General features: G+C 37.4%; 11 protein-coding genes and 2 pseudogenes across 11 annotated transcripts; 3 read left to right on the top strand and 10 right to left on the bottom strand.

Annotated features, from left to right (window-relative positions):
- Window positions 1-13179: 13179 nt before the first annotated feature.
- LOC105094980 (olfactory receptor 10Q1) lies at window positions 13180-14121 on the bottom strand. Its single transcript, XM_010987089.3, has one exon. The coding sequence runs from the start codon at window positions 14119-14121 to the stop codon at window positions 13180-13182; it is 942 nt and encodes a 313-aa protein (XP_010985391.2).
- An 11290-nt stretch (window positions 14122-25411) lies between these two features.
- Window positions 25412-26364, bottom strand: LOC105094979 (olfactory receptor 5B12-like). Its single transcript, XM_010987088.2, is given in 2 exon segments — window positions 25412-25851; window positions 25854-26364. Coding segments are annotated over 2 exon segments (951 nt in total).
- Window positions 26365-46227: 19863 nt separating this feature from the next.
- LOC105094933 (olfactory receptor 5B3-like) lies at window positions 46228-47166 on the bottom strand. The gene has a single exon (XM_010987046.3). It carries the CDS (start codon window positions 47164-47166, stop codon window positions 46228-46230), a length of 939 nt encoding a protein of 312 aa, XP_010985348.3.
- An 11394-nt stretch (window positions 47167-58560) lies between these two features.
- On the top strand, window positions 58561-59551 carry LOC105094932 (olfactory receptor 5B12). The gene has a single exon (XM_010987045.3). It carries the CDS (start codon window positions 58598-58600, stop codon window positions 59549-59551), a length of 954 nt encoding a protein of 317 aa, XP_010985347.3. The 5' UTR covers window positions 58561-58597.
- A 2680-nt stretch (window positions 59552-62231) lies between these two features.
- LOC105094978 (olfactory receptor 5B3-like) lies at window positions 62232-66251 on the bottom strand (annotated as a pseudogene).
- A 5231-nt stretch (window positions 66252-71482) lies between these two features.
- Window positions 71483-72463, top strand: LOC105094930 (olfactory receptor 1S1). The gene has a single exon (XM_010987044.3). The coding sequence runs from the start codon at window positions 71483-71485 to the stop codon at window positions 72446-72448; it is 966 nt and encodes a 321-aa protein (XP_010985346.3). The 3' UTR covers window positions 72449-72463.
- Window positions 72464-86730: 14267 nt separating this feature from the next.
- On the bottom strand, window positions 86731-87672 carry LOC105094929 (olfactory receptor 5B3). The gene has a single exon (XM_010987043.2). The coding sequence runs from the start codon at window positions 87670-87672 to the stop codon at window positions 86731-86733; it is 942 nt and encodes a 313-aa protein (XP_010985345.2).
- Window positions 87673-97658: 9986 nt separating this feature from the next.
- LOC105094977 (olfactory receptor 5B2) lies at window positions 97659-98633 on the bottom strand. Its single transcript, XM_010987086.3, has one exon. It carries the CDS (start codon window positions 98603-98605, stop codon window positions 97661-97663), a length of 945 nt encoding a protein of 314 aa, XP_010985388.1. The 5' UTR covers window positions 98606-98633; the 3' UTR covers window positions 97659-97660.
- A 7221-nt stretch (window positions 98634-105854) lies between these two features.
- LOC105094976 (olfactory receptor 5B2-like) lies at window positions 105855-106802 on the bottom strand. Its single transcript, XM_010987085.1, has one exon. The coding sequence runs from the start codon at window positions 106800-106802 to the stop codon at window positions 105855-105857; it is 948 nt and encodes a 315-aa protein (XP_010985387.1).
- An 8094-nt stretch (window positions 106803-114896) lies between these two features.
- On the bottom strand, window positions 114897-122654 carry LOC105094975 (olfactory receptor 5B2-like; annotated as a pseudogene).
- Window positions 122655-123676: 1022 nt separating this feature from the next.
- Window positions 123677-124624, top strand: LOC105094973 (olfactory receptor 5B2). Its single transcript, XM_010987084.3, has one exon. The coding sequence runs from the start codon at window positions 123677-123679 to the stop codon at window positions 124622-124624; it is 948 nt and encodes a 315-aa protein (XP_010985386.2).
- A 5466-nt stretch (window positions 124625-130090) lies between these two features.
- On the bottom strand, window positions 130091-131080 carry LOC105094972 (olfactory receptor 5B2). Its single transcript, XM_010987083.2, has one exon. It carries the CDS (start codon window positions 131042-131044, stop codon window positions 130091-130093), a length of 954 nt encoding a protein of 317 aa, XP_010985385.1. The 5' UTR covers window positions 131045-131080.
- Window positions 131081-143219: 12139 nt separating this feature from the next.
- On the bottom strand, window positions 143220-144167 carry LOC105094928 (olfactory receptor 5B12). The gene has a single exon (XM_010987042.2). It carries the CDS (start codon window positions 144162-144164, stop codon window positions 143220-143222), a length of 945 nt encoding a protein of 314 aa, XP_010985344.1. The 5' UTR covers window positions 144165-144167.
- Between the last annotated feature and the right edge of the window lie 12 nt (window positions 144168-144179).

Genomic DNA, 144179 nt, shown 5'->3' with positions numbered 1-144179 from the left:
CGGAGAGGTTGGTATGTGAACACAGAATTGTAGCTGACTGAGCTGTGTGTGTTTAAGCCTTCCTTCTAACCTGCTAAGCTAATCTGATGCTTTTTCTTCACCGTTGTGAAGATATTTCAGTTAAATCAATTAGGGATGGTCATTTAAAATCAGGGCAGCCTTTTCTCCATTCACGTCTAAGGAAACACCAATTCTTTCTTACCAACTCTTCATTTTGAATAACATAGATTAACTCCTGTCTGAAAATTGTCTTCAGAACTAAGTTGTCTGTGTGGATCCTTGTTTGGAGGAGTGAGGGAACAGGTGAACGTTCCTACAACTGAGAAGCCAAGACACATCTGGAATGAGGGGAGGTTGGACAGGGGACTTAAGACTATGAAAATATACAGGATTCCTTCCAATCTCTTGAATAATTTTTCACTATGGTCTGGTCCCTCTAGGAGTGAAGCAGGTTATTACATAGTAATTATGAGGTTACAGTCTGGGCCTGCTACATCCTGACTTCTGGTAAGGGTCTAGAGAATTTATTATGGGATAGGAAATTGCATAGCATGATTGCAAAATTTACTCATCAGAGAAAGATGAGAGAATGATGTGACCTCAACAGCTGAGCCCTAAGGATTATCAATGACCAAGGAAGATCAGTAAAAATGAAGATATCCATATGGGTGAAAAATACAGCATATATAATGACTGTATACTATGTGATGAAACATTTCTCCTCTCTAAGCTACATTAATAAAAGAGTAGTGTGATGCTATTTGTTTGGTAGGTACGTGTATTAGATTGGAAGGGCCGCCATAGCAAATTACCACGAGCCAGGTGGCTTACAAAACAGAATTTATATCCTCACAGTTCTGGAGGCTAGAAGTCTGAGATCAAGGTGTCAGCAAGTGTTGCTTTCTTCTGAGGCCTCCCTCCTTGGTTTGAAGATGGCCGTCTTTTCCCTGAGTCTTCACGTGGTCCTCCTGGATGTGTCTGCATCCTGTTCTCTTTTTCTTATAAGGACATTAGTCACATGGATTTCGGGGCCACTTTAATGACATCATTTTAACTTAATTACCCCTTTAAAGGCCCTATCTGCAAATATAGTCACGTTCTGAAGTGTTGAAGGGTGAAGACTTCAATACATGAAGTGTGGAGGCGGTCCACAATTCAGCCAATAATACATGTGTTATGGTAAAATATGTCACACCAGGGAATTTTCTTCTTCAGTCTTTATCCATTAGGTCAACGGTCTGTCCAGAAGTTTCTTCATCTTTCATATTTCTCTCTCTCTTTCTCTTTCTCTCACACACACTCACACACACAGACACACATGTGCATGCAAAATAGCTGACCACAGCAAAATAGAAATTGCTTAGACTTTTAGATGGTCTTGGCCTGGGTTTGCATCCTGGTTCAGCCACTGGCTACCTGTAAGAGCGTAGATGCAGTGCCTTTTTAGAGCCATTGCCCCCAATCCCACCTGCACCCTCATTCCAATCATTCCTCAAGGGAAAAAAACACTTGGAGAATTGGATGAAGGAAACTCAGATATTCGATTAACCAAGAATGTGTTTCTCGCATCCCATGTTTTATAAATAAGCTATCAGGAAATGCTGTAGGGATGGACCAAGCGCTTCATGAAATGAATAATTTTTTCCCACAATAACTCTACTTTTCTTCCCTGATTTACAGGGACTGGATTTAATTAATCCCAAAGGGACTTTGGGTGAAAGAAGTAAAGCCTACTGGCATACTTGGCTTTCAGAAAACTATTTTTAAAGATCAAACTTAAAAACAACAACAACAAAAATAAATTAAGAATGTGAGTGGGGATATCAATTGTCAATGCAGAAAAATCAAATTAAATTGGAGTTCCTACACATGCATCCTAGTTTAGACAAGCACAAAACACTAAGAAGGACTTCAGAGAGAGGTTTAGCAAAGGGTCACTGGGGATGTGACCTCAACAGCTGAGCCCTAAGGATTATCAACAATGACCAAGGAAGATCAGTAAAAATGAAGATTAATAGACTCTGGTATCTTAATGTGGGTCAGTGTTAAAACATTTGATTTGCAAATCTTTGATATAGACACTAGTTTACATAAAGTCACTGGGCATTTGTCTCAAAAGGGTATTTCTTCATTTTCTTGTAGAAGTTCTGATTAGCGGCTATGGGGTATGAGACTTTGGGAGCAGCAAATTCCCCAATCCCTGCTGGTGATTCTCATGCAGGAAGCTAGCTGACAGCCCTTGGAGATACACTGCTCTATAGGAACTCAGGTTTGCACCAGAACTTGTGCTTGTTCTTTCCACTATTTTGTTTTAGGCATTTTTAGATGTATCTGGCAGCCCACATCCCTGTCCTTATTCCAGGAATTCTCTGTCCAAGGCAGATAATACAGCGGGTACTTTACTGGGACAAGCCTGGGCATCTGTGTCCGTCTATGTACTCCATGCTCATGTGGCTCACAAGCAAATTAATAAAAAGTATCACATAAATTAAAAAAAAAGTTAAATAATTGAGAGCCTACTCTGTAGTACACCCAGGCATAAATTATATTTATTAAGTCAGCATTCCATAAGATTTTCTGTCCACATTGTTGGGACGTCCATAAGGCCCAGATTCCTAATTATTTCTCTTACTCTCTTTCCCTATAGATCTCTATCATCTCAATAGCTATCTACCTATTATCTATCTTTCTACTGTCTATCATCTATTATTATCTATCTGTGTGTATGTTTGGAGAGGTTATTTATCAAAGAATTTTGTAGGGGGAAGAAGTTTAACTAGAAAATAATGAATTCACACCTTGATAAGACTCTATATACTTCAATGAAGAGTTATGTCATGTCTACTTAAAATGAAGACAACATTGACATATGACATTTTAAAAGGCATGGTGTGAGCTGCCTGTTCCTTGCTATTAAGTGTGTTGCTCTGGATTCTCAGAGAAGCAGATGCCAAGACAGGATTTGATATGTGTAAGAGGTATTGGGGTAAAAGCTTATCAGAGAAAAGGGGGAAGGGGTGGAAGGAGGCAGGGAGAGATGCTGAGCTGTGATGTAGCTCTGACACTTATGGAGGAGGAAGAGAAGGAATGAGGGTTGGACAGGTCGAGTTTCAGGCTGCAGTGTAGTTCTAAGAGAGTTTTAACCAGGACAATGATGTCTTCAGGTAGAATCTCTAGCCGTAAGAGTCTCGCATCTTGCCTTAGTATTGCTAACACAGTCAGTCATTAGTTGAACGCAAACTGTGTGCAGTGTGGCCACGGCATGGACACAGTGGTGGATTCAGCTGAGCGTCTGGGGCAATCCTTCCTGTGGCAGGAGATGTGAATGGCACAGTTTGATGCCACCTCATTAATAAATACTTACTGGGAGAAATTACTATTCTGATCAACAGGTTCCTCTTGTCCTTGCTTTGTGAAGGTTCTATTCTCCAAACCCATTGTTGTTCTGTAAGGAATTGGTTATTTCCCATTTGCAGAAAGTTCTTAATGTGGACTTTGATCTCTGGAAGTACAATAATGATATTCCTAGGTTTATCAAAATATCTCTAAGGAGAGGACTTTCCTTCCTTAAGCTCTGAAATAGGTGGACATTTTCAGGTTTTTATTAATCTGGGAAAGATGTTCATGTTGGTGGTGATAACAGTGATGATATCTCTAAACATTTATTGTCTACATTTACTTCTATGATGCACAATGGGAATATTGTGCAACAAAGAACCTTGAAAGGAAAGAGTAGCATTCTGTTTAGAGGGAGACATGGCAACCATGATATTTCTTGGCTATTACTTCTTAACGCCATTCCTGGTAATAGTAAGAGCTCAGTGACTTTCCTTTTTAATTATTTTTTGCTGAATACAGTGTAGAGTGCACAGGTGAAAAGACAGATTATGAGTAGAGGGGGACTTATGGCAATAAAATGACTTGGGAAATCATCTCTTCTGTTCTGGTCATGGGAGGTTAGATTTTGACGGGAGAATGAATTGTAAGGAATCAAACATGGAGAAAATTAGAGGTACTTGTAGTAATTAAGATGAGAGCTAAGGGTGAACTGAACCAGAGTAGTGAAGACAGAGATGGCATAACCGTTCTCTTGCATTAGCACTGATAATCAATCATGTGTTTTGGTCCTGGTCAACTAGTTATTTTTTTCAGCACTCCAACCAGAGTAGGATATTTGGAGACCAGATATCAACTTCTTCTCTCAGAGGTTAGGAGACTGGCAAGTTCTAGGCAGGTGTTAGAAGGCCTTTGGGTGGATGATGACCAATGGAAGGGCTCTATTCTCAGTAAAGAACTGATGACTAGAGAGGGAAACTGAAGAAGAAGCCAGTTAAACTTAGTCTGGGCTTCACAGAAGTCTAATAGTTAGAAAGAAAATATACTAGGGTAATTGAGACAGATGCATAAATCCAGATGGGCAGGCAGCTAACAAGAAGAGCCTTCCAGCAAGCAGGAGGGTGGCTGTCACCGGGCTGGTGCTGAGTCAAGGGTCCATATCCAGGAGGACTGCTGAGTAATTATCACACAGACTTGATCACTGAGTAGGAGCACCTTCCAGCCTGTGCAAAGGGGACTCTCTCTAGCAAGCTCCTTCTTACCGGGGAAGGATCTCATAGGGCCAAGAGATTATGCCTATTTTAAGTCTGCAATGATCTCACCCCTACTTCAGAACTATATTCCAGGGTCCTGAGAGGCCCGGTGGGCATTTAATTTTCCTCTGTTACTTTAAAAATAACTCCCTTATTGTGGTCTTCCAGAATTTGAAGAAAGCATACATATTCACTCAATGTACCAGGTAGATTTATAGGTCTGGTCATGATCTTGCTCAGATATTGCCTTGTCATATTAAAACATATTCATTAAAAAAAATCTTTCCCCTTACTGAATTTTCTCTTTCCCTGATTTACCTTGGTTTATTAGATGGTTCACAATGGGAAGAACTTCTGATGTGTTTTTTTTTGAGATGTGATAATTACTCCAGGTGATAATTAGTCTCAGGGTTCACTCATTTAGAATTTGGCTCATCACTGATTGACTGACTAACAAAATATTTATGTAATACGATGTGACCATCACTATTCTAAGTTCTGGAGGTACAAGGAAGAGTAAGACAGATAGGATTCCTGCATTCATAGGGCTTACATTGAAGCAGACAACAAAGATGTGAAATAAGTAAACGAGACAGCACCAGTCAGTGGTAAGTTCCATGAAGACAGTGTCATACATGAATGGGACAGAGGGTGGCCAGAGGAAGGGGGGTCATCAAAAGTGTTGTCTTCGAGGAGGTGACATTTGAGCTGAAACATGAATGGGGAGAAGCCAGCCATAAAATTCTGAGGATTTACACAGAAGGGAAAGGCGATGGAGCTGGGAAGGGACTCAAAGTTGGGAAAAAAAATTAGTGTGCCTAAAACAACAAAATCTTAAGATGTAAGCACTTCTATTCATGAAGGCACCTTGGAAATCCTGTTGTCAGAGACCTTCATGAAGAAACCGAGATCCGGAGAGTGTACCTGATTTGTGTGATGTGCCCAAGAAGGCAGTGGCAAAAATAAGACTAATTCAGGTTTTCTTTTTCCTTCCTACACCAGCCCTTGATTATCCAGCAATAAAACCTAGTGACTCTTCCACACCTGTTTTCAATAACTTGTTGGACCAAGAATTTAATTTTTTTAAGATTAAAACTAACCAAAATGAGAATTTTTTTGAAACAACATAGTTCTCAGACCAAATAATAACAGCATATTTCGAAGCAATATTTTGTATGGTAAGTTTCTAGTGAAATAGAATGTTAAGAGCTTTTTTTTTTTCCCCCCCCAAAGTTTGCTTTGATAGAAACATAAAACTTTTGAGATTTAAACGTATACAGATCCTTTGGCATTTCCTGGCTTGAGAGGCAGATCACTGGGACTTTGGTCCTAAATCAGGCTCATAGATATTTGGAACTGCCTACTATTGGTTATCAAGACTGTTATAAGAATGTTGGCATGGATTCTAAACACAGGTGACTTTAAGGTATAAAAAGTCAGTAAAAACAAATGCACCAGGAAAACACAGGAAGTGGATGCTATGGTGACCCTGAAAGTTCATGGGCTTCCCCCAAACAGTTAAATTCATGGAAAAATGAAAAAGCCAAACAAAACAACAAAAAACACTGTACTGGCTCCCTCTTCCACCACCCACCACCCTCCCCAAAAGAGGTATCAACAAGCCAGATTCATTTCATAGACTGACACTTTTGAGTATTTTAAGAATATCCAAAATCCCTGTGTTTAAATCTAGAATAAGATTTTATTCATGTATAGACTATGGGTGAGTTCCTATTCATAGGGAGATTGTTGACAATAAGAGAGCCCACCCATATAGAAAGCCCTTTGAATGGCTCCTGGCTCATGTGAAACACTCAGTAAATTTTAACTGTTATTGTTTTCACTGTTTGTGAGCATGTCAAGAAATCTTCCCTAGGGCCATTATACTTGCTGTTCCTTTTAACATGAAATGCTCTTCTTTCATGTATCTTTCTGCTTCACTTCTGTTTTGTGCCCAAATATCCCCTATCAAAGATGTGTCTTAATGGATCATTATAATATAACATTACCTGTCACTCTCTATCTGCCTCATTTGCTTTACTGTCTTTTATTTTTTAAAAATTGTGTAATCGAACAATTGATTGATTCAAAAATTTTGGGTATATATTTAAGGTAAACAACTTGATGATTTAATATATATATACATTGTGAACTAATTACCACAATCAAGGTAATTAACTTAGGATTTACCTTCTTAGCAAATTTCAAGTACACAGTACAGTATTGTTGCCCTGTCACCATACTACACATTAGATGTCCATAACTTGCTCATCTTGCATAAATGAAACTTCGTACCAATGAATAGTTGCTAGCGGACTTTGGAGAAAGACATGTTAAGTGCTAGGAGCAGAAAACAACGCACATGAAGCAAAGAGCTGACACAGACCTGAGCTTGACAGTGTCAGGGATGAGTTCCCGGAAAACAGAGCCCTCCAGACTCCTAACTTCTCCAGTCTCACCCAATCAGGAGAAGTGTAGGACCTGAAGGAAACCAGGTGTTATGTGTGTGATAGGGCTCCTTCTGGCTTGTGGATGTGTGGAAAATATGTGATCATAAGCTGTTAGGAATCGAAGAACCCCTGTGAGTTTGGGCACAAACAGGAAAGAGCAAGCCAGTTTCTGGTTCCATGTTTCTCATCCCTTCTGAAGAGCTAAAAGCAAAATCCAGGAAAAGCTATCTAGCTTTCTTGGAAGCCTTCTAATGAACAGACATGACACTCAAAAAGCTTCCATTCTAGTCTTTTCCAAGACCAACTCACATTCAAGAAGGTGAAAAATGATAATGCTGGAGAGAGTGTGGAGAAAAGGGAACCCTTCTACAAAGCTGGAAATGTAGTTTTGATGCAGGAAAAGTGGGTGTGGAGCAAGAGAAGGGCTGTATCCCAGGCTTCGGTTGAGCCCCTGGGATGTGCCCCACCAAGTGTGCGGTCCTTGGCTTCAAGCAGAAAAGAATTCAGGAGCGAGCCACAGTTGAGTAAAGGTAGATTTATTTAGAGAGAGATGTTGAAAGGCAAGAGAAAGGCCACGATGTGTGGGGGATGGGTGCTCAGATTAAAAGTAGGTACACATTCCATAGACAGAGTGTGGGCTGTCTCCGAAAGGAGAGAGAGGGAGAGGCGGCGGCTGTGAGGCACCGTGCTGCCAGTTTTTATGGGCTTTGGTAGCTTTATATGCAAATAAATGGAAGAAGCAGTCTAACTAGTCTGGGGAAGGGGCTGGGATTCCCAGGAAGTTGGCCATTTCCCACTCTGTGACCTTTTGTGGCTAGCATTGGGACTGCCATGGCGCCTGTGGGCATGTTATTCATCATGCTGATATATTACAATAGGCATATAATGAAGCTCAAGGTCTACTAGAAGTTAAATTTCCCATCATCTTGAGCCTCAAGGCCTACTGTGGGTTGAATCTTTTAGCATTTTGATGTTAATTGCTGTAGCATTCCTTGAATGGCTGTGCCCTGCCCCCTTCCTGTCTCAGTTTGGTGCAGCTATCATGGAAAACACTATGGAGATTCCTTAAAAAACTAAAAATAGAGTTACCAAATGACCCAGTAATCCCACTCCTGGGCATATATCCAGAGGAAACTCTAATTTGAAAAGATACATGCACCCCAATGTTCATAACAGCACTATTTACAATAGCCAAGACATGGAAGCAACCTAAATGTCCATCGACAGATGAATGGATAAAGAAGTTGTGGTACACACACACACACACTCATATATACAATGGGATATTATTCAGTCATAAAAAAGAATAAAATAATGCCATTTGCTGCAACATGGATGGACTTGGAGATCATCATTCTATGTGAAGTAAGCCAGAAAGAGAAAGAAAAATACCGTATGATATCACTTTTATGTTGAATCTAAAAAAAGACATAAATGAACTTATTTACAAAACAGAAACAGACTCACAGACAGAAAACAAACTTATGGTTACCAGGGGGGAAGGGGGTGGTAAGGGACAAATTGGGAGTTCGAGATTTCCAGATACTGACTGGTATATATAAAATAGATAAACAAATTCATGCTGTATAGCACAGGGAACTATATTCAATATCTTATAGTAACCTATAATGAAAAAGAATATGAAAATGAATATATGTATGCCTGAAATATTATGCTGTACACCAGAAATTGACACAACATTGTAAACTGACTACGTTTCAATTAAAAAAATGTTAAAAAAAAAGAATGTAGAAGAGAGGCAATATTTGACCTTGTTTCAATTTGCCTAATTTTAATATTATTATTCAATATGAGCACTAAAGAGAAATCTCAATGTAGAAAGACTTCCAGTAAAAATCATTCACATAAACCCATCTCAGAGTCACAAGCCTAGAGAGAAATGTGATTAGAGACTGTCATAAATATTGACAGCACTTAGGGCATGAATACCTCCCCCTTGTTTTTCCAGCCAGTTAACAAGTGGTGTCCATTTCGTTCACTCTCCTTTTCTCTTCTGAACCTCAATAATGCTGAATTATTTCTAATGTCATTCAGCAGATTTAATATGTGGAGAAGGGGCAGTGTATCAGTGTGAAGTTTGTTTTGAAATTAAATGACATGGCTTGAATAATCCCACCTCCCAGCTGTGATGCTAGGCAATGTCCCTCATTGACAAATGAGGATAGTGATTATATTTAGTTCTAAGGGTTGTAGTTTGGATGACATGAGCTCCTAATATAAAGTATCTACCACAATGCCTAGTCCACAGTTACAGCCATCATTAACCATCGTATTATTTGAAGTTCAAGGGCAGCCCTCCTCCCTTATTTATATTTTTATCTCCCTATATCACCTAGTAATGATATTCAAATTAAACAATGAAACATCATATGTTAGGTAAATAAGTATATTGCAAAAAACATGTCATTTATCTTTTTTTCTTCCCATTTTCTCTTATTACTTTGAAGATTCTTTCATAATCAAATCACTTGTTTAGGAGCCCTGTGGAAAACAACTTCAGAAAGGCTTGTGGAAGGCATTTGTTTTCCTGGGAAAGTGTACAGCACAGTACTGTTAACCATATACACACATTGTAGTGCAAAAGATCTCCACAAATTTTTCATGTTACAGAACTGAAAACATAGGTTTCCTACACTGTAAAAAAAAAAATACTATCACCCCATCACTCAAGAACAGCAAAAACAAGGCTACAACAAACTGATGTCTTAGGCTAGTCTACCACTTACATTATGATGGAGAACTTTGAAATCTGTTGGATAATAAATTCTGATTGTTATTATAGTCAGTCACACCGATGTTAATGGTGTTCTCCAGAATCTATAACAAAATATTCACCTCAGAGGCATCATAGTTATGAATTCCCAGAGTTGGAAGGACCCCAGAAATTGCTTAGTTCAGTCCCCTATCGGATACTTGAATCTCCAGTAAAGTATCTGAACATCTTGTCACTTGCAATGTCTAGAAAATTTCACTACCTCCTGGTTCTCTCGCTCCATTGTTGTGCTCTAAAAGCCCTTTCTTGTAATGAGCTGAAACTCTTCATAGTCATCCTGGTCTACACAATGGGATCATTTCTACATGAAACACTTCAGATACTAAACAGCCATTATCATGCAGTCCTACATTTTAATTCTGATTTATTTAGCTATTCCTCCCACGACATAGTTTTGATATTTCTTCCAACTTTAGCTCTGGAAATCCTCTCACTTTAAATATCTTCCTTTAAAGTGTACTACATGGGACAGATTGCAGAAATGATCATTATTAAAAATATTTGCACATCACGCATATGGTGATAGGCAGTCTATTTCCTCAAGCTAGTAATAATCAGATTAATTTATAGGTTTGTGTTTGTTTTGATGGTTTCCTCATACTTTGACTGATATTCGGCTCCTTAGATGCTAAAATTTCTAATTATTTTCTCATTTTCAGAGCATCAAAACATCCCTCACCATTCCTTTAACATTAACATTAAAATTAAAAATTAAATTAAAATTAAAAGCAAATTAAAATTCATTAATTTGCCACTTCATACCTTAGCTACCTTTTTGAAGTCATTCATATTTAATTTTAATGTATTAAGTGGCAAACACCACATGCAACGGTGATCAAATGGTGTGTGATCTGTGCTCAAGGAGATATTATATCCTAATGAGACAGGCAGACACTGTTAATTAAATAATCTGGCACGTATATATGTGTGTATGTGTGTGTGTGTGTGTGTGTGTGTATGCATTTACACACACACACACATATATATATAACTGATTAAGTGCTATCAAGAAAAATAATATATTATAAGACTGTACAATACAGGACTTTGGCATGGTTTGTGACTAGGCAATTCTGAAAAGGCTTCCTAGAAGAAATAATATTTAAACTTAGATATGAAAAATAGAAATGAACTAGGAGAAGAGGTCTAAGCAGAGTAAGTGGGTCCGTATTCTGGGCAGATGAACTAGGGGGTTTTATGGTTCCGAGAGAGTAAAACTTGCTACCCATGTCAGCACCTCCAAGTCACATCCCACATCACACATTCATTTCCTTCTTATTTCTCCACTCAGCTCGCCCCAGTTGGCAAGAATATTGAGGAAAATGATCCATGTGCATTTGGAAAATCCAGAGAATTTAGATAAGAACGGCTCTCTGATCGTCTAATTAGCATTTTTTAAAAAGGGGGTTAGAGGATTTGGCGTTAAACAGACCTGTGCTAGAATTTCAGTCTGCTATTAATAGCATGATCCTCTGGACTGATCATCTCACACTATTTTTGGTCTTCTCATTTGAAAGATGCAAATAATAATAATTCTTATCTAATAGGGTTGTGATAAGAATAATATCAGGTGTTTAGAACACTTGGCTTGATGTATGGAACATATTAATTTGCATAAAATGCGAATTCTTCCCTCATTTCTCTGAATCTATGAAAGGGATAATATTAAGGGATAATATTAATCATATATGCCTCATTTTCTGTAAGGATTAAATGAAATACCATTATGAGGAGAAGATTTTTATGAACTCTTAATTATATCAAAATTTATATTACTTATTCTCTCAATATTTCTTTGAGATTACTTATTGCCATTCTACTCAGGAAAATTGGGCTTCTGAGCGGATTCAGAGGAAACACTGATAGTCATAGTCTGAACTATTTCTGAAATACTGGAGTCTTGACTTGTAAAGCCATTACTCACTTTTCTAACTCAATGGCCCCTGGAGTCTGGAACTTGGTAAATCATTAAGAAGGTAGGAAAAGGCTTTAAAGCTCTACCATGAGAAAAGCAAGGAATAGACTGAGCCAGTCTTTTTAGTTATAGTCATAAAAGACAGGACCTGGCAGGTGATACCTGACTGCTGGTGGATAAAGAAGGGAGGACCATGAGCCTGGAGAGAACTCCCAGTGTGACAGAAACTTTAGTAACCTTCCCAAACCAAAGCAGTGGAAGGAGTAAACTGCTTTCCTGTCTAGGGTCTTGTCTCGTAAGTTCCATCTCCCAGAAAGTAGTTTGGTAATTGTTGATCTCTTTCCCTGTTACCAGGTTATCAGTCCAAACTGAAACTGTCCTTCCCCTGTCAATGGAAGGCCTAGAGTATGCTTGTCAAAGTAAGGCCAGTATTAAAACTTTTATCAACGTTCTCATTCTCCAAAATAATTTCTCAAGAAGTGTGAAGTTGGAGGTAACTCCCACCAGACTGTCATAACTGGACCCAAGTCCTAAATTGTTACTGCTCTGGAGAACTGAGGCCATATTCTATATTTTATACGAAAAAGGGAGCGCTGGTAATCTTGGCCATGTGTAAAGGCACAAACTGAGGCTGACCAAGAGGTAAATAGTTAACTCTTCTCTGTTACTTTTTAAATGGCTCTTTCATTGAGGTCTTCTAGAATTTGAAAAAAGGATATACATATTCACTCAGTGTACCATATAGATTTGATCATGTCCCTGTTCAGCTAGTACTCTGTCATATTAAATTGCTAATTAAAAAAACCCTTTACTACCTTAATATATTTCTCTTTCCTTCAGTCTGTTAGATCTTTTACAATTAGACATACATTTTATACAGACTTGTGGTCGCCCTCGGCTCCACCCTTCCTGACCTACATGCACCTTCCTGGACTGAAGGTGGGAGCATCGTTTAGACCAGCACACGGGGACCTTTGTACATATGAAAGAGGTTTAATGAAGAAAATGAGTAAATTGACCAGGCATTAATCTGTCAAACTTGGATGACAAAATTATAGAGCATATTTGGTTAAGTGAAATATCCTGATGAACATTCTTCATCCAAAGCACTGCTCGAGGAGTCAGTTAATAGCATTGCTTCTCGAGAGGAGGCTTCACAGTTAATAAAGTTGCTTTGGAGGAAGGGCAAACTTCTAATCTAGGGAGAAGTGAACAATAGCAGCCTGCAGAATCCCAGTCCAGTTTTTCAGAGTTTTACAGTTTTGGAAAACTTTTAAAAAATGGGAGTGAATTGTAGCAACTAAGTGTATTAAGAACAGAGAATTAATGAGGATCCAAATTTTAGAGATATGAATTCAAAGCTGGCATTTGTATGTAAGAGTTTCAATGTTGTCACTTGCTCGGGTACCCCCTTCACGTCCCCCTAAACCCTCAGAGAGCTTCAGCTGTTCCTTTGCTACTGATGGCCTTTCTTAGGGCACCTTTGACATCCTTGTTCCGCAGAGTGTAGATCAAAGGATTGAGTAATGGGGTGATAAAAGTATAAACTAGGGCAAATTGACGGTCCTCATCCACGGAGGAGCTGGACTGGGGACGCAGGCAGACCAAGGCACAGAAGCCGTACTGCAGCAGGACCACGGCGAGGTGCGAGGAGCAGGTGGAGAAGGCCCGGCGGCGGCCCTCTGCAGAGCGGATGCGCAGGATGGCGGAGACACAGATAAGCAGGAAGGGGACGGTCAGCACGAGGATGCCCACCACGTAGAGGACGGCCTGGTGCACGCGGGTGTCAGCACAGGCCAGCCTCAGGCCCGGAGGCACGTCGCTGAGGAAGTGGTTGATTTCCCGGCGGTGCCCGCAGAAGGGCAGGGTGAAGATTAAGGATGTGAGCTGCAGGCTCAGGAAGAGGGCGAGGCCCAGGGCGCAGACCACCATCTGGACGCACAGCTTCTGGGTCATGATGAGAGCGTAGTGCAGAGGGTGGCGGATGGCCACGTAGCGGTCGTACGCCATGACTGCCAGGAGGAAGCAGTCAGTGCTGCCAAGGGTGACGAAAAAGAACATTTGGGCCCCACAGCCAGCCAGGGGTATGGGCTTCTGGGCCCCCAAAATGTTGGACAGCATCAAAGGCACCACCACAGAGGTGTAGCAGATTTCCAGGAAGGACAGATTGGACAGGAAGAAGTACATCGGGGTGCGGAGGGAGCTGTGTGCGCGCACCGCCCAGATGATGGCGGTGTTGCCGCAAAGGATCATGAGGTAGAGGAGGAGGAAGAGGAGGAACAGGAGGGCCTGGAGTTCAGGGACAGTGGTGAAGACTCGGAACACAAACTCGGTGGGGCCGGACTGGTTGAGGTCAGGGCTCCAAGCAAACATACCTCCTGCAGAAGAAGAGCAGAAAGGGCTGAGACTTCTTTTGCTGAGTTGCTTTATTGCCTGAGTGAAAAAAAAAAAAATAAAGACTTATGAATCTTCTTTCTGATATGGGAATTACCTGTCAGAGATTCTAACTGTATTAAAAGATAGGAAATGCTATTTAGAATTCTTCGTATGTATGTTCCTGAAGGCAAAGAGACAGACTTCAAACATCTCTTTAAACATCATCTTTTAAATATAAATTCATGTGTTAGTTCTTCACTTCTCTAAAGAATTCATAGTTATATGATTATAGACATTTATTTCACACATGAAACTTTGAATGCTAGAATTCATGTTAATCTGGATGTTTTGGTCTCATAGAGGACTGGGAACGCACTTTTATTCCAATCATATCTTGGCATAGCCTACTTATTTATTTTCCCTTATGAGGTATTTTATGCAAGACTTCAACTGTCAACCAAAAATTCAGAGCTCAAGTGTACTGACAGGTAAGAGCATTAAGCTCATGGTGGGCAGAAACAGAGTGGAGCTAGCTGAGATGAGGAAAGATGACAAGGAAACTAGAAATTCCATAAAAGGGGTAAAAAAGAAAAAGTAACCACTTTCTACAAAGTCACTACTTTCAGGCAGATTTGTATCTAAAATATACTTTTTTTATGACACAAAACTTGAGGAGATGATGAACTACTATCTGAAATATTTCAAGGAAAACGAATTCTGATTAAGACATCTATGCTCAATCAAGTCATTACACACATATGCAACATCAAAAAGAGGTTTTCAGTTTTGCAGAGGCTCTGGAATTATATCATCTACGTCCATGCTGAAAACAGTAACTCAGTGACTCCAGTAGTCCACTTTGATAAAAAGATGAGTAAAATGAAAAATTAAATGTAGAGAATTTTGTGACATAAAAGTTATGAGAATTGAAACAAAGTAAAACACGGTTGTGTCTAAATAATTATTTCAAGTATTATTTTATAAAAAACAAAATTCATTGTGAAAACAAATTTAATAGTAATCCAGGTCTAAAATTTCAACTGATGCACAAAATATAAAAAATGAGTAAGAGAGAGAGGAGATAGGTAAAACTGTATTAATTTCCTCAAACTGTATAAAGAATGATTCAGTAATAAAGACCACATTATTATCTAGATAAAGTTCATTTTTTGATACTTAATATTAATCACTTAATACTTACATTAATTCTTATATCAATAATATTAATTGTCACTTTAATCAATTACTACTTTTATTAATTATTACATTAATACTTACATTAATTAATCTAAAGCACAAATAGAATGTATTTTTTCAATTGTATAAAAACACGTCTTTCCAAAAATTAAAGAAAAAATGAGGGACTGAAGCTATGGCTCAAAAACAGAAACAAGAACAAAAATGGATAAGGAATCATATAGAACAAAAATTTAAAAAAAAATGTCAGTAGCAGGATGAATCATCATTAAGACAGTAAATATAGACGGGCATTTATCATCTATTAAAATGTAAAGATGTTCAGATTGATTTAAGAGTTTTTAAGAGGCAAAAATACAGTGTCATATAAAAATTATCATTCTTTTTACGCAAATTTTTTTGGAATTTCTGAAATATTTAATAATCATGAGTCTCAACCAAAAAAGATGACAAACATCTAGTTGTCCGCATGAAAACTTCAAAGCAGACAACTGAAAAGTTGGAAGTAATAAGAACTTTACCTTATGATGGCCCACATTAACCAATTAATACTTAACCCCTTGTTCATCATTCCTTCTATAGAACGCACTACCAGGTGTCCAGGTGAGTGGACTTCACTCATGTACATCTGAGCACTTACACTCCCTCCAGTTGAAGTTGTTGCTTAAAGTCAATTGTGTTTGTTTCCAACTGTGAATAAGCCAAGTACACTTGATATTACAAAAGTTAATAAGATAATGCATAAAATGTTGAACTATGAATGTGAAGAGGATTCTTTGAATGGAAATTGATTTTAATGCCTTGGAAATATTTGATAACAGTAAATTGCAAACAATAATTTACTGACGAATTAGCTAAGATGGGCAGAACTAACTATATTTTTGAGGTGAAAAGGCAAATTTAAGTCATCACTAAGGCTTTTTGGCGGGGAATGGGAAAACTCAATATTTTAAAATATTATATATCTTTACCATAATCCATATAGTTGGCACAAGTCTGATAAAAATCCTAAGAGAAGTAGAGTGTCTATATGTGTGTTTGTGCGTGTGCATGTGCGTGTACTTCATAATGTGATTTTAAAATTTATTTGAAATAACAATCGAATGAGAATAAACAGTTGTTCAAAAAAGAACAAGAGTTAGACTTACATTAAATATCAAATTGTAGCATAAATTATGTCATATATAATATATTAAAATCATATCATATCAAAAATAAGCGCAGGATAGAGAGACAGTTCATAAAACAGAAAAGACCCATGATTCTATGAGTCTTTAATGCATGATAGAAGCAAGACAGCAGAGCAAAGTGGCTAGGAGCATGTTTTCCACGTTTTCTGCCATCAGACTTCTTGGGCTGAAAGTAATAGCGGACACAGATAACATCTCTATAATTCAATTTCCTCATCTACAACGTGGGAATGATAACAAATGTACTTGCCTTCTGTGATATAATGAATATAAGTGAAAGGCACTTAATACAGTGCCAGCACTTACAAACATTCAGTAACTGTTAACTCTTAGTATTTTTCAAATAACTACAGTATGGAATAATGGAATAATAATTCATTTTGGCATTAATTTCCTAAGTTACCATGTACTGAAATTTATTTTGGATGACCAAAAATGTCTCGTCTTAGAAGCAAAATCACAAAGGAATTAGACGACTGTATAGTTAAAGGCAAAAGTAAGACCTCGAGCCAGCAAGATGGGTTAGAGAAGATTAGGGTCTACTCTACTCTTTGGGTCTTGGATTTCGCTCTTTTAATCTGTACCCATTGCTTTGCAACTCAGTCAAGAAGTTGCAAAGACTTACAGAGAAAAGACAGATTCACTGGAACAATTCTGTTGGAGTGTCCGAAACAAGTATCCAAACTCTGTCTAGGGCTTCTTTACTTATTGAGAAGGAGGTGATCTCCTCTGAAGTGTGTTTTGAGAAGCCTCAGAAAATCTCTACTGACACAAACTGTCCCTCTGAAGGCACTGACCATAGTGAAGGAAATTCTTGAGTTACATCTTCCTGCAAGAGAACACATAGGCTTTAAGGTCTTTCCACCTGCAGTTGAATTCTGGCCACGCCAGCTCTCTGGTCTTGGGAAATTTACTTCTTCAATAAATAAACCTGTATTCTCAGTTTTCTTACTGGAAGCTTGCAGGGTTCTTGTGAATGTTGATAAAATATACATAGAATTTCCTGTGCTATGCCTAGTTCTTTTTCACTCCAGACTTTCTCTTATGATAAACACATAACACAAAATTTTCTGTTTTAACCATTTTAAAATATATAGTTCAGTGGTATTAAGTACATTCATATTTTTGTGCAGTTATCACCACGTTTATCTCCAGAAATCTTTTTACCTTGTAAAACTAAAACTCTAATTTGAGTCTAGGAGAGCCCAGTTTAAAACATAAAGCAGTACAGCACTGGGAACTATATACAAGATCTTGTGGTGGCTCACAGCGAAAAAAAAAGTGACAATGAATATATGTATGTATAACTGAAAAATTGTGCTCTGCACTGGAATCTGACACAACATTGTAAAATGACTATAACTCAATAAAAAAATGTTTAAAAAAAAACACATAAAGCAGACCTTGCTCCAAGCCCTCCAGTGGCTCCCCATCTCACTCAGAGGAAAAACCAAGACCCCACCCACCCGACCACTTGCTTCCTCTGCTCCAGCCGCACTGGCCCTTGTGTGACTGGAATATTCTTCCCCAGGCACTGAAAAACTCCCTTTATCACCCTCCCCCTCCTCCCTGGCAACCACCAGTCTACTTTCTGTGTGCATGGTTTTGACTCCTCTGTACCTCATGTAAATGGGGTCATAGAGTATCTGTGTCTTTGTGTCTGGCTTATTTCGCTTAGTATGTCCATCTCTTCCTGGTCCCCCTTGTACTCCAATCTCTTGAATACTATCTTGTCTCTCCTGAAATCATGGAAAGTCATTCAGCCTGGACAACTTTTCCTTCTTTTCTTCTTAGCTAATTTCTACAAGTTTCAGCTCAGGAAACAGCCCAGAAGTCAATTATCCAGGAAGTAATCCAGATTCTCATCCTCTCTGCACCTCTGGGTAAGATTCTCCTCCTGTGAACTATATAGAACCATGGCTATATCTCAATTACAAGACTTATTCCTCCATCAGGCAAAGTGCTGTCAAGCCATCACTCAAGGAGGGAAGCTAGCTAGCATTTATTGAGCATCTGCTATATGCTGAAATCTTAGTCTCAGCTCCATGGGAGAATTTAAAAAAAAATTAAAAAGTGGTCTTTGTCCTCAATTCAATGAAGACTTGACATTTAACAGAATTTGGGAAAAACTCTTCTAAGTGAGAGTTTCCTATATTATCTTTTAGAATTCTAAAGATATAAAATGGTTTTTCCCTCAGACAAAAAGATAGATAAGCAGATGATAGATAATATGTTTATAAATAGATAAATATATACATAGACGTATATATACATAGTCAAACACATTTGGGAAACACTAAATAGTCTCTCTCTGTGATCCACAATGGAGACAGGCATTAAATAGCTCTGAGATTCTGATGTGAAGTGTTTATGAATTTAACTTTTCAAAATTTCTTTCTCTAGTGTTTTATGAAAATCTCTTTAGGTGCCATGGGAATTATAATTAAACTATAACTGTAATGGCTCATGCCATTACGTGCAGGCACTCTTCTAAACCCCCACAACTTGTACCCCACAACTGTAGCATGGGGCAGGTCATATTTTATACCTGTTTTACAGATAAAGAACTGGAGTTCCAAAGGATTAAGTAGGTAGTCTGAGATCCAACAGCTAGTCAGTGGTGGAATCAGGATTCAAACGCAAGCATTTTGGATCTGTAGAAGGAAGATCTCAGTCTGGACCTTGGCTCCTCTACCTCCCAGTCATATGATGTTGGACAAGCCATAGTCCAAGCCTCGTTTTCCTCATCTGGGAAGTATAAATAAGTATTTACCCATTCCGTTATGTCATTTGATGTACTTACATGTACTAGAAAATTATCCCTGAACTCTAAAGTAGATTGGCAAACGTCTTCTATAAAGGACCAGATAGTAAATACTTTAGGCATTGTGGGTCACAGCAGTTCTTTCCATGTTGTGTAATCTCCTCCTTCCTTCCCTCCCTCCCTCTTTTTCTCCATTCCTTCTTCCCTTCCCTTCCCTTTCCTTTCCTTTCCTTTCCTTTCCTTTCCTTTCCTTTCCTTTCCTATCCTATCCTTCTTTCCTTTCTTCTTTCCTTTCTCCCCATCCCTCTCTTTCCCTTTCTCTCTCCCTCTCTCTCATCTCCCCCATTTCTTTCTTCCATTCTTTTCTCTTTCAGTATAAAACACACTCTTAGCTCAGGGGCCACACAAAATAAAGCTAAGTTTGGTCTGTAGGTCTAGTTTGTCTACCCTTGCTCTAAATTGTTATACAAAGTAAATTAAGATCAATTAGAAAAAAAGAGTAGCTGATTAGTTTTTTAAAGGTCTCTGAAGATGTTTGCTTACCTCTTTGTAATTCATTTCATTCCAAAAGCCATCAAAAATTTCATACAGGCCAGCATTTTTTTTCCTGTAATGCTAAAAGTTCTTGCCATAGTTGACTAAGGAAGCAATCCTAGAATGCTTTCTGACCCTACATATCCTGTCTTTAAGGATGAAATAAAATAAGGATTATGGGCTCCAGATGTGTACAATCTCCTGGAAATGAAAAGTGACCAGAAGATGATGTCCTTGTCATATTCAGATATGGATGGGGAAGAGCATGCTTGTGTTCAGGGAAAGAATCAGGCTTTAGAAAGGCATCCTTGGATGAGGAATACCACGGAAGGAGGGATACTATCGGATTATCTAAGCCAGAGTCCTCCATGGGAGGACCAGTCTCCTCTTCTGTTTTCTTTTTACCCAGAGGCCACTGTTGCCTGATTTAGCCAGATAACTTAGTGCCCTATAAGATGTCTTAAATTAATGGGTCCCAAAGAGAAGAAATTTCCCCAGTGGCCTTTCTTAAAACAGATCCAACTAAATCATATTTGGGAAAAAACTTCCTGGGCTTATCAGCTGTGACAAAGTTAATGGGCAACTTTCTGCCTGATGATCACAGATAACTGCTATCTGGGGACCCCAGGGTGGTGTCCTTCCTGCCTGTACCTGGCAGGGACCTATGGATGCTGTGTTCTAGTAAATACAATCTAGTAAATACAATCAGGACATGTTCACGTCAGCTCAGGGCTTCCGGAAGGCACAGAGTGCATCAAAATGACTCTTGCCAGGAAAACTGGAGGTGGAACTTCAGGCCTGGCTTTCCCAATTAAATGTTGAATTATCTCTAGGCGAATTGTGAAAACTTTCTTATTTGAGTTTCCTCCTCTATGTTATAAGGTTGGATTAGATGACACTCATGGTTCCTGCTAACCTCAAAATTCTACAATTTGTGCTTCTCTCTTAAGGAATAGAAGACATTGAATAACAGAGCCCCATCCACCCCTTCTGGCTTTCTCATTTCCCCTGTCAATCATATTCATGTTTGTCTCTGCTGAGCCCTGCCCCATTCTTACTCCTTTCTGTGTGGAGAACCATAATTTTCACTCTCATCCAACCAGGTTGTTCTATTGCTCTTTCTTAGTGACCTCTCTTTAATTTCAGGTACCATTTCCCCTTGATTCTGCTAACAGAATTTCCATTTTCAACCTCTCCATACAATCCTGTAACTTTTTGCAAACCTTCTATCCAAGTCAGAGGATTTTCTGTACATGTATATATATATATTAAAAAAACAACGTGTGAACTTGAGAGTCTTCCTTTGATTCTGGAAAAATATAGAAGACTTGTATATGAATCAAGGGCATAGAGAGGTTAAATTAAGAACACCTTATCATTCATAAAGCCACAGTTTCTTCAATATGCTAAATTCTTTATAATATCTGTAATACTTTGAAAAAAACATAATTAATTACGTTCACCAGCAATGATAAGGACTGAATTGTCTTGTTTGGTAGTGTGGAACCTGTCAGTGGCCAGTGACCTCTATAACTCAGAATGCAGGGTATTTATAAGCCAAACTTTCATTGTAACACCTCTAGATAAATCAGCTATGAAACTAGATGAAATCCCCTAAGAGGTGAGTGGTGGTAGAGCAGAGGAGAGGTCTAAGGTTAGTGTGGTCTAAGGACACACTCACAATTCAAGGTTTGGGCAGATGTTGAGGGTGAACCACGTAGGGTGAGAAGGAGCAAGCAGCCTCTGAGGTAAGATAAAAAGCAAGGGAGTGTTGATGTAAACACTGGTACATGCTAACAGTTCACAAAATTATAGCTTTGTCTCAAACCTGTCTCCTGAGCTTTAGAACGTGCATCAACTCTCCACTCCATTTCTCGATGTCAGATTTTAATGTGACATGTCTAAGTTAGCCCTTGATTTTCCTCATTAATACCTGCTCCTCTTCCGTTTCTCCTCTCTGAAGTAAATGACAACTCACTGCTTGAGTCATATCTTTCTTTTCCACTCTGACATCCAACCCATCAGCAAATCTTTTCAGCTCCACATTCCCAACGATGCAGAATGTGACTCCTGCTTCCACCTCTACAGCTCTGCTCCAGTGTATCATCGTCTACTGCCTGAATTTCTGCATCCTTTTTTCAAACTGGTTTCCTGGCTTCCATTCTTCCTCATAGTCTTTTTTCTTTCTTTTTTAAAGTGTGTGTGTGTGTATGTATGTATGTATGTATGTATGTATTTGTAAAATACACGTAATACTATCTTTTTTGTATATATATACTTTTATTGAAGTATAGTCAGTTTACAATGTTTTGTCAATTTCCGGTGTACAGCATAAGGTTTCAGTTATACATATGCATACATATATTTGTTTTCATATTCTTTTTCATTATAGGTTACTACAAGATATGGAATATAGTTCCTTGTGTTATACAGTATAAACCTGTTATTTATCTATTTTATATATGGTAGTTAGTATGTGCAATCTCGAACTCCCAATTTGTCCCTTCTTACCCCTCTCTGCACCGGTAATCATAAGTTTGTTTTATATGTCTGTGAGTCTGTTTCTGTTTTGTAAATAAATTCATTTGCCTTTTTTTTTTTTTTAGATTCCACATATACATGGTATCATACGGTATTTTTCTTTCTCTTTCTGGCCTACTTTGCTTAGAATGATGATCTCCAGGTTTAGCCATGTTGCAGCAAATGGTATTATTTTATTATTTATGACTGAGTAGTATTTCATTGTATAAATATAACACAACTTTATCCAGTCAGCTGTCGATGAACATTTAGGTTGTTTCCCTGTCTTGGCTATTGTAAGTAGTGCTGCTGTGAACACTGGGGTGCAGGTGTCTTTTTGAATTAAAGTTCCCTCTGGATATACACCCAGGAGTGGGATTTCTGTTGTTTTATTTGTTTGAGGAGTCTCCCTACTGTTTTCCGTAATGGCTGCATCATTGATCTTGAGCTCAATGTCTTATTAGAATCAAAATCACAGTTGGTAGCTTGGGGGAGGGTTGAGCTCATTCTGCTGCACCTAATGCTTCTGTCTTAGTCTGCTCAGGCTTCAAAACACCATAGACTGGGTGGCTTATAAACAATAAAAAATTTATTTCTCACCAATCTGGAGGCTAGGAAGTCCAGGGTCAGGGTGCTGGCAGATTCAGTGTCTGGTAAGGGCCTTCCTCCTGGTTTATACTACCATCTTTTTGTTGTGTCTTCATGAGGTGGAAGGGGCAAGGGAGCTCTCTGGGGTCTCTTTCGTGACATTAATCTCATTCACGAGGGCTCCACCAGACCCTGAATCTGCCTCCTCCCAAAGACCCCACCTCCTATTACCATCACATTGGGCATTAAGATTTAATGTATGGATTTTAGGAGCACACAAACATTCAGTCTATAGCAGCTTCCATTCCCAGAAATAATCCAGACAGAAACTTGTAGTTGTATACATTCATTACTCATTTAAAAAAAAGTTACAGTAGCATATTGGACAGGAGATGGATGAACTGTTATAGTATTTTGTTGTCTGACACTAAGTGTGAGATGTGGTTACATTGCTGTCGAAACTTGCAGCTGTGTGTGCTGCACAACTCTTTGTGACTAATACCACACACCAACCCACTAAGACTTAAAAGGTCAGGGCATGGAGGCGTTCTGGGTACACATTCATCTTTTACTGTTCTTTTCCCATGTCTTCTCAGTAAGGCAATCGGACCTTTGGGATTTGGTGAAGGTGAGCCCATCAGATTTCAAGATTTGTGGTCTTCAACTGTCCTAAAAGTGGATGTTCACTGGAGCATGCAAATTTTCTAGCTAAACTTCCTTATCCAAGTGAAGCTTCTAATGATGGATAACAAAGCTTCTCGAACACAGGGATGACAAAGCTTCCAGGATAACAAGGGCTTCATTGGAAGAAACAGCAACGTGTACTTCCAGTTCCCTTTACCTCTGACAACCTCAAAAACCTATGCTGTTTAATGCGCTCCTGCTGAGAGCGTCATAAAGTGGCGAGGATCTGGGGAGTCTGTAGAATATCAACAAGGAAGGAGCTTTAAACACTTTTAAGAAAGATGCTAGATCAACATTATTCTGCCTTTTCCATGTCTTTTTCAGTCCTTCTGATGCTTTAGTTACAAAGATAATTGTGTTATACTGCGAAGACTAGTGGTCCTTGATAAAAGAGAATTTTTTAAATTTTAGTGTACATTATGCCTACCACAGTATGCCATGATGGTAAACAACTGATGGCTAAACTAAGCTGGAAAAAATAAGCTTTGGAGTCCCACAGACTTGGGTTAAATTTTGCTACCCACGTCTGAGCCTCCATTTCCCCTCCTCTGTATGGTTGATTCTCTCAGAGTTAGCATTGGCTCTTAATGAGACAGGATATGCAAATAATTAAGCAAGCACAAGATTCTAAAAGAATATTACCTTTTTTTGTCCCAATCTCTCTTATGTATCAGGCTCTGGGAAGGTAACTACATTTTAAAATCTCCTGGCACCCAGGTATTATCCCCAGATCTATTAAGTCATACTCTCTGGAGGTGGATCCAGGCAGCAGTATTTAAAAAATCTGCCCTAGATTATTGCAACGTGCAGCTGAAGTTGCGAACCACTGCTGTAGGCTATTGTTTCTTGGTTGCTTGAGTCCATTGCTTTCCAAACCTGAGCTTGCTTCAGAATCACCAGGAGGGCTTGTTAAAATGCAGAGAGCTTGGCTGTACCCCTAGAGTTTCTGACTCTGTAAGTCTGGGTTGGGGGTTCCTATAATTGGCATTTGTAAAAAATTCAGGTGATGCTGATGCTGTGGGTTTGGTAATGATGCTTTTGAACCACTGCTCTAGAGAAACAGTTTTCAAAGTGTGATCTGCACACCAATCTCAGCTGAAATGCAAGGAAAGCTTGTGAAGAATGCAGGCGGTCCTCCCTATCCAGACTCTCTCATATGAACTTTATCTATTAGAACTCAGGTAAGGAATGGATATAGTTTTGCCTCCGGAACTGTGTTTTTCTCTCTATAATTCAGGAGCTAAATAGATTTATCTTATATAGTGTCCCTTATTATCCAGACTTACCACTGACTTTCTTACAATCCCAGTTCAGGATCCAAGTATATGTGGATAATGGGGGATAATTCTACAGATTTCTGGGATCTACCAGAGATAAAATAAATTAGATTATCTGGAATTAGATCCTGGGATTCTCTGTTTTAAGTCTCTCAAGGTAATTCTTAGGAACATGAATATCTGAGAGCCATGTCCCTCTGCTGTGTAAGAGAATCATAGAGTTCTTTTAAATTCTAGTAATTGAAATATAACTGTGGTGTCAAACACTTACGAGGTTTGCTTGCAAAGCACTTGACCCCATAACATCTAAGATTACGATCCTTCTCTTAAGATACAAGCAATATTCTGTTTCTGGCAAAAGACATCCAGAATTTCTCCTACCCAGTCAAATTCCCAAAGTTTGAGTAGAACAAGTTTCATTTGGAAGGATCTGCTCAAAGAAATGAAAGACAAGAAAGAATTAAAATTTAAAAAACATTCTTAGACCCTAGAAGCCCAATAGAAGTTTCAAATGGTCTGCTTGCTATTTCTAATCAGAAAGCTAAGCCCAATGAAGACTTCACTTTTCCACCCACCTTCATAAATGCACTCTTAACTTCTTTGTTCCTCAGGCTGTAGACCAAAGGGTTCAGCATGGGGATGACCATGGTGTAGAACACGGATGCAGTTTTGTCTGTGTCCATGGAATGGCTGGAGCTGGGCTGTAAGTACATGAAGATGATTGTCCCACAGAAGATGGAAACAGTGGTGAGGTGGGATGCACAGGTAGAGAATGCCTTTTTCTGTCCCTCAACTGAGTGCATCCTCAGGATAGCAATAAAAATGAACAAGTAAGAGTCCAAGATAACCAAGAGAGTGAAAAAGATATTGAATGCGGCCAATGTGAAGAGCACAATCTCATTTGTGTAGTTATCAGAGCAGGAGAGGGCCAGCAGTGGGGGGATGTCACAGAAAAAGTGATTGACTAAGTGGGACGGCAGAAGGGGAGGTGGAAAGTCAGGGCAACATGGATGGAAGATTGCACGAGTCCACAGATGTAGGAGCTGGTGACCAGTAAGGCACACATAGTACTTGTCATGGTGGTGCTGTAATGCAGGGGTTTACACACAGCTGCATGGCGGTCAAAGGCCATTGAGGCCAGGAGGAAACTTTCAACAGTGGCAAAGGCTGCAAAGAAGAACATCTGGGTAGCACACGCATTGTAAGATATAATCTTATCTCCCATGAGAAACCCCACCATTACTCTGGGAGTGACAGTGGAAGCATATACACAATCCACAAGGGAGAGGTTACTGAGGAAAAAATACATGGGAGTGTGGAGTCGAGAGTCCAACAGAATCAACACGATCATCCCAAGGTTCCCGATCAGAGTGATGAGGTAAATCAGAGTGAAGATTGTAAATAAAGGGACCTGCATCTTTAGGGCATCTGTTAACCCTATAAGAAGGAATTCAGTCACCTCTGAAATGTTCTCCATCAGGGTCATTTGGGACTCATCATGAGCGGCACCTAGACAAGATAAGCAAACATAGGGTCATGCTATTTGATCATTATCATGGAAACCAAAGGGTAGACAGGGTCTCTTGCTCATATGCGTCAGCTCCGTGTCAGGGGCAGATGCTCATAGGGAAGGTGGACCGAATGGTGGGTAAGGGTGGGATGAGTGCGACTGTTCATCTAGAAGTGTTACGGAAAGGCACTGGCATGCCCTTGCTGACTGTGGCTGCCGCAGCAGGACCGTATTATGACTTGAGGCCACATCTCAGCTTGCTTGCTGTACAGTACACTCTATTACATGAAACCACATAGGACCCTTTCTTACTACTTGCCTTCTCTTGCGAGCATATTTGTCTAAGCTATAGATAGAAAGCTTAATCAACAGAAAGCAAAATTTAGAAAACATTTTGTCAACCATTGGTACATGGTGCTGACAAGTCCCATCACGTATATTTCTTGTCTCTGAGAGACCCCTCACTAATTGTTTAAGTTAGCTGAGGGTATGTGGTGATTTAGAGCCCTGCTTCAGAGGCTACACTTTGCTTTCTAATTCATAAGAGCCCTTCGCTGGTGCTCCGCTTCACCTATCGGTCCCCTAAAGGAAACTTCATGGTTTCTGGAACGTTCTTAGTAATATTTTGGCGTCTTTCAGTAATTCTAAAACAAAAGGAATTTCAAAAAGTTGAAGCAAAACTTTAGTTGCTTTCTCTCCATGCAATGATCTATATATATTTTTTCCAATGGGCTGAATTTTTTCATCTTCCACCATCATCTATGTCTTTGCTTTGTTTGTGGGGAGGGAGGATAAGGGGAAATGGAAGAGCTACTTTTGTTCTCACCTACAAACTCTGTGCTGTCAACCAAGTCATAGCTCTCCTGTCACGTTACATAGTGTATCTGGTGGTGGTCACCTCCGGTGGTGACTCAGCTGGCAGCCTATTGTGGCTGCTGTGGTTATAGTATGAGAGGTTCTCTCAAGCTAGGAAACACTTCTGACTCTGGAATCTTAAGTCACATTCGTTTCTCCTGAATTAGCCATTCTTAATATTCAAGGAAGGATGTGATATAGCCTTTGTCTTTAAAGATTGCCTGCTGGGAGAGACATATACCCTAAAGACATGTCAATCATAATTTATTTCTAAAGTGGAGGGTTCCCAGGGCACTTTGAAAGGAGGAAGGGTGTGTAGTTAACCCAGTGCAGAAATGCAGGAAGGCTTTCTGGAAGATGAGAACTCCTGAGTTGTGACTTGGAGACTAAAGGAATTATAATAATGCTTATTCGTTATTATAATAGCAAACACTTATATAGCACATACTTTGTGTCAGGAAAACTGTTCTAAGTTGTTCATAAATATTAACTCATTTAATACATTTAGCAATTCTGTGAGGCAGGTACTATTATTAATTACCCTCCCATTTTACTTTAAGTGGACTGAATAAAGTTTAAAGAGGTAAATTACTTGCTCAAGTAGTAAATCTGGTGGTAGGGTTGGGATTTGAGCCCAGGCAATATGGTCTAAAATTCATAATGTTATGTATCCTTCTCAATATAGTGTGTCAAATTAATTAATTTCCTGTATTTCAGCTTCCTCTCCTTTCAGGTGGGAAATACACAGCTTTCAACTTTTATGTTGGAGGAATGGAATAACTTAGATCGTGCAAAGCACTCAAAATAATGTCAGTTACACAGCAAGTACTCAAGAGTTTAAGCTGTTACCACCACCACTGCTACGACGACTACTATTACTACTATTACAGCAAGCAGAAGAAACATCATGGATAAAAGGATGAATCGGTAAACACAGCTGTACAAACAGACAATTATAAGCACATAGGTATTACCGATTAGTAAAATGCATGGCACAATCAAATCCCAATAAGTAAGTGATGTACAAAAGTAATTGGTACAAATGAGACAGGTAGGAGTGAACCCTGAAAGAGAGGAAAAATGTGTCGGATTATGGATGTAATACAACTATTTAGAAGAAGATCCTAAAGTGACTTTTTACACCAAATATCGTATAAGAATGTATTTTTTCCAATTGTACAGATACGTGTCACTCACTGATAGTGATTTGTTGGGATGTGGCCTTGAGACATTACTGACACTCTGAATCTCAGTCTCATTGTCTGTGAAATACCCAGTTCGTGCAATATCCAGTGTATTTATTTTACAGAGCTGAAAAGATGAAATTAAATGACATACGGAACCCTACTAATACAATGCCTAGCACATGGAATGTATTCACTGTTTGTTCTCTCTTTTTCTTATTCTCGTCCTAACTGGCTTTGCACATAAACCAGCTCTGTACCAGAAGCTAGTGTTACAAAATGAATAACCTGATTCCTGACCTTTTAAGGGGGTAGAGGCAGCCAGATCTACAAATTATCTCCCCAGAGTGGTAAGTACCATAACGAAGTGTGTATAAAGTGTTATGGGATGACCATAAACCTAACTAGAATACGCCAGGACACGCTACTGAGACTGGTTCATCAATTCTTAGATGTCCGTGCTTGCTGGAGTTGCCAGATTTGGTCCAAATATATAAACATGTGAATCTGATTAAATTTATTTTTGGGAAAAAAAGTTAATTTCTGTATTCTACTGATGCCCCACGAATGGCCAATGTATTGACCGAATACTTTATCACTTGTAGGTGCAAAGGGGCACAAAATAGCTCCTTTTGATCCAGAAATTCAGAGGTGCAGGGGTGTGGATAAGCTTGTACTGCAAACACAAGGCCAATTCTAATCTTACTCCTCCTGATAATTAGCTTGGTGCAGGCCTGCTGCTGGCCAGATCTTCTTAATTCATAAGACGAAAAATATTTTTATCTCCCCCGTAGACTGCTATCCTGTTCTGATGTGACAATAAATATGACAGTTATTTAAAAAACAATAAAAGATGCTAGCATTTTAAAATCAGGCAATCTGAGCCATTTGCTTTCTATACAGTTTATCTCATCTCTTCTTGGTTACTGCAGGATATTCAGTCAATAATATTGAGGGTCCAGGCTTTGATGTTCCTAAATCAAATGGCGTTACATTTAAGATTCCACATAGATGTTGAAAGTTCTACAACCTCTGAAATTCAGAAAGGGAGCTATGACATTTGCACCTACTCCTGTAGTATACTCTAAACCAAAGAAAATTAGGAGGTGCAGTCTCCATTTTTGAGTCTAACCATCACTCCAGCCATTTATATAAGACATCTGATTGTAATAAGCATGGAAGTCTGGGTGCTGGAGGGCAGCATAGGGGAAGGAAAGTGGTGGACAGGGAGTAAGGTGCTTCCTAGCTAACAGTGCATCCATGGTCTAGCTATTTAACCTCTCTGGGCTTTATCCTCCTCATTTGCAAAGTAAAAACCATTGGACCTTCTAGAGCTACTCGCCATTCTAATTGGCTGTGATGGCATGTTTTCTTGATACTTACTTTTGTCCTGGGAACAGACAGGTTGAGGGTACAAGGGAGGGAGTATGGAGGTTGGCATCTAGGAGAGCATCGTGCTGGAAAAAGCTCCTTCCCCACCTGTGGGGCGCTGTTTTGTGGAACACAACTTGGGCCTGTGCTCTTGCCAATATCAAGGCAGAGAAAACGACCTTTTCATACAACAAATCTCAGGGGGCAATATTTAGTGTCGCGCGAGTAGATATCTCAGAAGGTTCCTGATCCCAGGCTGGTCCTCTAACCTGAACTTGACTGGAGATATCAGAGGATAACATTTGTACGCATTTTAGCTGAGAGTGCTTGTGAAGATGGGGGGGTGGTGGTGGTGGTGGCTAGAAGCTTAGAAGGAAGAGCCTCCAGTCATCAGATCAGCAACACCACAGTCAAATTAGGCAACGAAAATTAAATCTTCATTAAAGTCTCGGTCTATGTGATGTCAGGACCTCATGTGAGCTTTCTCATATCTATTTCTTTCTTAAAAGCCCTGAAATATGTATACTTCCTTGCAATTTTTTTGAAACAAAACACCCATTTGTTTTACCACTACAGACATGGTCTGGGGATGTTTAAGGAAATATTTGCTCTTATTTTCAGAACTAAGAAGGTGGACCCATTCTTTTCTCTGTGTGGTCCTCTCTGACCTTCAGCACCCAGGCAGACTGGTCTCTGTTTTATCAGTGCAGCCAAGGGAAGCTGTTGGAAGTCTGGGCTGTGCAGTCAGGTGGCCTGCCTGCCAATCCTAGTTCTTTCAACTGTTTCAGGGTGAATTTGTCCAAATTATTTAATCTCTCCAGACTTCAGAATATCACCTATAAAAAGGGGGATAATAATATTGTATGTCCCTCTTAGGAGAGTCCTAGAGATTAACAGAGATGTATATACAAAGGGGAACATGATGCCTAGCCCATATCAAGAGGTCAATCAATTCAACTATTGCTATTTTATCATCAATAAAAATGATACATCATGTGGAACAAAAATAGTGGTGCTCAAACATAACCTCTGCTCCCCACATTTCCTTGCCCCGCCCCCTTGCAGCTAGGTAGAGCCATGTACTAGTTCTATACAATGAGCTGGAGAAGAAGAGATGTGTGTCATTTCTGGGTTGAGGTGTAGAAAAGCCAGCCCACAATCATCCAATGCCTCTCCCTCTGCCATGTTAACTGCATGTTTCAGAGGGTGTAGCTGCAGATGGCAAGGCCTCTACTGGGTGTTTGAATGAATACGTGAAAAGGGACCTCCCCCTTCTTAGACAATCTGAGATCCACATGTAGCAGCAGAAGAAAGAAATAAATCTTTCTTGTGTTAAATCACTGGACTTTTGGGTTGACTCGTTATTACAAAATGATGTAGTTTCTCCTGACTAATACAATATATAATAAGCTACATATGTTTTATTGTCTATGTGTCTTTAAAAACAAGTCTATGAGTACTGGTCACGTTTTTCTTCCCTTCCCTTCCCTTCCCTTCCCTTCCCTTCCCTTCCCTTCCCTTTCCTTTCCTTCCTTTCCTTCCTTTCCTTTCCTTTCCTTTCCTTTCCTTTCCTTTCCTTTCCTTTCCTTTCCTTTCCTTTCCTTTCCTTTCCTTTCCTTTCCTTTCCTTTCCTTTCCTTTCCTTTCCTTTCCTTTCCTTTTCTTTCCTTTTCTTTTCTCTTCTTTCCTTTTCTCTTCTTTCCTTTTCTCTTCTTTCCTTTTCTCTTCTTTCTTTCTCTCTCTCTTTCTCTCTCTCTCTCTTTCTCTCTCTCTCTCTTTCTCTCTCTCTCTTTCTCCCTTTCTCTCTTTCTCCCTTTCTCTCTTTCTTTCTTTCTCTCTTTCTTTCTTTCTCTTTCTTTCTTTCTTTCTTTCTTTCTTTCTTTCTTTCTTTCTTTCTTTCTTTCTTTCTTTCTTTCTTTCTTTCTTTCTTTCTTTCTTTCTTTCTTTCTTTCTTTCTTTTTTCCTTCCTTCCTTCCTTTCTTGATTTCAGACGTGTACCCTTCAGAACTGTGATACAATAAATTTCTGTTGCTTTAAGCTTCCTAGTTTGTGGTACTTTGTATAGATAACTAGTACAGTGACCTTGAGTTAGGAAATCATTTCTTTGATACAACACCAGAAACTTAAGTAATAAAAGAAGAAAATAAATTAGACTTTATCAACAGTAAAAAACATTTGTGTTTCAAATGATACCATCACTAAAGTGAGTATATTAACTCAAGGATGAGAGGATGTATTTACAAATCAGATGTCTGATAAGAAATCTATAATAAGAGGACAAATACCCAATTAAAAATTGAGAAAGAAAAAAATTGAGAAAGGATTTTAAATAAATTTTTACATAAAAGGTATGTGAATAGCCAATAATCATATGCAGACAGCGTAGCAAATACCACAGTGCATTACTTCTTCACATCAACTGGGATGGCTTAAAAAAACAGATAATAAGTGTTGGCAAGGATGTGGAGAATTTATATCACCCTTATGCCTGGCTAGGAGGAGTGTAAAAATAGTATAGCTACTTTGGAAAACAGTTTGTCAATTTTTTCAAAATGTTAGACATGGAGTTACTATGTAATCCAGCAATTCCACTCCTAGTCCTCTAATCAGGGGAAATGAAAACACATGTAAACATAAAGACTTGTACACACACGTTCAAAGCTGCATTATTCATAATAGACAAAAAGGAGAAACACCTAAAGGTCCATCAAGTGATGAGTGAATAAGCAAAGTGTGGTGGTGTATCTATGCAAAGAGTCTTTCCAGGCAACAAAAAGGAATAAAATACTGATATCTGCTACAACGTGAATAAATCTCAAAACCATTATGATAAGTGGAAGAACTCTGTCACAAATGATCACATTATTACAGAAGACATGATGGAAAGGTATAGACTCAGCAAGGCTATAGAGACAAAAAGTCGACTTGTGATCGCCTAGGGCTGGAGGAGGGAGGATGCGGGGGAATGGACATTGACTGCTAATTGAGTCTGTAGTTTCTATTTGAGGTGATGGAAATATTCAACAATTAACTTATGGTGATTATTGAACAAATTTGTAAATATAATAAATACCAGTCATTGTATCCTTTTGTGGAATTTATGGTTTACAAAACAAATCTCAATAAAAAGATTTTTAAAAAGGAACCTACTACAGATACGGGATGGGGGGGAAGTATGAAATCTCAGTTGCATTATGCTACGTGAGAGAAGCTGGGCTCAAAAAGTTACATATTGTGCTATTGTATCATTCCATTTATCTGATATTCTGGAAAGCAGAACCATAGGGAGGGTCAGCAGATCAGAGGCTGTCAGGATCTTGGGGATAAGAGGGTTTGACCCAAAGGAAGCAGGAGACAATTTTGGGTGGATGATAAGAACAAAGTTGAAATATGCTTCTTACCTGATTTTGTGACTTACTCTAAAGTTATGTTAATCAAGAAAGTGTATATTGGTGAAAGAATATACACATAAATCATTTGAACAGAAGAGAGATCCTAGAAATAGAACTGCTTAATACAGTTAACTGATTTTTGCCATGGCAATTAAATGAAAAAGTGATATTCTTTTTAAAAAATAGTACTGTCGCAGTCGATGTCCATATACAAAAACAAATGAACCTCAAAATATACCTTACATCTAATACAATAATTAACTCAAGATAGATACCACTTAAATGTGGAATGTAAAATTATAAAACTTTTAGAAGAAAATATAGAAGATGATCTGAAAAGTTCTGAGTTTGGCAATGAATTTGTTGGTTACAACACCAAAAGAATGATCTATGAAAGAATGAATTGATAAATTTTACTTTATCAAAATTAAAACTTTTATTCTGTGAAAGACGTTCTAAAGAAAATTAAAATATAAACCTCAGACCAGGAAAAATATTTGCAAATAAATGTTTGCATATAATATTTTCAATTTACATATAAATGATTCTTTACATTTTTTCCAGCTTTATTGAGGGATGAATGACAAATAAAAATTGTATATATTTTAGGTGTACGATGTAGTGTTTATGTATATGTAAAAGTATGAAATTATTAGCATAATAACATAATTAACATAGCAATCACCTCACATAGTCGCCATTTATTTCTCTGGGTGAGAACACTTGAGTTCTACTCTCTCCAAGCTTCAATTATATATCACATTATTATTAAGAATAACCACCATGCTGTGCAATAGGTCGCCAGAACTTACTCATCTTGTGCCCTTTCATCACCATCTCCCCATTTCCCCCATACACCAACCCCTAGTAATGACTTTTATCTTCTCTGTTACTATGAATTTGATTTTGTTTTTTGGATTCCACATACATGTGGCATCATGCAGTGTCGTCTTTTTGTGTCTGGCTTATTTCCCTTAGCATAAAGTCCTCTAGGTTCATCCACATTGCTGCAAATGGCAGGAGGCAGGATTTCCTTCTTTTTAAAGACTGAATAATATTCCATTTCTATATCAGATTTTCTTTATCCATTCTTCTGCTGATGGACACTTAGATTGTTTCTCTATCTTGGCTACTGTGAATAATGCTGCAATGAATGTGAAAGTTCGAATATCTCTTTGAGATACTGATACTGTTTCCTTCGGATGTAGGAGAAGGATTGCTGAAGCATATGGTGGCTCTATTTTTAATTTTTTGAGGAATCTCTGTACTGTTTTCCATAATGGCTGAACCAACTTACATTCCCACCAATAGTGCATTTTTCTCCATATCCTTTCCAACACTTGTTATCTTTTGACTGTCCTAACAAGTGTGAGGTGGATAATTCATTGTGCTTCTGATTTGTTGCTCATTTCCCTGACGATGAGAGATGCTGGGCACCTTTTCATAGACCTAGTGGTCATTTGTATGTCTTCTTTGGAAAAATCTCTACTCAGATCCTTTGTTAATTTTTAATGGGGTTATTTCTTTTCTTAGTATTGAGTTGTATGTGTTCCTTATATATGTTGGATACTAACCTATTATCAGATACATGGTTTGGAAATATTTTCTCTAATTCCATTTATTGCCTTTTTGTTTTGTTGATTTGTTACCTTTGCTATCCAGAAACTTTTTAGTTTGAGGTGGTCCTAGGTATTTATTTTTACTTTTGTTGCCTGTAATGTTGGTGTCAAATCTCAAAAAAAAAAAAAAAAAAATCATTGCAGAGACTGATGCCAAGGAGATTTTCCCCTGTGTTTTCTTCTAGGTATTTTATAGTTTCAGGTCTTAAGTTTAAGTCTTTAATCTATTTTCAAGGTGACTTTTGTGTGTAGTATAAGATAAGGGTCCAATTTCATTCTTTTGCATGTGGCTATCCAGCTTTCTCAACCATTTATTGAAAGGCTATTCTTTTCCTACTCTTTATTCTTGGCACTTTTGTTGAGGGTCAGTTCATGGCATATGTGTGGATTTATTTCTGGGCTCTCTATTCTGTTGCATTGGTCTATGTGTCTTTTTATGTCAGAACCATAGTGTTTCCATTACTGTGTCTTTGTAATAGAATTTGAAGTTAGGAAGTGTGATGCCTTCAGCTTCGCTCTTCTTTCTCAAGTTTGCATTAGTTGATGGGGGTCTTCTGTGGTTCTCCAGAGTTGGGGTGTGCAGCGAAGGCCAGGTGGAGCTGTAGCAGCCCCAGGGCCTGAGGCACAGGCACTCCCGGTGTGGGTGGCTCTGGTGTTTAGGCTTGGGGCTGGAAGAGCAGGTACAAAGCTGCTGTTTGGGGAAGGGTCATGCCCAGAGCAGCAGAGCTCTGGGGTATGTGTGTGGACATTCCTGTTGCACAGTGTCTCCAGTGTCCTAGGTGTAGGCAGTCTTGAAGCAGCTGTGCAGTTGGGGTCTGGGGTACAGATGTGTGCAGAGCTCTCATGGCCCTTGAGTCTGGGGTGCAGGTTGGCCTGCGTTGACAGTGGTTCTGATGACTAAAGTGTGAGTGTGTGCAAAGCACCTGTGGAACCAGAGTCTGGAGGGCAGACACATGCTGAACTGGTGTCTGGAACGGGGGATGGCTCTGGGGTCCAGAGGATGTGGAGGGTTGGAGGAGGAGTGGCCCCAGTGCCAAGGGAGGTACAACTGTGGCTCTTTTTTGGGTGAGGGATGGTGGGTGCAGCAGTGTCTCCCTCTCCAGCGAGTCTGCGTAGCAATGGCTGTTGGTTATCTTGGTGGCTTAAGCCGCCGGTGTCCTTTGTGGAGCAGCCTGCTGGGGTCTACACTAATGAACACTAGGGCATTCCCTGGGGTCCTCCATTGTGAAAGCCGTGGGCAGTGGTAGTGCCACTGGGTCTGTTGAAATCCTCAGGGGCACAGGCTGCGGGGGTCTTCACAGAGCAGGCCACGGGAGACCACAGTGGCACGTGCCATGTGGCTGACACCGAGAGCCAACACTCCTCTTTGTTCCCAGCCAGACTTCTCAGCTATGCCAATTTCTCCAGTGATCCTTTCTGTGTGGTTATTCTCTATTTTTTAAAGTTTACTTGCTAGCTTTTCAGCAACCACTGTGTTGCTGTAGACTCTTAATTGGACCCCTGAGCCCTCCCAGAGCTATTTCTGCCTGTGGATAGCTTTCTAATTGTTGTTTTATGTGGGAAGATGAAGATACTTTGCTGTCTCGCTGATGTCACTGCATAAAGGATTCTATTATAAAATATATAGGGTGCCCTTTAAACACACCAGTAAGTAAAAACAGCTCCGTTAAAAATGTGCAAATGATCTAAACCTTTACCAGAGAAGATGTGCAGATGGGAAGTACACATATGAAAAGATGCTCAATAGAATTTTTCATTAGGAAAATACATATTAAAACCACAAAGCCATAATACTGTGCATCTATAAAAATGGGAAAAAATCCTGACAATGTCAAATAGTGGTAAGGATTTGAACCTCATTCATTGATTCACTGTGGCAATGCAAAAGAGCACAATCACTTTGGAAGACAATTTGGCAGCTTCTTATAAAGTTATATATGGACTTGCCATATGACTCAGTGTTTGCACTCTCAGTGAACTGAAAATATATGTTTCACAAGATCCTGCTTGTAAATGTTTGTTGCAGCTTTACTGAGAATCACCCAAACAGGAAGCAACCAGATGTACTCCCAAACGTGAATGGTTAACAAACTCTGATATTTATAGACATAAAAAGAATACTACACAGTAATAAAAAAAGATAGGAACTATTGATCCTCACAAAACATAAACTAATTTAAAATGTATTTTGATAAGGAAAAGAATCAGAGCAAAACATTACATATATTATTCTGTTCATATGACCTTATGGAAAAGGGAAAACTGTAGAGATGGAAAATAACTCAGTGGTTGTCAGGGGTTAGGGGAAGGGAGAGTTAGTGTCTATAAGAGAGACACATAGGGGACCTTTCAGAGTGATGGAATTATTCTGTATGGTGTTGGGATGGCAGATACGTGAATGTATGCATTTGTTAAAGCCTACAGAACTGTGTGTCACAAAGAGTGAACTTTAACATTTACAAACCAAAAAAACCGAAATCAACTTGGAGGTTGGACAACTCCAGGATAGAATGAAGACTTACAGAAGGATCTAAGCCACTGAAGGGGGAGAGAAGAAGAGCTGACCTACAATAGTAATGTTGGAAAAGTATGTTATATATATAGAGTTGTATCAGAGACTTCAGCATGAGGTCATGTTTAGTGTTCTCTCTCTCTCTCTATATATATATATACACACACACACATATATATGTATACGAGTTAATATAGAAAGGCATATAGACTTGATAGATCTGCCTGTATACAAAGGCGCATGTGTACACACATACATTTTCTAGCTCTGTCTGCTTAGAGGGCCTAGAAGAGATCGCCAGTAGCAGTCAGTACACCCAGCACTCAGATCTTGTTTTCTAAACATCACTGTCTAATGAAAGGAAGCAGGGCTCTTTGGATGAATAACTGATTGTAGAGCTCAAGCGGGAAAAATACAAGATGATCCTAGAGTACCTTGTAGTTCTAGAAACAACAAATCAAAACAAAACAAAACAAAAACTGAAATAAAAGGATGAAGAAATAGCAAATGGGAATAGGGGCCAAATCAAAAGTGCTCTCCATGGCCAAAGATGAAACACGTTGAGTAAAAATGTAAATTAACGTAGAATTGAATTATAATTTGAAATAGAAAACAAATATACATGAGTCCACGCTGATAAAAATCGGAGTGAAGGAGAAGAGACTTCTTTCTTTTAGAAGAATTCTAAATAATATACTCAGAGCCCCTCCCTCAGGAGGGAGTATATACCCAGACACCTTGAGTGTGGCCTGGATGTTGTGACTAGTGTACAAAGAGTTGAGTACAGAAAGTGAAAAACAAGTAACTTTACAGTGAATAAACTGGCAAAAATATCTTGACAAGTCACGTTGGGAACACATAACGTTTAACAGGATGTGATGAGAAAAACACTCCTTATTCATCCTCAAAACCTGTAATCTCTTCTAATCATGAGGGAAAAAACCAGATGCACACAAATTAAAAGCTATTCTACAAAATACCTGACCAGTATTTCTCGAAGCTATTAAGTTAACGAAAAACAGATGGAGACAGAAGCTGTCATAGACCAGAGGCGACTAGGGTGATGTGGCGACTCTGTACAGTGTTGTAGGCTGGACTGGATCTTGGAAGAGAAAACGGACATTAGTTGAAAAAAAGAAAATCTATATGAATTCTTGAAGATTAGATAACTGATGTGCCAGTGTTAGTTTCCTAGTTTTGACATATGTTTCCTGATTAAGTAAGACGTTAGCAATAGGGGAAACTGGGTGAGAGGTCTGTGGAACTTGCCTGGGAAATCACAGCAGATTCTTCAAAATCTTTTCTAAAATTTAACAATGTGCTAAAAATAATCATTGAAAATGTTTCCTGGAGGAGAAATCACCATTTTCATAGACTTTAGAGACAGAAGGGGAAATTTGTGTTAACCACACCCTACTAACATCTTTTTAATTGCATATAGAACATTTTCCAGGATAGATCAAAGTTAGGTCACAAAACAAATCTTAACAAATTCAAGAAGATTGAAATAATACTAAATATCTCTTGCAACCACAGTGGAATTAAGCTAGAAATCAACAGCAGGAAGAAAACAGAAAAATTCACAAATAAGTGAAATCTAAATATCACACATTTGAACAACCACTGGAAATTAAAAAAGGAAATTAAAAAGAAATTTGTAAGGTATCTTGAGATTATAAAAACAAAAATGCACACAAAAAAGGAACAAAAAACCAACCAAATGAAAAACACCCCCAAAAGTGTAAAAACACAACATACCAAATCTTATGGGATTCAGCGATAGTAGTAACATTAAGAGAGTTTATAGTGACAAACACCTACAATAAAAAAGAAAGATCTCAAATCACAAACTTAACTTCACACCTCAAGGACCTCCAAACAGAAGCACAAACTAAGGATTTAAATTAGCAGCAGGAAGTAAATAATTATGTGAAGGAAAAGCCGGGCTGGGCTAACAAGATAACTCACAAATCTAAGTATCGGAACACTGATCTGAGTTCTGCTGGACTAACTCATAAATCTAAGTTAATTAGTGGTTTGCTGATTCCTGTTCATGCTTGTTTTTTTGCTAGCCAGCTGGGTTTTCAAAGATACATATCTGGCTTTGGAATGTTGGTTTGCTGCCTCCCTGCCTCCACTTTTGTGATAATGATGCTGCTAAAGCTGTTCCATGCCTATTGGCTGAATACCCCAAGCTTGTACTTTACCCTATAAAACCTCATGCGCACGTCTTGGAGGGGCTCAGAGCTTCGGAGCAGAAGCCCCTCTGAGCCCGCCGGCGTAATACATCTGAGTACTCCAACCCTCCGAGTGGTGCTTCTTTCTTGGCTGGCCTGTCGTTTCCGTAACAATTAGACTAAAGCAGAAATGAATGAAATAGAGAATAGAAACATGATAGAAAAAAATCAACAAAGGTAAAATGTGGCATTTTGAAAAGAAAAAACAAACTGACAAAATTTTAGCTAGACTGAGAAAAAAGAAAAGATTTAAATACATAAAGTTATAAAAATAAAAATTTTAGATTTAAAAAACCCTCTATCCTGTTTTCCACAGTGGCAGCACCATTTTACATTCCCACTGATAGTAAACAAGGGGTTCAATTTTTCCATATCCTAGCCAATGCTTGTTACTTCCTAGGTTTTTAAACTAATCATCATACTAACAAGTGTTGTGGGTTGTGGTCTGCCAAGAACTGCCTCTTTGATTTTTATAGTCCCATGACACCCAGGAATGCAAGCCTCCTGGCCTCCAGAGTCATGCACTCAAGGGATATTCTCTGTGCTACTGCTGTAAAATCTGGGGCACCAGATGTAAAAAAACCACACACACACACAAAAAACACAAAAACAAAAACCTGGGCACTGGACATCCAAACAGGGCTCTGCGCCTCTGGCAGACTTTTTAAAGTTAGCAAATGAATCTCTTTCACACCTAGTCTGGGAGCTTTTCAAACTACTGTTTCTGCAGAGTCTTGCGGCAAGCAAGTCTGGTTTTGATGCAGGAAAAACAGATATGGGGTGTGAGGAGGGCCACGTCCCAGGTTTTGGTTGAGCCTCTGGGACGTGCCCCGCCAAGTGTGGGTCCTTGGCTTCATGCAGGAAAGAATTCAAGAATGAGCCACAGTTGAGTAAAGGTAGATTTATTCAGAGAAAGACATTGAAAGGCAAGAGAATGGCCACAAGTTGTGGGGGTTGGATGCTCAGATTAGAGTAAAAATAGGCACAGGCTCCATAGACAGAAGTTCAGGCTGTCTCCAAGGGAGGAGAGGGGGAGAGAGAGACATTGAGTGAGAGAGAGAGAGAGAGACTGAGAGAGAGAGAGAGAGACTGAGAGAGAGAGAGAGAGAGAGAAAGAGGGAGAGAGAGAGAGGTTGTGAGGGGCAGTGTTGCCAATTTTGGGGGGCTTTGGTAGATTCATATGCAAATAAGTGGAAGGACCAGTCTAACTAGCCTGGGGAAGGGGCTGGGATTCCCAGGAAGTTGGCCATTTCCCACTCTGTGACCTTTTGTGGCTAGCCTTGGGACTGCCATGGTGCCTGTGGGCATGTTATTCACCATGTTAACATATTACAGTGGGCATATAATGAAGCTCAAGGTCTGCTAGAAGTTAAATCTCCCACTGTCTTGAGCCTCAAGGCCTACTAGGGGTTGAAACTTTTAGCATTGTGATGTTAATTGCTGTAGCATTCCTTGAATGGCTGTGCCCTGCCCCCTTCCTGTCTCAGTCTGAGCCCTTTAAGAGTAGTTTCTCAGTTGCTGCAGCCTTTTGCGGTGGTTGTGGCCATGACCCCTGTTGGTTTTCAAATATTTTCAGGGCTCATTTCTCAATTGCTGGTTTTAAGAATTTGAGGTGCTTATGGCTGCAAACTTTTTGCTTCTCAGGGAGCTCTGATACCTTTTCTTCTTCTAAGGCAAAAGCCCTATTGGATTAGGACCAGTGAACAAAAAATACCGCAAACTGTATCAGTAAACAAAGATTACTGAAACCAGCGTCATCAGCCGTCACCCCCCAGGGAAGACTTAGCCTGCAGCCCGGCCTCTGCAGCCACTCACAGTGGTGCACCCTGAGGGGACTCAGAATAAAGGGCAAGGTTCTGGCCCTAGATAGCCAGGTGCTTGTCAGAGGAATGAATTCAATGAGCTCAAATGTTTGTTTCCTCCCATACAGAGAAAAGTGCTACATTCTTTAACTTGAGATGCCTGGTTTTCTTTAGTTAACAAGTAATCTTTTAATGTTCCAACTGCCTGGTCTTTGTTGTAAAGCTCCTATGTATCCTGGCTCCTCCCCTACGCCTTCGGAGCAGTCCCTCAGAGCGATCTGAGAGGCTGTCATCCTGGGCTCGAAGGGGTTCGAGTCCTTAGAAATGTCCACCAAATAAAGCGTAACTCTCAACTTCCAGGCTGTGCATTTATTTCCATCAACAGGCTCAATTCTTATGACCTCCTATGACTTAATTGCTGCCTTATAGTCCCTATCTCCAAAACCGTCACATTGAGGGTTATGGCTTCAACATGTGAATTTTTAGGGGAAGGTGGGGACACAACTCAGTCCATAGCAGTAATCATTTAAAGATTCAAGATATTAGAAATTCGTATCTTTGGGGCTATTATTCAGCCTCTCATGGATTTGTTTCTCATGATGCAACTACGTGTCCATTACACAGTTTGCTTTGGGAAGGAGACGGCCTCTCAGTGTGGTCATGAAGGAGAAATAACAAAATGGCCATGCTTAGGCTGATTCCTGGCGCTATACTTGCTGCTTGCTTTTAAAACAGTCAGCAAATCTGACAGACCAGACACTGCCCCCAGCCCCAGGCACATTGTTACGATTAGGGTTAGAGTCAGAGTTATTAATTTTCCTGTTTGTTTTACATTACTCTGGCAATTGAAATTTACCACCATGTTTGTATTCTGAATCATTCCCCTAGGAAGGGAGTCACCAGATGACAACCTCAGGAGAAGGACCAGACCTTCTGAAGTCCCTCCTGGTGCCTAATGAGTCTGATCAGATAAAGAAGGTCATGAGCTGATGACCCTCCAGACCACTGGACGTTCCCATGATGCTGGACAGACCCGCCAAGGTTCAGGAGGAAGTTTCACCAGAGACTCTTGTTGACTGATACCCCCTTTTACTCTCCAATTTGTTCACTATATAATCTCTAAGCCCCAACCCTAAGACAAGTTCACAGTTTTGAAGGCACTAGCCTGCTGTGAGTCCTGTTTGCCTGGCAAAGTAATAAAGCTGCCTTTTTTCTTCTAAGCTCCAAGACCTGGTCTCTGAATTCTTTGGCTAGTCAGGAGCGGGGGCCGATCTTTCGGCAACAGTCACTGAAAGACACCAGTTAATGAAAGCTTCTCCATCCATAGCTGCACCTGCTGGAAAATGAAGCCTCCTCAGTCTGCATCTCAGTCTGGCAGGAGAAGAGACAGTTGGCACGTTGTACACGTGCTTCCACCCACCTTCAAATGACACTTGTCTGTTTTCCCAAAGTCCATCATCTGGAACTAGTAAATGTCTCCACTGGGCTGCAATGGGGTAGTCACATGTGGGGAAAGCCGGTGGAATGTTTGAGCACCAATATATTTGCAAAACAAGATATCAATTTTTGATAAATAAGAAAATAGTGATATTTAACCTTAGGGAACACCTGATATGCGCTAGAAATTGTGCTCCCCTTTGTATAGGTGTTATCTGATAATCTTCCTGACGATCTTATGAGGATTACATAAAATTATCTCTCTCTTTACAGATGAGAAACTGAAGTTTAGAAGAGTTAAATAATTTGCTTGAAGTTGGGGCTAAGCCATCGCAATGCATAGAACAAATTTGCAGCCACTAAACTTGCGGCACTGAGCAACGTGTGCTGTCTCCTTGGGAGTGTGGATTCAGAGGCAAAAGTACAGACAAAAGAGTAGATCTATTTCATTTGTTGGAAAAGAATTCCTAGGCCATCACTGTGGTGGTAAAGGCAAATGGGGTTTTCAAAAATGATTTTCTGAGAAGATTTGTGAAAGAGCAAGTAAAGATATGAGATAAGAATAAAATTTTAAAACCATAAAAACATCAAGTCCTGGGAAAGATGTGGGACAATTGGAATGCATTGCAGGTGAGAACCAAATAGTAGAGTAAATTCAGAAAGCAGTTTGACGTTCTTTTTCAATTAAGCATGTATTTACTTTATGGCCAAGCAATCTTCCTCACAGGTATTTATTCAAATGAAATCAAAACCTATGTTTACAGGGGGAGAAAAAAAAAAAAAACACCTTTAGACATATGTTAGATCAGCTTCATTCATAATTACCGAACACTAGAACTAACAAAATGTCCTTCAACTGAGTAATAGATAAAACATCTGCAATGTTCAAAAAAGTGGAATACTGCTAAAAAAGTTATATACAGAAAAGTTAAGTGGTTTCCAGGGGCAGTGTGCGGGACTAGGAGTGGACCACAAAGAACCCCAGGTTTTGTTTGTGTGATGGAAGTGCTCTATGTCTTGATTGTGGTAGTCGTTACATGACCATATACATTTAACCAAATTATTAAGATAATACACAAAAAGTATGGATCTTACAGCTTTAAAATTATATATTTAGAGAATAAAAAAGAAAGAACAAGGAGTAATAGCAAACTGTGCATGCACAGTCATATATGCTACCAGGTCCCCATGGCAGCTTAATTGCTTCTTCCCTGGGAAGGAGGGATGAGGAGCTGGAGATGCTCTCATGGGAGGCAGGGAGATCCTCTGGGAGCTCCATGTCTCTATAATTCATTCCTGCTTCCCACACATTAGCCTCTAAAATACCAACAACACTCCACATGGCATCATCTTAGAAGCACCTGACTGCATGCTGGGCCCTCTGATCATCACATAGTCACCTGATTGTTAATAGTTGTCATTACACAAAGGCCTTCTCCCTGCCTGAGGAATTGCTGTGAACCTACAACCATAGCCAAGGAAATCATCCCAAGATAAAAATTATTTTGAGTGACTTTAAAGAGGTTACCCTTTAAAGTCTGAGTTTTTTGAGTTTTTAATAGACCTCCCCTTATTTGCTATTTACAGACACAATTCTGCAAATTACTTGGAGAAGTAATTTTACAATGTTCATTTTACAGACTAGGAGAAGGTAAGGGACTCCTCGAAGGTCACAGCAAAGGCACAGCAAGAATTATGGTGGATTTCGGACTTGAACCTAGGTTCTTGGGTCCTTGTTAGTGTTCTGTTCTCCATCTTTCCCTGTCTTAAAGCACTTGGAGCCTTTTGAACACTCCCTAAAATATAGCTTCTCTGTCATTATTGATGCATTATTTCATGGCTGAATTTCTGACTTCACATTCACTATTCAGGATTGACTATCCCTTCTCCTCAAGGAGCCAGGTAAGCTACTCTGTTCTGCACACACTATCAGTGAAAAGTGATACACAAGTGGGACACAAAGCAAGTCTCAACAAAGCTAAGAATATTAGAATCATATCAAGCATCTTTTCCTACCACAATAATGTGAAACTAGAAAATCAACTAGAAGAAGAAAGCGGGAAAAATCACACTGTGGAGACTAAACAACATGCCATTGAAGAACTATTGAGTTAATGAAGAAATCAAAGGTTAAAAAGTTTTAAAAATATCCTGAAGACAAATGAAAATGAAAATGCAACATATCAAAATATATGAGATGCAGCCAAAGTCGTACTAAGAGGAAAGTTATAGCAACACAGGCATACGTCAAGAAATAAGGAAAAAAAACTCAAATAAGCATCACCACGTTAACAAAAATGAAAGATAAAATTCATACAATAGTCTCAGTAGACGTGGGAAAAGCACTTGACAAGGTTCAATTTTGATTTATGACAAAAACTCTCAATAAAATGGCTATAAAAGGGATGCACTTCAACATAATAAAGGCCATGTATGGCAAACCCATAATGCTCAAAGGTTTAAAAAAAAAAAAAAAGAAAGCTCTCTCTCTCTCTAAGGTCAGGAACAGGACAAAAATGCTCACTGTTGCCACTCGTGTTCAATATAGTATTGGAAATCCTAGTCAAAGAAATTAAGCAAGGGAAAAAATTTATCCAAATTGGAAAGGAAGTAGTAAAACCATAACTGCAGATGACATGATTTTATGTATGGAAAACACTAAAGACTCCACCAAAAAAAGGTTAGAAATAGTAAACAAGCACAATAAAGTTGCAAAGTACAAAATCAACATGCAAAAACCTGTTGTGTTTCTATACACTAACAGCAGATCATCCGAAAGAGAATTTAAGAAAACAACCCCATTTACAACCCCAATAACAACAACAAAACTTACCCAAGAATCAATTTAACCAATAAAATATGCCAACAAAATAAGCACGTAGTTTCATTAAGAGTTTATCACTTTTTCTCAAATTAGGACTCTTAGAGCAGTTATTCAACTAAAGGAAAAAAGTAATATTTGATATAAATTTGTATTTTAATACCCTAACTCAATATTTACATTATTTTTATTGAGAAGTGACATTCTCCATCTTCCTCTTGCTAATTTTCTGCTCCCGTGTGTGTGTGGCTGGAGGGTACACGCATGCACTTCTGTTCATAGGCTTGTTGGTTACCCTGCTTTACCTGCATGTTTGTAGCGCATGTGGTAGACAGAATGCATGTAGAAAAAATGAACAAATAAATTACTTATACTAAATTTTTGACAAGCAGAACCAAAACATTTTATGCTTCTTATTAGCCATCTTCATTAGAAGATGGTATTCGATTTCTGAACTTAATGTCTCCGTATTATAGATGGTAGACTTCAGAAAAATTAAAGGTATCATTCAGGACTTTAACTTCAATGTGTGACTTAAATTGTGACTCAGTGCATGGAGAAGGTCTGAAAGGAGTAAAACTAGGTAATTATGCATCCTAAAATGTTAAAATCACAGTCCTAGAGACAATTTTGCCTCCTTAACCACCTTCTTGAAAGCACTCTTGACTTCCTTGTTCCTTAGACTATATACCAAAGGGTTCAGCATGGGGATGACCATAGTGTAAAACACAGATGCAATTTTGTCTGTGTCCATGGAATGACTAGAGCTGGGTTGTAAGTACATGGTGATAATTGTACCATAGAAGATGGAGACTGCAGTGAGGTGGGAGGCACAGGTAGATAAAGCCTTCTGGTATCTTGCAGAGGAGTGCATCTTTAGGATGGTGATAAATATGAATGTGTAAGATATTAAGATAATCAGGAGAGCTAAAAAGACATTGAAGCTGGCTACATAAACGAGAATCATCTCACTAATATACCTATCAGAGCAAGAGAGAACCATGACAGCTGGAACATCACAAAAAAAGTGATGGGTCACATTGGACCTACAGAAAGAGAGACTGAATGTGACTCCAGTGTGGATGGAGGCATTCAGGAAACCGCAGACGTAGGAGCCTGTGGCCAGACAAATACACAGACTGGTTGTCATAGTGGTGGTGTAATGTAGGGGTTTACACACAGCTGCATAGCGGTCATAGGCCATTGATGCCAAGAGGAAATTTTCCATAGTGGCAAAGGCTGCAAAAAAGAACATCTGAGCAGCACATGCATTGTAGGAGATGATCTTGTGTCCTTTAAGAAGTCCAGCCATCACCGTGGGAGTGACAGCTGAAGAGTAACAGAAGTCCACCAGCGACAAGTTACTGAGGAAAAAGTACATAGGAGAGTGGAGATGAGCGTCCAAGAGAACCAACAGGATCATCCCCAGGTTTCCAGCCACGTTGATGAAGTAAATGAGAATGAATATTACGAGGAGGGGAACTTGTAGTTTGACGACATTGGTCATTCCTAGGAGAATGAACTGTGTCACTTCTGTCATGTTCTCCATCGATGTTTTTTGGGAATCAGATGTCCTACAGCAATGGGAAGTAAAGGAATAAAGTGTTAAATTTAGTAGAGATTGTAGTGTGAAATTGCAATGTTTCTATACCATGGACATTATTTCATTATAACAATAGTATTTCAAGAGTCTCCATATCTAAAGCATGGACTTAAAAGCAAAATTTAGTGTATTAACCACCTAGGATTCTAAACTGTTAAATGAGGGATCTTTATGAACCATCTCTCCAGTTTTTAATATTTTGATATATGTTCACTGAGATTAGTAAAATTTAATAAATTTTCCAACATGACAACTTTGGAACTAGTAATTCTGACAGTTCAGCTTTTCCTAGCCCATTAAATTCACACACTTCTTTGTTGCTCATATGCCAGGAACAGCTCTAGACACTTTACAACTACATCCATTGATTATCCTCAACAATTTCATGAGGCTGAGTACTTACTATTTTCCTTTAAGTGGTGAGGCGTAAGAGGATGAGTGATTCACATTTCCACAAACATTCATTGGCAAGCCAAACTTTATTCCCAGATAAAGGGTTTCCCCAAGTCTGATGGTCTTTAGTAAATCTAAATTAAATTGAATTTAACTCTATTTACAATTACTCATTGTCTTCATTGGTCCAAACTCAGTGATTGGGGTTTCACAGCGAAGTAACTGAGACACATGCATAACGTATGAGGTGGGATCACTGGACCAGTGGGGACATGTACAACCAGCAGGAGCAGTTCTGAGGAAGAGACATCTCACCTGGTATAGAGCGTGGGCTCCGAGAAGAGCCCTGAATCAGCAGCCTGAGTCCTGAGTCTTTGGCCATAAACTAACGTTCCGGAACCAGATTTTCCTCATCTACAAAATTAGGATAGGAATGAGACCTAACTCAAGACGTTATTGTGAGAATTACCCCAGATAATGCACAAAAAATAACGTGCAAAATACTGGATGTTTAGCTCAGTTTGAAGAGGATAGCTATAAAATTACTAGCAGGATGGAGTTATGGTTTTCTGTGCTGGCTTGAGAAAGGTGGATGGTGACCCACAGGGCTTCAAGCATGGGTGAGTTTTGAGGTTGTATAGTCTCCCCCTCATTTTGCTTTTTCCTCACACACCAGGTCCATTAAGCTTATTGGTACTTGCCAATATGTCACACTCTGTTCATGCTCTGCCCATATGATTGACTACCCTGGCCATTCCATGTGAGCCATTCTTTTGCTTTATTTTTTTTTTTGAAATCTGTATTTCATTAATTTTAAATAGTCTCCTTTTCTTCTTTTTCTTATTACTGTTGGTCTAATAGTTGAAACACAGATACAGAGGGCTGAAAGTTCAGTTTGTGGGTTAACTCTAGCTTGTAGATCTGTTTTGGTGACAAGCTTCGTATGGTAAATGTTTTTAATTTGAATCCGTTCTTGTGTAGGAATAATATTTTAAATCTTTTCACTTGAGTTTAAAGCCTCTGGAATTGTATCCATCCTCTGCTAACTACTATTTCCTAAACTGTCCTCCTCAAACGTTTGTAATTTTATGCATCTAGCCCATGAAGACTTTGTGTTTGCCAACGTTAATATACATAACCGCTCTTAGAATACACCATGTTCTATGACCAGTGATAAGAGCTTTCCATGTAAATGTGAGTATGTGTTTGTGTGAGTGTGTGTGTGTATAACGTATTATTACTACTGTTATTTTACCATTAAGGCAATTGAAGCTTTGAGAAGTTCTGTGTGTTCTTCAATTAGATAGCTACTATGAGGAAGATTCTAGAGTCAAAGTTTAAACCCAGTTTCATCCCAATAAAAAGCTTATGCTTGTAGTCACATTACTGTCAGTGTGTGAAGATGTGCTGGTAATAGTAAGAATGAGATTAATGAGATTATAGAGAAATGTTAAGGTTCTGATCTTCTTAATTCATTTAGGTTCTTTTTGTAGTTTAAAGGACCATTCATTCTTTTTTGTTTTGTTTTGTTTTTTAACCTCTAATGAGAGGCCAACAAATAATAAATATGATAAAATTACCACCTAATCAATCAGAGCTTCACCCATGTTATTTTTTTAAAACTAATCTTTTTTAGATAGCAACTTGATGATGTTTTGTAAGTATCATTAAACTTCTTACCGATGGGAGTCTTGATATTTATACTTCAACTTTACCTCGGTATTTAGACAAATGTTCAAAACATCTATTTCTGTACTCAGATAACTCATAGTGTGTATAGTTGCCCTAATGCTTTTACATGTATTAATTTTTGACTAAATATGTATATTGAATATAGATGCTTACCTTAATACTTGACAAAAAGAACCAGTCAATCCTGAATAGTGAGTCTGAAATCAGAAATTCAGCTGTGAAATAATGCGTAAATACTGTTAGAGAAGTTCTCTCTCAGGTAGTGGTCAAAATGTTCCAAGGTCTCCAAGGCGGGGAAAGATAAAGGAAAGAACATTATATGGGGTCAGTTCTGAATCCACCAGACATTCTTTCTCTGTCCTTGGAGGGGTCACATCTCTTTATTTGTAAAATAAATATGACTAAATTATTTCTCCCATGTAATTCACAAAATTGCATCTGTAAATAGCAAATAAAGGAAGGTCTATAAAACCCTCGCCAAGGAGTTAATATTTTAAAGTCACTTCGTATAATTTTTATCTTGGGGTGTTTTCCCTGACCATTTGCTCATAGCAAATCCTTTGGTCAGCTGAAGGCCTGTCTAACAACTATTAATGTGCTGATGAATAAATGAGGATGAAAGGGGTTCAGCATGCAGTCTTCACCCTCCAAAGTGATGTTACCTGGAGTCATGTTGGGATTTTACAGACTGATGCATGGGAACCAGCAGGGGTTATAAAGACACCTGTGTCCCCAGGGATGCCCTCCTGGGAGGGCAGCTACAGCTCCTCAGCTCACTTCCCCAAGGAGAAAGCAACTTGACTTCCTGCGGGGACCAAGTTGGATATTTTGAGTGTCAACATCTATTTTTGTTACTTATATTTCTTGTTTTCCCTCCCATTTTAAAGTATAGTTTACAAACAGTAATATGTACACTTTTTAGTGAACGAGTCAAGGCTTTGTTCAAATGTCTATTCATGTAACCAATACTACAATTACTCATAATAAATTTTCCTAAACTTCTTTGTGTTCAACCCTGTTTCTGAACCATTGCCTCTCACAACCACTGAACTGTTTTTGTCCATATAATTTTGCCTTTGCAAGAATATAGTTAACTAGGATCCTAGAACATATAGTCTATGGTTTTGACACCTTTCACTTAGCATAATGTAATTAGGTCCTTCCGTACTGTTATCTACATCAGTAGTAGGATGCTTTTGATTGCAGAGTATTTTTCCATAGTATGGACTTGACATATTTTTTCCATTCCCCAGTTGAGCAACATATGTGTTGGTTCAGTTTTTGGCACTTGGGATAAAGGCTGATCTAAACATTTGCCTAACGTTATTTGTGTGAACAGAGAGTTTCATGTCATTTGGGTCAATATTCAGTAGTTGGATAGCCTGTCATATGGTAGGTAAACGTTTAATTGATTTATGAAGTGGCTTTACCATTTTGCACTCTTAAGAGCAATATATTCAAATTGTGTCACATCTTTGTTAGCACGTGGGATTCCATAGCTTTATAAAATTTACTTTTCTTTTTATTTTTACTCTTCTTCATAAATGTCTCTTGAAAGTCCCGTCTTGCTACTTATTTCTTATTGGCTAGAACTATGCCACATGTTCCCAACAAAAGCAACAGTTGCTGGAGAGACTGGTAAATAGAGCTGGGTTTATTGCTGCCTCAAACCATATAGCTAGTCTCTTGGAACAGAAATCAGGGTAGAAAAGGTGGAGAGTGAATTTGGAAGGCAAGAGAGAAGATATCTAACACATTCCATTTTACAAATGAGGAAACTGAGATTTAGAGACTCTAAGTCACTTGTCTGGTCCGGAGCATGTACTCACCATCATTATGCTACACAAATTCTTGGAGAAAGTAAAATACTTGGCAGAGCATATAATATTCACAGATATTATTTTTCCACTTCAGATTAGCTTCCACTGGCAAAAAGAAACTAATGACAAAATCAGTGTCCAGATCTTCCCCACCCAGGCTGAGCTCCCAGGAAGTGAATTAAGACTCCTTCCCAGGGGGTTAGCCCACATCTCACAGCCAACAGGATTCCATAGCACCTGGAAGCCCGCAATATAAATGTAAAAGACATGCCCCTTTTCCTCTTCGCATTTCTCAGTTAGCTTGAATTGTCAACGGTACCACAAAAATAAATAAAAATGTGAGAGATTGTGAACAGTTTCCATTCAAGGTGCAACTGATTTGTTACACAATGTGCACAGTAATGGGGGCTACACAACTAAATTAACAGGGTATCTGACAACATGCATGCATTCTAGCAAGCAGTGCCTTTGTATCAACTTTCTCCGAGAAAATAAGTGTTCAGCTGACTTCTTAAACTAATTCATGCTGGCCTTATTCTTGTAAGAAAGGAGGGAGGTGGATACTATTTATTATTCCAGTGTCACTGGTGGGCTCAGAAGGGTGCCATGGTTTGCCTACTGTCAAGCAAGTTTTCCTAATAGCCTAAGTCCATTTGATATATTCCCTTCAGCAAGCCAAACATCCTGTTAGCCCACAACTTGGATGTGTCAGAATAATTTGCAAGTGACACCCATAGTCCCATCCCATTCGATAGGGCTGAGTTACTCACTTAGGTGAGTTGCTAGGAAGATTTTTAGAGAGAAGAAATTTTGGAAAGTTAAAACTGCAAGGGCTTTGCCTCATTTAGACTAACTTATCATTAATTATAATATTGATATATTTGCAAGATGACTATGGCAGGGCACTGCTGCTAAGCCCCATGCTTGCATGATCTCATTTAATACAAGCAACCCATGAAGGGGTATTACTGTCTTTAACATTTCACAGAGAAAGAATTTGCTTCTGGAGAGATTAAGTAACTTGCCTGGAGGGAGGACTGGCTTCAGGGGCATACAGCTTTAGAAGGGCTTGGCACTTGGTTTCATGCTCTGCTGTTGCTGTCTTGAAATTCTTAACAATCTTTGAACAAAGGAACCTGTATTTTTGTGTTGCACTGGATCTTACAAATAATGTAGCCAGCCCTGCCTGGAGGTATCTAATCTACAAATACTTAGGTAGTGTATGCCAGGCACTGTATCAGGCAGAGGAAATCAACAGTAGTAAAATGTTCAACTTTCACCCTCATGGAGCTGCCATTCCATTAGGAGAGAAAGATAACAATGAAGAGAATAACAAAATAATTGTAGATTAAGATAAATGCTGTGCAGCACTGTTTACAATAGCCAAGACATGGATGCAACCTAAATGTCCATTGACAGATGACTGGATAAAGAAGCTATGATATATTTATACAATGGAATACTATTCAGCCATAAAAAAGAATAAACAACGACATTTGCAACAACATGGATGGACCTAGAGGTCGTCATATGAAGTGAAGTAAGCCAGAAAGAGAAAGAAAAATACCATATGATATCACTTATATTTGGCATCTAAAAAAATGGACACAAATGAACATATTTACAAAATAGACACAGACTCACAGACATGGAAAATAAACTTATGCTTACTAGGTGGGAAAGGGGGTGGAGAGGGATAAATTAGGAGTTCAGGATTTGCAACTACATTGACCCATTTTGAGTTATTATTTTTGCTGACAGAGGTCACCTTAGTATGTCTTTCAGCATAGATGTGTTGGAAAATGATTGTCTCAAATTTTGGTACCTGAAAAAGCTTTTATTTTTCTCTTCATTTTTTGAGGATATACTAGCTGTTTATAAAATTCTGGTTGTGTTTATTTTCAATTCTTTAAAGCAATCATTCCTCTCTGTTCTGAATTCTATCTATTTTTGTTGAGAAATTAAGCTGACAGTCTTACTTATGCCATGTAGGATGGCGATGACTAAGAAATGAACAGGCCAAATACCTTGGTGCAGGAGTCCACCCTTCAGTTGTATCTCAATAAAGTAAAGGTTCATTATTCAAAGCCTCTAGGTAAATTATAGGAACTACTCACACTACCGTGGGTTTTTAAAACCACTTGCTGTTAAGGTTTTTTTTTTTTTTCTTTTTTTAATATGATGGACACTCCTAAGAAATGTCAATGGCTTTTCCCACAATAATACAGGTTCCCAAATCAGTGGGAACAAATATTTTCCAATTTGAAGCTAATTGTGAATCCCAGTGGTTACTGCTCCTGGCAGGATGACATCTGAGCGACCCTAATAACCTGCCTCTCATGGTGTGGTGATGCAGGCCAATAACCCTGATGATAGTTTTGGTGTTGGGGATGGCGTTTTTATTTTCTTTTTTGCAGGTTTTATTCTGGGAAGATGTTGAAATCTCAAGTGCCAAGGGAGAGTGCTTGCTACCTAAGTTGCAGCCATATTGCCTTCTAGAGTCTGCCAAATCCCTTGAAATTTGAGGCTGTACTACATGTTTTCCATTTTCCTTGGAATGATCTTTCCCACACTAAGTCTTCGTCATTTATAGGCCTGGTTGACATATTAACTTTACTAAGAAAGCATTCTGACCAGCCAGTGTGTGTGTGTGTGTGTGTGTGTGTGTGTGTGTGTGTGTGTGTGTGTGTGTATTTGTTTATATTTGTTCTAAATATAATTATATGCTTCTTAGGTTGTTTCTTTGTTTGGTGTCTATCTTCTTCACTAAACTTAAATATCATGAATGTAGTAAGGATGTTAATTTTGTGTAGGTCTATATTCCCTTGGTTCCCCATTATGCTTGAAATCTATGTGGGATCAGTAAACAATTTAATAAATCAATGTTTTTTCCCAATGGTGCAAACATTTAAGGAGAATTAAGGGAAGTGCTCATTCCAGGGACTCACTTGTCTAATGACAGAACTTGTATCTCTGTCCCCCAATACTGATGTCAAATGGCAGCCCTGGAAGTCATGCTATGGTTTGGTTTGTACATTATCAAAGAGAATTACTGAAAATAGAGTAAATACACCCATGAACTCCCTCAACAAGCAGAAGCTGGATCCCCATAGATTTTAATCACCTGTTCCCTGGTTAGATGAGATAAAGAGTTTTGTAGCCCCCATAGGGTATTTGTCCCCCAAGAGTTTCATGACTGCATAACTCCCTCCTGGGTCCCATTCTTTAACTTTCACATCCCCACATGACTCTATTTGGCCTGATGTTAGAGAATGCAGCCCCCAAGTTGGTTACTTTGACCATCCATTTATTCATCTGATTTGTTAATTGTTGTCTCGTAGCAACAATGACCTTCCCCTAAACCGCGATGTTGCTAAGAGCATGCAACAATGTCCGAAATAATAGTGATGATGATCGTGATTACGACAATCACTCCTCAGTATGAGGTGTATTAGGGGTTTTCTTATTTTCTGGTCATAGCAGCGGTCTTCAGAGAGGATGTTGTTGGGGCTGACTTACTATTATTTCCAGATCGTAGATGAAGACAGCAAGGCTCAAAGAGGGTAAGTGGCCTACCTAAGAAGAGTGAGCAGCAGCTCCAGGACTAGAACTCTTGTTAGCTGATTCCAGAGCCGAAGCCATTTTTTTTTCTCTAGTTTTCCCTGCCCCTAGAGAACTTTAAACTCTTGGCCAAACACTAAAGAAGAGCATCACAATAGACCGTTTACGTTTTTTCATTAACTAAGTTTCTGATTTAAGGTCTGTTCACACGTGAAGGTGCTGGAATTGTATTGTTCAGGGAGTAAGCTAAGCCTGCAGATCTCCTAGATGAAATATACTGTTTGCACAAATTTGCGTGCATAAACGAAATCAAGAAAATGCATTAAGGAAGTGATTTGTCCTTTGATTTATTCAGAGTTGGGGCTCGAATGCTTTGAATGCTTCTTGTATCTTTCATTTTGTTTCCTGCAGCCAGAGACTATATGTCTGAACAGTATAAAGATCCTATTAGAACATGTGAATTTATCATGGAGCACAGAGAGGAGCACGGGAAGAACCTGAGTCTCTGCTTTGTTCGGTGTAAGCTTACATGACTTTGAACAAGTTATTTAAAACATTTCAATCTCAGTTTTCTCTTTCAGGGAATGTGATCATAGTAGTTATCTAGACTAACAAGTTTTAACTTTATTTTTCCTCCAGGACAATGGTGTATTAAAACTTAAGATTTCACGTGTGGAGAAGAACACTGGTAAAAAGTTTTAAAATAATTCCTAGAACAAAGGTATTTTTTTCAGAATTTGAGAAATCCGTTTCTATCGTATTATTCAATTGAGCATTATTTTAGGGAAGCAACAGGTATCCTAGTAACCCTCATGTCACCAATAGCAGAAGTGAACTTTGCCCAGAATTCTCCATGCTTTTGTCCTGACCCTCACCTGTCTTTCTAGTCAATTTTCCAATCCCTGTTCTCACCTTGAGACCCATAGGACTAATCTCACTATTATATTTCTCACTGTGTCACTCAGCATGGAGCTGAGAATTTTCATATCAGCCCTCAACTCCTACAAAATGATGTCCACATCTCTATATCCCTTTTCTTGGCCCTACTCCACTCCTGCCCAACTGCTGAAATTATTCAACTCTTAAATTTATAGTCAGTCATCAACATAACCCAATATATACTTAATCTTTCCTCTGAAAGTCCTCTTTACCTGCGTGGTCTAACTGAAATCTTTCTGTGTCCTGGGACAGTGTTTCTTTTGAAGTCATCTCGAGTGGTAGCAATTTTCTCTCCCATACCCCTCTTACCACTGAATTTCTTCATTTTCTGGATCTCGTAACATTAGAGTATTCTAATTTTTGTCTTTCTAAACTCTTCCTTTGGTGGTGTTTTTTAATCTGGTGAATTTAATCCCCCTTTGTTGAACCAAAAGAAATTGTCAACAGAATTCAAATCAATGTGAGGCAGCCAATTCTCTCCTCTGAATGACTGATTTATATATCCAGTGGTTTATGCAACACCTTTACTTGGATGGCCAAAAGGAATCTCAAACTTAAGGAAATGATTTTTTTTCCCCTTTGTCCCAAAATCTGCTTCTTCTACATCATTCTGTATATCACTATAGAGAAATAGGAGTCAGCATTGACCCCTCTCTATCTCAAATATCAATATTCAATATGTTAGGATATCCAGTCAGCTCTACTTTTGAAATATGTCCAGAATTGAACAATATTTCTCTCTCTCTCACTACTACCTTGGTCTAAGCAATCATCCTCTCTTACCTAGAATATTGTAACAGCCTATGAAGTATTCTAGCATCTTTCACCTTTATCCTGCTAAATTCAGTTATCAGCACACCTACTAGAGTGATCTTGTTAAAAGAGAATCCAGATTACGTCACTGTTTTGTACAAATCCTGTAATGCTTTCCAATCTTTTTGGAATAAAAGCCTAGTATCTTAAAGTACTGTGTGAGGTCATTATAGCTTCACACTGCTGTGCTTCTCTGAACTTCCCACTGCAGCCTTATTGGTTTCCCTGCTGTCCCAGGAGCAAGCTTGGCACCTTTAAACCCAGCGCCTTGTATTTGCTGTTTCCTCTGCCTGCTTTGCCCTTCCCCCAAGTATACTCAAGCCTGCTCTCCCGATTCCTTGAGGTATTTGCTCAAAAGTCTCATTTTTATGAATGAGTCTCTCTCAGATCACCATATGTAAAATCATACCCACCTATCTCTAACTTTTGTTATCTCCCACAACCTTTAAAAATTTTTCCATTCATATTACGTATTTTCCCCATTCATTTTACTTTATATATGCCTCTCTTTCTAAAATGCAGGGTTCATAGAAATTGCTGGTTTCCTTTGACCTCTAATATCCATGGCAACGTATTGCCGACAGTAGACACTCAACAGAAATTACTGAATAAAATTGATGACTGGATTAAATATTTCATTGCTGTAGTGGGAATTAATCTCTTAAGGACCTTTAGTCTCTAAACTGTTTAGCTAAATTTTAGAGTGGATGAAATTTTCAAACTCCATTTTGGAAAGATTCTTGATTTCGAAAAAATTAGTGGAGATTTCATAATAGGATTTTATGTAGGCTTCAAAAGTTTCCTTAAGTAGTTCATAGCATCAGTGATAATATATCAATATTTGTATTGTTTTTGTCAGTGAGGGCTAAATCCAAGGTTTTTCAGGTGCTTAGAATTAAAGAATAATGGGACAAAAGAAAAATTCATCCACACTTTGAATTCCTTAAGAGTGGACACATTTGTTGAGTGCTTATTAAGTGTTAGACAAGATTATTGTCCCAATTTACAGATGGAGAAACTGAGGCCTGCATTCACTAGTTAATGCTCAAGGTGACTCATAAAATACATAGATTGTTTCTTGGCACAGTTAGAATGGCCATTCATATAAATAGAAAACTTGTGTGAAAAACTGGAGGACACTATATGAAGGATAAGAGAGTAGGAGTTTGGGAGGAAAGCAAATTACATGAATGACATTATCAACCCTTTGATTTCACCCTTATCTACAGGCCCTATTATATATCATCCATCTCTCCAATACCAGAAAGATCAAGCCCTCTATTTGAATCATAATATCTAGCAACTTCTATAGTTTGAGTTTGCATTATCAACCTAATTAGCTGATGGGGAAATTGATGAGAAAATTGATAGCTTAGTGATGTTGCACATTACCAAAAAAGAGGTTCATCAGTTCTGTACGTGGTGGACCTGGGATTTGCGTCTTTTAACATGGCTTTAACATGGATCCAGATCAGGGACATCTGAATGCAAAAGTTAAAAAGTGCATTAATGTAATGAAAGTTAAAAACTGTTATTTTATAGATGTCTTTATTCCCTGTACATGAATTTCTATTCTTTTCCACTATGTGGTTAATTACACTTCTTGTGTACTGTACTATGTAGAGAGAACATCTTAGGCTAAGGACATGTTTTATTTAACTATCTTCCTATCATATAACACTATTCTTGACAAAATGGAAAGCCAAAAAAAATGTTAGTTGAATTAAAATGAATTCAATTTCACATTAATTTTTACTAAGTTACTATGTGTTTAGGGTAAGGAATAATTTTTGTTTACTTTAGAAACTTTGAATCGGGAGCTGGAGCTGTTTAGTTAGCAAGGAATCTGATGAACTTGCATAAATCCCCTTTTCTTGTCTTAATCTTAATTCAGTCTTCTAAGAAGTTAGGAGATTGGGGTGCATTATCTCTAAATCTTTTTATCTGGGATACCCTATGATTTATCAATAATTTAAAATTTCATTTAGTTGTCATAGCAATGCTTTAAATCTAAAGACTCCTGGAAACAAGTTATTATAATACTGAGATAAGGCACAGAATAATCGTGCTGATTAATTTCAGTGGAGTCTTCCTTTCATTTATTATTCTGATTCTGTTTTTTTTTTTTAATTGCCACAGGTCTGACACATAATTCCCAAATGATCCTCACAGAGAACCGTACAAAGGTGACCGAGTTCATTCTTGTGGGGTTATCGGATGATCCCAAACTGCAGATTCCCCTCTTCATCATCTTCTGTCTCATCTACCTCATCACTCTGGTTGGGAACCTGGGGATGATCCAGTTGATTCTGCTGGACTCTCGTCTCCACACTCCCATGTACTTTTTCCTCAGTCACCTCTCTCTGGTGGACTTTGGTTACTCCTCAGCCGTCACTCCCAAGGTGATGGCAGGATTCCTCACAGGAGACAAAAGCATCTCCTATGATGCTTGCATCACCCAGTTCTTCTTCTTTGTAGCCTTTATCACTGCAGAAAGTTTCCTCTTGGCCTCCATGGCTTATGATCGCTATGCAGCAGTGTGCCAAGCCCTGCATTATAGCACCACCATGACGACTAATGTGTGTGCACGTCTGGTCATAGGCCCCTACATCTGTGGTTTCCTGAATGCCTCCATCCACACCAGGAATATTTTCAGGCTCTCCTTCTGTAGGTCCAATGTAGTTGACCACTTCTTCTGCGATGCTCCACCTCTCCTTGCTCTGTCATGCTCAGACAGCTACGTCAGTGAGATGGTTATTTTTTTTGTGGTGGGTTCCAATGCCCTCTTTTCTGTCCTGGTCATCTTGATCTCCTATCTGTTTATATTTATCACCATTCTGAGGATGCGCTCATCTGAAGGCCGCCAGAAGGCCTTTTCCACCTGTGCTTCCCACCTCACTGCTGTCTCCATCTTCTACGGGACTGGCACCTTCATGTACTTACAGCCCAGCTCCAGCCATTCCATGGACACAGACAAGGTGGCATCTGTGTTCTATTCTATGGTCATCCCCATGCTGAACCCTGTGATCTACAGCCTGAGGAACAAAGAGGTCAAGAGTGCCTTTAAGAAGGCAGTGGGGAAGGCAAAGTCTTCTATGGGATTCATATTTTAATTACATTGACTCAATAAGGCACCTTCATCCACTTTGGATCTGTCTGGGAAAAAAATGTTTACCTGTCCATTCCCATTTTCTAATTTCTTATAGTAATTTCCCCAGCTATTTATTAAGTCTAAAAAGCAAAAATCTTAAAATATATCAGACCTAGGAATAATTGGTTAAGAAAAGTCACTCATCAACATGGAATTCTTATAGTAAAAAATTCTTCTTAAAAAGAATGTTCAACCACACTCCCACATGAACATGTGCATTTATATGCATGTATTAGCGTATGCACACACATACTCACGAAACCCACAAACCTATAAATTGACGAATTTGTTTAAGACATGAATAAGATAGATACATTGTTACAGAATGTAAAACAACTATTTTGATGTCTGAGAACATATTCTTAATACAAATATTTTGACCCACCTAATGGAAATAGTATACATATAGCATATATATATAATGTATATAATATTATATATTTGGTTTTAAAAATCATATTTCACTTTATCCTTTTGCATATGAAAATGCAATAGATTTTATATTTGAAAAAATTAACATTTATGAGAATAGCTCCAAAGACCTGAGTATTGATTTCTTATTGCTGCTTTGTTTTTCCTTGTTTTTAATAAAAATGCATTCCTTTACATGGGCATTTACTTTCCTAGCTAAATTTCCATCTTAATACATTATTATCTAAAATTAATATGTTTACATGACAATTTTAATTGAGAATACATGTCACAAGATAGGGAGAAGAAAAAGATGTTTTTAAAATTAATTAATTATTTATGTTTTTTTATGGAAGTACTGTCAGTTTATAATGTGTTAATTTCTGGTGTAGAGCATGGTAATTCAGTTGTATATCTATATGTATTCCTTTTCATATTCTTTTTAATTAAGAAAAAGATGTTAAAGACATACTTTAATTGACTTAAAATATAACATTTAATTAAAAAATTTTAAGCACCAAGAATTTTAACATTAATAACATACATAAATATTATGAATTTTTTAATAATTTTGTTATTAATATTTTGAGTCTAACTTGTTAAACTATCTGAGTCTATTTGTATTCCATTTCTTCCCTCAGATTTGGGAAGGTTTCGGCTGTTATTTCTTCAAATATTCTTTCTGCCATTTTCTCTCTCCCTTGAGACCCCACCTTGTATGTTTGTTGGCACTGTTAATAGCTTTCCACTTGTCTCGGGGACTCTGCTGATTTTTCTCCATTTTTTAAAATTCTTGTTTCTCAGACTGGATATTCTCAACTGACCTATCTTAAAATTCATTGATTTTTTTTTTTATTCTGCCAACTTAAATTTGCTGCTCATCCACTTTGGTAAATTTGATATTTCATTTATTTTCTTTTACAATTCAATAATTTCTATTTTTTAAATAATGTATATATCTATATCGGTGTTCCCTATTTGGTGAGACATTGTTCTCATATTTTCCTTTAATTTTTTAGACTTAATTCCCTTTAGTTTTGACCACAATTGTATTATCTAATTTAAATTTTTTTCTAGAAAGTCCAGCATCTGGGTTTCCTCAGAATAGTTTCTGTTGATTTTTTAAAAATCTTTGTATTGGTCATACTTTCCTTTTTCCTTGTGTAACATATATTATTTCGAAGATGGGCATTTCAAATAAAATGTGGCATATTCTGGAAATCAGGCCTCCCCTTCCACCTAGAATTTGTTGGTGGTGATGCTGCTGTTTTTTGTTTAGTGATTTTCCTGGATTACTTATGTTAATTCCACATTCCTAGTTGTGTGTCACCACCAAACTTTCTGCTTACTTAGCTTAGTGGTCACCTAATGGTTGGACAGGTTTTCTTAAATACTCTAAAGCATTAACTCTTATGAATCTTGCACAGAAGTCTGTATGTGTGTCTGGGAGCATGACTGTGGTGGTCTGGCTATTTAAATTCTTTTATTCCACAATTCCTGCTTGTGCAGAGCCTCAAGGTCAGTGTTGGATGAAAGATTAAGTCTTTCTCAGGTCTCTTCTGTGCATGTTTTTATTTTTCTTCCATTTTTAAAATACTCTATTTTATCCTTTTGAAAATTATTATATGAACATTTTGTTTCTACGAAGCAATGAGGTCAAGACAGAAATATTAATCTTTTAAGATAATTTTGTATCTCTATAAAATATGCCTACAGAGAACATACTTCCATTTAAACACACATCATTTCCCCCTCAATTTAAGTTCTTAGGAGAGTTGTTCAACTAAAGAAATAAGAGTAAACATGAATTGATGTTCTAATATTCCAACTAATGGTCTTAAATTATTTTTATTAAAAACTAACCCCTCTCCATTTACCTCTGGCAAGTTTCTCACATACATGTGCTTCTGTTTGGGGGCTTGTTTGTGTCCCAGTTTCACATATATGTTTGCATTGTTATGTGGTAGGAAAAATGTGAGTGGGACAAATGAATAAATCAAATATCATTAGTCAGGTTTTGACAAGGAGGAACTACTACTTTTTATGCTTTCTCTTAGCCATCTTTATTCAGGTATTGCAGTTCTGGGCAACTTATCGTTTTACTAGACAACAGACTTTTGAAGAGTGGCAGAACCAGAAAGATTTGAATGCAATGTGGGGCTTAAAATGTAATTGTTTTCATGAGGAGGAACTGAAAAGAATGAAACTAGGTTATCGTGTATCCTACTGTGTTAGAATCCCAATCCTAGAGACAATTTTGCCTTCTCAACCACCTTCTTGAATGTACTCTTGACTTCCTTGTTTCTCAGGCTGTAGGTTACAGGGTTCAGAATGGGGGTGATCATGGTGTAGAACACAGGTGCCATTTTGTCTGTGTCCATGGAATGGTTGGAGCTGGGCTATAAGAACAGAAAGATGACTCTCCTGTAGAAGATAGAGGTGAGGTAAAAAGCACTGGTGGACAACGTCTTTTTGTGTTCCTAAGCTGAGAACATCTTTAAAATTGTGGTAAATAGGAATAGGTATGAAATTAAGAGAACAAAAACTGAAAAAAAGACATTAAAGCTAGACATAAAAACAAGAACCACCACACTAATGTATTTATCAGAACAAGAGGAAGCCATGACAGCTGGTACACCACAGAAAAGTGATGGACCACATTAGACTTAAAGAAAGAGAGACTGATTATGTCCCTAACATGGATGGAGGCATTCAGGAAACCATAGGCGTAGCAGGCTATGACCAGATGAGCACAAACACTTGTCATTATGGTAGTGATGTAATGTAGGGGCTTATATACTGCTGCATAGCAGTAATAGCCACTGAGCCCAAGAAGAAATTTTCTGTAGTGACCAAAGCTACAAAAGGAACATTTGATCACAGCACACATTGTAGGAGATGACTCTGTGTTTTATAAGGAACCTGGCCATGACCTGGGGAATGATTGTTGAGAATTAACAAAAGTCCACCAGAGACAGGTTACTGAGGAAGACATACATGGGAGTGTGGAGATGAAAGTTCAGCAGAATCATCATGGTAACCCCAAGGTTCCCAATGAGAGTGATGAACCAAAATACAGTCAGAACTAATAAATGAGTTCAGTAAAGTTGCAGGATACAGAATCAATGTAAAGCAACCAGCTGCATTTATATAAAAAGGGGGAAAAGCATACATTATTGTCTTATAAACTAATTTAGAAAAAGTAATTGACAAAATTTCCTTTGCTTTTGTAATAATAACAACTCTAAATCTAGGGATAGAAGTGAGCCCCCTCAAACTGATACAGAACATTAATAAAAAGCCCACGGCTAACATCATAGTCAAATGTGGACGTCTGAAATCCTTCCCTGCAAGATCTAATATTGGTGGAAAGAAAACCTACAGAATGGGAGAAAATATTTGTTTATAACGTATCTGATAGAGGCTTAATATGCAGAATATATAAAGGACTTGTAAAACTCAAAAAACAAACAAGTAAACCAAATAGTTCAATTGAAAAATGGGCAAAGGGCTTGAATAGACATTTCTCTAAAGAAGGTATGCTGATGGCTGATGGGCACATGGAAACATGCTCAAAATGGTTAGTTATTAGGGAGATATAAATCTATAAATCTCACTATAATGAGATTCTATATGACACCTATCAGGATAGCTACTATACAAGAAAAGGGAAACCAACAAGTGTTAATGAGAGTATGGATAAATTGGAACCCTGTACATTGCTAGTGAGAATGTGAAATGGAACAGTTGCTGTTGAAGACAGTTTCGTGGTCTTCAAATGTTAAACATAGAATTACCAAATGAATCAACCATTCTACTCTTTGTGATATACCCAAAGAATGAAAACAGGTTCTCAAATAATACTTGTGCATAACTACAAGTATTCATGCTGCATTAGCAATTGCCAAAAGGTGAAAACAATCTGAATTCCATCAATTGAGAATGGATGATCAAACTGTGATATATACATACAATAGAATATTATTTAGTCATAAAAAGAAATAAGGTATTGATATATGCCAAAACATGGATAAGCCTTAAAAACATTACACTAAATAAAACAACTTCAGACATAAAACATGAAATATTATGTGATTTTATTTATAGTTATATCCAGAATAGGTGAATCTAGAGACTGAAGGCAGATTATTGGTTTCCAGAGGGAGGAGGCCTTAATGAATAGAGGATATTCTCTGTGAGTGAAAAAATCTCTTGGAATTAGATGTGATTGTTGGGCAACATTGTGAATGTGCTAAATACTTCTAAATTGTACACCTTAAAATAATAAATTTTGTTATGTACATTTCATATAAATTAAGGGACAGACAGAGGGAAATTAAACAATAAGATGAGAAAATAATGTAACTACAAAAGTAGAACGATGAAAATTAAACAAAAGAACGCTTTGAGTCACCTGAAGGTGAAGCATACAAGGACAGGGTCTTCCCTCAAGCTGCTGGACACCTATAATCATGGTTTACTTCCAGCAAAACTGATTTCTAACATCTGGTCTTCAGAACTGTGAGGAAATAAATACATGTTATTTTAAGCCCAGTGTATGGTAATTTGTTACAGCAATCATAGGAAATTAATATAAAATCTTTGTTGTGTTAAACCATTGGCTTTTTAACACAATGTGTTAATGCAGCATGACCTAGCATTTTTTTTTTGTCTGTGTTCTATTTTCACAAATAGATGATGAGTTTTTCTGTTCAGTTCCTCTTATCATTCATTTACTCATTCATTAAAATCTTTTACTGAGTCCTAACTCTGATTTAGGCTTGAATCTTTGTTAGTAAACAAATGAGAAATTGTTTTAATATGTACAGAATTTTTTGTAATGGGGAAGACAAATTAAAGAAGTAAACAAACATTAGAACGAATACACAATTATATATTTTGATCAGCATTATGAAGGAAAAGATGATAGGGAAAAAAATCTGTGGTGGGGAGGAGATTGGCCCACATAAGTTTATTTCTACACCAAATCACAATTTCAGTAGACTCTCCTGAATACTTTTATGGAATAAACATTAGACTAGATTCTGAGAATGCATACCTAAATGAGTTAAAATCTTTGGTCTCAAAGAGCTTGCAATTCAGTAGTACAACTAAATCTGTAAAAACAAACTCATGTAAGTAATAAGTGTTTTAATAGTTATATGGAGAAGGTTGACAAATTAGATGATGGAATGAAAGAAGGAAAAGAAATGGAAAAGAAGGGATACTAACATTTTGAGCAGCTATTCTGTTTCAGGAAGTGTGTTACAATCTGGCTCCTTCAGTACCCATTTAATATAATTCTGTGAGATGAGAGTTTCCCCAGTAGTAGCTTAGAACACTTAAATGACTTTTCCTATGTCACACAATTTGGTTGGAATGCATTCAAACAGAATTACTCTATATAGAGTATCATGTCACCTGCATAGAATGACAATTTACCCTCTTCTCTTCCAATCTTTGAGGTTATATTTTACATCTTCACATTTATCCTTTGAATGTTTATTGTAGTGATAGTTGCTTTTACATTTTTAATATTTTTGTTTTTTAAAATCTACATACTGGCTTATTTAAGTGATCTTCTATTATTACTATATATTTGCTTTTCTTATTGGGATTTTCCCTTTCCTATAAATTCTTATTTCCTTTCCATTAAGGAAGACCCTTCAACATTTCTTTTAGGGTAGGTTTAGTATTGCTGAATTATTTTAGTTTTTGCTTGTCTGAGAAATGTTTTATTTTTCCTTCTATTTTAAATGATAATCTTGCTGGGTAGAGTATCCTAGGTTTCAGGTTTTCCCTTTCAGGACTTTGAATTTATCATGCCACTGCTTTCTGGCCTGCATAGTTTCTGCAGAGAAATCAGCTGATAGCCCTGTAAGGGTTCCCTTGCATATGACTGTTTTTCTTTTGCTGTCTTTTGAATTCTCCCTTTATCTTTAACTTCTGCCATTTTAATTATAATATGTCTTGGTTTGGGTCATCTGTTTCAGTTCATCTTGTTTGGGATGAACTCTGTGACTTGTACCTGGATATCTGTTTCCTTCTTTAGGTTTGGGGGTCTTTTAGCCATAATTTCTTTAAATAGATCCCCTCTCCTCTTTCTGGAACCCCTATAATGGAAATGTTGGGATGTTTTTATATTATCCTAAAGGACTCATATGTTACTTTTGATTTTTTAAATTTGTCTTTCTATCTGCTATTCTGGTTGGATGATTTCCATTATTCTATCTTCCAGATCACGTACGCATTTTTCTGTGTCATTCAGTCTGCTATTCATTGCTTCTAGGGCATTTTTAATCTCAGAAATTGTATTGATTGAGTCTTACTTATAGTTTCTAGTTCCTTGTTAAAATGATCTATGTTTAGATCAATTTTCTTTCCTAATTTAATTAGCATGTTTATTATCAAAATTTTTAATTCATTATCTGGTAGACTGATTATCTATGTTTCATTAATTTTTTTTCAAGACTTTTCTTTTGCTTGTTAAATTGAGAGTAGTTTCTCTGCCTTTTTTAAACTCAACGTTCTCTGTCTCTATGAATTTAGGAGAAAGTTATCTTTTGTGATCTTAAAGGGTGTTTTTATGTGGGAGCATACTTATGGAGACTGTATGTGCCCAATGTCTTTGATATGAGGGCTGGATCTGCTGTGGATGACAGCCACATCTTTCCTCAGGGTGTGCTGGCCACTATCACCTTGACAGAGAGTGTGGCTGATGTTGGAGGAGCTAGAGTCTGTGTGGAGTGTGAGGCGGGACTTCCTTTCTGCTCAGTGGCCATCAATGCACTGTCAGGAGTTAGTTTTACCCCCAAGTTGCTGGAGCAGAAGCCCCGAGGGTCGGGCTTGAAAAGACTCTGTTCCCCTTAAGTGTCTGTTTTTTCCTCTCCCCACACTGGGGCTTTTGCCCCAAAGGACTGTAGTAAATGGGCTTATGACTTACAGAGATGTGATTCACTGCTTGTGTAGGTGTCTCTGGCTCACCTCAGATGCAGCCCAAAGTTATACCTGTTCCCCTATTGTGGTCATCCCAGCTCTAGTGCAAGGTCATGGCATGGAATGGGCAAGGCTGGAGGTTTTGCTCAGCTGGGACTTGGGATCAGGTTGTAGTGGATGTGGGAATTAAAGTGACTGTGCTACTGTCAGAAGTCTGGGCTAATTACGAGGCACTATTTGACTAAGCAACAATAATAGCTGTCATCACCCCACCTGGACCACTCCCAAGCCCCCGGGTAAACTCTTTGTCCCTATATTGAGTCTTTTCCCAGGTCCTGGCTACTCTAGGTTCAGTGCTAAGATATGGAATGCAGTGAGTAGAGCTGGTGTGTTTGCTCAGCTCAGATTAGGGAGCATGGGGAGGTGGCACATAGTCGAACAGACCCCTCTCTGCCCTGTCTAGTGGCAAGCCAGCACCTGTGCACACTTCTCACAAGAGGCGTCTAAGCTTCTCCAGCCTTTCTATTTGTCCCAGCAGTTCTTCAAGCAGTCAAAGGGGCTTATCTCCTCCACTGTAGGACCTCAGGACTGGGATGCACAGTCTGTGGCTCAACCTTCTCACTTCATAACTTTATTTATTATGTCTTTATATGAACCTCAAGCTTAGCAATGCAGGTCTCTTCACTGAACCCATAATATGCTGTGCATGGTCCCACTACCTGGTCTTTGCTTATACCATCAACCATTAAACCTACATGCCAAACCTGCCCACACAATATTACCTGCATCTTCTGGACTCAGATAAATAGTCTTATTGTGGAATGTGATTCCTGACTTCCTGTGTGGCCACAAAGGAACCAGATGCTGAAACCTGGAAGTTCAAGAGTGTCAAGTCCCCATGGGGTGAACCTTGGCTGATGGGAAGCAAGAGATGAAAAGGAACGGGGTATATACGTATCCCCTTCTCTCCCTGGACTGATCCTAGCTATGATTTCTCCCTCCAGAGGAGTCCAAAGTCCAACATGTTGGTGAATACATCTGATGAATAATCTCTGGCTCTTCCATCTTGTGAACAATCACCCTTGCAGTCATGCATTTCATTGCATTGTTTCGCATCTAGCTTAGCTTCTGTTCCCTCTGTTGTCCTCCTCCTTACATCTCAGGGATTTTTATCTTTCAAATAAAATGTCAAGACTTAAATTCTTGTTTCTGGCCCTGCTTTCTAAAGACACATGCTAAGATAGTAGTTATCCTAGTCCCTTTGGGCTGCTATAACAAAGTACCATAAACTATGTGGCTTATAAACAACAGAAATTTAATTCTTGGAGTTCTGGAGGCTAGAAGTCCAAGATCAGGGTACAAGCAGATTCAGGGTCTAGTGAGCCTGCCTCCTGTTTCATAGACAGCCATCTTCTCACTGTGTCTTCACATGGCAAAAGGAACCACAGAGCTCATTTGGACCTCATGTGTAAAAATACTAATCCCATTCACGAGGGCTCTGTTCCCATGATCTAATCACTTCCCAAGAGTCTCCCACCTCTTACCATTGCCCGGGGGTCAAGTTTCAACATATAAATTTTAGGGGGACACAAATGTTCAGACCATAACAGTAGTAGATGAAGGAACTCATGGATAAGTTGTGGAAACAAGGATTCTGTTTCCACCCACATTTCTTTTCTAGCTGTGGCTAGCTAGCTAGATAGATAGATAAAATAACTTACCTTTTCTTTCTTCTCCATTACCCAGTTATTTTAAATATTAGTCATGAATATCTATTCAGTTAGTCCATAGGTTAAGTTGTTTCCTGTTGAAGAGGGGGTGACTGTTCTTGGTTTGGGTGAGAAATAACTGCAGTATATTATGAGGCACATGCAATCATTAGAAGAAGGAGTCTATTAATTTTGGTTGTGTCTCTGGCTATAGCCTCCCATTCTCCTGTCCATTTCAGGGTTTGTTTTTCTAGTCTTCCCAGTGTATCTGTGAACTACTCAATATCATTTCAATATGTTTCTTTTCAATATTAATAATCCAGAATTTATTTTTTAATTTGTAACTAAGAGCCTTGAGTGCTGAATTACTGAGTCCCCAGATTCCCTTCCAACTCTGACCTTCATTCAAGTGATAAAGAAGGCTGTAGTCTAGCCTCTTTTTCTATAGATGGCATCCTCTTGGAGTTACAATCCATAGTGCAGGAATTGAACTCAATTCCCAAGGTACAGATTGAGTGTTACCCCTCTACTAGGCACTAGAGAGGAAACAGAGAAGGAACTCTCAAAATGCTTACCATCTCACTGGGAGCATAAGACACACAGCGAACAATTCACTTGCTACAAAGAGCAATGAGCAACTAAATTACAAACAGGAAATCACAGGTAGGCAGAGGTCCCTGAAAACAAGCAAACCAACAGTAACAAAAAAAGCAGAGTATCTATTCCCCATTTACCTCATTGAGAATGAGATGTGAAAACAACTGTCTGTCTTGAGGCAAATGCTTCAGGGATATTATCCTCAAGGACCTGAAAGGAGCTAAATGTCCCATGTGAGCCCAGCACCAGGAGTCTACTAATACTGTGCTTGGGAAAGAGTCAGGGTCTGAAAAATACATAAGACCTGCTCTCAGTCTCCCCACTGCAACCCTGTCAAGAATAAGTTAAGCTACTGGGTCTAGATTCCAGTAACTTCCTAATATTCTACCATTTTTTTCAGAGGTGAGACTTTTCAGACTTTAGTACTGCTCTTACCTAGCTAAGCAGGTCCTCAGGGACTCAGAACAATTTATGTGGGACTGATGGTGGGTGGGAGAGATAGGACAGGAAGGCGAGACTGGAGATTGTTACTTAAAACTACACACTTCCTTGTGCCAGATGACCTCAGGCCAGATACACACCTTGCACTGAGGTTAGATATAGATGCTTTTATCTCATTTTAGTTTTATCTTAGCATCTCTCTTCTATGTATAAGTTTCTGTCTATCTCTGATTTGTAAGCCAAGCTTCTCAGGAGCAAAGAAACCTCAGAGCTACTGCTCCAGTCTCTACTACCTTTCAGTTTTCCAAAATCCCTGGGATGGAGATTTCTTTTTTTATGGTCTCTTCATGGGGGAAAAAAGCTATTTAGAGACTTGGCTATTTCTAATCTTTGGGAGACAAATGATTTTGGAGATAAGAAGAGGAGACAGAAAAAAATGAGAGGGAGACGACAGGAGGAGAGCAGAAGAACAAAGACCAACACCTCTTGGCTCTCAAGCCAACTTCCTTTCCAATTAGCTACAAGGAGAAACATTCTCAGTCCAATCTCCCTTCCCTGCAGTTGGGTAACACCTTGCAAGGTCCCTGTAGTTTTCTGGTCACCATTAGTTTTTAAAAAAAGTAACTTTAATTTTAGTACTCCAGGTATTCAAAACTCCAACCTAATTCAAAACTTCAATTTCACATCCTAAAAACATGTGTCTTCCCTCCTGGGCTCAGCCTGATGTGCAGCTCGGGGCTGTGTACTGGAAGCGGTAAGAACGAAGAACGGGAGTGAGAAAAGGGAAAACTCTTCAAGTCTGCTGCCAGGGAATACTAGCAGCTGGGGAGTTGTGTGTGGCAGGCACGCTCTGTCATGAGAACATGTGGGATTCTCCAGAGGTCTTTTCAGGGACTGCCCCCTGACAAGGGCAATGAAGTTTCTCCCTGATCTCTTTCTGACCCCTCTTTCATAAGAGAGCCACTCCATGACCTCTTACTGCTGTAGCTTCCTACCCCAGCATGTTCCTTCTTGGCAGGAGTCCCACCAAGGTGGCTTGAGCTCAAGGACTTCCTGCAGCATTCACTTGGCCTCTGGGTGACTCACTTGTTCATGTTGTGCCACGTGTGAGGACGCAGGATTGCCCCACCATGCCTTCCCCTCTGCCTCCCGCCATGCCGTAGTGGGCTGATCCAGTGGCCTCCCAGCTTTAGAAGGGGAGGCTGACACAAGCCTTTAGGTTCAGTAGAATTCTGGGCTTAGGTTTTATACACATTCCCCAAGAGCAGTTCTGTTGGAGTCCCCCTCCCCCCAACTTGAGTGGGAAGGAGCACCCACACAGCAGTATATTCTGTGAGCACCCCGACCCTCAGGGGTCCCTACTTCCCCAAACTCTTCACTTTCATGACTCTTCAGATTTCTGTTTTCTTAGATTTAAGGGGCAGAGGTGAATGGTGGGAAAGGTCTTGAAACCAGCTAGTTCATTTTTAAGCAATTCCTTCGGGGATATCTAGTGTCTTTAGCATATAGAATATACCTCACTTATTGTACTCAATTTAGCACATTTAAACTACATTTGGAGCCAACTGTAAAAATCAATTTCAGAATCATGTTAGGGTTTAAAACATGTTCATTGAGAAATATCTATCCTGTCTCTGTCTTTTCTTCCTAAGGTATTCCCTGAGGCTCTGCTCTGCTGACACAGTTCCTTGTTAAGTAGTCTTTCTCTGCCCTTCGTTCCTCTTCAGCCTAGAGGGCGTGCCCTCCTCCCTGCGGTGGCCACAGTTGAGTGGGACCATATTGAGCTTTCTTGTGGGGATATGAAGACCTTGTGTTCCTTTCTCCAGGTCGGCAGAAATATGCATCAAGGAAACCAAACCACCGTCTCTGAATTCCTCCTCCGGGGACTCTCCAACTGGGCTGAGCAGCAGAAGCTCCTCTTGGTGCTTTTCCTGGGTATGTACCTGGTCACCGTGGGTGGAAATGGGCTCATCATTCTGGCCGTTGGCTTGGATTCTTACCTTCACACCCCCATGTACCTCTTCCTTGCCAATCTATCCTTTGCTGATCTTTCCTCCATTTCCACCTCAGTCCCCAACATGCTGATGAATATTCAGACCAAGAGCCAATCCATCTCCTATGAGAGCTGCATCACACAGATGTATTTTTCTATTGTGTTTGTTGTCATTGACAACTTCCTCTTGGGGGTCATGGCCTATGACCGTTTTGTGGCTATCTGCCACCCCCTGAGCTACACAACCATCATGGAACCCAGGCTCTGCATTTTGCTCACAGTCATCCCGTGGGTCCTCAGTAATGCTGTTGCCCTAACACACACTCTCCTGCTCCTTCCATTGCTCTTCTGTGACAGCAATGCTCTCCCACACTTCTTCTGTGACTTGGCCCCTCTGCTCAGGCTGTCCTGCTCAGACACAGTCGTCAATGAGCTTGTGTTGCTTGTCGTGGGCTTATCAGTCATCACCTTCCCCTTCTCCCTCATCCTCTTCTCCTACGTCCGCATCGTCAGGGCTGTCCTGAGACTCGCATGCACAGAGGGGAAGTGGAAAGCCTTCTCCACCTGTGGCTCTCACCTGGCAGTTGTCTTACTCTTCTATGGGACCATGGTGGGGGTTTACTTCTGTCCCTCGTTCACTCACCCTGACGACAGAGATCAGATTGGTGCAGTGCTGTTCACTGTGGTGGCACCCATGATGAACCCCTTCATCTACAGCCTGAGGAACAAGGACATGAAAGGTGCCCTGAGAAAACTCATCTGTAGGAAATAGGGTTCTCCCTTTGATGCCCTGGGCAACTGAATTCCTTTTATCTCCATAAAAAAATGGATGATTCTCCCCAGAGATTGTGGCATAGTGTGATTATTCAGCTTTAGAAGAACTCTTAATCCGTCCTCCGAGGGACTAGTGTTTACCACGTAGCTCTGGTCAAGACCCCACGCCCTCATGTTACATCCCAACAGTCGCACACATCTTGATTATAATCTATGTAACCACAAACCTTGGTAAAATTGTTTATAACTTAGACAATTACATGTGCATGCAGTTCCTACAGTCTAGTGTGTGTAACTTTGGTGATGGTTATCACTAATGTCTTTATTCAGTCTAGACTTCTCTAGGTCAGCTTTTCTCAAAGTTTGTCTTGTCAGAACTACTATTTGGTGAGATTTTTAATAGTTGTAAAAATTAAGAGTCCCATGTTCAAATAATTTTGGGCGACTTCGAGCTAAAAGAAGCAAATATCTTAACCAGAAAACTTCAGAGAGCTTTTAGTATAGTATAAATTTCCAGGAGGGTAACATAGTGTGTAGTATTTCTCTAAACTTATTCAGTCATACAGAACGTGATTCATCACCTAGTGGTGTGTGAGACTTGTGCTGTACAGACTGTACTTTGGGAACTGCATTTCATTGGAGAAGGAGAGAGCATGTATATGGAAGACATGCGTTCTAGTCCTGACTCTGCCCCCAAGTAGCTATGAAGCTTCAGGCATCTCAGAGAACCTTCTAGAACTTCGTTTCACGTCTGTAAAATGAGGCCATCGGCCCCAGTTGTTTCCAATCGAACATGTGTATCAGAATTACCTGGAGGAACTCATATTCTGAAAATGTCCTTCAGGTGACTCTGATGTGCTAAAGAATTACTGAACCACATGAGCTCTGTGTTCCACTCCAGCTCTGGAATTTTGTGAATTTAGATACTTACTGGTTGGTGGAAATGTCTTTCAGACATACATCTTGAAAATACTCTGTAGCTACCCAGAAGAATGTAGGTTTTTGCCCTGTCAAAATACTCTTTTTTAATATTTCCACCATTGGAGCAAACTGTTTGCTGGTTATTGAATATAATTTCTCCCTAACAATTGCACTGAAGTGTAGAGAAAAGGTTCATTCTAAATCCTGGCTTTTCTGCAAATTGTGATCCACCTGTGTGATCTAAGGGGAATTATTTAAGCACTGAAACTTCTCTTTTTCATCCGTAAAATTGGAACAGTAATCTCAACATCCCAAAGCCGTTTGTGGTTAAATTGACATGTATATTAGACAACTACTGTAGTGCCTAGAATATTGTAGATGTTAAAAAACAAACCGTGTTCCTTTTCTTCAACTGTTCCCTGGATTCCAACTCTAATCTACCTGCCCTACCAAATTAGGTTTATCTGTCCCCAGTCTAAGCTGACTTTTATTCTTCTCTAAAGTTACAAAAATCCAATTGCTTGAAGAGGAAGTATATAATTAGCCACTTGCCTTTCTCTATGGTATCTCTTAAAGTTTTATGATTTTTTGAGTTTTCATTACTACTGTGATCTCATCTCTTTTTATGTGGGTTACCAAACTAGCCTCTTAACAGTCCTGCCTTCCTTGAGTACCTCAAAATCCACCCTATTCCACTCACAGCTCTAACGTGAAAATCAGAGTCCTCTGCTTTCATTATTCCACGTGGAGTAGTAAAGCGCCTTAGATTTGTCAACAGGAGACTTAGAATCTAGCCTAAGTCTGCCACTGACTCACTGTGTGACAAGCCATGTCATTAAGCTGGTTTTTTTTTCTGTAATGTAGCAAGTGATCCCATATGAACCAAGAAGGTTTTATAATAGCTTGTATCGTTAAAATTCATTTATGTAAAGTAGAAAATGCAGAAAGAGCTACCTGAGAGGAGAGTCAACAAAATGTTAGCAGTGGTTGTAGGAGATTATATTTTTGAAAAATGGCCACAGCAATGTTTTCCACCCCACATGTTCTTGAAGTGCTTTCCCACTTTCTCATCAGGAGACGGATTATGCGCCCCTCCCCCTTGAGCCTGAAGGCTGTGGGGGCTGCTTTGACTAGCAGAGCATCCCCCAGGGGCTGTTGCACGAGTCCCAAGGCTCTCAGAAAAGCCAGCACCTCTTCCACCTCTGGGGCCCTGGGTTAGAATGCACGAAGGCCCAGCACTCTGAGGCCGCCGTGCTGGAGAGACCACACGGAGCAGAGGGAGATGCTCAAGGAGCCCCAGGGGCTCCAGCCAGCAGGTCTCAGAGCACCCCGCCAGTCACCCAGCACGTGCGGGAAATCCCTCTGACCCCAGCCGAGGCCCTGACTGCGAGCACGGGAGTGACAGCCACCCAGCCGAGCGCAGTCGACTCCCAGGAGTGTGAGAGGTGATGCAAAATGACCATTATTATTTTAAATCTCTTACATTTGGAGTTTGTTGTACAGCAGTATATAGTGAAAATGGGGGTTGTGTTTCATGGGGTAGAGTGATTTATATTATACCACATATCACTGTAACATTTTATTGTGAGTGTCATTCTAGGAAGAAGAAAAAAAAATTTTAAGAAAAATAAACTATCTTTATTAAACCATCATGCCTAACATTGAATCCGAATCTTCTCAGTTGCATAAACATCAGTTTGGCAGAGCCATAACTTTCCTTCTTTATTCAGGTTTCATCTACCCTGTATTTGATGGAATAAGAACTGTGATGGTTAGACCCAGGTCATTTAGTTTGAATTGGCTGCCATCCCCGTGGGTCTGTCCTGGACCACTTACCTCTGTCTTATAGGTTGCACAGGAGGCTGTACCCATTCTCAGATTCCACTCCATCTGCAGTGAGTAATGGGGAAGCTGAGTTGGCTAGGAATAGATGTCTGTGCAAATTTGGAGTTTGCCAGAGAGAGTGAATTTTAAGATGAAGGGTGGGACACAAAAGATAACCAATTCTGAAGATAGAGAATCAAACTTTTATGAAAACCTTGACAAGTTTTCAGAGAAGAAAGGCATAAATCTGTACCTAAATACTTGTATTTCCCTAAATAATTCTTCTTCATTTACAACAAGTAAAATAAACCTTTTATTTACCAGGTTCTGAGTCTGTTCCTGGGACTAAAAGGATGAATAGTTCACACTTAATACACTCACACTAAAGAGAGAAACTGACAAAAAATTTTCGAGTGATTCTTGAGACTCGAAAAGCAAAGACAATATTTAGTCAATAACCCACGTCATTAAGTTTAGAAAGCATGAAGATTTTTGTGAAAAGCACAATCAACAAGACTTTATGCCATTCTTGGTTTTTTTTTGCATTAGCCATACCTGAGAAAAGTCAACTGGTGATTTTATGAATAAATAAACAGAAACCTCTGCCTTCTAAGTGGAGGTAACACAAATGCAAGAGAAATGACTAGAAAAAAAATCCATATGTTAATTAGGGATGATTTGTAAAACCTAATTTTAGAGTATCAGCAAATATTTATTTATTCACTAAACAAATCTTTTTTAAGTACCTAGTGAGAGTCAAAAGTAAATAATTGGTTTTGGGAGTCTTACTTCATAGTGCATGAGACAGGCAATGAACACATAAATAAATAAATGTTGGCTATAATATGAGTAACAAGAAGGTGTATGATAAAGAGTGAAGTAGGGTGAGGGGACAGCCGATGACACAGGGTGGAGTAGCTGTTTTAGGCAGGGAGGTTCAGGAGCTGGGGAAGGCTTATCTTAGGAATTTGAGCTGAGAACTGAATAGAATAAGGGGGTAAGCCATGAGAAGTTCTGGGGGACACATTCCAAGAAAAAAAAGGAGCAGGAATAAAGATCCTGTTGTGAGAACATGTCAAGCATCATCAAGGAATAGTAAGTGTACTGGACGAGGGGGAAGGAGAGGGTAAGTAGATAAAGTCCGGAGGTAGCTGAGTACCCAACCTGGATGAATCTTGCAGGTCACAGTAAAGAATTTGAATTTGATTTGAATACCTTAAGTAAGTACTTAAATCCATGAGACTGGGTGAAATCACCCGAGGAGTGACTACAGGGAAAGACCTGTGACCACGCCCTGGATGACTCTAACATTCAGAAACTAGGACCCAACCAAGGAGCCTGAGGGGCAGCAGCCAAGGAGGAAGGAAAACCAGAACACAGCAGCGTCAGGAAGGCCGGGGAAGGAAGTGAAAATTCTTCCAAGGAAAAGGGGGGAAGAACTGTTTCAAATACCACAGTCGCCAAACCATCATTCCTGAAATTGTGCTTTCTGATCCGCCCTCTCCAGCCCACGCAGCTGTCATCCCTAGAGAGCTCCCCACCAGTCCTGCTCAGGCTGAATTCAAGTCAAAACTGCCTCCTTCAGAACATATTTCTCAGAAGATGAAGTCATCTCACAGTGTTTTCCCTGCCCTGATTTCAAATTGACTGCACATACTCAGTTTGGGGAGAAGGTGGTATGTACTAACAGTATAAGCATTCATTTCAATACATGATGACCTAAAGGGCTCTGTTTACAGTTTGGTCCTTTTAAAGTAATGTCAGGTGGAGCTGTGGTGGGATTTCAGAGACTAACGAATGAGAACAAGGAGGAAATTGTACAGGCATAGAATTCTCAGGGGAACAGGGCCCTCATGAGGGCAGTCACTTCTCCTCTTCCCACTTGATAGGGAAGAAAGAAACTACAAGCAGGGACACAATTTGATATGTTGAGTAGCACATACAAATATTTGCAGTCTTACTATCCTTTCTTCCCTCTTTAAAAAAATTAAGATGCCTTTTACAAACATCAAGAATGGTTTTAATTAATTTACATTTATTGTGATCTTTCATATTTGAAACATATTTCTCAAAAATTAAGTTTGCTTTCTAGCTGCCACATTTTTTTATTATGTTTTTTTGTCCATTCCATTCTTTTGGGTGTTATAACTGAATGTTAAGCTACTAGAAATTTCAAGAAATTGAAAAATGATATCCAACTTTTCTCTTCTTGAGTTTATAAAGAATAGGCAGATATGAAACGTGTCAGGGAGATGGAGATTAAATTCTGCTTTAATTCTGATAAGTCAGCTTGAAAGCCTGGCTCAGAGCTATACACAGATGGGCTTCTTTTCTCCTCCAAATTACCCTCCTGTAGCCACTGCTCATGGTGCTCACCCCACATCCCCTTGGCACTCGTCCCTGCACAGATCAATGCTTATTCAAAAAAAAAAAAAATCTGCAACTTTTAAACTGAGGGCTTATCTTATTCAAGAATATGCTTAGCCCTTGTGTGGGCCATTTAATGTATCTGGTGGCAACCATCATGAAATATCAGAAAAAGTATTCTGAGTCATGCTTTATGCAGTTTCCAGGATGATCGAGCCTTGGTTGCTTACAGACATAAACTATTTGCTAATAAAACCATGTATTGGCTTCTTTCCTTTCCTTGTCTCCCTTTCCCGCTCCCCTATCAGTACTTTCTGTGTTAACTCTCAAATAAACCACCTGGACTCAAATCACTGACTGTGGAGGTCTGCTTCCGGGCAGCCTCCTCTAGTATGTATCCCAAGATTATGTCTTTTACACAGGGCAGCACCCGTCCCATCGTCTGTACACACAAAGAGAGGAGGGCAGAATGACAGCAGACACCCTTGCTGCAGATAGGCAAGACCAAAAGGGAAAAAGCAGAGGAACACAACGTGTTCTGTTCCTTCTTCCAAATTCCCTCGCCTGACACTGTTTTCCATCTCTTCCCTCTCCTTGAAACACTTTCACTCTACTTCTGCACCTGCAGAGGGTACTAAACCAACTTTTGATTTTTGTGTATCTGGTAATGTCTTGATTCATCATGTCACTCACATGGTAGTTTGTCTTGGTATAGAAATACGGAATAATACTTATTTTGCCTCAGCCTTTTGAAGATATGTGTTTATTACCTACTGAATTCTATCCTGTTTTCTGCTGAGAAGTCTAAGGCAAACCTGATTATTTCTACTTGCAAGACAATATGATCAATATAAAAAAGTTAAGTGTGTTTCTCAGAAATTGATGTAATTCTTCAGACAGGACACTCAAGTTTCTTCAAGTTGAAAATTTTTAACCATTCTCTATTTGAAAATGTATTTTGCCCTGTTCTCTGTATTCGTTCCTTATGGAGTTTATACAACAGTATGTTGAGGTTTTTCAATCTATTCTGCCTGTTTCTTAAATTGTCTTTCCCATTTTTATCTCTTTGTTTCTCTACACATTTAGACAAATGTATAGTGAATTGTATTCATCATTATAGTATAATACAGAGTATTTTCGCTGCTTTAAAAATCCTCTGTGTGGATAAATTTAGGAGTTTGAGATTTACAAATGTTAGCCACTATATATAAAAATAGATTTTAAAAAAGTTTCTTCTCTATAGCACAGGGGACTATGTTCAATATCTTGTAATAACTGTTAATAAGAAAGAATATGAAAATGAGTATTTGTATGTGTATGCATGACTGGGACATTGTGCTGCACACCAGAAATTGACACATTGTAACTGATTGTACTTTAATAAAAAATAAATAAATTAATTTAAAAAATCTTCTGTGCTATGTCTTTCTCCTCCCCCAACCCCTGTCAACCACCAAGCTTTTTATTATCGCTACAGTTTTACATTTTCCAGAATGAGATACTGTTGGAATTATATAAAGTGTGTCACCTTTGCAAATTGGCTTCTTTGTTGTAGTAATATGCATGTAAGCTTCCTCCATGTCTTTTAATGGTGTGATAGCTCATTTCTTTTTAGTGCTGAACAATATTCCATTGTCTGGGTGTATAAAAGTTTAATGTGTTCACCTACTGAAGAGCATTTATTGCTTCCAAGATTTAGCAATTATGAATAAAGCAGTTATAAATATCCATGTACTGGGCTTTGAATGGACATAAATTTTCAACCCCCTTGGGTAAATACCAAGGAGCAATTTGTAGGATCGTGTGGTGAAAATATGTTTAGTTTTGTAAGAAACCGCCAAACTGGCTTCCAAATTATCTGTACAATTTTGCATTCCCACTGGGAATGAATGAGGGTTGCCTTTGCTCCACATCCTCAACAGCATGTGGTATTGTCAGAGTTCCGGTTTTCTGCGATTCTAATACATGTATAGCGGTATCTCATTTATGTTTTAATTTACATTTCCCTGATGACATGATGTGAAGCATCTTTTCATATGCCTATTTGCCTTTTGTATATCTTCTTTGGTGAGGTTTTTGTTAAGGTCTTTGTCTCTCTTTTCTAATAAGGTCGTTTGTTTTCTTATTGTTGGATTTTATTTTATTTTTAAACATTTTTTATTGAGTTATAGTCATTTTACAATGTCGTGTCAAATTCCAGTGTAGAGCACAATTTTTCAGTTATACATGAACATGCATATATTCATTGTCACATTTTCTTCTCTGTGAGCTACCATAAGATCTTGAATATATTTCCCTGTGCTATACAGTATAATCTTGTTTATTTATTCTACATTTTGAAACCCCAGGATTTTAAGAGCTTTTTTTATACTTTCAATAACAGCCCGTTAGCAGATGTGTCTTTTGCAAACATTTTCTCCACGTTTGTGGCTTATCTTCTCATTCTCTTGACAGCGTCTTCCATAAAGCAGAAGTTTCAAATTTTAGTAAAATCTAGCTTATCAGTTATTTCTTCCATGGATCATACCTTTGGTGTTGCATTTAAAAGTTATCCTATTTTATCTCCTAAGTGTTATGTAATTTTGAATTTTACATTAAAGTCTCTGATCTATTTCAAGTTACGTTTTGTATAGGAGATGAAGTCCAAATTCTTTTTTTTTTTTTTGCATGTGTATGTCCAGTTATAAGCATTATTTATTGAAAAGATTATCTTTACTCCATTGTATTGCCTATGCTCCTTGTCATAGGTCAGTTGAATATATTTATGAAGGCTTATTTCTGAGCTCTCTGTTCTGTTGGTCTTTATTGGACTATTCTTTGTCAATATTGCACTGTTTTAACTATTGTAATTTTATAATAAGTCTTTAAGTTGAGTAGTGTCAGGCCTCCAACTTTGTTCTCATTCATCATTATCTTGGCTGTTCTGGGTCTTTTACCACTGTGTATAAACTTTGGAATAAATTTGCTGATATCCACAAAATAACTTGCTGGGATTTTGTTGGAGATTAAAATAAATCTATAGATAATGCCAAGAAGAACTGACCTCTTGACAATATTGAGTCTTCCTATCTGTGAGCATGGAATATTTCTCCATTTGTTTAGTTCTTCCTTGGTTTCATTCATCAGCATCAGAGTTTTGTAGTCTTCTTCATAGTTCTTACACATATCTTGTTAGGTTTATAACTAAGTGCAGTCTGCCCTCTGTATCTGTGGATTCCCCATCTGTGGATTCAACCAACTGCAGATGGAAAATATTTGGAAAAGAATTTCAGAAAGTTCCAAAAAGCAAAACTTGAATTTACTGCACATCAGCATATATCTACATAGCATTTGAAGTATATTTACAACAATTCACATAGCATTTATATTGTGTTAGATATTATAAGTATCTAGAGATGATTTAAATTATATGGGTGCATAGGTTACAGGCAAATACTATGCCACTTTATATAAGGACTTGAGCGTCCACAAGCTTTATCTGTGGGGAAGTCCTACAACCAATCCCCCAGAGATGCTGAGGGATGATTGCATTTCGTTTTGGGGGTGCTAATATAAAAGCCTTTGTGTTTTAATTTCAAATTCCACTTGTCAATTTCCAGATTATATAAAAGCAATAGAATTTTGTATATTAACCTTGCATCCCACTACCTTGCTATAATCACTTATTAGGTCCAGAAGTTTTTTGTTTTTTGTCTATGCTTTCAGATTTCCTACATAGGCAATTATGTCATATGTGAATAAAGACAGTTTCTGTTTCTTTCTTTCCAATTTGTCTCAATTTTATATCCCTTTCTTATTGTATGAGCTAGGACTTACAATATTGAAAGGAGTGGGGAAAGAGGACATCACTGCCTTGTTCCTGATCTTAGTGGAATATCTTCTAGTTTCTCATCATCAAGTGTGAAGTACAAAGCACAAAGCTGGTTTTTTGTAGATGTTCTTTATCACATGGAGAGTGTTGACATTTATTCTTACTTTATTGAGAATTTTTACCATGAATCAGTGTTGGATTTGTCAAATAACTTTTCTGCATTTATTGATGATTGTGCAATTAGTCTTTTTTAGCCTGTTTATGCAATGGATGACATTAATTTTCAAATATTGGACCATCTCTGCATGTCTATGATAAATACCATGTGGCTATGCTGTATAATTCTTTTTATACATTGAGTTTAACTCTTAAATTTTTTGAGAATTTCTTTTGAGGATTTTTGCATCTGTGTTTAAGAGAGATACTGGTCTGTGGTTTTCTTTTGTTGCAATGTCTTTGGTTTCGATGTTAGGGTAATGCTGGCTTCATAGAACGAGTTAGGAAGTATTTCCTCTGATTCTATCCTCTGAAAGTGATTGCAGAGGATTGGTGTAATTTCTTCTTTACATGCTTGGTAGAATTCACCTGTAAACTCACCTGGGGCTTTCTGTTTTGAAAGGTTATTAATTGCTGATTCAATTTCTTTAATAGATAAAGGGCTATTAATTACAACAGATTGTCTGTTTTTTCCTGTATGATTTTGGCAAACTGTGACTTTCAGGGAACTGGTCAATTTCATCTAAATTATCAAAACTGTGAGCACAGAGTTGTGCCTAGTGTTCCTTTATTATACTTTCAATGTCCATAGACTCTGAAATGATGTCCCTTCTTTCCTACCTGGTGTTAGTAATTTGTGTACGCTTTCTTTTTTCAGTTTTTCCTGGTTAAAGGCTTACTGGTTTTATCGATTTTTTCTAAGAACCAGCTTTTAGTTTCATTGATTTTCCTTTTTTTTTTTCCCATTGGTTTTCACTCTTGATTTTCTGTTTTCAGTTTCATTGATTTATGTTCTAGTGCTTATTAATTTTCTTCTGTTTATTTTGGATTTAATTTGTTCTTCTTGTTCTAGTTTCCTAAGGTAAACTTAGATTTTGCATTTTAGGCCTTTCCCAATATATACATTCAATGCTATAAATTTCTTTCTAAACACTGTTTTCTCTGAATCCCCCAAGACTTGATAAGCAGTGTTTTCATTCTATTAGCTCAAAATATTTAAAAATTTCTCTTGATATTTTTTCTTCGCCTATTTTTATTTAAAATTATATTCTTTAATATCCACATACTTTATTAGTATTTATTTTATTTCCAAGATTTCTTATTCATGTCCTTTTCATATTGTGTGCTGCTGAATGATAACCCCTTATTTTTCTTTTATTTCCAGCTTTTAAATTATATTAGAACCCATGCAGAATGATCTTAAGTCCATAATCTTAACTTTCCTTTCAAAAAATTGCTGTTCAAGTTAACCAACGTTTCTGTGTGTCACTTTCCTCATCTGCACAATTGGGATAATAACATTTTTCTCATTTAAGTTAGATGGGTGGAATAAATTACGTCATGTTGAATACTTAGTTTAATGTCTGTTTTACAGCAAGTGCTCACCAATATTTATACTAGTAATACTGCTATTAAAGTACTATTAAAACTCCTGGTGGTACTATGATAGCTGACAGTGGTACTTACTGTATTGATAAAAGTATGAAGTAATAAAAAAAAATGCTATAATACAAAATATCATATTGTAATGCTAACAATTAAAATATAAGGCACAATCAAAAACTAAAGATTGAATGAGGGAATGAGAGAGAGGAAGAGAGGATGGAAACTTAAGAGAAGAATTAGAAGGAAAAATTTTCAGATTATAAATACAGCATTATCATTGAGAAGGAGATACTCAGACCATTTACCCAAGTATGTTGCATGGACTTGTTTAGTAGTTTTCCTAGGTCATATAGATAAGTGTACTGGTTAACAATTTAAGGAATGTGGCCTTGAGTACATTATTGCCACTCCTTGGATCTCAGTTTCATGCACTGTTAAAAATCCAGTTCGTATAATTACCAGGTTACTTACTTCACAAAGCTATAAAGATTAATTTTAACCCTATGGAGAAACCTTCTAACACAATATCTGATACAAGAAAAAATTCATCATTATTTCCTCTCATGGTCTTCTCATTCTTCCCTAGCTGTCTCTGCACATATGCCAAAGTTTAGAACAATTGATCACTTTATAATAAAAATGTATATGTGTTCACAATTTAAAAAATAATGCTTGCCTTCTTCTAACTCTTAAGGCATAGTCTGATCACTTTGATTTAATTCCCTCACATCAACAATGTGTATTGAATCCCAACTGTGCACCAGGAGATATGTTTGTTACTATTATTACAAAGAAATAAAATGATCTTTACTTATTATGTGGGCAGAGACAGCAGGAACTACAAATCAACATTCAAATAGTGATAAATGCCATAATCAAATATAGATGAAGCATCATTAAATCACTTTGAAAGTTTCCAGAATGTGCCAGAACAGCCTGGGGGCCATGAAGTTTCTTCCTTCTGTGAGTTACCATATTGGGCCCAAACACATAAACATGTGTATCTGATTACACCCACTTTTGAAGATAGTTAATTTCTATATTTCTCTGATATACAAAAAGTGGCTAATGCATTACCCCAAATCTATTATTTATACTCCTATATATAAAGGGACACAAAAGTCTTTTTGATCAAGGAATTCAGAGGCATAGGGATATGGTTAATACTGTACTACAAACACATGATCAATTCCAGTCCTAGTTCTGTTGATAACCTGCTGTGTATAGACCTGCCATGGCCTGATATTCTTGATTCACAACATAAAAAACCCTCTCCCCCTAACTCAGGTTTTTATCTTGCTTTCATATGGCAGTGAATATGAAAGTTCTTTGAAAAAGCACAAAATATACTAATATTTTAAAATCAGGCAATCTGAGCCATTACTTTCTGCTGTCTTCCCCATCTTTTCTTGGTTATTGCTCCAGATTTTCCATCTGGTGACTTTTTATAATTCCTCTCTCTCTCTCGATTCTCTATAATGTCCACTTTTTTTTTTTTTTTTTTTTGAGACGTCATTCTTCTGGTTTCCTTTAGTTCTTTGTCTAAGATTTCATTTAGCTCTGTGAGTATATGTAAAATATTTGTCTTAAAAGGGCTGAAAAATATAGAATACATAGGAATTAAATCTTAAAAAAATGAGTTTAAAAATAGACATATTCATGAATTGGGAGACTTAAAGTTGACTACATTTCAGACCTCATGCAGTCACAGTTGAAACCCAAGTAAGGCTTTTTAGGGTGAATCTTGACGTGGTTACTGTAAGTTTATATGAAATTACAAAACTGATGAGTAGACAAAGTAATTATGGAAAAGAAGAACAAAGTAGGAACATGAAAATTATCTCACTTCATGGCTCACTATAACATATAATATTCAAGACATATGGCGTTAGGGGAAAGATCTGTTCCATGAATCAGTGGAGCAGATTCTAGCATCCAGAAGTGACCCACAGATATATAATCAACTGGTTTTTGTGAAAGATGGAAAGGAATGTGAACAGAGAAAATATATTCTTTTCAACAAATTTTGCTGCAATGGTTGTCAGTCCTTATGCAAAACAAAACAAAACAAGAACAAAATGCTAAATATAAACTGAAATCATATGCTTCTTCATAATGTCCCCCATTTCCCTTTATGCAAATGTCTTAAAAAGTTTTATTAAGGTTCAGAATTGCCAAACTGAAAGCAACCAGATGCCCTTCCTAGAGTGAATGATTAAACAATGTAGTATATCATTATATTGGAAGATTTATTGGTGATAAAATAGGATATTCTTGGTTCATGCAACAATATGAATGTGTCTAAAGTGGGTTTTATAATGAAAGAACCAAGATCTAAAGGTTCTATATTGTATGATTCCTTTCATATAACACAGGTATGGAAAAAAGCTCAGTGATTTCCAAGAGTTGAGGTGGGAGTGAGGACTGGTTTTCTATAAAAGAGATAATACAACTATTCTTCATGGTATTGAGCTGGTGAACAAATAACTATACATTTGCTAAAACCCACAGAACTATACATAGCAAAGAGTGAAGTTTAATATATCCAAATCAAAAAGAATCAGCCAGGAGCACTGGAGAATCTCAGGAGTGAACACAGACTCTTAAAAACAAATTAATTGTACTGCAAATGAGTTAACCTCACTCAGGGGAGATAGGGAAAAAATAAGCTGACGTAGTAATGTTGGAAAATTGTGTATTGACAGGGAACTGCAAGGCTACAAAAGTACTACACTTTAGTTGCTAAAGTTGTTTCTCATGAGCGTGTAGATTAACAATGTTCAAACTGCTTTACTTGTAAACTGCAACCACACAAATACATTAACTAATGGAAATTGTTGAGACCCAAGTTTCACACTGTCAGAGGTGGAAGTTACAGATAAGAAAGGGGAAACATAGGGTTGAAACAGATTAAAGTCAAGGACATCAGTAGGCACTCATGTTTAACTTAAAATAGGTATGATGGATAGTTAGAGAAATAAGAATAATTTTGCATATATATACAGACTACATAGATATATACTTCCTACCTCTATAGACAAGAGGGTCTAAAAGTGAAACTCCAATACTAGCAAGCACATTCAGCCTCCAAATCTGGGATTTTGAATACATTCTCTTCCTCCATTTTTCTTATATACTGGCTATATTATCCTTTGAAAATTGTAATATGAGCATGTTGGTTCTATAAAATGATTCAGTCAAGATAGAAATATTAATTCAAGATGCTTTATTTATCTCTTGGTAAAATGTGCTCCCCTAAAGCAATATTTTCATTAATAGTATATCATTTTATTCTCAAATTAGGACTCTTAGAATAGCATTCAACTAAAGAAATAAAAAATATTAGACATAAATTTATATTCTAATGCATGAATTAAGTATCTTAATTATTATTGTTAAAACATAACAACACTCCATTTAATTATGTCAAATCGCTCATTTCAATGTAGGTATCCTCATGGGCACATGCACTTTTTACGTGGTCTCATTTGTGCCCTTATTTAATGTGTATTTGCAATGATGTGGGAGAAAAAAAGCATGCAAAATAAGTGAATAAACCAATATCCTTAAGAAGGTTTTAGATTGGCAGGTGCTAAGACGCCTGAGCCATTCCTGTTCAGGTACTGTGTTTCTGGACATAGTGTTTCCTTTTTTCAGAACAAGAGACTTCTTATTCATAAGGATATCACTTCAGGAACTTAATTTTACTGTAGCCTTAATGAAACTAGATTACTGCACATTGTACAATGTTGAAATCATAATCCTAATAAAAACAATTTTGCCTCTAAAACAACCTTTATAAATGCTCTGTTGACTTCCTTGTTCCTCAAGCTATAAACCACAGGGTTTAACATGGGGATGATCATAGCATAGAACACGGACGCCATCTTGTCTGTGTCCATGGAATGGCTGGAGCTGGGCTGTGAGTACATGAAGATAATAGTTCCATAGAAGATGGAGACTGCAGTGAAGTGGGAAGCACAGGTGGATAAAGCCTTCTGATATCCTGCAGAGGAGTGCATCTTTAGGATGGTGATAAATATGAATATGTAGGATATCCAGATAACCAGAAGAGCAAATAAGATGTTGAAGCTTACTACATAAACAAGAACCAGCTCACTAACGTGTCTGTCTGAGCAAGAGAGAACCATGACTGCTGGAACATCGCAGAAAAAGTGATGGACCACGTTGGAACTACAGAAAGAGAGACTGAACGTATCTCCAACGTGGATGCAGGCATTCAGGAAACCACAGACATAGGAGCCTGTGGCCAGACAAGCACACACACCGGTTGTCATGGCGGTGGTGTAATGCAGGGGTTTACACACTGCTGTATAGCGGTCATAAGCCATTGAGGCCAAGAGGTAATTTTCTACAGTGGCAAAGGCTGCAAAAAAGAACATCTGAGCAGCACATGCATTGTAGGAGATGAGTTTGTCTCCTGAGATGAAACCAGCCATGACTGTGGGAGTGACAGCTGAGGAGTAACAAAAATCCACCAGAGATAAGTTACTGAGGAAAAAGTACATGGGAGTGTGGAGACGAGAGTCCAATGCAATCAACATAATAATCCCCAAATTCACAATGAGAGTGATGAGGTAGATGAGCATGAACATTATAAAGAGGGGAACCTGCAGTTCTGGGTCACTGGTTAGTCCCAGGAGAATGAACTCTGTCACTTCTGTACTGTTCCTCATCAATGCAGAGAGTCCCAGAATGCCCTGTGGCTAGGAGAAGACAGAATCAGTGATAAAGAAACTTAAACTGAAAAGTGTACATACAAAATGTCTTATTTCATTATAGTGATGACTGGTATTTCTAGATTCTCCAGATACAAATACTCTTGTCAACAAAACTTACTCTATTAATTGTGTAGAGACCTACATACTGTTAAATCTGAAGGATCTTCATGGGTCATCTCCCCAAGTTTTAAAGTGTATAAGTTTGTAAGCTGAGATGTGCACAATTACTTGATAAATGCTTGTCCAGAATGGATACATCTGCCAATTCACTTTTTCCAAGCCTCGTAAAAGCAAATACTTGCATGTTGTTCCTCTATCAGGAACCGCTGTAGACAGTACAGAATATATTCATTATTGCCTCTCAAGAACATCTTGAGTATAATTCCTTATTGTATTCATTTAAATGATAATGATAATGCATAAGAGGTTGAGTAATTTTTCATATTTAAACAAGTATTAAGTGACCAGCCATGCATTGGACCGAAGGCAATCTTTGAACACAAACTGAGTGGCTCCCAAGACAGTGGTCTTAATTATATTTAAATCAAATTGAATTTAACTCATTTTGCCATCACTTATTGTCTTCATTATTCCAAACGCAATGTTTGGGGTTTCACAGTGAAGTAACTGAGAGAAATGGGCACAGTGTACGTGACAGAATGAGTGGACCAGCAGGGGCTGTAAAACCAGCAGGGGTGATCTGAGCGGAAGACGTAGCATTGTGTGCAGAGCTGAGGCTCTGGGCTGAGGTAGCTATCAGCCCTACCATTTACTGCCTAGGAGTCATTCGTCCTAACCTAGCTCGCTTGCACCTCGTATTTCTACCAGCAAAATTAAGACAGTAGTGAGGCCTACTTTATAGTATTATTATGAAAATTAAATAAGAGAATACATTTAAAAACCAATAAGATGCTGGGTATTTAGCACAGTCTGATACATGATAGCTGTCACATTATGATGAGGATGGGATGATTGTCTGTATGTTGTTTTGGGAAAAATGGCTGGTGACCTTGAGGGCTTCAGAGCTGCATGAGCCTTGAAGTCTTACAGCCTTCCACTTCAATTTGTCTTTTTTCTCACACTAGGGCCACTGAGATAGTCGGTGCTCTGCAGTGTTTCCAAGTCTATCCTTTCTTTGCCCATACAGTTGGCTCCAGACATTCCATGTGAGCCATTCTTTTCCTTAATTTCTTCCTTGAAGTACATATTTTAGCCTGAAATAGTTCCTTGTTTAAAGAAAGGAACTATTTCATACTCATACTTTCTCCCATTACTGTCATCTCATGGCAGAATCACAGAGGTCAGGGATTGAAATTCCCTTATTGGTAGGCTGTCTTTATCCTGTGGATCTATTTTGGTGGAAGCACTTTGTTGTCAAACATTTTATTAGAATCTGTTTTTATTTCGGAGCAGTACTTTAAATATTTTCATTTGCACTTCAAGGGCATCAAGCCTTTGGAAGGGCATCTACCTTCCACCAACTACTAATATCTTCCTCCTAGGACTTTTGTAACTTCACTTTACAAGCCTATCCCATGAAGACACTCTATTTGCCAACCTGAGCACACACGACCACTTCAGCATCCACTACATTCTGTAACCAATAAGGGCTTTATATATCAATTTCGGCATGTAGGTGCATGTACATATGTGTGTATAAGATAAGTATTATTATAATTTCTACTTTAGCATTAAGGAAATTAAGGACTTAAGAAGTTATCTGATGCTCTAAAATTACACAGCTAGTACGAGAAAGAGTTAAGGTTTAAGAGTTCAATCCAGTTTTGACTGAATCAAAAGTCTGTGCTTTTAGCCATTCACTGTCAAGATGTAGGTGTGCCAATAACAATGAGCATGAGATTATGAAGAAAAGGTTAAAATGCAGCTTGGATTTTGTTAATTCATATTAGACACCTTTATAGTTTAAAGATTATTTTACTTTTTTGGGTTTATTTGTTAGTATTTATTTATTCATTTATTTACCTCCGATGAGAAGCCGACATTTAGTCAACAAGATGAAATTACCAATCAATCAGAGAATAAACTATGTTATTTTTCTATTCACATCTTTAGGAAAGCAGCGTGATGTTTCGTAACTTAGCAGCGAACTCCCTGTCGGTGGAAGTTTGGACGTGTATACCTTGGTCTCACTTCACTGTTTCAGAAAAACATTGAAAATATATATTTTTGCCCTCACGTAACTCAAAGTAAGTATAGCTGCCCCACTGCTTTTGCATGAATTATACGACTGACTGAAAAATGTGTATGTAATATAGATGCTTACCTGTCTTCTGGGAGAGAAGGAAGAGTCAATTCTGAACCGAGAGTCTGAGATCAGAATCTCAGCTGTAGAATAATACAGAAATGCTATCAGAGGAGCTCTTTTTCAGATAACGGTCATAGGATTGCAAAGTTTCTAAGGCGGGGTAAAATGGAGGAAGGAATATTAACACAGTTAATTCCTGAACCTACCACGCATTCTTTCTTTCTTCTTACCTCCTCCTGATTGGAAGCATTAACATAATAAGATTACCTGTGTCACAGAATTGTGTCCATAAATAACAAATCTCAATAAGAGGTTATCATCTAAAAGTCAATCAATTTCATTTTTATCTTCAGGTGTTGTCCCCAACTATGGTTACAGGCTCATAGCAAATCCGGGGATAAGACTTCTGTGTACTAACTAATATTAGTATTCAGATGAATAATCAATCAGTCACCAAGTGGGTTCAGCGTGCAGACTGGTCCCTCTGAAGTGATGTCACATTGAGTGGTACTGGGGTTTCCAAGGCTAACTCCTGGGGACATGGAGGGAAGTACAGAGACGTGAAGCTCTCCAAGGAATTTCCCTTGTGAGAGCATCTACAATTCCTCATCCTACTTTCCCAGGAAAGAAGCAATTAAACTGCCTATGGGGACCATGCTGATTATCTTCATTGTACACACATGTTTTGATATTATTTGTTTTTTTCCTTGTTTTTTTTGTCAATTTATAATGAACATATACTTTACATACAGCAATATCCAAAATTTTAGTGTATAGTTCTAAGAATTTTGTTAAATTTATTGTCAAGCAACCCCTACCACCTGAATAAATTCATATAAACTTCTTTTGATAAACCCTTTCTTCTTCCCACCGCCCCTGGCAACCAACAAGCTGTTTTGTCCAAGTAATTTTGCCTTTGCAAGAATGTCCTTAACTGTAATCCTAGAATATGTACTGTTTGAGTCTGTCATCTATCGCTTAGCATTTGAGACCCATCCATATTGTTACTTGTGTCATAGTGGAATATTTTTTTATTGTGGAATAATATTCTATTATATAGACACTTCAGATTGTTCATCTTATTCTACAGTTGAGGAACAGTTGGGTTGGTTCTAGTGTCTGGTGACTACAAATAAAACTGATGTAAACATTTGCCTAAAGATTTTAGTGTGGACAGGTTTTCATGTCACTTGGGTAAACATCTAGGAGTTGGGTTGCTTGGTCATGTGGTAAGTATATATTTATTCAAGTAAGAAATTGCCAAAATATTTTCTGAAGTGTTTACCATTTGATTTCCCACCAGTAATACATTCAATTGTTTTACATCTTTACCAGCATTTGGTATTTTAAAGTTTAAAATTTTTAATTTAATTTTCATGTCTATTTTTTCAAAGTTATTACAATGTTATTGACCACATTCATTATGCTGTATATTACATCTTCATGGCTTATGTATTTTACAACTGGAGGTTTGTACCTGTAATTTCCTTCACCTCTTTTGCCACCCCACAATTCCCCTATCCTTCTGATACCACCAGTTTCTTCTGTGTATCTATGAGGTTGGTTTCATTTTGTTCTGTTTGTTTTTTAAATTCCACATATAAGTGAGATCATACAGTATTTGTCTTTCTCTGTTTGACTGAAATCACTTGGCATAATACCATCTAGATACATCCACATTACTATGGATGACACATTTTCATTTTTTGTGGCTGAGTAATATTCCATCATGTGTATGCATGTTTGTTTATTATTTGTTTATTTATTCATTTATTTATATAATACATCTTCTTTGTCCATTTACTCACTGGTAAATACTTAGGTTGCCTCCATATCTTGGCTGTTGTAAAAAATGCTGCATGTAAACCCAGGTGTGTATGTATCTTTTTGAATTAGTGTTTTTTGTTTTATTTGAGTAAATACCCAGAAGTGAAATTGTTAGATCACATAGCAGTTTTACTTTTACTTATTTGAGGAAACTCCATACTTTTTCCCATAATGGCTACACCCATTTACAGTCCCAACAATCCACTATGGTTCCCTTTTCCCCATATCCTTTCCAGCACTTGTTATTTGTTACCTTTTTGATAATAGCCATTCTGACAGGTGTGAGGCGATATCTCATTGTGGTTTTGATTTGTATTTCCCTGATAATTACTCATGTTGAGCACTTTTCCATGTGTCTGATTTCCATCCATATGTCTTTTTTGGAAAAATGTCTATTGAAGTTGTCTGCCCATTTTTAATCAGGTTGTTAGTTTTTTGGTATTCAGTTGTATGAGTTCTTTTTATTTTGAATATTAATGCCTTCTAGGATATATTGTTTTCAAATATCTTCTCCCATTCAGTAAGCTGCTTTTTTGTTAACTATTTCCTTCAGTATGCAAAGGCCTTTTAGTTTGATGTAGTCCCATTTGTTTATTTCTGCTTCTGTTTCACTTGCCTAAGAAGACAGCTTCAAAAAATACTGCTTGTTTGATGTCTCACTTGTCACTTTATGGAACATAATTTTGAAGTAAAAATAACGAAATGCTTGAGATGATCTGCTTGATTATGTGACCCAGGAAATCATCGTGTCTGAGTGGGGTGTGCAAGCACTGAGTGAGTGCAGATAAGTATGTAAGCAAAGCAGAAAAGCACCTATGTTTCTGAAAATGTTATAAAAGTATATCTAGAAAGTTTACACAATGGATGATACCTAATAATAAATGGTTCAAAGAGTCAACATATTAATGCCTTCATAGTCAAGCTTAGTTATTTTTTATTCATTCATTTAAGAAATATTTATCATGAAACTACTATGAAACAGACACTCATTCAGATACTGAGAATCATGCTGTAAAGAGAGCAGATAATGCCACTGCTCTCTCGCAGTTTAAGTTCTAGTTGTAGGTGATGGATCATAAAGAACTGAAGAAATAAACATACAACAGGTGAGGGTTGACAAGGACCACAAAGAACATTGCAGGCTGAGAGGACAGCGTGCCCAGTGAGTGGAGAGAGATTATTTTATAAACGTAGTCAGGGAAGGACTCCATGATAGGGTAACACTTAGGCAGATCTGAATGGAGTGAGGGAAACACCAGTCAGGGAAAAGCAAGTAGGAAGGCTCTGAGATGGGAGCAGACGTAGAATTGTGAACAAGTAGCAAGGGGATCAGATTGAATGACAGGGGGTAAAAGACTGGAAGAGAGACAAAACGTGACCCTACTAAAGTATGAATAGATGAGTAGCATTAACCGTTTTAAAGCATTTGCAGAGAGAAAAATATATGTCATTGGTTTTTCTGTCAATTTTTTTCAACAGTGTAAAAGTTGGTAGTAATATAATACTGAAAAATGTATTTTTCTGCATTTTTCTTGTACTTTGATTATTTTATCATTTTAAATCTTGTACAATGAACATGTTGATTCTATAAAATTACATAGTCAAGACCAAAATATTATTTACATAATATGCTCTATTTCTGTATCTCTCTATTTTGTGCCCACAAAAAGCAGTTCCTTCAAAATAAGACCTTTAAAATAGTATTCAACTAACTAACTAAATAATGTTAGACAATAAATTATGTTCTAATATCTAAATTAAATACTTGAATATTTATATTAAAAATCAGCAACATTTCATTTAATTTTAGTAAATTTCCACCTCCAGTATGTCTGAATTCAGAGGGGGACCTCCTTGGACTTCTGTTCATGAGCCCATGTGTGCCTCTGTTTTACATGTACCTTTGCATTGGCATGTGGTAGAAAAAATTAATTCAGAATGATGAGTGAATATATCAGTATCCTTAAGAAGAGTTTTGACAAGCAGACCCCAAGACATTTTAAACATTCTTAGCCATGGCACACTTGTTATCATCATAATAGTGTAATGTCGTGGTTTACACATTGCTGCATAATGGTCATAGGCCACTGAGGCCAAGAGGAAATTTTCCACTGTGGCAAAGGCTACCGAAAAATAAGTACATAAGTAAATAAATAAATAGATAGATAAATAAATAAATAAATAAATAAACAGCCACATGTATTGTATGAGAAGACCTTACCTGATCTAAGGAACTCAGAGATGATCTTGGGAGTGACAGCTGAAAAGTAACAAAAATCCACCAGAGACAGATTACCGAGGAAAAAGTACATGGGAGACTAGAGATGAGAATTCAACAGAATCAACACAATAATCCCCCAATTTCACAATCAAGGTGATGAGACAGATGACGATGAACATTATAAAGAGTGGAATCCGCGGTTGTGGCTCACTGCTAAGTCCTAGCAGGATGAACTCAGTCAGTTCTGTACTATTCTCCATGAGTCTTATTTGGTAATCGTGAGATTTGCTACAGCAATGAAAAATAAAGGAACAGAGTAATTTAAAAAAGAGACTGACATAAAATCAAAAGTATAAATATATATGTATTTTTGCAATGTAGCAATAGTTTGTACTTTGAGTCTCCAGGTAAACATGGCTTCACAACAAAATTTAGAGCCTTAGTTATGAAGACAGCCAAACCTGAATATGCAAGATCTTTATAGACCATCATTCCAATTTTTAAATTTTATATATTTCTAAACTGAGATGTAGAAAATAAACAAGTTGTCCAAGAGGGCGTGTCTGAAATGACTGCATCGGCCAATTCACTTTTCTGAGCCTTGTGAAAGCTTATACTTTCATTGAGCTCACTTGCCTAAATTCTCTATATACTTTACGTATATATTCATTGATTCCTCTCACAATACTATGAGGTTGATCAGTTGTTATATTCACATAAATTATGAGGCAGAGGAAAAGACACACATTCATTACACAAATAATAATTGGCAAGCCATGCTTTGGAATTAAGTCAACCTTTGGCGCAATGTAGAATGACTCCTAAATGCATGGTTTTAATTGAATTTAAATAAAATTGAATTGAACACAGTTTACAATTTCTCATTGTCTCTATTGGTCTAAACTCAGTGCATTGGGTCTCGCAGTGAAATAACTGAGAGATAAGTGCACGGTGAACGTGGTGGGGTAACCAGCCCAGCAGGGGCAAACCCAAGCAGCAGATGCAGTTCTGAAGAGGAGGCAAAGCACTTGTACAGAGCTCTGGGTCTTGGCACTGGGTTCTGGGAAGAGGTGCATAGCAACCCTATCCTTTACTACTTAGGAGCCATTAGTCCTAACCTCACTCCCCCAAATCTCATTTTTCTATCTGCAAAATGAAGACAGTAACAACACCTACTTTAAGGTATCATTGTGAGGATTACATAAGGTAATATGTGAATACAAATGAATAAAATGCTGGTGTTCAGTGCACCTGAATGAGTGTTAGCTATACAAGTATTTGGATGAAATGATGGTTTTTATGTTTATTTGGGAAAATGGGCGGTGATATACAGAACTTCAAGTGTGGATTAGTTTTGAGGTCTTAAAGTCTGTCTCTTTATTTTGTCTTTTCTACACACTAGGGTCACTGAGATTTTATGCACGCTGACCCCATATGACTGGCTGATCCTACAATTCCATATGAGCTATGTTTTGGCTGTCTATCTTCCTTGCAGTCTATATTTTAGTTTACGTGAGTTTTCCTTTCTTGAAATCATTCTATCTTTCATTAGTGTCATCTAACAGCTGAATCATAGAGATCAAAAATTAAAAGTTTCCATTTTGGGGACTAATTTTAGCTTGAAGAATGTTTTGGTGGCATGCTCCATGGTGTAAAATACTTCATTTGAATCTGTTCTTTTGTAGAGACAGTGTTTTCAGTCCTCTCATTTAAGTTTGAAGACTTTGAAAGGATCGCTTTCCTCTGCCACCGTTTTTTACCATACCTCCTAAACCATTTGCAACTGTATTTTACATGCCCAGCGCATAAAGGCATTACATTTGCCTATGTTTACATACATGACACGATCACTTTTAGCATACACTACATTCTACAGTCATTTATAAGGGCTTTATAAATATATTTGTCGGTGTGAGTATAAGGGAGCTTGCATAATTTTATTATTTTACCATAAGAAATCGAGGGTTTGAAAAATTTGTATTGCTCTAAAGTTACAAAGCTACTATGAGGAAGAGTCAAAATTATGAAGTTACTATGAGGAAGAGTCACCACCCATTTTCCTAAATGTCAAATCCATTTTGACCTAATAAAAATCTGTACTTTTAGTCACATCACTGCCAACGTGCTTAAAAGCTGACAATAAGAAAATAACTCGATTATAAAGCGGGCCAAAGACTTTGGCAGACATCCCACCAAAGAAGAGATACAGATGGCAAATAAGCATTTTTAAAAATGTTCCACATCATATGCCATCAGGAAAATGCAAATTAAGACAGCAGTATATACTACTACACATCTATTAACATGGCGAAAATCCAGAACACTGACAATACCAAATACCGGTGAGGATGTGGAGCAACAGGAATTTTCATTCACTGCTGGTCAGAATGCAAAATGGGGGAGTCCCTTTGGAAGAGTTCGAAGATTTCTTAAAAAAACTAATCATAGCCTTATCATAACGCTCCAGCAATCACCCATATTGGTATTAACCCAAATGAGTTGAAAACTTATGTCCACGCAAAACCCCGAACATGAATGTTTACCAGATTTTTGTTTATAATTATTGAAACTGGTAGCAACTGTGATGTCTTTCATTACGTTAATGGATAAACAAATGGTGGCACAATTTTCAGCACTGAAAAGGAAAGAGCTCTCAAGCCATGAAAAGACATGGAGGAACTTTAAATGAATATTAGTACATGAAAGAAGCCAATCTGAAAAGGCTACATACTATACGATTCCAACTATATGACATTCTGGTAAAGGCAAAACTATGAAAATGCGAAAAGATCAGTAGTAGCCAGGGGGTTTTGGGAGAGAGACATGATGAGGTGGAACACAGAGGATTTTTAGGGCAGTGGAAATATTCCGTATGATACTATAGTGATGTATTGAATTTATTATACATCATCCCAACCCTTATGATGCACAACACCAAGAGACAACCTTAAGGTAAACTATGGATTTTTGGTGATTATTTTATCTTTCTAAAAATTGTAATGTGAACATGTCAATTCTACAAAGTGACTCAGTCAAGACATACTAACTCATCTAAGACGTGATTATTTATGTATCTCAAAATAAAATATGTCAAAGAGTACATAATTCCACTTAAAATACATGATTTTTCTCCTATTCAGAATCTTAGAACAGTTATTCAACAAAAGAACTAATCTGAGATGTAACTTTATATTTAATACCTAGAATAGCTACTTAAATTTTTTTATTAGAAAGTAGACACACTTCATTTATCTCTGGCACAGTTCCCTCTCCAGTGTGTGTGTGTGACACATACCTGTGCCTTTATTCATGGGCTTGTTTGTGCCCTTGTTTAACAGGTACATTTGTTTTGCTATGTGGTAGAGAAAATGTAAGTGGAACAGGTGGATATATCAAATATCATTAAAAAGGTTTGACAAGCAGGTCCAAAATTTCTCATGATTCCCCTTAGCCATCCTCTTCAGGTATTATAATTCTAAAGAGGTTTTCTTTTTTACTAGATGACAGTCTTTGGAAAAGCTAAGGATGTCACACTGGGGATTTGAGTGCAGTGTGATGCTTAAAAAGTATCTCATTGCATGGGGAAATTCTGAGAGGAATTGAACAAGGTTATTGTGCACACTACAAAGTTAAAGTCCCAATCCTATAGAAAAATTTGCCTTCTCAACCACCTTCTTGAATGCATTCCTTACGTCCTTATTCCTCAGGCTGTAGACCATAGGATTCAGCATGGGGATGACCATGGTGTAGAACACAGATGCCACCTTGTCTGTGTCCATGGAATGGCTGGAGCTGGGCTGTAAGTACATGAAGATGACTGTCCCATAGAAGATGGAGACGGCAGTGAGGTGGGAAGCACAGGTGGACAAAGCCTTTTGGTGTCCCTGAGATGACTGCATCTTCAAGGTGGTTATAAATATGAACAGGTAGGAAATCAATATAGTCAGAAGAGCAAAAAAGATGTTCAAGCTCGAAGTAAAAACAAGAGCCACCTCACTAATGTGTTTATCAGAGCAAGAGAGAGTCAGAACAGCTGGAATATCACAGAAAAAGTGATGGACCACGTTGGACCTACAGAAAGAGAGACTGAATGTATCTCCAATGTGGATGGAGGCATTCAGGAAACCACAGATATAGGAGCCTATGGCCAGACGTGCACACACACTTTTCTTCATGGTGGTGCTGTAATGCAGGGGTTTACACACTGCTGCATAACGATCATAAGCCATTGAGGCCAAGAGGTAATTTTCCACAGTAGCAAAGGCTGCAAAAAAGAACATTTGAGCAGCACATGCATTGTAAGAGATGATCTTGTCACCCATAAGTAAGCCAGCCGTGACTTTGGGAGTGACAGCTGAGGAGTAGCCAAAGTCCACCAGAGACAGGTGACTGAGGAAAAAGTACATGGGAGTGTGGAGACGAGAGTCCAAGAGAGTCAGTATGATCATTCCCAGGTTTCCAGCCAGAGTGATGAGGTAAATAAGAGTGAACACGACAAAGAGAGGAATCTGTAGTTCTGGGGTGTTGGTGAGTCCCAGGAGGATGAACTGTGTCACTTCTGTCCTGTTCTCCATCAATGCTACTTGGGAATCGTGAGATGTACTGTAGCAATGAGAAATAAAGGGGGAAAGTGACAAACAAAAAATAAATTGTAGTGAAATTGAAATGTATAAATACCATATGCATTATTTTATTAATAATGTGTACTTCAAAATTATCTTGATCTACTGCTTACAGTTTTACATATAAATTGATGTACATACAGTGGATAGTATTATTTTTATTTTCCCATTAAAGAAATTAAGGATTTAAGAAGTCATGTGATATTCTACAATTAGACTGTTTGAAGAAGTTTCAAGATTCAAAATTGATTAGGTCAATTTCAACCTAATCAAAATCTGTGTGCTTATCGCCACCTCACTGTCAGCACATTTAAAAGTGTCTATAACCAGAAAGACGAGATTATGGGGGGAAGGTTAAACTGCAGTTTGATCTTACTAATTCATTCGGTTCTGTGTGCAGTATAAGAATGATCACTTCACATGCATGCTTTTTCCTTAACCTCCAGTGGGAGACCAGCTGATGGTGAACAAGATGAAATTGCCACTTACACAATCAGAGCATCATTTATCTTATTTTTTAAACATTTCTCTTGGTTAAGGAAGCAGCAGGGTATTTCATAAGTATCACTAAACTTACCAATGGAAGTTTTGACATTTATACTCCAGCCTCAACTTACTATTTTATATAAAGAAGTTCAAAACATTTATTTCTATGCTCAAATAACTCATAATATATGTAGTTTCCCCAATGATTTTGCATGAATTACACTTTTTACTAATAGTATATATAGAATATAGTAGCTTACCTCAATCCTTGAAGAGAAAGAACAGTGAATCCTGAAGTGAGCGTGAAGTGAGAAATTCAGCCATGAAACAATGCATAAATAATGAGAGAGAAGCTATGTTTTAGGTAGTGGTTAAAAGGTTCCAAGTTCTCTAAAGCAGGGAAATATGGAAGGAAAAAACATTACCAAGGACCCAGGAACCTGGGTGCAAATTTCAAATCCATTATCAATTCTTACTGTGCTTTTGAAGGAGTTACTTACCTTTTCCTTACTTGTAGAATAAACATAATAAAATTACTTCTGCCACATAAGTTACAGAATTATGTCTGTGAACAAGAAATAAGAGGTCTGTTCTAGAAAATAATTCAGTAAGGAATTATCATTTTCAAGTTACTGAACCTAATTTTTATCTTGGGATGGTTTCCTTGGCTATGGTTGTAGACATATAGCAATTCCTCAGGTAGGAAGAAGGCCTTTGTGTAATGACAACTATTAACAATCAGATAAATATATGATGATCAAGGGGGCCAGCATGCAGTCAGGTGCTTCTAAGATGATGCCATGTGGAGTGTTGTTGGTATTTCAGAGGCTAATGCAAGGGAAGCAGGAGTGAATTATAGAGACAAGAAGCTCCCAGAGGATCTCCCCGCCTCCCATGAGAGCATCTCCAGCTCCTCATCCCTCCTTCCCAGGGAAGAAGCAATTAAACTGCCATGGGGACCTGGTAGCATATATGAATGTACATATTTTGGTATTGCTTCTTCTTTCATTTTTAGATTTTCTAAATACATAATTTGCAAACAGTAAAATCCACACTTCTGTGTATAGTTTGAAGAATTTGGTCAAATGTATATGGCTATGTAACTACTGTCACAATCAAGGTATAGAACACCCCCTTCACGTAAACAAAACCTGAGGTTCTTTGTGGTCCACTCCTCCTCCTACCCATTGCCCTGAAAACCATGTAAATATTTTGTGTATATAACTTTGCCTTTGCAGGAATATCCTTAACTAGAATTCTAGCACATTTGGTTTTTGAGTCCTGTTTCTTTTACTTTTACTTTTATAAAGCATTTGTGATCCATCAAAGTTGTTACCTTCACTATCAGTGGAATTTTTTTTCAGTCATATTCCATTTTATGGACATTATATTTCATTGAAGGACATTGGTTCGTTCTAGTGTTTGCTGATTCTGAACAAAACTGATCTAAACATATGTCTAAAGGGTTTTTTTTCCCTGTTAACATAGGTTTTGATTTCACTTGGGTAAAAACCTGTGAGAAGGATTGCTTAGCCACGAAGTAAATAAATGCATAATTGAAAAAAGAAACTGCCAAACGGTTTTCTGAATTTGTTCTACTATTTGGTTCTCACTGGCAATGCATTCCAGTTGTTTCACATCTTTTCCAGGACTTGGCATTTTAATATATTTAAAAAATTTTAAAATCTCATTTCTTTTCTTGCTCTCACAAAGATGTCCCTCCCCCGCCCCCCAATCTCAGAAAAATCAATTAAAAAAAAACCCCTATTTGCCTTTACTATCACAGTTCTTGTCTAGGAATGTTTTTCTCCAGCAAAAGAAATAGATCCATTCTTTGTCTTTACATTTGCCTCTTAACACACACTCCCAAAGAGACATCACACTTTGCTCGGTGTAGCAAGTTTAGTGGTTAAAAATTTGTTCTGTTCCCTGAAAGGCTTAGTCCCCAATTCAAGTAAGTTATTTAACACATTTAATCATCAGCTTTTCAACTGTGTGGAGGGAGACAATATCATGTAATCCTCATGGAATTGTTAAGAAGATCATCAGATGATATATATATATATATATAAATGAGTACAATTTCCAGCACTTTCCAGGTGTTTCATAAGATTAAATATTACTGTTTTGTTACTCATCAAAAATTGATATGGCATGTTTTAAAAATATATTGGTGCTCAAACATTCCATCTGCTTCCCACACATCTGACTACCTATTGCAGCTCAGCAGAGACATTCATTAGTTCTAGACAATGGGCTTTGGGAAGAATTGATGTGTGTTACTTCTTGGTAGGCTGAAGCCCCTGTACAACACTTTAGCTGTCTCTTCCGCCATGGAGACTAAGGAGGGATGTTACTACTTGTCTTACAGAAATAAAAAAAAATTAACGCAATACTATTCACAAATATACAACTATAGGTAGTCCAGATGAAATCATGAACTCTTAAAAATGCCAATATTACAAATATTGGATCAAAATAAGAAAATAGAAAATCTGAGCAGTCATATAAAGAGATTTTTTTTCAACAACAACAAAAATAGGAAAAGATGGCTTCACTGGTGAATTCCAAAAGTATTTAAATAACTATAAATACCAGTTCTACTTAGACTCTTTCAAAAAAAATCGTATAGAACGACTCAGTCATTCTATGGGGGCAGCATTACTATTTTGCCAAAATGAGTCAACAACATCACCAGAAAACAACAACAACAACTGTGAACCAATATCCTTCATGAATAGAGACGCAATACTATTCAGCAAAAATGTTAGCAAACCAAATCCACCAACATGTTAAAAAGATTATAAACCATGACTAAGTACTATTTATCCCAGGAATGCAAGAATGGTTCAATATATGAAGCTCAGTAAATGAAACAAACCACTTCAATTTAATGAGGGAAAAACAACCATCTCATTGATTTAGAAAAAGCATTTGACAGACTCTTACATGTCTTAATAATTAAAAAAGCTACCCATAAAAGTAGAATTGAACTTCCTCAACCTGATGAAGTACATTTATGAAAAACGCATGGCTAACATAATATTCAAAAGTGAAAAACTGAATTCCTCCTGCCTAGAATCAGGGACAAGTAGCCTTTTTTGTGTTCCAAGATGGCTACATAGGAAGATCCTGACCTCACTTTCTCTCATGTGCACACTGAATCTATAGCTACACATACTACAATTCCCTCCGAAAAAGATCTGAGAACAGATGAACACCTCTACGTCAAATGACAAAAGGGTCACATTGAGATGGGTATGAGAGCATGGGACATAAACCCCACCCCTGGCACAGCACGCCACAATTGGGAGGGAACACATAAATCTGGAGCTTCTCTTCAGAACAAATGATTTGCACCCCAAGTCTGGCAACCTCACTTGTAGACCTACACCTGAGAGATGAGACCCAAGAGCATCTGGCTTTGAAAACCAATGGGGCTCAAGTCCACGAGCTCCAAAGTGCTATAGCAAACTGAGAAACTGCTCTCAAAGGGCGCATGCACAGATTCACTTACCCTGGGGGCCAGGGTAGAAACAGCAGTTTGAAAAACTCCCAGGCTCTATGTGGTGGAGATTCGTTTGCTAATCTTAAAGTGTACACCAGAGCAGCAGAGAGGCCCTTTGGACTCTCTCCAAGGACAGAGGTGCTGGCGGGTGCCATTTTCCTGCTCTCTCTCTGCCTTGTTTCTGATGACACATTTTATCTAGCACTACATAAATACAACATTTTAACAGAATCAGCAGTTATGTTAGCACTGATTTGTTTGTCTAAAACAGCATGCTCTCATAATAATTGAAAAAGAAACCCAGAGTATACAAGAAGAAAAAATAAAGGTGATTTCAAATTTGTGCACATATGACCACCAACTCTTCATATTGTGCTAAATAAATATAATGAGGAAAACAATAATGCTATATGTTGCTCTATCTTTAAATACTTTCAAATGGTTATTACAGCTTGTTCACTCATACTTTAGTTGAGATATATATATATTTAATCATTTCCCTAGTCATTCAGCCAGATGTATAAACTCTGATTTTCTTTCTGCTCTGTAACAACTCAAAACACACTTTTATTGCAGGACATTTTATGGTCTGCTTCCTCTACTTAGGATGCCCTCTCATTTCACTATGTGCCTGATTAAATGATACCATATCATAAATATCATCCTTTAGCACCTTCATAAAGCTCCTCCTTTTCATGTAACCCTGAGGAAGGCGAACAGGCTGGAGGCACCTGGCTTCTTGATGTCACACTACATTAGGAAGCTACGGTCAACCAAAAAGTGCGGAATTGGGACCAAAAGAGTCACACAGACCAGAGGAATAAGACAGAGAGCCCAGAATTCAACCCACATGGATGGGGTGAGTTACTGTTTGTCAAAGAGGCCAAGAGCACACCAATGAGGAGAGGACAGTCCCCTCCCTAAACAGTGCTGGGAAAACTGGACACTAAATACCACATAGGCTCTACACTGCACACAAAACTGACTAAAAGCCCAGGTTTCTACAGCAAGCCCCTTCCTGGGTCCTCTGAAGAAAGACTCCACCTCTCACTAGTCAGTCACACATTGTAAGCTTCTCCTGATTTTCCAAACTTCTCTTCACCTGTTCCTCACAGCAGAGCTGCCCCAAGTGGGTCCCACAAGGAAACTGGGCACAGCCCTGTGCTTTCCTGAAGTTGAAACCCCAGCGTGTCCTAAGGAGGCTGAGCTCCATTCAGACTAGATGCTGAGTTTCTCTCTTGCCAAAGCCCAAGCCCAGTCAGAACCTGAGGAGACAGAACTGTTCTCACCTGCACACAGGACCAGGTCACAGTGGAACTGACAGTCGTAATACCCTCCAAGTCTATCCACTTTGTTGCAAATGGCAAGATTCCATTCCTTTTATGACTGGTAATATTCTATTGTTTATGTATGTGTGTGTGTGTGCGTGTGTGTGTGTGTGTGTGTGTGTGTGTGTATACATATATATATCTATATCTATCTATCTATCTATATCTATCTATCTATATCTATCTATCTATCTATCTATCTATCTATCTATCTATCTATCTATCTATCTATCTATCTATATATATATCTTCCACATCTCACATAGTGGTCATTTTATCCTTTTAGTTGCTTAGACAACTAGGCTACTCTTTTCCTTATACCCACATGTGATAATCAGTCTATCATAGCATCTCAATAATTCTAATATATTAAAAATAATCTAGCTATCTTGGAAGAATATAATCCTGCCAATGATTTTGAAGAAACAGAAAATAAGCAATTAAACAAGTAGAATATAATTTCAGAGCTTTATTTAAATTCTTTGAAGAAGATAAGGTTGGGTAACTTATTACTTAGGAGAGCTATTTTAGGTGAAGTGGCCAAGAAAGGATTTTTTAAAGAAACGGTGCAGGAGCTAGGAGAAGAGTTACTACTGGAGAAAAAAGAAAAAGAAAAACAAGCTAGAGGCACAGTTTTGGTGACAAATGTAGTAGTTCAGATTCAGGTACCATGTATGGCAGACTACTGATTTTCCTCAGACTTTTTTTTTTTTTGGTAGTGTATTGGGATTTTAGCCAAGCACATTGCCACTCAGCTAGAGACTTCAAAGTTGACTTGCAGCTAGTTCTTGTGATCATATGACTGAATTCTTGCCAACAGAATGTACTCAGAAGTAATGTGTACATCTACTGCATCACCTCCCAATGATCTCTTTCTCCTTTCTTCCAGATAGAATAGTTATGATAAGGACAGACTTTCAACACTCTGTCTGATGGTAGAAAGACACAATGTGGAATGAACCTGGTCCCAGAAGGACCAAGACACATCAGCGGTCTAGATAGCTCATTTTGACCTTGCTATATTATCTACCACTATTTGAGAAGTAAATTGCTCTCTTTTTCAACCTACTGTATTTTAGCTCTGTTAACAGCAGTTTAACCTAATTTCTGGTTGTGATAGATAAACTATGGGCAGAAATTCTATGCAGACTTTCTCCTCAAGAGGTGGATCTTTTTTCATGCTTGGATCTTGGTCAGCCTTTTGACAAACATTGATTAATATTATATGGTAGAAAAAATGTTGGAAGTCTAGACTTCAAGAAGCCTTTCAGTGGGGGCAGATAAATTATGAGTTGGGGATTAACCAATACACATTACTATGTCTAAAGTAGATAAACAACAAAGACCTAATATATAGTACAGGGAACTGTATTCAATTTTTTATAATAAGCTATAATGGAAAAGAATCTGAAAATACCTGTATATCTATGTATGCGTATATATAACTGAATCACTTTGCTGTATATCTGAAACTAACACTGTAAATCAATTACACTTCAATAAAAAATTAAATTAAAAAAAAAGCCTTTCAGTTTCACTTTCACACTGTGAGAATTCTGGCCTGAAAATATTATTAAAGAAAGCTTGTCCAGCCTGTAGAGGACGAAAGTCCACATGGAGAAGAGGTAGATCATGGCTGGAATCGACATCCAGAAATGTGAGGCCACCTTTAAGCTTTCAGCCCAGCTGGCCATGAAGAAGATGTGCAACTTCATAAGTGATTCCATGTCAAAGCAGCAAAGTACCTGCCCTGCCAACCATCCAATTATGAGAAATAATAAACTATGCTTTTAAGCCACTAAGTTTTGTGGTAGTTTGTTACAAAGCAATAGATAACTGATTAGCTACACAAATTGTATAATCTCTCTGATTAAACAATCTATGTTCTGAACAGAATCTTCATCTTCTCAGTGGCTTTCCTGAAAGCATTATTAACCTCTTTATTCCTTAGAGTGTAGACAATAGGGTTCAACATGGGGATTATTATTGTATAGAAGACAGATGCCATTTGGTCATTGTCCATAGAATGACTAGAGCTGGGTTGTAAGTACATGAAGATTACAGTTCCATAGAATATGGTGACAGAAGTGAGGTGAGATGTGCAGGTGGAGAAGGCTTTCTTCCGTCCTTCTGCTGAGTGCATTCTCAGGATGGCAATGAATATGAACAGGTAGGAGGTCAAGATAACTATAAGGGCAAAAAAGACATTGAAAGCTGCTAAGATAAAGAGCACAATCTCATTTACGTAGATATCTGAACAGGAAAGAGCCAGGATTGGGGGGATATCACAGAAGAAGTGATGGACCACATTGGAATGGCAGAAGGAGAGGGCGAAGGCAAATCCAGTGTGGATGGCGGATTCAACAAAGCCCCAGACATAGGAGCCTATTGCCATCTGAACACACACACTGGTGGTCACAGTGGTGGTGTAATGTAAGGGCTTACACACCGCAGCATGACGATCGTAAGCCATGACAGCTAGTAGAAAACAGTCTACACTGGCAAAAGCCACAAAGAAGAACATCTGAGCCACACATCCCCCATAGGAGATGACTTTATCTCCCATGAGAAACCCAGCCATCACCTTGGGGGTAACAGCCGAGGAGTAAACACAATCCACCAGAGAGAGGTTACTGAGGAAAAAATACATGGGAGTATGGAGGTGAGAATCCAACAAAATCAACATGATCATCCCAAGATTTCCAATGAGAGTGATGAGATAGATGAAAGTGAATATTATGAAGAGGGGAACTTGCAGCTCTGCGGTGTCAGTCAGTCCCAAGAGTCTAAACTCATGCACCTCAGTGGTGTTCTCCATGAATGTCATTGGAAATTGTGTTCACCTGTCAAAACAAGGGAAGCAAAATGGATAGTTTACTGATGCATGGAAGATGACTCACTGCACACTATGTCACCTGAATGACATGAGCACAGTCTGATTTCATTACTAATGCAGGGCTTCCAGTCACCCTGAGACTGGCAGCTTCTGACCTCCACCTTGAAATTTGTAAGCTTATGCCCTGTATTTGTTAGTTGCTGACCCTACTCAGATATTCCAAATGACCACTCAGTAATCTTCAAAATATTTTTTGCCTATTTTTATTTGGGTTGAAAGTTTGTGCTTCCTCTTACTTTTATCACTGTCATTCTTGGGTGAGATGGCACTGATATTAACTGAGCACTTACCATCTGCCAGGTACTCTGAGAAGAATAAATATTAACTCATTTAGTCTTCCCCTATTAGGTAATTACTTGAGAAAAATGATGTATTACTGCCTTTCTTCATGTGAATACTGTGAAGAATGAGATTTTTCTACAAGCAATGGTGATCCACCTGAGGTTTAAGAAAGGATAGTTTTTCTTTCATTCTTCAGAGAAAATTGTCCCTTCATTGAAAGATATGCCCCTAAAAGTATAAAAATCTCAAAATTGTGACTTTTTGAACATACTTTGTCCTGTACAGTGTATGCCCGGCTTTATCCTTCTGAGGGAGGCAGCACAGAATGGAGGAAGATGGTCATTCTCATTTTATTCCCTTGGAAAAGCAACATACGTGTTGATGAGCTCTAATTGCTTCCTCTGAAAAAATAAAGTGGACATTGTATTTCCTACTCTTAGTATGCCACAGGAGTCTTGCAACAATTTTAAAAGGTGTTTGAAGACCAGCACCGGTATTTGCACAGGAAGTATACTGTGGTGATAAATAACATGGTCTCTGGAGTGACCTGCCTGACCTGGAGTGGCATTGTCACTTGCTAGACAGGTAACCTTGGACAATTCACAACCTCTCTGTGTCTCTCTGTGTCCCTGTTTAAAAAAGGGATGATAATAATAGTAGATCACAAGGATGTTTGGAAAATTTAATGAGTTGATATTTTTATATCACTTAGAATACTGTCTAACACATAGTTAGGATGCAGTAAGTCTTAATTATGACTACTATTAAATAAATATTATTATTATTATGAATAGTAGTCATAATATTATATAAGGTTGTTGAAAAAATAACAAAAGAAGCTCAAAAAATAATTGGAATCACATTACATGGGTGAGTGACCTGACGACTTAACTTCAAAATCATTTAATCAAATACTATTTACAAATATTGACAACAAAAAACTGCAGGCTGAGATTTAGGGATAATAACAGGTACAAATTTTGAGATGCTATCTTTAGGGCAAGACTTCTGCAAGAAGAATCTATTAAAGGTTGTATTGATTATTTCACCCAACTGTATTTATGAAATAACCTACCGGATTTTCCAGATCCATCTGGAAATGGATAAATATCTGATCAAACCTGATAAAAGTCTTCAACATACAACCCCTTAATGTCAGAACTATTCAGCCCTAAGCTCTCTTTCCCTCACACTCCACATGTAGTCCATGAGCACATCCTGTTATCTCTACCTGCAAAATATATCTTAAAATCATGTATTTGTCACCGCCTTTGGTATAACCATTTCATGCCAAGTCATCATTTAGGTCATACCTGGTAAGAACTGAGGCCCAGAATGAGACACTGGCAAAGTTAGGGAAAGGAAATCTGAGTTAAGATGCAGACATGGAAGCTGAGAGATGGTGAGGGCTAAGGAGTAGGATGCTAAAGGATGTTGAAGTTTTATCTTTTCAATTTGATAGTAAGTGTGTCCTAGAGGCCAGTCTTTTTTAACCGCAACAACAATAATATCAGAAACATAATGGGTAGCCTCATTGCCCTCCATGCAAAGCACTACTGTCCTAGTCCATAGAGATTTGAACCTTTAAAGTCTGCATAATATAAACAATATGTTATATTGCCTTGATTTTTTTCTGTATGACCCAATGTGTTCAGTAAGCAACTGAGCACATACTAGATAATAATTAAGAAGACTAAATGATTAAATAATTCCATAAGTCAATCTGAAGTAATAAAAAGTATTTGATTTTGGGGCCAGACACCATATTTGAATTTCAGCTTTTTCATTTAATAGTTCGAACATGATTTTAGAATTCTCTAACGGTTTCTTTTTTCAATATGGCAAAGTGAAGGTAATAACTACTTTACAATTATTGTGGAAGCTTTGCTGTGCTTGTGTGTTTACATATTCATTGCCTACTGGATTGGAACTTGGAAGAGCTCTCATTGACTTATCATTATATCCATGTGTCTAACACAGTGTGTGGCATGTACCACAGAGTCAATTACGTTCTGTTGGATGACTGAGCTAGTGAAGAAATGATTGCTATCACTTTATAAAAGTAGCTCTGTAGAGACTAATTCCCAATGAGAGATTGAGCAATATCTTCAATGACAGGCTTTGTGACTCCAAGTGGAGAATATAAGGGGGATGATTTTCATGCATTTCATTGATATTTTCATGAGACTATATGCTTCATTAATATATTCTTACCCAACATATTCTGTCTTTTATTCAATACAGTAAATGCCAATAGCTTTCTTAAAGTTCCCCTGAGAATATACAGTTGACCCTTGAACAACACAAGTTTGAACTGCACAGGTTCCATTATATACAGACATTTTTTTTTCACTAAATACATACTACAGTATTATGTCATCCATTTTTGATTGAATTTGTGGATGTGGAACCACAGATACGGAGAGCTGACTGTAAACCTATATGCAGATTTAACCTTCACATTGTTAAAAGGGCAACCTTACTCAGTGAAATATATTTAAATCACAAGATAAATACAGAGAACAGATGGGTAAGGTTGTTAGAGGTGGGGGAATGGAAGGTGGGTGAAGAGGGTCAGAAGGTACAAACTTCAGTTACAAAATAAGTCATGGGGGTGTAACTTACAGCATGGTGACAATAGATAATAATACTGTATTGCATATTTGAAAGTTGCTAAGAGAGTGATGTTAAAAGCCCTAAACACAAGAAAAAAATGTTTTATAACTATGTATGGTGACAGATGTTAACTAGTTATGTTCTGGTGATCATTTTACAATATATACAAATATCAAAACATTATGTTTTACACCTGAAACTAATATAATGTAATTTATCATTATACCTCAATGAAAGAAATCACAAAAGGGATATATGTGTATTTATTAGAATATTATCAAGAAGAATATTCCATGAAATGCCTTTTTGATAAATACTGATTTAAACTTGTTATATTCATCAAGCCTCCAACAAATAATCCCACCATGAATTTGTTTTGAATAAATAACGTTTTGGGGAATGAATTTACCACAAATTGTCCTAGAACAGTATTTTACAAAAGGTAGGTTATGACTATATAGATGGTGAAATCAAATTGTGAGTCAGGATCAACATTTTAAAAAAAAAAACGAAATGTAATGAAATACTTTGCACTGCTCTTATTAGTGATAATTGTTACTGCGTGTAGCATCTACAATGTAAGATGTTCTTCTAAGTGTTTTGCATATATTAGTTCATTGAAGATAGAAAAGCATAGAAAGTAAAGGTGCATTGCAAAAGAAAAAGAAGCACGGCTCCGTGAAAGTTTTGTTTCTGCTATATGGGTGTGTGTGCGTGTGTAGACAGGTGGGTGGGTGTGCTGGGTGCCAGTATAAATCATATTTTTTTCTGTGGATCTCTTGCTCAAAAAAGTCTGAAATCTTTGATCTAGAGCCTCTGACAATCCTGTGCAAAGTTACACATAAGAATATGCTTTAGTAACACAGGATCATGCACTTCATATTATGTTCAACAACCAGCTCAACAAACAGTTCATCCAGTAATTTATTCATTCACTAATTTATTCATTTATTCACTCATTGCCTCAATAAACCTTTATTGAGTACCCACCATTTTCTAAGTACTCTCCTAAGCACAGAGATTTAATATAATAAGGAAAATAACATCCTCTATTATTTGAGAAAAATTATCATTTCCTAATTAATGAAGGTTGTTACAAGATCTGGACTCTGGCTAAACAGCATGAAAGCATGAAACTTGGAATATTAAACTCTGAAAAATCCGTGGGGAGATGTTGCCCTTGTAGCTGTACACAGCACATCTTGTCATACTGCTGAGCTAGAAATTCACCTTGCTCATCAAGGAATGTGATGCAACTTTACTTACGGTCTTTAAATTGCTAGTCCCACTCAGTAAAGAAAAGGTCCTATTGAAGTGTTTTCTTAATGTCTGCTCACAAAGACTGAAGCTCTCTAAAGGCAGGGAAATACAAGGAAAAGGTAATTATTAGGTGAAGATTATAAAATACTCTTGCATCTGTCACATGGAATGCTGCTGTGAGGACAATGAGAACATGTTTGCATACACCCTACTAAGTGCTGAGCGGAAACAAGAAAGGATCGTCATACTCACCATGGACATTTTAGCTTGGGGTTTTATTCCTGATCATTGTCTCAGGTCCAGAGTAATATGCCAGTGAAATAAAGTCACTTAGTAAAATAAGTAACCCTTTGCATTAAGAACAATAAAGGAATGCAAAAGGGCCACTGACACATAGACTAGTCCCTCTAAAATGATGTGAAACAGAATCATGTTGGGATGTCAGAGGCCAATCAATGGGAACCAGACAGATTCATAAATAGGGGAAGTTGTCAGCAGACTAGGTACCCAAGGGAATAACCAGTCTCTCATTCCAGTCACCTAGAGGAGAAGCAATTAAACTCTCTGCAGAGAACCTACCTTCATTTGTGAAGGCATAACACTGATGTACCTATATCACTTAGCATTATTTCTTCTCCATGGTGCAGACATCTTCAGAAGAGATTTGGCATTAACTTTCTTGATGGCAATCAGACAGAATCATGGAAAGGGCAATGGAAACTATGCGGGGACATTAAGTAAATTCTGTTGTCACACAGCAATATGATGTCCTAAAGTCATATTAAGAAGGGTACAGGTCATGTAACTCCTCTGTACTTTGGGTCCCTCATTTATAAACAGGAGATGATGATGGTTCCTATATCCTATGGATGTTATATGGAGCATATACATTAATATTTATAAAGTTCTTAAAACAGTGTCTGGTATATAGTAAACCCTTATCAAGCACTATAAATAATGACAGAATCTTAATTTTTGTGAAAGAGCCTCTATTCATTTCTGAAAGTTTCAAATCTCTCTAAAAGAAATTATTTATCCCGTAGGGGCCTTAGAAGTCACCGTGAGTTAATATCAAAGACCCGGCCGTGTAGTTGTGGGGTTGGGGTGTGCATTAATAATTAACAAACTGAGAAATAAGACAAAGGAGAATCAAAATATGAGCTGCTTAAGCTGACAAAGAAAATTGGAAAACAAAGATTAGTCTGTAGCATATTCAGTTTGCCCAGTGAGTTACAGCCAAAGCTGAACAACCCTGGGACTCACTATAAAATTTCTAGATGTATTTCTATGTGGAAACACTGACATGACCACCAGGAGCTTGCATCTGATATTTTTCTGGAAATCTTTTACTCTGACTCTTCCTATTTTTGATAATTCCCCACTATGTGCATTTCGGTTCATAATGTACATTTTGTTTACAATGTTTACTCTTTGATCAAAAACATACTTTTGAACAGATGAAGACACTGCTTCAGGAAGTAAAGTATATTGACAAGGAAGTCACTGTGCCAAGAAGATCTAAGAGGGTTAAATTGGGTTATTGTGGATCCTAAATAATTAAAACACTAACCCTAGAGACATTATTGTCTTATCTGTGTCTGAGGAATTCCTGGAGAGTGACCAAAAGTATGGAAGATGACTGTCCCAGGGAAGATGGAGACTGCAGTGAGGTGGGAAGCACAGGTGGAAAAGATGTTCTGGACTCTCTTGCCTAAGCACATACTCAAAATGGCGATAATTATGAACAGGTAGAAAATCAAGGTCAAACAGGAAAACAAGAAAGATGTTGAAGCTCGCCACAAAGAAAGAAAGAGCTAAGTTACTGATAAGTTTATGTGAGCAAGAAAGAGCCATGATTGCTTGCTCCCTCAGAAAAAGTGATGGACCATATTGGACAGACGGAAGGAGAGGTAAGTTGAAATCAATATGGATGGAGGCATTCGGGAAATCCCACAGACCTAGCTGTCAGTGGTGGCCACGTGACCAAAAAATGTATTGTCATAATAGTGGTATAGCACAGAGGTTACACACTATTGCATAGCTGTCACAGGACAGTGAAGCCATATCAGGATCAAATTAAATGCATAATGATCATGCTTTACACTAAGATATGGAATGCACGTCACCTTTATTATTGACAGATATTTTCTAGTTTATATTCTATACGGACATTTTGAATCGTTTCGGCTAGATGTATAAGCAATATGCATGAAGTAATTTTCCAAATTAAATCAGAGAGTAAACTTTTATATAATCTCATATTAACGTATTTTATGACTTACCAAACAGAATTTGTTTGCTGTTTACTTGCCACTTTACAAGACATCATTTCTGAAGAAAATACATGAGCTGATTTGAGATTACCCAGTTGACAGAATGTCTAGGAAATCACTGTGCCAAATGTGGGGCATGCAAGCACTAAGAATATAAACTATTCCAGCAAAGCAGAAAATAAACTGTAACACTGGAAATATTCTAGAAGCATATTTAGAAGGTTACTATAGGTAATAAACTATATTGAGCCTCAATGGCTCAAAGATTTAACATATGCTACAAATGGACTCAAAATTTATTTGTACATTTAATAATTGTTTATTGAGAGTTGATTATGAAACATACTCATTTAGATGCTGAGGATCATGAGATGAAAAATACAAAGTCACTGCTCTTATGGAGTTTACATTCTACTTAGGAAAAAGAGTTAACAAACTAGTGGACAGATAAATATACAAGGGTGAGTGTTGATAAAGACTATAAAGAATAATGAAGGGTGAGGAGCTGTTTTTTTGGGGAGGAGAGAGGGACTATTTTATAAAGACAGTCAGGGAAGGTCTCTGTGGTAGGGTAACACTTAAAGACATCCTGACTGTCGAAGTAGGGGAAGATTCCATTCAGAGGGAACAGGAAGTACAAGGGACCTGAGGTGGACATGTATGTGGAGTTGCCAAGAAATAGTGTCAATGGAGTGGGGGAGGAAATTAGGGGAGTAAAAAGAGATGACTTAACTCAACTAAAGTAGGAACAAACGAGAAGCATTAACCATTTCAAAGCATCTGCAGACTGGAAAACATCCAACATTATCGATATTCTCAGTGCATTTTGTAAACATCATGAAAGTTTGTGGTCATATACGAATAATCGAAAACGCTTTTATTTCTCCCCATTTTTCTCGTATTGCAGTTCTTTTGTCCTTTTGAAAAATTGTAATTTGGACATTCAGTTCTACAAAATGATTCAATCAAGACAGAAACATAACTCCACTTGAATGTGATATTTATGTGTCTTTCAATAAAATGTGCCCCAAAAGCACATACTTTCATTTAGCATTATTATATAACTTTTTCTCCAGTTAAGACTCCGAGAACAGAAATTCAACTAAAGAAATAAATAAGATTAGACATAAGTTTATATTCTATAACCTTAAAATTATTTTAAATTATTGTATTATAAACTACCTACACTACAAATTTACCTCGACCATGTATAAGTGACCATGTATTCATATAGAGCACGTGTATGTACTTCTGTTCGTGAGCTTGTTTTTTCCACAGAATACATTTCTCTTTGTACTGGCATGTGGTAGAGAAAATGCCTATGTAACAAGTAAATGAGTCAAAAGCCATTAATAAGGTTTTTAAGAAGCAAAACCCAAAATGTCTTATGATTTACTTGAGCCATATTAGCTCAAGTATTACATTTCTGGACATAATTTAATTTTAATAGACAACATATTTTTGAGTGGTAAGGGTATAATTATAGGAATTAAATGCACTTTAGGGCTAAAAATATGAACTGAGAGAAATGAAACTAGATTATTGTGTATCGTGCAACATTAAAATCATTAAAATCCCAATCATAGATAGAATTTCACCTCGCCCAAGCCCTTCTTAAATGCATTTTTGACCTCTTTCTTCCACAAGGTTCAACATGAGGATAACCATAGCATACATAGAATAAAGATGCCATTAAGTCTGTGTCTGTAGAATGACTGGAGCTAGGTTATAAGTACATAAAGATGACTGTCCCATAGAAGAGGGAGACTACAAGTGGACAGAGCTTTTTGGTACCCCCTTAGTTGAATGCATCTTCAAAATGATGATAAATATGAAAAGGTAGGAAATCAATATAACCAGAAGATGAACAAAGACATTAAAGCTTTAAATTAAAACAAGAACCATCTCACTAATGTGTTTATCAGAGCAAGAGAGAGCCAGGACACCTGGAATATCACAGAAAAAGTAATAGACCATGTTGGACTTACAGAAAGACAGACTGTGTCTCCAACATGGATGGAGGCATCCAAGAAACCACATACAAAGGAGCCTAGAGCCAGATGTGCACAGACACTTGTCATCATGGTGGTGGTGGACTATAACGGTTTACACACTGCTGCATGGTGGTCATAGGCCATTAAGGCCAAGAGATAGTTTTCCACAACAGCAAAGGCTGCAAAAAAGAACATCTGAGCAGTACATGCATTGTAAGAGATGACCTCATCTCCTCTAAGGAACCCAGACATCACTTTAGGTGTGACAGCTGCAGAGTAACCAAAGTCCACCAAAGACAGAGTAATGATGAAAAAATACACTGGAGTGTGGAGACAAGAATCCAACAGGATTAATGTGATCATCTCCAGGTTACCAAAAACACTGATGAGATAAATAAGGGCATACACAATAAAGAGGGGAATCTGAAGGTGTGGGGTGTTGGTTAGACCCACTGGTAATGCATGAGAACCTCAGTGCCTTCATGTCATTGCCAACCCTTAGTATCATCTATACCAGAGCTGAGTGTTCCTGGCAGAATGAAGCATCTGAGTGAAGGTACTTAGGCTGTGAGAAAGATACATTGTTTAAGGAACTAAGAGAAGTCCATCGGGTCCGCAAAACATTTGGTAAAACTATTGGAAAAGTCCAAGTCTCAGCTGCCTAAAGCTGTGACATTGAGGAAAGTTAGTAGAAAAATCAAAATTTTTGAAGGATATCTAGAGAATAATATGTGGGCTTTGAAAAATTCTGATACTTTCCTGGGTATTGAGAAGGCTAAGCACATGTTTAAAATTGCCCAGAAAAGAACAGAGCAGATGCCAATTACTCATTCTTGGATGGTCTTGAGGACCTACACAAACAGAGAACAAGAGCCAAAGCAGATTTTTCAACTGCCAGACTTTGAGTATCATCCCCAACCTACATGTAGAACCTCTCATCAAAATGGATCTAAGGAAAACTCTGACAAATGGTTGGCCAGTAATACAGTGACAACCCCTAAGAAGACAGGCTTATAAATAAAAACATCTATAAATAAACAAACAAACAAACAAATAAATAAAGTTTATTGAAAAAAATTAAATCGACTGGGCAGAGACTTCAGTGCCCATAAGAGCAAGTGAAACAGACTTTAAAATGAGTACTACAGTCAGCTCACTAAACAAACAAACAACAAATATTGAACAACTCCTGGCTAGGCAGAATTCAGTTTCTACACTATACTGTCTAAAGTGTCCATTTATTTAACAAAAAAAAATTGTGAGGCATGGAAATTAAGAGGAAAATGTGTCCCCCAAAAGTGAAACAGCCATCAATAAAAACTCTCTGAGGGTGTCCATATATTTTCAAAGAACTGAAGGAAACAATATGTAAATGAAGGGAAATATAACAATAACTCATCTAATAGAGAATATAAACAAAGATATTAAAGTTATAAAAAAGAAATAATTAGAAATTCTGGACTCATCATTTAACTTTATCAAAATTCAAACATTTTCTATGTTAAAAGACACCATTAATAAAATAAAAAATCACACCACAAATTGAGACAAAATGTGTATAAATCAAATATCTGATGAAAATATTATTTTGAGAATATGAAAATTTTTACAACACAGTAATGAGAAGACAAACATCTCAATTAAAAAGTGGGGAAAGATGTGAAGAGAGTTTACCAATAAATTTATATGAGTGCCTAAAAACCATGTGTGAAGAGGTAGAAATGATCAAAAATCATAAAAATTGAAATGACAATGAGATACCATTTCAGACACACCTGGATGACTATAATGGAATAAATTGATAATAACAGATATTCATACCCATGCAGTGAAGTGAGAATCCTCATACATTATCGGTAATTTTTGAGTTTTGGATTGCTTGAGGCAGAAGAATTGAGCCAAACTCTTTTAAAAGGTAGAATAAAATCCCCTGAACTCTCTTTATACAAAGGAAACAACTGCTGGAAGAGGGAACTCTGTTTCAAAACAAGGATAATCTCACTCACAAGACATAATTCTATTTTGAAGGTAATGGAGTGAAATGTTAGAGGGCTGGACTGGAGAATTCTGAATTTTGAGGAGACAAAGACTCAGTAGAGTTCCAATCTAAACTCCTGGGAGAAGACAACTTAAATTTCCAGCTAATCACTATACAGACTCAATTATCAGTGTGTCTAGGGGATAACTTTATCGTCTCCATCCCATCCAGATGTGGCTCCTTCTGATCCAACAGCTCATGAACTGAAAAGAAAACTTAGCTCATCCCCCATACATATCCAATGTATAATGTTGAAACAGAAAGATAGTAAGGGTAAAAAGCCTCTTTCTTAAAGTAGAATAATGGAAGATATGTGAGTCAATCCTGAAATTTTGCTGAGTTAGCATTACAAAGACACACACACACACACACACACACACACACACACACAAAACCTTGAGAATGATAGATAATTGCTCATTAGATCTTGATCTGTCTCTTAGTTAAGAACATTTTTCATTCTTTTTCTTAGCATCTGGTTCAATCTTCTGGATATTGCTTTCTTAATTCATTATTTTTTATAATGACTTCAGAAGTAGTGGTTAAGTGTCTCTTCTCCTTGAGGAATATCATTTTGTGGCTCACTTCCATCTGTGCAATTTGGAAGTCAAAGACTTCTAAATGAAGGCATAGCTTTTTAAGCAATGCAATCCTTTCAAAAATATGGAGGTTTCTTACCATTTTCTCTCATATTCTAGTAATCACATGCCAATTTTTTTTCCTAGCTATAACTCTCTAGCCTGCTTCATTTATTTTCTTCCATAATCCCAACCTTACTGTTTCAACCTGACAGTGGCTGTGCAAGTTATACACTGCTGGTAACACATTATTATATTATAGCTTTGAAAAACAACTAGTTTTATTTGTTTATGTGACATTCAAAATTGGAATCTGAAACAAAATAAAAGGACATTAGTGGAAAAAACTAATGAGCTTTGACTAAATCTCTGACTTTTTAGTTAACAGCAAAGTACCTATGTTGAGTTACATTTGGGAAAATGTACCACAATAATGTAAGATTAAAAAAAAAAAGAAAAACAACCTTAGCTATAAGCTTCTTGAGCAAACTGCGTGAGTGCTATATAGAAATTCCCAATCTTTGAAATTTTTGTGTCAATCTTAAATAACTCCAACACTGAAAGTTATTAAAAATAATTTTAGTGGTAAGGCCTTTACATAGTACCATAAAGAGTTCAACAGACTTTCTTTCCATTGAAACAATAATATAAATGATGAAAATTATATTTTAAAAAACAATCATTTGTAGGGGGAGGGTAAAGTTCAGTGGTAGAATGTATGTTTAGAATGCATGAGGTCCTGGATTCAATCTCCAGTACTTTCATTTGAAAAAAAAAAATTAATTACCTCCCTACCACCCCAAAAAACATTTGAAGTTCCTTGAACTTGTCCTAATTTGCATCCCCATGTTCACTGCAGCACTATTTACAATAGCCAAGATATGAAAGACATCTAAGTGTCCATTAATAGATGAATGGATAAAGAAGTATATTCCACACACAGTGGAATATTACTCAGCCACAAAAATGAAAATTTGCCATTTGTGATAACATGGATGGACTTAGAGGGGATTATACTAAGTGAAATAAGTCAGGTGGAGAAAGACAGATACTTTATGATTTTACATATACATGCAATCAGAAAAAAACAAAACAAATAAACAAAAACCAGAAACAAAGTCATAAATATAGAGAACAAACAAGTGGTTGCTGGAGACGAGGTGGTAGGGAGATTGGCAAAATAGGTGAAGGGAATTAAAAGGCACCACCTCCAATTATAAAATAAATAACCTATGGGGATGTAATAAACAGAATAACTAATATAGTCAGTAATATTATAATAACTTTAAATTGAGAGAGATGGTGACTAAACTTATTGTGGTGATCATCTTTAATGTACATAAATATCAAATCACTATATTATACATCTGAATCTAACATAACATTCTATGTCAGTTATACTCCAATTAAAAAAAAAAAGCTGAGGGAGTTCATCAACGGTAGACCTGCGTGACAAGAAATGCAAAGGCAGTCCTTCAAGTAAAAATAAAAGGATGTTAGACAGCAGTGCAAAAGCATATGAAAATATAAAGCTCACTGGCAAAGGTAAATATATAGACAAATACAGAATCCTACAATACTGTAATTGAGGTGTGTAAATCACTTGGAATTCTAGTATAGCATATAAAAGACAAGCAGATAAAAATGATTATAACTATAATACTATATTACTGGATACAAAACTTTAAAAGATATACTTTATGATATCAATAGCATAAAGAGGGGGGAGGTATAAGGGAATAGAACTTTATATGTGACAGAAGTTGAAAATAGATTACTATAACTATAAGACGTTTTATGTAAGCCCCATGATAATCACAAAGAAAGTACCAGTAGGAGATACACAAAAGAAAATGAGAAAGGAATCAAAGCCTATCACTGCAAAAATCAACGAAGCACAAAAGAAGTCATCAAGAGAGTGAAAGAGGGAAAAAAAAGCGTACAAGACAGAAAACAACAAAATGAAAATAGCAAGACCCTCTGTGATGGTTAATTGCATGCGTCAGCTTGAGTAGGTCAGGGGATGCCCTGCTATGTAGTTAAACAGTATTTCTGAGAGTGTGAAGATGTTTGTAGAAAAGATTGGCATTTGAATTAGTGAACTAAGTAAAGCAGATAACCCTTCTCAAGGTGGGCAAGCATGAAACAAAAAGGTAAAGGAAAGTGGAATTCACTCTCTGCTTAACTGCTTGAGCTTAAAGACTTTCATCATCTCCTGCCCTTGGCACAAAAAAGCTTGGGGTTTTTGTTTCGATGATAGAACTCTACTATATTGTGATTGTAGTAGTGGTTATATGACCAGATAAATTTGACCAAATTCTTGGAATCAATCATACACTAAAAATTATGGCTTGTTAATTATTTGTAAATTATGCTTAATTAGAAAATTGGAAAAAAGAAGAAAAAACAAGCAATGCAAAAAGCACATGTACACCCTCAACATATCCAGCTAGATCCCATGGACAATTTAATTACTTCTCAACTAAAAACGTGGAATGAGAACTGTGAATGCCCTCCTGGGGAAAAACCTCAGAGAATTCCATGTTTCTCTAAATTCCCTCCTGGTTCCCATGAATTAGCCTCTGAAATCCCAATACGACTGAACTTGACATCATTTTAGGGGGACCAGACTTGGCCATCATTTATTCATGTGATTGTTAGTAGTTGTAAGTACCTGTAGGCTTTCCCCGCCACCCACCTATTCTGAGGACTTGCTATGAGCCTGCAATCATGGCCAGAGAAAACTTCTCAAGATAAAAATTATTTTGATTAATTTTAAATGTGAAAACCTCCCAGTAAGGTGTTTTACACAGCTTCCCTAATTTGCTAATCATAGGCACAATTTTGTGAAATACATGGAAGAGGTTATTGTATTACTTATTTCTCTAATAAGAAGACAAGTGACTCTTTCAAAGGCATAGTAAAAACCAGTAGTGGATTCAGGATTTGTAAATGGGTTTCTAACTTTATGTTGGACTCTTTCCTCCATCTTTACCTGTCTGAGAGGTCTGGCCATCTTTTGACCAGTACCTGATGAAGAATATCTCTAACAGTATTCATTATTCCACAACTAAATGTCTGAGTTCAGACTCGTTATTCAGGATTGACTTTGTTTCCAGCAGCAAGGTAAGCTTCTAAGTTTCATATACATCTTTAGTGAGAAGCATAATTCATGCAAAATCTATGGGGCAGCTATGTCTACTATGATTATCTGAGCACAGAAATAAAGGTTTTGAACATTTTTTTTCTAAAATAGTAAGTTGAGACTGAGGTTTAAATGTTAAAACTTCCATCAGTAGGGAATTTAGTGCTACTTATGGAATATAATCATACTGCTTTCCTAGAAAATATTAGCAAAATAGAAAAAAAAAGGATAGGCGATTCTGTTATTAACTCTTAATTTCACCTTAATATTTCTTCACTGGGGGCAAAAAAAAAAAAAAACCCGCAGAAAAGAAGTTCTTAAAAAACCAGAAGAGAGGAGAAAAACCCTTATTTATTTAAATCATAGAAATGTTGTAATCAAAGTAGCAAGATCCTATGTCCACTGTAATCTTTTCCCCATAATCTCATCCTTACTATTACTAGCATTTTTACAAATGATAATAGTAAAGTGGCTAAAAGCACAGGCTTTTGGTTTGGTCACAGCTGGGTTTGAATCCTAAATCCTGAATCAACCTCATACTGAGTAACTTTACAGCTTTATATAGCTTCTCAAATCCTCAGTTCTCTTAATGGTAAAATGGGAATAATAATACTGTCTGCCTTAAAACATTACTGAAGTTTCAATGAAAACATACGTGTATTTATATACTTATATATACATATATAAACATGAATAAATATATAAGCACACACATGCATAAATACAATTGTAGATGCATATAGCTCCTAATATGATTTGATAAACATACTGCATTCTACAGGTGGTTATGATTGCCAAAGCTTGGCAAACATAATGATTTTAGGGATGAGGCTTGTAAAATGAAGATGTGAAAGAACTGGAAGAATGATAGCAGAGAATAATGATTGTCAATTGATAGACATCCTTCTAAAGGCATAAAACTAAAATAAAGAAATTTAAAACACTCTTCATAGACAAGAACATTATTCAAGATAAACAGCAAGGTCCTTCTGTATAGCACAGGGAACTATATCCAATTGCTTGTAGTAACCTGTAATGAAAAAGAATATGAAAAAGAATATGCGTGTGTATATATATATACAGTTATATATATATATATATATATAACTGAATCACTATGCTGTACTCCAGAAACTAACACAACATTGTAAAGCAACTATACTTTACTAAACATTTTTAAAATTAAAAAAAAAAATGTAACCGTGGAACTCACCACCAAAACAGACCTGCAAGCTAAAGGCAGTCAACAAACTAGGAACTGTCAACCCTTGATCTCTGTGGTCCAAGTATGAGATGATTGTAATGAGAAAAAAGTTGAGTTTAAGGAAGGAGACTCTCTCAACTCGTCCTAAAATTTGGATTTTAAGAAAGAAAATAAGCAAATGAATGACTAAAATGACTAAATTCTAAAGCATAGAATGACTAAAACAGCCACTCATGCTGGAAGAGACTGACAGACTGAGAAACACCAGAGAACACAAAAAATTTCAGCAGACCGAGTGTGTGAAGAAAAGAAAGTCGAAGAGAGTGGCTACAAGAGTTCAAAACTCATTCATAATTGAATTTCTGAACTTCCTCACCCACCTTTCTCGATCATAGAGGCTATCGTTCCACCCTAATAATAATATCATAATTAACACTTACCAGATGATGCTAAGCACCCAGCATTTTACTCATGGTTCTTAAAGCATTATTTCACTTAATTCTCACAATAACACCTTAAGGTTGATTTCATTACAATCTTCCTTTTGTACATGGAGAAAATCAGAATCAAGTACTTATGTTAGAACCAGTGACTCTTGGGTAGTAAATGGTAGGACTGATACGAACCTCATTCCAGAGTCTAGGCTTTATATCCAGTCTGTCATTTTCCCTCAGAATCACCTCTGCTGGTGGTACATGTCCCTCCTGCTTTAGTTACCACACTAGATCTTCTGTGCATCTACGTCTCAGCTACTTAACTGTGAAACCCCAAACACTGAGTTTAGATCAGTGGAGACAGTGAATAATCATAATTCAGTTAAATTCAATTTTATTTAAATTTAGTTAAGACCAGTAGACCAAAGAACTTCCTGGGTACAAACTTGGCTTTGGCAGTAAAATTTTGTAAACTGAAATACATTATTTAACCTCTGTGTTTCATAAGTTAAATGGAGGTAGCACTAGTCAACCTTAAAAGGTTAACGAGAAAAACAAATCGATATACATGTAGAGTGAATAAGGCAGCTCCTGGCACAAAAGCAACATAGATGTGTAAGCATTTACTAAGCTCACGGAATGGAAATGGCACTTGTCATCTGGATCAAGAGATTACTTTGTCCACATTCTAGTTAACAAGTTTATAAAATTTAGACAGTAGAAGATGAGCTATGAAGATCCTTTAATTTCAACAATATAACATATATCTCTATAATGTATGCATTAAATTTTGTTGTCAAACCCTTATTTGTCTGAATAATATTGAAGTTAGAATTATTACATAATGAAATAATGTACATCTATCTATCTATCGTCTAGGTATCTATCTGTGTCTATTTCTCCACATTTCATTTTTGTTTATCACTCTGTTCCTTTATTTCTTATTACTATAGAGTACCTTGTGATTTCCAAACAACATCCATGGAGAACAATACAGAGGTGACTCAGTTCATCCTCCTTGGACTAACCAACGCTCCAGAACTGCAGGTCCCCCTGTTTATCACGTTTACTGTCATTTACCTCATCAATGTGATTGGAAACCTGGGGATGATCATTTTGATTCTCATGGACTCTCATCTCCACATCCCCATGTACTTTTTCCTTAGTAACCTGTCTCTGGTGGACTTCTGTTACTCCTCAACGGTCACTCCAAAGGTGATGGCGGGGCTCCTCCTAAGAGACAAGGTCATCTCCTACAATGCGTGCGCTGCTCAGATGTTCTTTTTTGTAGCCCTGGCTACTGTGGAAAATTTCCTCTTGGCCTCAATGGCTTATGACCGCTTTGCAGCTGTGTGTAAACCCCTACATTACACCACCACCATGACAACAAGTATGTGTGCTTGTCTGGCCACAGGCTCCTACATCTGTGGTTTCCTAAATGCCTCGGTCCACATTAGGAACACATTCAGTCTCTCTTTCTGTATGTCCAACCTAGTCCATCACTTTTTCTGTGATGTTCCAGCAGTCATGGCTCTCTCTTGCTCTGATAGGTATATTAGTGAGCTGATTCTTCTTGTTGTGGCAAGTTTCAACATCTTCTTCGCTCTCCTGGTTATCTTGACTTCCTACCTGTTCATATTTATAGCCATCTTGAGGATGCGCTCATCTCAGGGACACCAAAAGGCTTTGTCCACCTGTTCTTCCCACCTCGTTACAGTCTCCGTCTTCTATGGGACAATCATCTTTATGTACTTACAGCCCAACTCCAGTCATTCCACGGACACAGACAAAATCACATCTGTGTTCTATACAATGGTCATCCCCATGCTGAACCCCCTGGTGTATAGTTTAAGAAACAAGGAGGTGAAAAATGCATTCAGGAAGGTAGTTGAGAAGACAAAATTGTCACTTCACCATTTGAAGTTGTAGGATCCAAAATGACCTAGTTTCATTTCTCCCAGATTTTTAACATGATAAGGCCCACCCTGCACCAAAATTAATGAGATAATGCCATTTCTCTTTCAAAAGTCTATCTTTTTTCAAGAGAAAAAAAATATGATGTCCAAATGTGTGATATCTGAATGAGGATGTCCAAAGGGGACTTCAAGTTTTTTAGTGCCTTGCTTGTAATAAACCTTATTTATTATATTTAAGTTATTCATATGTTCATATTTACTCTACCATATGGAAATGCAAGGATATATGTAAAACATTGGAAACACAAGCCCAGGAGTAGACGCATGTGTAAGAATCTCATTAAATACACACACACACTCACACACACACACACACACACACACACAGCAGTTAGAAATCTGTCAAAGTAGTTGGAAAGAGTATGGATAATTTTTAATAAAAAGTTAAAATAATTTATGTTCAGAATATAAATGTATGCCTGACATTGTTTCTCTAGTTGAAAAATTATTTCAAGAATCCAAACTGAAGAAAAACGTGATATGGATTTTTAAAATAAAGATATATGTTTTTGTTAGCAGATTTTATTCAGAGCTACACATGTACAACATTTGAAAGGAATGAATAGTTCTGTGTTCAGTAAATCATTTGGTAGAAATGGTATGGACATAGGATAATTTTGAAAAACAAGAAGGCCAGAGTACAAGAAAGGATGATTGATTAATAATAAGAAAACTTTCTGATTTTTCTGTATATGATGACCTTCTCTTACATTTTGAAAAAGGTACACTGAGTAATAACAATTTTATATGTTTTTCCTCTCTGGAAACACCATGACATGGCTAATGCCACTTACTTGAGGATACTTCGGTTTTAGATGAGCTACATCATGACTTACCACTCCGCTACTTTTTCACTCCACTTTGTTCACACTGATTTCTTGCTATTCCTGGACAACTCCAAGTGTGTTTCTTCCACAAGGTCTTTGTACTTGTTGTTACCAATGTTCAGAAATCTCCCTCGCTTCCATCAGGTCTTTGCCCAAATGTTATCGTATCATAGTCACACACACCCTCACGGACACCATTCCTTCCTTTTTTTTTTTTTTTTTTTGATGTATAGTTGATTGATGATATTATCTAAGCTTATAATTGTTGCTTATTTATTTTATACATAGTGGTTTGTGTTTCTTAATCCCATACCCGTGTTTCCCCCTCCTCTCTTTTCTCTCCCCACTAGTAACCATTAGTTTGTTCTCTTTATCTGTGAGTCTGTTCCTGTTTTGTTATATATCTTCACTTGCTTTTTTTATTTAGATTCCACATATAAATGATAATGTAGAGTATTTGTCTTCATCTGTCTGAGTTATTTCACTAAGCATAATACTCTATAGATCCATCCATGTTACCGAAAATGGCAGTATTTCATTCTTTTTATGGCTAATATTCCATTGTGTATGTGTGTGTGTGTGTGTGTGTGTGTATACACCACACCTTCTTAAGCCAACCTTCTGTTGATGGGCACTTGGGTTGCTTCCATGTCTTTGCTCTTGTAAATAGTGCTGCTGTGAACATGGAGCACATGTATCTTTTCCAATTAGTGTTGCAGCAGTGTGTAAACCCATTTGTTTATTTCTGCTTTGATTTCTATTGCTGTGGTAGACTTCTCTAGAATATTGCTAAGATTTTTGTCAGAGAATGTTTTGCTTGTGTTTTCTTCTAGGAGGTTTATGGTGTCTTGTCTTATGTTTAAGTCTTTAAGCCATTTTGAGTTTATTTTTGTGTATGGTGTGAGGGAGTGTTCTAACTTCATGGAGCTGTCTAACTTTCCCAACACCTCTTGCTGAAGAGGCTGTCTTTTCCCCATTGTATGTTCTTGCTTCCTTTGTCAAAGGTTAATTGGCTGTAAGTTTGTGGGTTTATTTTAGGGTTTTCTATTTTGTTCCATTGATCCATATGTCTGTTTTGTGCCAATACAGCACTGCTTTGATTATTGTAGCTTTGTAGCATTATCTGAAGTCCGGAAAGGTTATTCCTCCAGCTTTGTTCTTTTTCTTCAGTATTGCTTTGGTGATTCTGAGTCTTTTGTGATATCATATAAATTTTAGGATTATTTGTTCTAGCTCTGTGAAAAATGTCTTGGGTAATTTTATAGGGATTGCATTAAATCTGTAGATTGCTTTGGGTAGTATAGCCATTTTAACAATATTAATTATATATATATATATATAATTATATATGTTCCATTACATGTGTGTGTGTGTGTGTATGTATGTGTGTGGAATACTAGTCATCCCTAAAAAAGAATAAAATAATGTCATCTGCAGCCATGTGGATAAGTCTACAGATCGCCATACTAAGTGAAGTAAGCCAGAAAGAGAAAGACAAATACCATATGATATCACTTACATGTGGAATCTTTAAAAATGACACAAGTGAACTTATTTTCTAAACCTAAACAGACTTACAGACAGAAAACAAAATTGTGGTTATCAGTGGGGACAGGGGGAGGTGGAGGATATGCTGGGAGTCTGGGATTTGTAGGCACTAACTAGGTACTAATATATATAAAATACATAAGTGACAAAGTCCTACTGTATAGCACAAAGAACTATATTCACTACCTCATAATAGCTTATAATAAAAGAGAATATGAAAAAGAATATATATATATGTATAACTGAACACTATGCAATACATCAGAAATTAACACAACATTGTAAACTGACTATACTTCAAAAAAAATAATTTGAAGAAAAGAGTTCCCTTCTATGAAAGAGAAGAATGGAGATACACTGGTCAGCTTTGAAATCTTGCTGACTTAGCATTTTGAAGGCACCTCAGTCTTGGTGATGGAAGATATTCCTTTATTCAGAGCCTGATTTTTCTCTCTGGGGAAAACTCCATTTTCCATTATTTTCCTTAGTCCCTGGTCTACCTATGTGTTAACAATGTATAGGATACTGGAACAGAAAAAGGATATTAGAGGAAAAACTAGTGAAATCAGAATAAAGTATGGGATTCAGTTAGCAGCAACATGTGACTATGGGATTCTTTGTATTGACACAAGTACCAAGGCAATATAAGACAATAACACCAGGGTAAACCGGGAAAGGAGTATGTGGGAACTCATTATTTTTGCACTTTTTCTGTAAATCTAAAAATAATCTAAAAGCTTTTATTAAAAAAATATTAAATGGCTCTAGAAGAACATATATCACTATCATCATAGACTTATAGCCAGAAGGGAATGCTTGTATTACAGCACTCTGCCCACACTATGTCCACATGACCATCTTAGCACATCCATCCAAGAGCAGTCTAACAAATACTGAGAGTATGAACGCCTCTAAGTATATAGAGGCAGAAAAGGGAACATCAGTGCAAATTCTTATCGATAGCTTTATTATGGAATTGAGCTCCCTTGAGGATCAAAATAAAATATATAAACATTACTCTACCTGGATATTAAATTTATATTGTTTATTATTGACAAGTATTTTTACATTATATATGGTATTTAGAATCACAGGAATTAACTGCATTACCAGTGTGTGTGAAGTAGTTTTCCAAACTGAACAGAATTATGCTTTAAAATAGTTTCATACTTTATGAAATAAAATCTATTTGATGGGCTACTCGTCAATGAGAAACCATTCCTAAGGAATGATTGCAAAATTTTCAGATAACTATTGTGTCTATAAATGGGGATTGAAAGCACTGAGTGAGAATGTATTCAAAAATATTTCAGCAAAACAAAACACCATTCATGCCTCTTGAAATGCTCTCTAATTCTACATACAAGGTTTATTTTATGAAAGATGAATTATAAATATCCATGATTCAAATATTTAGTGTATTTATATGATTGAACTAAAAGCTTTATTCATTTATTTAACAAATATTTATTTAAATCTCTTATGATCCAGAATTATGAACAAAGTGGATAAATCTACTCCTCACAGGTAGTTTATGTTCTTGTTTGAATATATATAATAAATAGGTAAACAAATAGAAATCAAGAAGTATGAAGCAGGGTGAGAAGAAAATGTCAATAGGGAACATATATTTTATAAAGGTGACCAGGGAATACTTCTATGATGGGATAGGATAATACTTCTATGATAGAGAAACAAAGAGAGTAAGGAAACATTCCAGGCAGAGGGAACAGCAAGTGCAAAGGCCCTGAGACATGCTTGGACATGTCAAGGAAGAGCAAGAAAGTCAGTATAAACAAAGTGGGATGAATGAGTGAGAATGTGATAGGGATTTTGTAGCTCAACTAAATTATCAACGAATGAGTAGCATTAACCATTTAAAACCATTACCAACTAAAAATCGGCACTTGTCATCTGCCTCTACAAGGATTAAATCAGGAACCACTGCAGCTGCTGACCGCCAACACACCCTGAAAGGAGCTCTGGGAAAACTGGTGGAACAGGCCTTCAGAGAGTTAGATATTTTCAGGAGAAGATTTTATGCACCCAAATTCTTGCATCTCCTCCTATCTGGACAAGCACTAAAATCACTGAGAGTGATATCTGCTCCTTGTGACTAGCAGCAAGCCTCTGCCTAAACTTGTTCTTGCTTGCATGTAACTGTCTTCACTAAAATCATGTAATACTGACGTTCCCTCCTACTTCTTTGGAGCAGTTGCTCAGAGCTGTTGAAAATGCTGTCTCCCAGGCAATAGTCCTCATTTTGTGCTAAATAAAACTTAACGCACACTCTCATATTGTGCTTTTTTTTTAAGTTGACAATATTTATAGAAAGAAAATTTTATCATATTTTTATTATCAGTGCATTTTTTATAAAATGTGAAGTACTGATAGTCATATTTTGATAAATCAGAAAACGCCTTTATTATCTCACTTCTTTTGTGTACTCTTACTCTGCTTTTTTTTCCTTTTTGAAAATTATCCTGTGAATGTGTTTATATCAAGTAACTCAGGAAAGACAGAAATATCAATTCATTTAAAAATTATATTTATGTAGCTGTGGAAAAATTGTGCCTAAAAAGTACTTAGATTTATTAAAAAAAAACTTGTATTACTTTTTTTTCTGAGTTTAGGACTAATAACAGATTTTTCATTAAAGAAATAAATAAGCTTAGACATAAAAAATACATATATATCCTTATAGCCAATTGATTATTTTACATTCATTTTCCCCCCCAAACCAGCCATACTCTATTTATTTCTTTAACAAATTTCCTACTTCTGTTTGTATGTGCAAGCATGGGACACGAGCATGCACTTCTAACCCTAGGCTTGTGTATGCTCCTGTTTTGCATGTATATTGTCATTAACATGTGGTAGAAAGATGCATGCTAACTAACATTGTGTTTAGTTTCTATGAGACCTCTGAGATTGTATAATGGGGGGAGTATTACCTCAAGAAAGTAGGTGGGCCTTAACTTGTGAGTCACTGAGCAAAGAATGTCATACAGAGATGAAACTAACTTATTGTGGAAGCTACATTATTAAAAGGTTAATCTTAGAGACAATTTTGCCTTCTCAACAACCTTCTTGTATGCACTTTTGACCTCCTTGTTCCTCAGGCTGTAGACCATGGGGTTCACCATGGGAATGACCATGGTATAGAACACGGATGCCATTTTGTCTGTGTCCATGGAATGGCTTGAGCTGGGCTGTAAGTACATGAAGATGACTGTCCCATAGAAGATGGAGACGGCAGTGAGGTGGGAAGCACAGGTGGACAAAGCCTTATGGAGTCCTTGACCTGAATCTATTTTCAGAATGGTGATAAATATGAACAGGTAGGAAATAAAGAGAACCATGAGAGCAAAAACCACATGGAAGGTACTGATATAAATAAGAACCAACTCACTGATATGTTTATCCGAGCAAGAAAGACTCATGACAGCTGGAGCGTCACAGAAAAAGTGATGGACCACATTGGACCTACAGAAAGAGAGCCTGAAGGTATCTCCAACATTTACAGAGGCGTTCAGAACACCACAAGTGTAGGAGCCTATGGCAAGACAAGCACACATATTTTTCGTCATGGTGGTGGTGTAATGTAGGGGTTTACACACTGCTGCGTAGCGGTCATATGCCATTGATGCCAAGAGGTAACTTTCTGCAGTGGCAAAGACTGCAAAAAAGAATATCTGAGCAGCACATGCATTGTAGGAGATGACCCTATTTCCTGTAAGGAATCCCATCATTACATTGGGTGTGATTGCTGAGGAGTAACCAAAGTCCACCAGAGAGAAATTACTAAGGAAAAAGTACATAGGAGTGTGAAGATGAGAGTCCAACAGTATCAACATGATCATCCCCAGATTTCCAGCTAGAGTGATGAGGTAGATGAGGGTAAATATTATAAAGAGTGGGACCTGCAGTTCTGGAGCATCAGTAAGTCCTAGAAGGATGAACTCAGTCACCTCTGTATTGTTCTCCATGGACGTCATTTAGGAATCACAAGATGCCCTGTGGCAATCAGAAGGAAGGAACAGAGTATTAAGTGGAAAGAGGGTACAGTAAAATTGGAATGTATAAATCCTCTGTGGATTATTTCAATTACAACGATAATTTGTTCTCCAGACCTAAAGCACACACATAACAAAAAATTGATAAATAAATTATCTGTAGTGTTATATATAGTGGAAATTGAGGGATTTCCTGGATTACTCACTTAATTTTGTATGTGAGAAACTGAGGTGCAGAAAGAGGTAATGACTTGTCCACAGTCACACATCTGGTGTGACTCCATCTTCCAAATCATATCTACTGAGCCTAGAAATAGTTTACCCCTGTATAGAGCTCATATTCCAGGATCTGTGTATCTCAGATTCAATCCTGTTATCTGTAGTAGTTAGGTTCTGTAAAGTCACAGCAAACAGTGAATTCCTGATGCTTACTTTCTAGCAAAAATACACAAACAGGTTCCTACAAGCCTCCGGTCACATCGTCATCAACCAATCAATCCAAAATCTTGTTTATGAGTATTTCTCTTTAAAGACACCCTTTTTAATACATATTGTTGATTCATTGAACTCATGGCCAACAGCACTATAACTCATGCCTGAATGAAGCTAATGTAACACATATTTTCTCCTTAAGGCATATCACAGCTTTCCTGAGCTCAGGAACATTGGATGGCACTTCAGAACTTACACTCAAGGGCTGTTTAAATAGGAAAATCACTGGCAAAAAGCAAAAAATATGAAAAACTGACACTATATAGACTGCATAAAAGACACAATTACAGTTTGAGAACTGAAGCAAGAAGGCAGATCAATTGCCTTGTTCAACCTCAGCTGGAAATGTACGCATCAGGCAATGCATACTTTTCACCACTCTTCACCTATCCCTAAATGATCATAAGAGCACTGTGAATATTTACTTTAGGACTACAAATAAATTTTAGATATATGAAAATTTGCAAATATGAAATCTGTGAATATGAGAATTGACTCTCTATATATTCATTTAATTCTCTCAACAGTGCCATGAGATTAATTAGTCATTGCCCTCATTTATTTTATGAGATAACAGACTCAAAATGGTTGAGCAATTAGTTCTAATTTACACAAGTACTAACTGGCAAAATCAAGCTTTGTTCCTGGGCAGCCTACTTCCCAATTCCAGTGATGTTAACTAAAATTTGAATTGAATTGAATTAATTCAATTCACATTTAAAAATTAAGTTCACTGGGGCAAGCTTAATATTAACTATTAGGAGTAGTGAGATGACTAGTATATATCCTTAGATTTGGGACTTACAAGGGAGTAACAGAGGCATCTATGTGAAGTAGATGCAGTGAGCTAACCAGCAAAGGCAATTCTGAAGAGAAAGTAATGCATTGAGTGTTAGAACTCAAGCTCTGGGAAGAGATAAATATGTACTCTGAAAGTACCCTACCATTTACTATCTGGGAGACACTATCCAAACCAAAGGTTTCTGAGCCTCCTATTTTTCATCTCTAAAGACAGAGGTGTTCCATGAAGGGGCAATTGTAAGAGTTAATAAAATAACAGGTGAAAAAATGGTAAGTACAAGCCTGCTGAATATTAGCTCTAAATATTAGGGTGAAATGATGGATTCTACCTTGGTTTGGTAAAGGTGGGAAGCAATATCCAGGTCCTTAGGTTATGGATTAGTTTGAAATGTGATAGTCTCACTCCTTGATTCATCTTTCCTCACACACTATGTCCATTCTGATCTTCTGATCCCTCCAGTGGGTCTCACTCTGTCTTTCCTTTGACTGTATCATTGGATGTACCAGCCATGTGCTCAATTTCTTCCTTGAGATCCATATTTTACCTCAGGTTGAAACAATTTTCTTTTGCTTTAAACTTTTCTCATGACTGTCACCCATAAGCTGGATCACAAAAATCTAGGGTTGAAATTTTATGCCCCTGGGTTTTACTTTAGCTTTCAGATCTACTTTTTTGGTGCGCTCCATGTTGTAATTTTGTTTGTTTGTTTGAACTTGAAGCTGATGTCACAGCTTCCATTAATTGGTAACCACTCTTCTTCCCCTTCACAACTTCACCTCTCATGCCTAGTAACTAAAGACGTTTGTATTTGCTCACCCTTGACAAACATAACTTTTCTTAGCATATACTATTGTCTATAATCTCTACTAAAGAGCATTTCATATATATAAGTATGTGTATATATTTCATTTTATCTTCCTGACTGTAAGTTAGGTAGTATAATATTTACACTAGGCTTATGAAGATAAGCATTTATAAAAATAACTTATGAGTTGACAAGAATAACTTTATAAGTTATATTGTCCTATATCTTTATCCTGCAATGTTATAAGGTACAGAGTATTATTATCCACATTTTTTTTTGTAAGGAAACTAAGGATTTGAGAGGTTAGGTGACTTCATAAAAGTCCACATCTAGCAAGAAATATACTCAAGATTCACATCCAGGTCAGACAGATTTTAAAGCCTATGTCCTTAGCCACCACTCTTTTAGCTTTTCTAGGTGTGTTAGTGATAATATGAATGATATTACCAAACCAGAGCATAATCTGTCCTATGATTTGAGGAGTTTATTTTATTTTATTTTGTTGTTGCTGTTGTTTGTTCTCATCCTCTTTAGGAAAGCAACATGATGTTTAAGTATCACAAAACTCCCCATCAATGCACATTTTTAGCATTTAGTGACCAGTTCCACACTGACAAAAATATTGAAAACATCCATTACTTTGTGAAAATATCTTGTAGTAGACATAGCATTCCTACTGTTTTGACATGAATTACACATCTCGCTAAAAATGTCTAGGGAAATATAGACGCTTACCTTGCTCCTTGACAAAAAGGGAGAGGCAACCATGAGTTGTGAGTCTGGTACCAGAAAATCAAAATCCTACAGGATAAGCTCTCCCAAGGACTGGTAAGAGGATTTTAAGGTCTCTGAGGCACGAAAATACGGAGGAAAGATCATCAACACGATGCTAGGAAGCCTCGGTTCCAGTCCTGCATCTCCCATGTATTCTTTATGACCCCTTGGAAGAGTCGTTTTCCTCTGTCAAGCTCAGTTTAGTTGTGAAACTAAAATTTAAAAATTACCTCTCCTATACACCTCACAGAATTTTGTCTGTGAATAGCAAACTGAAAGAAGATCTATAAAACAATTTGGTAAAGTGGTTATCATTTTATCTGAATCAGTATAATTCTTATCTTGGAGTATTTTCCTTGGCTGTGGCTGCAGGCTCTAAGCAAATCCTGTTTGGAGGAAAATCGGCATGTGACCTAGGAAATATTAGCAGTCAGATGAATAAACAAATGAACAAAAGGGGTTCTGCACACAGACTGGTCCCTCTAAGATGATGTTAAATGGAGTAATCTGAAGACTTCAAAGTCTAATGAACAGGAGCCAGGAGGAAGTTATAGGGACACACAGTTGTCAGAGGAATAGGCCCACTATGAGAACATCCACGACTCTTCATCTCATTTATTTAGTGAAGAAGTAATTAAACTGTCTGTGGGGAGTTGAAATGCCTGTTAACTGCACAGCCCATTTGCGTTACTTGACTTTTTTTTTCATTTTCTAATTAAGATGTAATTTACATATAGTTATATCCACACTTTTTAATGTATAGTTCTAACAGTTTACACAAATGTATGTGGCCATATAACCACCACCACATCATGATATAAATCAGTACTATCAACCCGTCAAATTTCCTCTTCTCTTTTGTAATTGACCCCTCCTTCCACCTCCTCACAACCACTGATCTGTCTGCAGTTCTTATAGTTTGGGCTTCCTTAGAATGTCATAAAAAATAATTATACAGTAGGTTGTCTTTTGAGTCTGGCTTCTTTCCCTTAGCATAATGCACTTGAAATTTATGGAGTTGTGTAGTTGTTCTGTAATTGGTTCCTGTTTACTGCTGAGAGGTATTCTGTGTATCCAGTGTAGAATGTTTATCAAGTCTACAATTGAGAGAAAATTGGATTGTTTCCAGTTTTTAGCTAATACAAATGAAGCTTCTGTAGACATTCACATTCAGAATTTTATGAGAGCATATGTTTATATTTCACTTGGGTAAATTGTTAGGAATGAGATTTCTGGGTCATATGATACTGTCAACCTGTTTTCCAAAATGGTGCACTATTTTACATTCTTGCCAACAATGTATGAATGTTCTGATTGCTGATTGCTTCACATCCTTGGCAGTATTTGGTATTTACAGTTTTTTTTTTTTTGTATTAGTTATCTAATAGGTTTGGAGTGTATCTATTTGTTTTATTTTTCATTTCTCTAATGACTAATGATGTTGAGCATTTTTCCATGTGCTATTTACTAGTCCTATTATCTTCTTTTGTGAAATGTCTGTTTAAATCTTTTGCCCATTTTTATTGTATTTGTTTTGCTATTATTGCAATTTGAGAATACTTTATGTATTCCAAAATACAAGCTCTTTACTAATAAGGACTGATATGTGATTTGCAAATACTTTCTTCTAGTCCGTGACTTGTCTTTTTGTGTTTTTGACAAGTATTCCAACTATATCAGTTGAAAATACTTTCTCTTAAAAATTGGCTTTGCAAAATTGTCAAGTATCAACTGATCATATCAGTATTGTTGGTAAATTTCTGGAATCTCTATTTGGTTCCAGTAATGTTTAATCTAATACAACTATCCTTGGTCCACTACCACACTACTTGACTATTGTAGTTTAATGGTGAATTTGGAATAGTGGGATGTGAGTGCTCCAAATTTGTTGTTCTTCAAAATTATTTTGGTTATTCTAGTTTGTTTGACTTCCTATGTAAATTTTACAATAAGCTTGACAATTTGTACAAAAATTCTTTCTGTGATTAGATTAAACTTCTGTTGATCAGATTTGGGAAAACAGATATCAACGTTATTTAGTCTTCCAATCCATTAACATGGTAAATTTCTCCATTTAACATATTTGAGTTTTTAATCAATGTTTTATAGTTTTCAGCACATCTTGCACATATCTTGTAAGATTTATATCTAAGTACTTCATGTTGTTGTCACTATTGCAAATGGTACGGTTTTAAAATTTCAGTTTCTGGAAGGGAGGGTATAGTTCAAGTGGTAGAGCGTGTGCTTAGCATGAGCAAGGTCCTGGGTTCAATCCCCAGTACCTCCTCTAAAAATAAATAAATAAGTAAACCTAACGACCTCCCCACTCAAAAAAAATACAATAAAATAAATTTTAAAAATAAAAATATTTAAAAATTTCAATTTCTAATTGTTTATTGATATTATATGGAATTATGAGTATTTTTGTCTATTGACATTTGTTTCTTGAGAACTTGCTAAACTCATTAGTTTGTCACCTTCTTTGAGATTTTATAAGTAGAAAGTCATATTTTCTCTGAATTGTGAGAATTTTACTTATTCCTTTCCAACCGATATGTTTTTTATTTCTTTTGATCTCCTTACTATATGGACATCTATCATGATGTTGCATAGAAGTGGTTGGAGGAGACATCCTTGCTTATTTCTAATTTTAGGGAAAAAGCATTCAGTCTTTCATCATAAAGTGTGAAGCTAGCTGTAAGTGTCCCGTGGGTGTCTTTTATCATGTTTGGGATGTTTCACTATTAATACTTTGCTGAGATTTTTTTTATCATGAATAACTGTTGAATTTTGTCAAAGGCTTTTTCTGCATTTATTGAGATGAGTATATGGTTTTAGCTTAGTAATACCATATTATTTCACTTATATGTAGAACATAAAAAACAAACAAACAAAACAAGTGAACAAACCAAAGCAAACCAAACCAAAACACATAGTTACAGAGAACAGAATAGTGGTTACCAGAGGGGAAGCAGCAGGAGGGGGAGGGCAAAGCTGATAAAGTGAATCAACTATATGGTAAATGGAAGGAAAATAAATTTTGATGGTAAGCCTGCTGTAGTGTATATGGATGCAGTAATATAATATTATATACATGAAACTTATACAATGTTATGAACCAGTGTTACCTCTAAAATAAATTTAAAAAATTAAACAAAATATACAAACCAAAAAACACAATATCCTAATGTAGTCTATCAATTCTCAACCCCACTTGCAATTAATTTGCAATCCCACTTGGTCATGACTTATTAATCATTCTATATATTGTTGGATTTGATCATACACAATGATGCAAAGATAATTCTACATAAACAAATCTATTAATGTGATATATCACACTAAGAGAATGAAGGATAAAAACCACATGATCATCTGAATAGATGTAAAAAAATAATTTGACAAAATTCAACATCTTCTCATGATAAAAACTTTCAACAAATTAGGTATAAAATTAATGTACTTCAACATAATAAAGACTATATATAACACACACACAACTATATCATGCTCAGCAGTGAAAAATTGAAAGTTTCCTTTAAGATCAGGATCAAGGCAAGAATGCCCACTCTCATCACTTTATTCAATATAGTAACAGAAATCCTAGCCAGAGCAATTAGACAAGGGGAAAAAAAAAAGATATCCAACTTAGAAAGAAAGAAATAAAAATAAAACTGTCTCTGTTTCCATATGACATGATTTTATGTTTAGAAAACACTATACTTCAAAAAACATTTAGCACTAATTAACAAATTCAGTAAAGTTGCAGAATACTAAATCAACATACAAAAATCAGTTGTGTTTCTAAGCATGAACAATGAATCATGTGAAAATAAAATTAATAAAGCAATCTCATTTATAATAGCATCAAAATGAATAAATAATTAGAAACAAATGACTTAAGGAAGTTAAAAATCTATACAAATAATAAAACTAAAAAAATTAAAATAATTGAATAACACACAACTAAATAAAAGGATATTCTATGTTTGTGGATTGGAAGAATAAAAATTGTTAAAATGGCCATACTACTCAAAGTGATCTACAGAGTCACTATAATTCCCACCAGAATTCCAATGGTAATTTTCAAAGAAATAGAAAAAAATTCTAAAATTCATATAGCATCACAAGAACCCTGAATAGCCAAGGCAATGTTAAGCAAGAATAATAAAGCTGATGGCATCACACTTCCTGATTTTAAAACCTATTGAAAAGCTGTAATAATCAAAATAGTGTGATATTGCCACAAAAATAGGTAGGTAGGTAGATAGATAGAAAGATAGATAGATAGATAGATAGATATAGACAGACAGACATCTCTCAATGCAACAGAATAGAGAGCCTAGAGATAAGTTCACAAATTTATTGTCAACTGACCTTCATTCAACAAAGGTGCTAAGAACACACAATGAAGAAAGGATAGCCTCTTAAACAAAATTGTGGGAAAACTTGATAACCACACACGTGAGAATAAAACTGGATCCTTATCACATACAAAAATGAACTCAAAATGGATTGAAGACTTAAATGTAAGACCTGAAATTGTAAAACTACTAGGAGAAAACAGAAAAAAAAACTTCTTGACACTGATCTGGGCAATGAGTTTTTGGATATGATCCCCAAAGCACAGGCAGCAAAAGCAAAAATAGCTAGGTGGGACTATATCAAATGAAAAAGCTCTTTCATAGCAAAAGGAAAAGCAACAGAGTGATAATCTACAGAATGGTAAAAAATATTTACAAAGCCAACATCTGATGAAGGGTTAATCTTGAAAATAGATTTTAAAAACTCCTACAACTCAATAGCAAGAAAACAAATAACTTGATTTAAAAATGGGCAGAGGGAAGTAAATAGATATTTTCCAAAAGGAGGCCTACAAAGAATAACAGCTTCATTTTGCCTGCATTAACCCATCCCCCAAGCCAGCATTGCTTGGGGTGCTAAGAGGGAGCTGCCCAGCTAGAAAGAGTTACCTACTGTGAAAAGGAGAGTAGGGCAAGCAACTAGCTTCCCACAGCATACTTCCGGCTACCACCACTGCTTGCCCAAGTTCCTAGCCATTGGACCTAGAGGTTGTGCTGAGGATTCGAACAACTGAGTAATTTCTGCAGGTCTCCTGCAGTACTCATCATGGATCATGCATTTGTGGATGTTGTGGATCCTAGCAGCCAGAGCTGAGCTGTCACCACATCCCCAAGACCCAGAGCCACCACACGCCCCCACATTTGCTGCTGTGTACCACTAGACCCAGGGTCACAGCATGGTCTCGCATTCACCTGCAGGAATTGGAGTAAGATGTTTCCTTACTGAAGAAAGCTGGTAAAGTTTGGGGTAAGTAACTGGTACTTCAAATGCATAGACATCTATGCAAGGGAATTCCTTTAAAGCTGTATCAATGGCTTTCTCAGCAGAAACTTTGCAAGCCAGGAGAATAGGATAATATACTCAAGAAAAATACTGACAGCCAATAATATTTTACCCAGAAAGATTGACCTTTAGAAGTAAAGGTGAGACAAGACTTTCAAAATCTAAAGAAGTTCATCACCACTAGGTCTGCATTACAAGAAGAAAAAATTGAAATAGTGAATTTAAAAATAGAAAAGATCAATAAAACTAAGAATTGCTTTTTTGAAAAGATAAAATTGACAAGCCTTCAGCTAGACTTACTAAGAAAAATAGAGGACTCAAGTAAAATTGTAAGTTAAAGGGAAGACATTACACCTGATATCACAGAAATACAAAGGATCGTTAAGAGACTACTATGAACAGCTACACACCAACAAATTGGAACCTAGGAGAAATGATAAAATTCCTAGAAACATACAACTTACTAACTCTGAATCATTAACAAATAGAAAATCTGAAAAGACCTAAAAGAGGAAATTGAATCAAAATCAAAGGCCTCCCCATACAGAAAAGCCCAGGCTCAGATGGCTTCATGGGTGAATTCTGCAAAACATTTTTAAAAGAACTAATACCAATTCTTCTCAAATTTTAACAGAAATTTGAAGAGGAGGGAACACTCCCAAACTCATATCATGAGGCCAGCATTACCCTGATACAAAAGCCAGGTAGGGAAAGGACAATAAAATAAAAGTACAGGCCAATATCCCTGATGAACATAGATGCAAATATTCTCAACAAAATACTAACAAGCCAAATTCAAGAGCACATTAAAAGCACTGGAAACCATAATCAAGTGGGATTTAGCCCTGGCATGCAAAATAATTCAACATATGTAGAGCAATAAATGTGATACACCACATTAGTAGAATGAAAGACAAAAAAAATCATCTTTAATAAACACAGAAAAATCATTTGACATATTCAACTTTTTATGCTAAAAATGATCAGCAAATCAGATCTAGAAGGAACATGCTTCAACATAATAAAGGCCATATATGACAAGCCAACAGCTAGCATCATACCCAACAGTGAAAAGTTCGATAGGTTTCCCTCTAAAAACAAGAGGTGCCACTCTCACCACTTCTATTCAACATACTACTAGATACACCAGCCAGAGCAATTAGACAAGAAAAATAAATAATATGCATCCAATCAGAAAAGAAGTAAATGTGTCATTATTTTCAGATGGTATGAACTTATACACAGAAAATCCAACTCTGTTTTGCGGCTCAATAGACACTCTCAGCCCCAGTTTCCTCCAGAAGTTCCTGGTTGTGGCCCAGCCTAATCCTACATAGCCCAGACCCAGTGATCAGTCCCAGGGAGCCTGGATGCTGGTTGAGTGGCAAACATATATATGCATTCAATGAAATATTATTCAGTCATAATAAATAAGGAAATCCTGCTATTTCTGACAATATGAATGGACCTGGAAGGCCTTAAGCTAAGTGAAATAAATCAGACAGAGAAAGACAAATGCTGCATGGTCTCACTTAGATGTGGAATCTAAAAACACTGAATTCATGGAAATAGAGTAGAATGGTGGTTGCCAGGATCTGAGTGGTGAGGGAAATGGGGAGATGTTGGTCAAAGGATAAGAACTTTCAATTATAAGATGAATAAATTCCAAAGAGGTAGTGTACAGGATGGTGACTGCAGTGAACAATATTGTGATGTATACTTGAAAGTTGCTATGACAGGAGAGTTTTAACATTCTCAACATAACAACAAAATGGTAATGATGTGAGTTGAAAAACAAACTAAACTAACGTTGTTGTACTAAATATTTCAGAATATACGTATGTATCAAATCATCACATTGTACACCTTAAACTCACACAATTTTATATGTAAATTATATCCCCATAATGCTGTGGGGAAAGGGGAAGGAAATGAAAACTGAAATTGAAAACATTCTTCCTCTGCTGTTTTGTTTTTCAGTTCTAGTATTTCCACTTGTTTCTTATAAGTGTTCATTCCTTTGTTAAAACCACCAGTCTGACTCTCATGTTTTCCAACTTTTCCACTAAAATCTTTAACATATTAATCAGATTTATTTTGTATCCTTTCTCTGATAGTTTCAATGTCTCTGTCATATCGTATTTGATTCTGTTGATTGTTTTGTCTCTCAGCAATGTAGTATCTCTTTGTATTCCTTGTAATAGTTTCTGAAAGTCAATGTTGTATGTAAAACAATAACGCTTGTGGTAAACAGATTTTTATGCCTCAAAATAGGCCTCCAATTTTGTTGCTGTTGTTCAGCTAGAACATTACTGTGGACGGCTGAGTCAATCTAGTTACAAGTCAAACTAGATTTGGATCTTGTTTCTATAGTTACTGTGAGTGAACCACATATGAAGAGGCTTCATATACTTCTGGCATGACCATGTTTTAGGATGGAAGCTGGTTTACAGCAAGATATTTCTCAATCTCTGCTCCCCTTCCCTCAGTTTTAAATCTTTCCTTTACACTTGAACCTTAGAAAGGGTCTCCATAGTCTTGGCCCTCTCCTAGCAGTAGGCTGTTTACTTACCACTCAGTGTTTGTCAGCATGGTTTTGAACAGGACAGCATCTTTTCTGCTGTTCTGATACAGCCTTCATCCTACACAGAAGCTCCATCCTGGTCTCAGAGATGGGCCCCTTTTCAGGGATCCTGCTTACTAGCAGAACTTTAACAGTCTTATCCCAGGACTTAAGTGAATAAAATAAATAAAATCTAAAATTCACTAAAGTGGGTCAGTAGCAGATTTAAGCTTGCAGAAGAAAAAAATAAATGAACCTTAAGATAGATCAGTTGAGAATATCCAGCCTGAGGAACAGAAATAAAAAAGAATGAAGAAAACTAAAATGTCTGAGAACAGCAGGATACTCCAAAAGTACTAACATAATGGGAGTCCCAAAAACACAGAAAGAAAGGGGCAGAAAGAATTTTGAAGAAATAATGGCCCCAAACTTTGCAAATCTGAGGAAAAGAATGGACATATATTTAGATTCAAACATTTTAACATAGTGAGAATCAAAATGTTAGTGCTTTTGGACATTAATGAATTCATAGCATTTGTATGCAGATAAGATATGAATACTATTATAATTCTTGGGGCTTAAATTTTTAAATTTAAATGTTAAATTTTTATTTTATATATTTAATTCATTAACTATAACTTTATCATCCTTTTCCCCATATTGCTGTGTGTTGTCTCTATTTAAAATGTTACATAAAGATTATTTTTAGATATGAAAATTTGTCTAGAAAAATAAATGCGCATATAAAGGCATGCATTTTTTAAAAACAAGAATAAATAAAGAATCAATAAATCTACACTCAAGGAACTTTGGACATATTTTCATAAAACCTATTGTTTTAAAATATAAAATCTATTGCTTTTTCCTATGGAAAAAGAGCAAGTGAAACATAATTTTTAAAACCAACTATATATACATATGTTTCCAGACACTAAAATAATTATTTTTAATTCTACTATAACAAGAGACCTATCTCATATATGTCTTAACTAACTTCCCCTTCTGTAGGTTTGTTGGTTTCATGAGTTTCTCCTGAATGATGGATATGTGTGTGTGTGTGTGTGTGTGTGTGTGTGTATGCTAATACACACATGTGAATGCACATGTTCATGTGGGAGTGTGGGTGAACATGTTTATTAAGATGAATTTAAAAAATAAGAGTCCCATGTTTATGGGTGATTCTTCTTAACCTACTATTCCTAGCTGTCATGTTGTGTTTAGATTTTGCTTTGTAGACTTAGTCAATGGCTGGGAAACTGCTATGAAAATTAGAAATATGTGAGCTAGACAGGGAAATATTTTCCCCAGATAGATCTGAGGTGGATAAACCTGCCTTCTTGTAGATTTAATATAATTAAAATATGAATCCCATAGAAGACTTTGCCTTCCCCACTGCCTTCTTAAAGGCACTCTTGACCTCTTTGTTCCTCAGGCTGTAGACCAGTGGATTCAGCATGGGGATGACCACTGCATAGAACACAGATGCCACCTTGTCTGTGTCCATGGAATGGCTGGAGCTGGGCAGTAAGTACATGAAGGTGACTGTCCCGTAGAAGATGGAGACGGCAGTGAGGTGGGAAACACAGGTGGAAAAGGCCTTCTGGCGGCCTTCAGATGAGCGCATCCTCAGAATGGTGATAAATATAAACAGATAGGAGATCAAGATGACCAGGACAGCAAAGAGGGCATTGGAACCCACCACAAAAAAAATAACCATCTCACTGATGTAGTTGTCTGAGCATGACACAGCCAGGAGAGATGGAGCATCACAGAAAAAGTGATCAACCACATTGGACCTACAGAAGGAGAGCCTGAAAATGTTCCCGGTGTGGATGGAGGCATTCAGGAAACCACAGATGTAGGGGCCTATGACCAGACGTGCACACACATTAGTCGTCATGGTGGTGCTATAATGCAGGGCTTGGCACACTGCTGCATAGCGATCATAAGCCATGGAGGCCAAGAGGAAACTTTCTGCAGTGATAAAAGCTACAAAGAAGAAGAACTGAGTGACACAAGCATCATAGGAGATGCTTTTGTCTCCTGTGAGGAATCCTGCCATCACCTTGGGAGTGACGGCTGAGGAGTAACCAAAGTCCATCAGAGAGAGGTGACTGAGGAAAAAGTACATGGGAGTGTGGAGACGAGAGTCCAGCAGAATCAACTGGATCATCCCCAGGTTCCCAACCAGAGTGATGAGGTAGACGAGACAAAACATGATGAAGAGGGGAATCTGCAGTTTGGGATCATCCGATAACCCTACAAGAATGAACTCGGTCTCCTTTGTACGGTTTCCCATAGAGATCAATTGGAA

The sequence above is a fragment of the Camelus dromedarius genome, chromosome 12 (genome assembly GCF_036321535.1).
Source record: "Camelus dromedarius isolate mCamDro1 chromosome 12, mCamDro1.pat, whole genome shotgun sequence".
NCBI lineage: Eukaryota > Metazoa > Chordata > Mammalia > Artiodactyla > Camelidae > Camelus > Camelus dromedarius.
This window is presented reverse-complemented; position numbering and strand designations above follow the sequence as displayed.

Bases quoted from the DNA above. Each gene is read 5' to 3' on its own strand.
- LOC105094932 (XM_010987045.3), top strand. From the start codon at position 58,598: ATGATCCTCACAGAGAACCGTACAAAGGTGACCGAGTTCATTCTTGTG.
- LOC105094976 (XM_010987085.1), bottom strand. From the start codon at position 106,802: ATGACATTCATGGAGAACACCACTGAGGTGCATGAGTTTAGACTCTTG.
- LOC105094933 (XM_010987046.3), bottom strand. From the start codon at position 47,166: ATGGAGAACATGACAGAAGTGACACAGTTCATTCTCCTAGGAATGACC.
- LOC105094930 (XM_010987044.3), top strand. From the start codon at position 71,483: ATGAAGACCTTGTGTTCCTTTCTCCAGGTCGGCAGAAATATGCATCAA.
- LOC105094929 (XM_010987043.2), bottom strand. From the start codon at position 87,672: ATGAGGAACAGTACAGAAGTGACAGAGTTCATTCTCCTGGGACTAACC.
- LOC105094972 (XM_010987083.2), bottom strand. From the start codon at position 131,044: ATGACGTCCATGGAGAACAATACAGAGGTGACTGAGTTCATCCTTCTA.
- LOC105094928 (XM_010987042.2), bottom strand. From the start codon at position 144,164: ATGGGAAACCGTACAAAGGAGACCGAGTTCATTCTTGTAGGGTTATCG.
- LOC105094980 (XM_010987089.3), bottom strand. From the start codon at position 14,121: ATGTTTGCTTGGAGCCCTGACCTCAACCAGTCCGGCCCCACCGAGTTT.
- LOC105094977 (XM_010987086.3), bottom strand. From the start codon at position 98,605: ATGGAGAACAGGACAGAAGTGACACAGTTCATCCTCCTGGGACTCACC.
- LOC105094973 (XM_010987084.3), top strand. From the start codon at position 123,677: ATGGAGAACAATACAGAGGTGACTCAGTTCATCCTCCTTGGACTAACC.